The sequence below is a fragment of the Salvelinus fontinalis genome, chromosome 10, assembly GCF_029448725.1.
Source record: "Salvelinus fontinalis isolate EN_2023a chromosome 10, ASM2944872v1, whole genome shotgun sequence".
NCBI lineage: Eukaryota > Metazoa > Chordata > Actinopteri > Salmoniformes > Salmonidae > Salvelinus > Salvelinus fontinalis.
The window spans coordinates 28737952-28882130 of record NC_074674.1 but is presented as its reverse complement, the minus strand read 5'-3'; the positions used below and the strand labels follow the sequence as shown (position 1 = coordinate 28882130).

General features: G+C 44.4%; 5 protein-coding genes across 14 annotated transcripts; 3 read left to right on the top strand and 2 right to left on the bottom strand.

The window, feature by feature from the left end:
* The first annotated feature begins 33468 nt into the window (after positions 1-33468).
* Positions 33469-102215, top strand: LOC129863932 (stress-induced-phosphoprotein 1-like). 3 transcript variants are annotated; one of them, XM_055936385.1, is made up of 15 exons: positions 33469-34059; positions 62962-64647; positions 95549-95758; positions 95863-96004; positions 96120-96261; positions 96493-96658; positions 96818-96944; positions 98925-99027; positions 99304-99424; positions 99546-99642; positions 99810-99934; positions 100069-100105; positions 100361-100464; positions 100666-100841; positions 100986-102215. In XM_055936385.1, the coding sequence occupies exons 2-15, from the start codon at positions 63778-63780 to the stop codon at positions 101056-101058; spliced, it is 2493 nt and encodes an 830-aa protein (XP_055792360.1). In that variant the 5' UTR covers positions 33469-34059; positions 62962-63777; the 3' UTR covers positions 101059-102215. The 3 variants fall into 3 exon arrangements, with proteins under 3 accessions (XP_055792360.1, XP_055792361.1, XP_055792362.1); XM_055936387.1 differs by lacking the exons at positions 33469-34059; positions 62962-64647 and adding an exon at positions 94406-94510; XM_055936386.1 differs by lacking the exons at positions 33469-34059; positions 95549-95758; positions 95863-96004; ... (9 more) ...; positions 100666-100841; positions 100986-102215 and adding an exon at positions 78457-84599 and having other exon boundaries at positions 64557-64647.
* A 923-nt stretch (positions 102216-103138) lies between these two features.
* On the top strand, positions 103139-111242 carry LOC129863933 (fermitin family homolog 3-like). 2 transcript variants are annotated; one of them, XM_055936388.1, is made up of 15 exons: positions 103155-103627; positions 104297-104421; positions 106836-107069; positions 107182-107301; positions 107435-107603; positions 107709-107811; positions 107927-108034; positions 108157-108291; positions 108796-108845; positions 109175-109299; positions 109584-109690; positions 109882-110097; positions 110217-110341; positions 110457-110598; positions 110747-111242. In XM_055936388.1, exons 2-15 carry the CDS (start codon positions 104298-104300, stop codon positions 110924-110926), a joined length of 1938 nt encoding a protein of 645 aa, XP_055792363.1. In that variant the 5' UTR covers positions 103155-103627; position 104297; the 3' UTR covers positions 110927-111242. The 2 variants fall into 2 exon arrangements, with proteins under 2 accessions (XP_055792364.1, XP_055792363.1); XM_055936389.1 differs by lacking the exon at positions 110747-111242 and having other exon boundaries at positions 103139-103627; positions 110217-110336; positions 110457-110543.
* Positions 111243-114935: 3693 nt separating this feature from the next.
* LOC129863930 (histone acetyltransferase KAT5-like) lies at positions 114936-122919 on the top strand. The gene is made up of 15 exons (XM_055936376.1): positions 114936-115017; positions 115125-115191; positions 115623-115691; positions 115854-116116; positions 116842-116910; positions 118318-118500; positions 118613-118693; positions 119416-119481; positions 119699-119947; positions 120683-120772; positions 120875-121015; positions 121164-121257; positions 121413-121572; positions 121655-121736; positions 121848-122919. Exons 1-15 carry the CDS (start codon positions 114994-114996, stop codon positions 121980-121982), a joined length of 1773 nt encoding a protein of 590 aa, XP_055792351.1. The 5' UTR covers positions 114936-114993; the 3' UTR covers positions 121983-122919.
* Positions 122915-129194, bottom strand: LOC129863931 (cation channel sperm-associated protein 1-like). Of its 7 annotated transcripts, none has more exons than XM_055936380.1 (12): positions 128844-129194; positions 127749-128082; positions 127229-127549; positions 126985-127098; positions 126737-126836; positions 126317-126552; positions 126130-126193; positions 125931-126003; positions 125795-125840; positions 125573-125660; positions 125302-125416; positions 122915-123068 (listed from the first exon to the last, which is right to left on the bottom strand). In XM_055936380.1, exons 2-12 carry the CDS (start codon positions 127771-127773, stop codon positions 123030-123032), a joined length of 1221 nt encoding a protein of 406 aa, XP_055792355.1. In that variant the 5' UTR covers positions 127774-128082; positions 128844-129194; the 3' UTR covers positions 122915-123029. The 7 variants fall into 7 exon arrangements, with proteins under 7 accessions (XP_055792355.1, XP_055792352.1, XP_055792353.1 ...); XM_055936377.1 differs by having other exon boundaries at positions 126737-126896; positions 128844-129187; XM_055936378.1 differs by having other exon boundaries at positions 126737-126896; positions 128968-129187.
* Positions 129195-129581: 387 nt separating this feature from the next.
* LOC129863231 (insulinoma-associated protein 1a-like) lies at positions 129582-131352 on the bottom strand. Its single transcript, XM_055935140.1, has one exon. The coding sequence runs from the start codon at positions 131232-131234 to the stop codon at positions 129984-129986; it is 1251 nt and encodes a 416-aa protein (XP_055791115.1). The 5' UTR covers positions 131235-131352; the 3' UTR covers positions 129582-129983.
* Positions 131353-144179: the final 12827 nt, after the last annotated feature.

Sequence of the window (144179 nt, the reverse complement as noted above, 5' to 3'; positions counted from 1 at the left end):
TTCCCAGCGGCACCGGAGTCCACTAGAGCTATAGTGACAACACTTGAGGGACAGACAAGGTTTGGCGGAAAACAATGATAATGGAACACTCACACCTACCCTGGGAGACGATAGGTCACGGTGCCGCCCCTCTGCTCTAGTGGACCCCGGGTTGGGATGCTGGTGCCCCTCCTGGCCACAACAGGGACAGAGCCCAGAGGCAGTATTCTGTAACGTAAATGCAGGGAGTCAGTAAGAAACATGAAGATAAACAAAACAGGAGTAGAGTACTGAACATAAACAAAACCAATACTGCCTGAAGACTGAGGCTACTGAGGGCTAAATAAGGGGAATAAAAAGTGACGGGCTACACCGGGCCAGTTGTGCGCCGCCCTGTGGGACTCCCAATCACGGCCGGTTGTGATACAGCCTGGAATCAAACCAGGGTGTCTGTAGTGACACCTCAAGCACTGAGATTCAGTGCCTTAGACCGCTGCGCCACTTGGGTAATGATGATGTCCAGGTGTGCATAACTATGTGGAGCAGTTGTGTGTAATGATGGTTGCCAGATGTGCATAATGTGGGTTGCCTGGACAGGTGGTTAGTAGACCGGCGACGTCGAGTCCCTGTGAGAGGGAACTGGGAGTAGGCTTGACAAGAGCATCCAATTGTTGTTTCTTTGTTGTTTCTTGAAGAAAAATCGCATATTTTGGGAAAACATAAACATAATTTGGGAGAAAAAAGTCACTGATTTTATAGGGCACTCCTTAGAGTTGTTTATTAACCATTATTTTACCAGGTATATTGACAGAAAACAGTGCACTACTTTCATTTGTACACTAAGGACCCCGGGAAGAGTTGCAGGGGAGAGGAGAAGAGAAGAATGGGCCTATTTGAAAGCTAGAAACACTTTTTGTAGCTTGTGAAATGTTTCATTAGCTCTCATGCTAGAAATGTTTGGAGACCCATAATGACATAGACTGACCAGGTGAATCCAGGTGAAAGCTAGGGTATGATCCGTTATTGATGTCCCCTGATAAATCCACTTCAACTTTTTAAGCCTTGAGACAATTGAGACATGGATTGTGTGCCATTCAGAGGGTGAACGGGCAAGACAAAAGATTTTATATGTAATTGTATATGTATTTAATTGTACAGTGTATGTAATTGTAAATGTATTTATGTAAAAAACATAGGGACCACAATGGTAATAAGTTCCCGACTTTATTGTGCAATCCTTGAAAAAATATTTGTACTGTGTGTCTATATGTATTTTTTTAACTGACAAATAAAATCAATCAATCCAAACTGTGCAGTGGCCGTTTGATGAATGGAAAGAGACATCTGTTACAAAACATCAAAAAGTTTAATGACATTCTGAGATCGTCAAGCCTTCAATACTGGGTAGGCCTACAAGGTAGGGAGGGATGTATTTTCTGTTTGTCGAGATTGACATAGTATTTTTATTGTGGTGTTGAAAACGCAAACCATGATACTGAAGTGCCCGAAGTCGGTATGATTTTTTTATTGGTTGTGTGGTTCATTGGGACCAGTGGAAATTTTAGCATGTAAATCTTGGTGGGGCAATTTTTTTAAATGTGGGATGCATGCAAGAAAGCCAATACACAACACAACACTAAACAATACATTAATTGCACTATAACGGTGACAAACAGTGCCCGCAAACTGTTAGGGCCTACATAATGCTGTCCCAATGTCACGACTCCCGCCGAATTCGGCTTCTCTCCTTGTTCGGGCGGCGCTCGGCGGTCAACGTCACCGGTCTTCTAGCCATCGCCGCTCCACCTTTCATTTTCCATTTGTTTTGTCTTGTTTTTCCGCAAACCTGTTTTACATCCCCTCATCACTCTCCGTGTATATTATCCTCTGTTCCCCCCATGTCTGTGTGTGTGATTGTTCGTTACTGTCACGCCCTGACCATAGTTTGCTTTGTATGTTTGTATGTTTTGATTGGTCAGGGTGTGATCTGAGTGGGCATTCTATGTTGTATGTCTAGTTTGTCTATTTCTATGTGTTTGGCCTGATATGGTTCTCAATCAGAGGCAGGTGTTAGTCGTTGTCTCTGATTGGGAACCATATTGAGGTAGCCTGTTTTGTATTGTGGGTTGTGGGTGATTGTTCCTGTTTCTGTGTTTGTTCACCATACGGGACTGTTTCGTGTTCGTTCGTTTATTCGTTATTTTGTTTGTTTGTTTCAAGTATTCTAATTAAAATGGATACTTACCACGCTGCATTTTGGTCCTCCGATCCTTCTTACTACTCCTCCTCAGATGAGGAGGACGACGATCGTGACAGTTACGTGTCATGTGTGACGGTTCATGCTGGTTTTTCGCCGGGTCTTTTTTGGAACCCGTGGTATTGTATGCTGTACATTATTTGTGTGACGAGTACGCTATTCGCTTTTGCCTTTGGCGGGAGTGTCGTTACGCAGTTGCGTCCGACTGTTTTCCTTCTGCCAAATAAAGTGTGCCTGTTCACTCATCACTGCTCTCCTGCACCTGACTTCAGTTGACCAGTTGCACACACTGTTGGCACCCAACACCTTACCACTACTACACCTGGCTATCATTGGAGCCTTGTCTGGACACGAAACAGTTCATTCAGCCTCATTTACTGCCTTTTTAAAAAACATAGCTGATATGGCTGACTTGCTTAAACAAATGTGGTTTCTACTGACAATTGAGAAGTAGAAACTATGGCATAAGGGGATGATAAGCAAATAAGAGGCAATCCGTAATTTAAATTAAGACGTTAATGAGCGAGCTAGGACGAACGTAGTCAATATATCTATTTGTTCAGCACTTTTGAAATGTACAGCGACAGAATTCCGAACATGGGCCGTTCTTAAAGTGTTCTCCTAGTACACCAAATCAGAACCATAGGATAAATAAAGGGGGCACATAAGCAGACAATGAAAGCTCTTACAATATTTGATGATTAAGGGTTGCCTTCCAGAAAGACATTAAAGATTCATTGTCTGCTTGAAGGTCTGCTTGAAGGACATTAAAGATAACATTCTCTGTTTCACGGAAACATGGCTCACTCGGGATACGTTATCAGAGTCGGTACAGCCACCTGGTTTCTTCACGCATCGCGCAGAAAGAAACAAACATCTCTCTGGTAAGAAGAAGGGCGTGGTGTATGCCTTATGATTAACGAGTCATGGTGTGATCATAACAACATACAGGAACTTAAGTCCTTTTGTTCACCTGACCTTGAATTCCTTACAATCAAATGCCGACCGCATTATCTACCAAGAGAATTTTCTTAGATTATAATCAGGGTCGTGTATATCCCCCCAAGCAGACACCTCGATGGCCCTGAAAGAACTTCATTGGACTCTATGTAAACTGGAAACCACATATCCTGATGCTGCATTTATTGTAGCTGGGGATTTTAACAAGGCTAATCTGAAAACAAGGCTCCCTAAATTTTATCAGAATATTGAATGCACGACCCGGGCTGGCAAAATTCTGAATTACTCTAACTTCCGCTACGCATACAAAGCCCTCCCTCGCCTTCCTTTCGGCAAATCTGACCACGACTCCATTTTGTTGCTCCCAGCCTATAGACAGAAACTAAAACAGGAAACGCCTGTGCTCAGGTCTGTTCAACGCTGGTCCAACCAATCTGATTCCACTCTTCAAGATTGCTTCGATCACGTGGACTGGGATATGTTCCAGATAGCGCCAAACAACATTGATGTATACGCTGATTCGGTGAGCGAGTTTATTAGCAAGTGCTTCTGTGATGTTGTACCCACGGCGACTATTAAAACCTTTCCCAACCAGAAACCGTGGATTGATGGCAGCATTCGCGCAAAACTGAAAGCGTGAACCACTGCTTTTAATGAGGGCAAGGCAACCGGAAACATGACTGAATACAAACAGTGTAGCTATTCCCTCCGCAAGGCAATCAAACAAGCTAAGTGTCAGTATAGAGACAAAGTAGAGTCACAATTCAACGGCTCAGACACAAGAGGTATGTGGCAGGGTCTACAGTCAATCACGGACTACAAAAAGAAAACCAGCCCCGTTACGGACCCCAATGTCTTGCTCCCAGACAAACTAAACAACTTCTTTGCTCGCTTTGAGGACAATACAATGCCACCGACACGGCCCGCTACCTAAACCTGCGGGCTCTCCTTCACCGCAGCCAAAGTGAGTAAAACATTTAAACGTGTTAACCCTCACAAGGCTGCCGGCCCAGACGGCATCCCTAGCCGCGTCCTCAGAGCATGCGCAGACCAGTGTTTACGAACATATTTACGGACATATTCAATCAATCCCTATCCCAGTCTGCTGTTCCCACATGCTTCAAAAGGGTCACCATTGTTCCTGTTCCAAAGAACGCTAAGGTAACTGAGCCAAACGACTATCGCCCCGTAGCACTCACTTCCGTCATCATGAAGTGCTTTGAGAGACTAGTCAAGGATCATATCACCTCCACCCTACCTAACAACCTAGACCCACTCCAATTTGCTTACCGCCCCAATAGGTCCACAGACGACATAATCGCAATCACACAGCACACTGCCCTAACCCATCTGGACAAGAGGAATACCTATGTAAGAATGCTGTTCATCAACTACAGCTCAGCATTTAACACCATAGTACCCTCCAAACTCGTCATTAAGCTCGAGACCCTGGGTCTCGACCCCGCCCTGTGCAACTGGGTCCTGGACTTTCTGACGGTCCGCCCCCAGGTGGTGAGGGTAGGAAACAACATCTCCATCCCACTGATCCTCAACACTGGGGCCCCACAAGGGTGCGTTCTCAGCCCTCTCCTGTACTCCCTGTTCACCCATGACTGCGTGGCCATGCACGCCTCCAACTCAATCATCAAGTTTGCAGACGACACTACAGTGGTAGGCTTGATTACCAAAAATGACGAGACGGCCTACAGGGAGGAAGTGAGAACCCTCAGAGAGTGGTGTCAAGAAAATAACCTCACACTCAACGTCAACAAAACAAAGGAGATGATCGTGAACTTCAGGAAACAGCAGAGGGAGGTTGTTGTGAAATTGTTAGATTACTTGTTAGATATTATTGCATGGTCGGAACTAGAAGCACAAGGATTTCGCTACACTCGCATTAACATATGCCAACCATGTGTATGTGACCAATAAAAATGTATATGATTTCATTACATTTCCCTAAAACAGGTTATAGGCTACATGTGTACCACCAAGTCAGAGCAGTAAGCGAAATTAAGAGGGGAAAATAGACCAAATTATTAGGGTGAGGCACATGGGCTACTAACAGCTTACTACACAACATACACTTAGTATTACTTTCTTAGCTATAGTATTATAGTAAGGTTGTAGTAAGGTTGAATCATGATGACGTCAGTGATCCAATCAAAGCTACTGTAGATATGACGTGATTTGATGTAATTTCATCTGTGGCCAATGGTCTTGAGCCTTCTTGGATGGGCACTTCTAGTGTAACTCTATGGCAGCACCCAAGGGGCTTGAATTTTCAAGCTCTACCCTTAGACTTGGCGGTGACGTAGTGTCCCATGAGTGAACACTGAGCCAATCACGGCGCAACTAGAGAACATTACCAACACCTATGCTCTGTATCTTCCGCTGGCTAACCCACCATCAAAGAAAGCACTGAGCTAGGCTGAAACCCCTGCATTTTGGAGCTGCCTTACTCAATAAATCAAAAAAGGGACCATGTTTGTATGTGGCTTTATTAACTCAATGAACTGATTTATGACACGTATATTGATGCCAAAATAACATGCAAAACAGGCAAGCCACATTTTTGTTTTATTTTTTGTTTTTCATTTTATTTTGATGTAAAAATGTGGGGCTCTGCCCCACCTGCCCTGAAAGACGGGTCACCACTGATTGAACACAGAAACCTGTTGGTGGGAAATTTGTAGCATATATTTTATATAATTATAAATATAGCATCAAAATGTAAAAAATCTGATATCCCCTAGCTGATCATTGTCTGCAGCCGGTTCTGATCGTAGTGTAATGAAACAGGCAAGGAGAGTGAGCTCGTCCGTGGTGATCGGTGAACCCTCCACCTTCTGACCCGTAGCCCTGCAAGGCATCGATTGTGCCACAAAAGCATACTGACGTAGCAAAGTCAATATCTACCTTTATAAACACAGGGTTGCTACAGTTATTGTTATTTGTGGTTGTAAACATTATTTTGAGTTAATATTTTTTTTTATGACACCTTGAGTTGGACCAGAACTGTCCCTTATATCATAATTATACCTGCCTTAGGCTATGCTAGGGATCCACTCTGTTCTTTCTATGGTAATTAGAATGTCGATTTGGTTTGTGACTCGTGATTGATGGAGGTTATTGCTTGAAACACTCAGATGGTGGTCTTTTGTGCTAATGAAAAGCTGTTGTGTTTCCTTTTAAACAAATTAAAACCATTTCCATAATAATAAATAAGAGGACATATTCATCTTCAATTTGGCTGCCCCACGTCCTCTGCATAATGCTTTCATTGCATGCTTATGAAAGTGATTCAAGGTATGTCTAGTCTTTGCATAACCTTTCACAGATATATAGGAAATGATTAATCGGTTGTTTGTTTATTGGTAAAAAAAAAAAACTAATTTCGTAAAACCAATTAATTTATAGCTCAGTATTAATTTGTCTGAGATGTGCAACGGTAACCTAAGCAACTACAGCATTGGTCTCAGGGCTGAAAGAAATGAGATTGTTGATGTTTCGTTTCTAATTCCTTGAACGTAAACAGCAGTTTACCCCAGTTTCTCCTCACTCAGTCTACACCCATTCACCCCTATACCACGAGTCATCACTAACCCCATCCCCAACTGTGACAGGCTCTCAGACAGCGAAGCAGTACATCGATTCAACGGCTAAAATGGCATTTTCAATTCAAATGCCATTTCACCCCCCGTAACTCAATTTACTCCTGCAATTCCATTAACCTCGCCCTCCATACTGGCCAACCCCCCTCTTCCATCGCCCTCTCTTTTCACCCCACCCCCTTTATTCTCATCCCTTTATTTCTGGTTCATTTGAGAGAGAAAGGGTAAGAGTGAGGGATGACCCCTGTCTTCTTTACTCTCTGTCCCTTGTCTGTGATGTTACATTGACCCCCACCCCTAACACCAATTATCATTATCCTGCCCCGCTCTGCCCTGACCGACCACCCACCAGCCCCACCCCCCTCTCTCTCTCTCTCTCTCTCTCTCTCTCTCTCTCTCTCTCTCTCTCTCTCTCTCTCTCTCTCTCTCTCTCCTTCTCCCTCTCTCTCTCTCTCAGCGCTGAGCAGAGGATGATACGGCTGCTGAAGGTGTCAAACATGTCAAATTAGAGGAGGAGAGGTGAAGAGGGAGCACACAGAAGAGAGGGTTTCAGGCGGATGCCCTTTGGTTGGTATAATTTCCTATGAAATAACGACTCATCTTTCTCTCTGTCATTGTTAAGTGCACCTCCCTCAGTATCTGATCTACAGGGCCGTGAGCAGTTTATTAAAAAGTGAAAGTCATTCTAAATGAGCTTATAATGCTCAACCCTATCTGGAAACAGCAGACAGACCCTAATGGGACGCTACAGCGTTTCTCTGACGAGGTTAAACACAATGGGATGGACAGTGGAGGAGATGGGGGATGTAAGACCGCAGGCAGTGGGATTAACTAGCCAACACAAGCATATTTCTGTCCTCAAATAAACAAGCTGCCCCACCCATTAGTACTTTCTTAGTAGTTTACTGTCTCTTGTAAGTGAGGGGACCGTTCAGAGTAATTTATAATGCAGGCCTGAGGGCATCAGACACTGAGGCTGTGAAATGGACAGCCTTGTCTATTGGGATGTTGAACTGTCATGAATTGTCGTGTCCATCTGTGATCTAGGTCAAGGCCTTCTCTCTCTTGTGTGTGTGCAATTACGTGTCCGGTCAGGCACGCGCAGAGACAACGCATGCAGCGCCATCATTTCAAAGGCAGCACAATCAACTGCATTGTGGATACGCCACTGCTCTTATTAGCCTCTCTCCATCTCTCTCTATTGAACTGAAGCTGAATCGCAGTGTGGTCTTCACAGTGCATACAGTCACGGAGTCCTCACAGGCCTGATGCCTTTTATAGGTTCCCTGTGTGTTGGAGCTAGCTCTAACCACTGAGGGATGCACTGTTGACTACATTCTCGCCCTTGTGCACAAACAGAGTGTCAGTGTAGCATAATGATTACATTTGAGGTGATTCATACCAGGATTGCGAGGCAGGGAGTAGTGGAAGATGGGGGGGAGAAAGGTGACAAGTAGAGTAGAGAGGAACCACACGAAGCAAACAGGAGGAGTGGAGTGCAACCACATTGTTCACAACCAGTCAGTCCCCCCTCATCCCTCCCCTCATTATCATCATCATTAAGATTGATCTAATACAATCTAGTGTATGTGTCAGGATAAAACAGTTTGGGGCAGTGATCATTACAGTTGTGCCCAGCAAGAAGAGCTCAGAGGGATTTTAAAGTATGCACTCTCCACTCTGCCAGCTGGACTGAAACCTTTAGAGCTGTTGTGTCATCTTCTCAATGGAAGCCTGTCAAGTGCTGTCTCTGTCAATCAGCCAGCCTGACAAGCCCACCAGTTTAGTGGGTGTTTGTCCAACATGTGATCTGAAGGGAGAGGATACTGAAATAGAAACTCTACAATTTGTTATTTTTGTATGATTGTGTTAATTGTATTATATGGTAGTAATATACTGGTAATATTCTGTAAAATATACTATTAATGGATTACAGTACTGGATTGTTCATTAAGGATTATATTCTGGGGTTCCAAAAGTGTTCTCCGGCTGTCCCCATAGGAGGACTCTTTTTGGTTCCAGGTAGAACTATTTTGGGTTCTATGTAGAACCCTCTGTGGGAATGGTTTTACATGGAACCCAAAAGGGTTCTACCTGGAACCAAAAAGGGTTCTCCTATGGGGATAGCCGAAGAACCATTTTAGATTCTAGATAGCATACTTTTTCTATGAGTGTAGCATAAGCACATTGAACCTTTTTGTATACACATGTTGATAGCCAAAATGTGGCCTTAGATGCTGGTCTTTGATATGTAACCCTGTCATGCTACAGTAGTATTAGAGTTTAGTGACAGGACTTAATCCAGAGATGTCTAAAGGAGTTAAGCAGATCCAGTTAAGACACATTCTGGACTACATATCAGAAAGCATTCTACCAGAGTCTCAACAGACACACACCACTTCTAACCATATGCATCTATGGCAACTCCTCCAACCTTCTCCACCTCCAATATTTCAGTCCCTTACTGACCCAGTGGTGTGGAAAATTAGATCTCTAATTGGGAATCTTCAAGAAGGAATCCTTAACTAGTAATTTCACACGTCTTTGGAGTCTGTGGGGGGTGAGCCCTGTTTGGAGAATAGCTCACCCCCCCAGACAGACGAGGGGTACCACAAACAGAGAGGGTGTGGTGTTGCTGAGATGCTCCTCTTTCTGCACCCCCACTGTTCCCTCTTTCTCTCTCTCTCTCCACCCTGCTGTGTGTGCTTGTACCAACCCCAGGCCCTTCTCTCTCTCTTTGTGTCTGCACTGAATGGCTATGTGGATGCTGCATACATACTTTTGATATGTCTGTGATTTATGTTAGCCTCTGTGTGATGATTGGCCTCTTCATAGAAAAGGCCAGGCAAGACGTGTGCGCTGACTCAACACAACTCTCCGTTCCCCACACCTCCCTGTCCTCAACCTTACTATAGCAGTCCCAGTGTGACGCCTTTTACTCTCCCCCCAGCAACAACAACAGTAGGAACAAGGAACCCAGGTGGCGCTACAGAGATGAGAGAGAGAAAACAGCCACAATAGACCTGCTGGGATGAATGATATCAACATATTAATCATAGGTTGGTTGGTTACCTCATATAATATTTCATAACAATGATAACACAGATGACATCATCAAGGCCGCATAATAAACAGCCAATCAGCATTCGGGGCTCGAACCACCCACTTTATAATAAACAGTATAAATACTTTGAACGGGTTACTAGTTATCTGTTCATCTCAGTTCTGTGTAGCTCATTGGAGTATTTTCTGTCAAGTCAAATGTTCATTGGATTTGATGAGAGTGGTTGAGGGAGATTGCGCAGTCTACCCCGGTCCTCTGAAAGGTTTGCGGCGTAACAGAATTCTTGTGAAAGGGGGAGGCGTTTATCATATGCCATGTGATTTTATTGATTGCATTGACAGGCAAATGAGATATTAAAGCAGGAAATTAAAAATTAACCTCTCCTCTCCTCCTCCGCCCCTTTCTAGCTGTCCTGTTCCTCTGCTATGATGGCTTATTTACAACCTCGTTCCATTCCTGTTTACAGCATCGATTGGCCCTGTGTTTGTTTTACCTGTCACCTAGGCCATACATCAACAGAAAGAGGGAGTAACGGAGAGAGAAAGAGGAGAAAGAGGAGAGGGAGAGAGAGAGAGCATTACCCAAAGAGGCAATATAATCTTGTTTGCTCATTCATTTGATCAAAAGATTGCAATGTGTACAGCACATTCAGTCAACGGAACCCATCAGTAGTGCTGTTAAGTCAGTTATGTCTCAGCACAAGTTCAAATTTAAACATCTCAAGAGCATGTGTGTGGGCCGCGGATTTTCTTGCAGAAAGTCGGTTTATTTATAAGTGGTTTTACTTTTGTTGTCAGTGGTGGTATGGGACAGCGAGATGGCTCACCAGTATTGGTCATCCCCATTGGTGCTCAGTGGAGCCGACCCTCTGACCATACAGTGCCACAAAAGCATCCCTGGCCTCATTCCCTGGGGATATCTGCTCATTTTACCCGTCGTTCTCTCTCACTGTCCTGCCTCCCCCTCAGCCCTGACTCCTCTCAGCCATGGCCCTTTCCCAACCTGCTCTCTCAGGTGACCAGCCAATGAAAATAGGAATCTATAAACAGGAGAAAAGGCACTTGAGTTGAGATCAGATAATACAATTGATTAATAATGACATTAATAAAATGAGGGATTTGGTGGTCTTTCTGTCTGTGAAATTATATACCTCCAGAATGCTTTTCTGAGGGTGTTTTCCCTCAAAGCCATACCAATTTTTTTTACACCTTTTTCATGGTATCCAATTGGTAGTTACAGTCTTGTCTCATTGCTGCAACTCCCGTACAGACTCGGGAGAGGTGAAGGTCAAGAGCCGTATGTACTCCGAAACACAACCCAACCAAGCCACATTGCTTCTTGACACAATGCCCACTTATCCCAGAAGCCAGCCACACCAATGTGTCAGAGGAAACGCCATACACCTGACGACTGTGTGCACTGCACCTGGCCCGCCACAGGAGTTGCTAGTGCGCGATGGGACAAGGACATCCCTGCCAGCCAAACCCTCCCTAACCCGGACGACACTGGGCCAATTGTGCACCGACCCATGGGTCTACTGGTCACAGCCGGCTGCGACAGAGCCTGGACTCAAACCCAGAATCTCTAGCGGCACAACTAGCACTGCGATGCAGTGATTTTGACCACTGCACCACTTGGGAGGACCTCAAAGCCTTACATAACAATTAAGAAATCTAATATCAAGTGCAGTCAACAATAGAGAGGGCGTATTTGAATGTAAAACATGCTGCCTACAGGTGTAGGATCTTAATTTGAGGCAGTTTGCTACAGCAGGAAAATAATCCTGCAGCAACAGGAAATGTGAATCATTTTGTGGATTATAATTAATGGCCATTTTTGTAGGAGTTAATACATTTAAAATTAAGTCTGAAATTTCTAACTCTACAATCACATAATTTAGCAGACACTCTTATCCAGAGTAAGTTCATACTAGTCCCCTGTGGGAATCAAACCCACGCAAATGGCGTTGCATGTGCCATGCTCTACCAACTGAGCTACACGGGAAGCCTTTTTAAACCTCAAATACACTGTATATGAAATGTTGCTGCAAGGTAAGCTAGCTGTTCATAGCTTTTAGCTACTGTACATACATATCCACTACATATACAAAAGTATGTGGACACCCCTTCAAATTAGTGGTTTCGGCTATTTCAGCCAAATTCGTTGCTGACAGGTGTATAAAATCGAGCATACAGCCATACAGTTTTCATAGCTGCTGCTACTCTCTGTTTATCATATATGCATAGTCACTTTAACTATACACTCATGTACATACTAGCTCAATTATGCCGACCAACCAGTGCTCCCGCACATTGGCTAACCGGGCTATCTGGATTGTGTCCCGCCACCCACCACCCACCACCCGCCAACTCCTCTTTTATGCTACTGCTACTCTCTGTTCATCATATATGCATAGTCACTTCAACCATACCTACATGTACATACTACCTCAATCAGCCTGACTAACATCTGTATGTAGCCTCGCTACTGTATATAGCCTGTCTTTTTACTGTTGTTTTATTTCTTTACTTAACTATTGTTCACCTAATACCTTTTCTGCGCTATTGGTTAGAGCCTGTAAGTAAACATTTCACTGTAAGGTGAATACCTGTTGTATTCGGTGCACGTGACAAATAAACTTTGATTTGATTTGATTTGATTCGTAGACAAACATTGGCAGTAGAATTGCCTTAATGAAGAGCGCAGTGACTTTCAATGTGGCACTGTCATAAGATACAACCTTTCCAACAAGTCAGTTTGTCAAATATCTGCCCTGCTAGAGCTGCCCCGGTCAACTGTAGGTGTTGTTATTGTGAAGTGGAAACGTTTAGAAGCAACAACGGCTCAGCCACGAAGTGGTAGGCCACACAAGCTCACAGAAGTCCTGAAGCACGTTGCACGTAAGAAATTTACTGTCCTCAGTTGCAACACTCACTACCGAGTTCGAAACTGCCTCTGGAAGCAATGTCAGCACAAGAACTGTTCGTCAAAGCTCCATGAAATGGGTTTCCAAGCCTAAGATCACCATGCGAAATGCCAAGCGTCGGCTGGAGTGGTGTAACCTTGCCACCATTGGACTCTCAAGCAGTGGAAACGCGTTCTCTGGAGTGATGAATCACGCTTCACCATCTGGCAGTCCGACGGCGGACGCCAGGACAAACACTACCTGCCGAATGCATAGTGCCAACTGTAGAGTTTCGTGGAGGAAGAATAATGGTCTGGGGCTATTTTTCATGGTTCGGGCTAGGCCCCTTAGTTCCAGTGAACGGAAATCTTAACGCCAGAGCATACAATGGTATACTAGACAATTCTGTGCTTCCAACTTTGTGGCAACAGCTTGGGGAAGGCCCTTTCCTGTTTCAGCATGACAATGCCCCCGTGCACAAAGTGAGGTCTATACAGAAATGGTTGTCGAGATCGGTGTGGAAGAACTTGACTCGCCTGCACAGAGCCCTGACCTCAACCCCATCGAACACCTTTGTGATGAATTGGAACACGGACTGCGAGCCAGGCCTAATCGCCCAACATCAGTGCCCAACCTCACTAATGCACTTGTGTTCCAACATTTAGTGGAAAGTCTTTCCAGAAGAGTAGAGGCCGTTATATATACAGTAATGTGCAAAAGTTTTAGGTAGGTGTGAAAAAATGCTGTATAGTAAGAATTCTTTCAAAAATAGACATGTTAATAGATTACATTTATCAATTACCTAAATGCATAGTGAGTGAACAGAAGAAAAATCTAAATCAAATCCATATTTGGTGTGACCACCCTTTGCCTTCAAAACAGCATAAATTTTTGTAGGTACACTTGCACAAGGTAAGGGATTTTGTAGGCATGTAGTCAGGTGTATGATTAAACAATTATACCAAACTAATGCTAATGATCATCAATTCAATATGTAGGTTGAAAAACAATTATTAACTGAAACAGAAACAGCTGTGTAGGAGGAATGAAACTGGGTGAGGAACAGCCAAACTCTGCTAACAAGGTGAGGTTGCTGAAGACAGTTTACTGTCAAAAGTCATACACCATGGCAAGACTGAGCACAGCAACAAGACACAAGGTAGTTATACTGCATCAGCAAGGTCTCTCCCAGGCAGACATTTCAAGGCAGACAGGGGTTTCCATATGTGCTGTCCAAGCACTTTTGAAGAAGCACAAAAAAACGGGCAACGTTGAGGACCGTAGACGCAGTGGTCGGCCAAGGAAACTTACTGCAGCAGATGAAAGACACATCAAGCTTACTTCCCTTCACAAACGGAAGATGTCCAGCAGTGCCATCAGCTCAGAATTGTCAGAAAACAGAGGGACCCTGGTACACCCATCTACTCTTCGGAGAAGTCTGGTCAGAAGTGGCTTTCATGGAAGACTTGCGGCCAAAAAGCCATACCTCCAATGTGGAAATAAGGCCAAGCGACTCAACTATGCATGAAAACACAGGAACTGGGGTGCTGAAAAATGGCAGCAGGTACTCTGGACTGATGAGTCAAAATTAGAAATATTTGGCTGTAGTAGAAGGCAGTTTGCCGAAGGGCTGGAGCGCGATACACAAATGAGTGTCTGCAGGCAACAGTGAAGTATGGTGGAGGTTCCTTGCAAGTTTGGGGCTGCAAATACTTAGCAATTTTTCAATACCATCAGGAGGCATCTGATTGGCCCCAAATGTATTATGCATCATGCCAACGATCCCAAACATACAGCGAAAGTCATTAAGAACTATCTTCAGCATCAACAAGAACAAGGAGTCCTGGAAGTGATGGTATGGCCCCGACAGAGCCCTGATCTCAACATTGAGTCTGTCTGGGATTACATGAAGAGAGAGAAGCACCTGAGACTGCCTAAATCCACAGAAGAACTGTGGTTAGTTCTCCAAGATGTTTGGGCCAGCCTACCTGCCGAGTTAATTCAAAAACTGTGTACAAGTGTACAGAGAAGAATTTATGCTGTTTTGAAGGCAAAGGGTGGTCACACCAAATATTGATTTGATGTAGATTTTTCTTCTGTTCACTCACATTTTGATTTGATTTGATTTAGAATGGGCCCATATGCGCCGGACCCAGTATCTCAGAAACGTCCGCCCTCCTGGGTTTTTCAAGCACGGCACGACAAACAAAAGATATCCAGTCATTGACAGTCTTATGGGAAAAAACAGCTCATTGATGAGAGAGGTCAAAAGAGAATGGCAAGAATTGTGCAATATAACAGGTGGGCCACAAACAGACAAATAACGGCGCAGTACAATAGTGGTGTGCAGAGTGGCAACTTGGAAAGCACAATTCATTGGTCCTTGTCACGGATGGGCTATTACAGCAGACAACCACACCAGGTTCCACTCCTATCAGCTAAAAACAAGAAGAAGCGGTTCTACTGGGCACGCGATCACCAACACTGGACAATTGAGGAGTGGAAAAACATTGCCTGGAAGATGACAGCGAGTTCAGTTTACTTTAGTGGCCTGCACAGTCCCCAGACCATAACCTATTAGAGCATCTTTGGGATGAGATTGAACAGGCTGTTCGCAACATGAAGGTACCATCGTCCAATCTGCAGCAACTGCATGATGCCATCTCGCCAGAATGGACCAACATCCCTGTGGAACATTTGCGACACCTTGTAGAATTCCCCAAATAATTCAGGCTGTTCTGGAGGCAAAAGGGGGTCCGACTTGGTACTAGATGGGTGTACCTAATAATCTTGCCAGTGAATGTATACACTACCGTTCAAAAGTTTGGGGTCGCTTAGAAATGTCCTTGATTTTGAAAGAAAAGCAATTGTTTTATCCATTAAAATAACATCAAATTGATCAGAAATACAGAAGGCCAGCATCCTGGAGTCGCCTCGTCACTGTTGACGTTGAGACTGGTGTTTTGCGGGTACTATGTAATGAAGCTGCCAGTTGAGGACTTGTGAGGCGTCTGTTTCTCAAATTAGACACAAATGTACTTGTCCTCTTGCTCAGTTGTGCACTGGAGCCTCCCAATCCTTTTCCTATTCTGGTTAGAGCCAGTTTGCGCTGTTCTGTGAAGGGAGTGGTACACAGCGTTATACGAGATCTTCAGTTTCTTGGCAATTTTGCACATGGAATAGCCTTCATTTCTCAGAACAAGAATAGACTGACGAGTTTCAGAAGAAAGTTACTTGTTTTTGGCTATTTTGAGCCTGTAATCGAACCCACAAAAATGCTTATGCTCCAGATACTCAACTAGTCTAAATGTAACAGTATAACTTTAAACCGTCCCCTCGCCCCGACACGGGCGCGAACCAGGGACCTTCGCACACATCAACAATGGTCGCCCGGCCTCCCGGGTGGCGCAGTGGTCTAGGGCACTGCATCGCAGTGCTAACTGCGCCACCAGAGTCTCTGGGTTCGCGCCCAGGCTCTTTCGCAGCCGGCCGCGACCGGGAGGTCCGTGGGGCGACGCACAATTGGCATAGCGTCGTCCGGGGTAGGGAGGGTTTGGCCGGTAGGGATATCCTTGTCTCATCGCGCTCCAGCGACTCCTGTGGCGGGCCGGGCGCAGTGCGCGCCAACCAAGGGGGCCAGGTACACGGTGTTTCCTCCGACACATTGGTGCGGCTGGCTTCCGGGTTGGAGGCGCGCTGTGTTAAAGAAGCAGTACGGCTGGTTGGGTTGTGCTTCGGAGGACGCATGGCTTTCGACCTTCGTCTCTCCCGAGCCCGTACGGGAGTTGTAGCGATGAGACAAGGTAGTAATTACTAGCGATTGGATACCACGAAAATTGGGGAGAAAATGGGGTAAAAAAAACAACAAAAAAAACAATGGTCGCCCACGAAGCATCGTTACCCATCGCTCCACAAAGGCCACGGCCCTTGCAGAGCAAGGGGCAACGCTACTAATAGGTTTCAGAGCAAGTGACGTAACTGATTGAAACGCTACTAGCGCGTACCCGCTAACTAGCTAGCCATTTCACATCCGTTACATAAAGAAGGCCAATGTTATTGCTTCTTTAATCAGAACAACCGTTTTCAGCTGTACTAACATAATTGCAAAAGGGTTTTCTAATGATCAATTAGCCTTTTAAAAACATAAACTTGGTTGCTGATAATGCGCCTCTGTACGCCTATGTAGATATTACATAAAAAATCAGCCGTTTCCAGCTACAATAGTCATTTACAACATTAACAATGCCTACACTGTATTTCTGATCAATTTGATGTTATTTTCATGGACAAAAAATTTGCTTTTCTTTCAAAAAACAAGGACATTTCTAAGTGAGCCCAAACTTTTGAACAGTAGTGTACATACTGGGAGTACTCCCTGACGAAGGCCATGCAGCCGAAACGCGGCGGTTTTTAAACAACTTTGTTTATATTGAACATGCCATACTAATAAAGGCATTTTTATTAATTATATGAAGAGTGCCTTGGTCCTCCTTTCTTTTTGATGACCAATTTACACCTTTTACCAAAGAGCACCTTCTGTCTACCAAAATATACTATAGTGTACCTTAGTAGCACTTCCCTTCCTCCTCTTTCTAGTAGTGTACATACTGTTCAATATACAACGGGCTCGGGAGAGGCGACGTTCGAGCCATGCGTCCTCCGAAACATGACCCACCAAACCACGTTTCTTAACACCCGCCCGTGTAACCTGGAAGCCAGCTGCACCATTGTGTCGAAGGAAACACTGTTCAACTAACAACTGAAGTCAGCCTGCAGGCACCTGGCCCACCACAAGGAGTCACTAGAGCACGATGAGCCAAGTAAAGCCCCCCCGGCTAAACCCGCCCCTAACCCGGACAACGCTTGGCCAATTGAGCACCTTGTCTGTAGTGACACCTCAAGCACTGTGATGCAGTGCCTTAGACCGTTGCGCCACTCGAGAGGCTGCGTGAGTGTACATTTTATACAAACACAGTATTTATGTTGGCATTATAAAAAACTATTTTAATACAGATTACAATAAATAAAGGGAAGGAGAAAGGACTGTTAAAAAAAACACTCTAGATTAGACTGACAAGAGGAGCACAGTTGACATGACTCATTGTAACCTAAAATTGTGTGACAATGACAGACAACAAAACACCAAAGATGGGATCTGCACTTCATAAATGCCATGCTTTGAACCTTGTTCTCTTTTCAACATTTAAATGTGTAACATCATTGATGTTGCCTGCCTAAGAAAGGGTTTAATTTGTGTTAAGTGTTGCATTCATCAATTGTCTTCATGCTTTGATACATGCTGAATATCTTGCATGCCATTAACAGTGAACATAATTCAGAGAGAAAGAGAGAAAGAGAGAAAGAGAGCGAGCGAGAGAGAGAGAGAGAGAGAGAGAGAGAGCATGTGTGATGCATCTGTACATCAGCAACTTTCTTTGTGAGAAACATAGAGGAACGTTGGGGATGAGGATGTGTAAGGTCACGTGGGCGTTCACTGATATTAATTAGCCACAGAGGGCTGTGAGACCAGACGCTGGGTCCCCATGATGATGTCTTCTGTTTGTTTCTCTCTCTCTCTGCTCCACTGGGGTGAGCCTTCCGGTGGTACACAGGTTGGCTCAGGGACCTCTATCACCAACAACAAATCCCCCAAAACACCCAAACAGTCTCAAACACAAGACCAGACCCCTCCTGTATTTGACTACCTTTCAACTCTAAACTAAACTACAAAGTCTCCCTGCTGCACATACAGTATCCCTCCTGCCGCCCCACCGCCCCTCTCCCTCTAGAAGCAGCCCCATGCAGTGGTACAACACCCTCAATGGGCCTCCGGGCCTGCTAACCAACCAGCGACTCCCTCTACCCATGCTCAGCTAGCTGCCCCTCCCTCTCCCCATGCTCAGCCCAGGATCTTCCGATGCTTACACCAGAATAGCGAACTACTACTCTTCTGCCACATCCATGTCTGACACATGATATCTTGGGACCGGTTCCAAGGACCCAGATTAATAAGCTCTCAGGCTAAACAGTATGATGACCTTCTCTCTTCTTCCTTAAAGTAACAGGACGGTTAGAATGTTATCCCCCATCTGGCGATACATCATTCATCTACCACTCAATCGTGTACTCCAATTCTAATAAACACAAACACTTTGGAAGCCCATGGAAAACACACACATGAGCACATAATACACTCTGGCTTTCCCCCCTAGAGACAGAGACTCTCTGTAAATAGGAAGACCAAGCACTAAAAAGCTTGACGGACGACACCACTTAATGCCCAGACAGAGTACCTCATGCTGTTTGATCTGGCCTCCATGGTGAATGGGGGGGTCCTCTGACTGTAAATATTCAATGTATGAAGTGCTAATGGCCACAGCAAGACTGACATTAGCCACACTGACTAATGGCCACAAAGTCATTGACCGTTTTGGAACCACATTGATAAACGTGGCGTTTGACGTCATCGAACACAGTATCTGAAATGTCACTGCAGGCCATCCAGCTTGTCACACTGGATATTAATATTAATGGATGATATTAATAAAGCTTCAACAGTCCGCACGCAAACACAACATACCTTCCAGGGACATGAATGAATGGCCAGATTTAAGAGCCATTTTAATGTAGATCATTGGAAATATTTTCCTTTCCTATGGTTTGTTCTTCATGGAATTGAAAAGATTTTACACCATTGTCTCTCCAGAGGAATCCACTCTTGAACAGATTATATTTCCAATTGGTTTCAACAGAAAAGGGTCAAATCCCTTCCAATTTCTTGTCGGTCAAAGTCTTTCAATAGAACTGAAACATTCAATGAAAAGGCCTAGTAAATTGGAAAAATATTCTTTAATCTCTTAAAGAGGCAATCTGCAGTTGCTACATCAATTTTTGGACTTAGAAATTAATGATATTCACTTATTGATTCTTGAAGAATATAACTTATAAATGCTTGATGAGCTTAGTTCAACTGTCATACCCCATCAGAACCCATGATATAACCTTATTTTACTCCAATGTGTGTAAACTATGTAAATGTTAACAAACACAATATAGCATTAAAACATGGTTAAAACTATAATTTTGGAATCATGGATGGTCAGTCCTTGCATCCATAGCTCTGTCTATGCAACAGCGCCTCTTCAACCTCAGGAGGCTGAAGAAATTTGGCTTGTCACCCAAAACCCTGACCAACTTTTACAGATGCACAATCGAGAGCATCCTGTTGGGCTGTATCACAGCCTGGTACGGCAACTGCACCACCCTCAACCACAAGCCTCTCCAGAGGGTGGTCTGCACAACGCATCAATGGGGGCAAACTACCTGCCCTCCATGACACCTACAGCACCCGCTGTCACAGGAAGGCCAAAAAGTTAATCAAGGACAATAACCACCCGAGCCACTGCCTATTCACACCGTTATCAGCCAGAAGGCGAGGTCAGTACAGGTGCATCAAAGCTGGGACCGAGAGACTGAAAAACAGCTTCTATCTCAAAGCCATCAGACTGTTAAACAGAGAGGCTGCTGCCTACATTGAGACCCAATCACTGGACTCTTTAATAAATGGATCACTAGTCACTTTAAACAATGCCACTTTAAATAATGCCAGTTTAATAATGTTTACATATCTTAGATTACTCATATCACATGTATGTACTGTATTTTATACCATCTACAGCACCATGTCTATGCCGCTCGGCCATCGCTCATCCATATACTTATATGTACATATACTCATTCATCCCTTTAGATTTGTGTGTATTAGGTACTTTTTGGGGAATTGTTAGATTACTTGTTATATTTGTGTGTATTAGGTAGGTGTTGGGGAATTGTTAGATTACTTGTTAGATATTACTGCAGTGTCGGAACTAGAAGCACAAGCATTTCACTACACTCACATTAACATCTGCTAACCATGTGTATGTGACCAATAACATTTGATTTTATTTGATTTCTCCAACCCCTTCCCTTAGCTTTTTACCGAAACAGGGGCGGGGAATCGGCTTTGTTATTGTTTCAACTACTGATTGCCACTTTAAAGCATGGTATGGTAAGCAGGGTAGTGTACAGTGTGTGGGGTCAATACTATAATACTGTATATGCTCTCTCTCTCCCTCTCACTCTCTCTCTATTTCTTTTTTTCCGTCTCTCTCTCTCTCTCTCCCTATGAGGTGTGGGAGCTATAAATTAAAGTGGGGAATTACTGCTAACTGTTGGAATAAATTTAAGCGCTTTTGCATCTGTAAACACAGTCTGACTGCGTAATTACTGCACACTCCCACTGAGAGCATTGGAGGAGAGCGAGAGGGATTGGGGAAGAAATGGGAAAGGAGAGAGAGAGGGCGGCAGGGGTGGGGGCGGTGGGGGGGGGGGGGTATATGGAGGGTGATCTGACTTGGGCCTCGTGAGTCGAGGTTGGATAGTAGATTTATTTACAAATTTTGTTTATCTTGTTGTTAAGTGTAAACAAGAGCAATCTGAATCATTTTGTTGATTTATTTGAGCATGTTTCCAAGGCTTCTGTGCACATGTGTACTCTGCTAAAAGGGAATTAATTCCGTCTTAATTTATATAATAAAGGCACAGATTGATAATATCAATATTACACACATTAACAATAGCTGCATCATCATGCTTTTGAAAAACAGGGCTGCTACCTTGTGTGTAGGCTTAGCCAGGCATTCATGGATCCCAACAGAGGTAACTGAGACAATAACATTTTAAAGTATTTATTTTCACTGTGATTGTCCATGTGAAAAAAACCTTTAGATTTTGGTTCAGTTGATCTTTGCTGCCCTGCAGGTAGAATAAGAGTTGGAGATAATCAAGCAGGAACCAAAGAGCTTGAGAATGCTCAATCAGTAATCAAAGGGAGAAGGATTCTTCACATGTCACTCACACTCCAAGGAAAATGATGACAGCCACTTAAAAAAGATATAGGAACATCAGGCTGACTGGAGGGGGAGATACCACGAAGGCTCGAGGGAGAGATGAGTTGATGTAGTATGTGAACAAAAACACAGTGGTAAAACATGGTGAGGATGAGGAAAAATGTACACTGCAGTAAGAGCAAGAAGAAAAATCATAGAACTGGACGAGAACAACATAAACACAACTGGTGATGTTAACACAGTATATCACATGGAGGAGATTAGGGGAAACAGCGAGAGGTTGAGCTGGGGGGTGTAGAGGACGGAAGGGGAAGGAGGGAGAGAGAGGGCAAACATGTTGGAGCTCTTATCAGTGCTGAGTTGATTGAGAGGCTGTGCAGAGTGCGTCAGATAGTGAGAGAGCAGCGGTTGCCTTGGGGATCATTGGCTTCTCTGTGTCACATACACCCCACACCTCCTCTTCACACACACACGCGCACACACGGCGCACGCACACACACGCATACTCACAAACTCACACACACAAGCTTCTTAGCAGGTGCAAACAGGCCCAGTACTAACCAGGTAACAAGGTCTAAAGCCTGTTCATTCCAAAACACTATATATCCATTTTCATTCCAAAACACTATATATCCATTTTCATTCCAAAACACTATATATCCATTTTCATTCCAAAACACTATATATCCATTTTCCGAAATGTTGGTAAATTGGCTTTTCTTTTTAAAGAACTTACAAAAGAGATTAGTGTGTTTTTCCACTATCTAATCATGGCATGGGGTCGTTCAATGAGGGCTCCCGAGTGTCGCAGCAGTCTAAAGTACTGCGTCTCAGTGCAAGAGGCATCACTACTGTCCCCGGCTGTATCACATCTGGTTGTGATTGGGAGTCCCATATGGCAGTACACAATTGGCCCAGCGTTGTCTGGGTTTGACCAGTGTAGGCCGTCCTTGTAAATAAGAATTCGCCTGGTTATATAATTTTTATTTTATTTTTTATCTATCATTTGATGGTTTCATTTCAGAGAGACAAATATCATGTTTATTTGCATAACGCTATATATCAGTGTCACTCTCAAAGAAATAAGTATTAAAGTGGTAATATGTAACTTTTTGGGCGACATGACCAAATTCACATAGAAATGTGAGTTAAAGATCTATTATTCTACCTGAAACAAGTCTAATAGCGGTAGATATGTTCTATGTGCGCTATTTCTATGCTTCCCGTTCTTAAGAACGGGAACGCCAGATCTATAACTCACATTTCTATTTGAATTTGGTCGGGTCGCATAAAAAGTTACATATTGCAGCTTTAACAACTAACAAACACTTTGTGCTGTTTAAAACACTTTTAACATAGGCCAGGCCCTGTTGTAACATAGGCCAGGCCCTCCTCATATCCCAGGGATAATGCCTTGCATTACGCCTGGGAAGAAAACGCTTCAATTTGCTCAACTTGCCATTGGTTTAACCATGGGCTCAACTTACCCCAAGGCCATTGGCTCAACTTACCCCGAGGCAAACATTTTGACTACATTAGCCCACACAGGCACAAGGATGCACTTTCATGCTAGGTATAGGACCTCATATTGAAGCTTATAGATATCCCAACTGATGTATTAATCAATCTTAAAATGAACTACTTGTTTTAGAAACCTCATATTTTGGTCAAAATCCGTTTTTTAGAGCTAACTTATTTACCAGTTTTCCCATGTGGTTTCTTTCTTACCCCACTCTCCCCTACTGCTAGACTTTACACAATCAAATCTAACAAATAACTACATTTTTAATAAAGAACTTTACAAATGCTTTGTGACATCAATATCTAAAAACACTTTCAAAAAATGAACCAATACAGTAATATGAGATATGTATGTAAAACATTTACATTTGACATTTTAGTAATTTAACAGATGCTCTTATGCAGAGCCACTTACTGTTTGTGCATTGATCTTAAGATAGCTAGGTGAGACGACCATATCACAGTCAAATATACAGTATACCAACTTTCCATTCCAGCTAACCAATGGATATACAGAATAGCGTTTAAAAAAAAATATTTTTTAATACACCTCTAAAATCTATGAATAACAAAATCTGAGAACACACACATGGAGGTACCCATAAGCAATCATTTCTAGTGAAAAAATAAATGTGAAAAATGTGTGGATATAGCATTTTGGAAATAAACTCTTCATATGCAGATATGTTAAGCACCTTTCTACATTTCAATTGGCTGAACAGTTCTAGGTGCTGACATGTCTAACTGACTTTTCCTGATGTTTTATCACAACTTCACTTTGGCTCTCTGACACACTCGCTCTTCTTCCTCCCACTCTACCTTTCACTCCCCATCCCCTGTCTCTCGCTTCATCAGACATACTGTATCCCTTGGAAATGATCTCCTCTCTCTCAGTCCCTCAATAATTAACACCAAGGTTCTATGCTTGTCTGCTCTCAGCAAAACCCAGGGGGACGTGAGAGAGGGAACGAGAGAGAGAGAGAGAACGAGAGAGCGAGAGAGAGAGAGAGAGAGAGAGAGAGAGAGAGAGAGAGAGAGGGAACGAGAGAGCGAGAGAGCGAGAGAGAGAGAGGGAGAGAGAGAGAGAGAGAGGGAACAAGAGAGAGAGGGAACGAGAGAGAGAGAGGGAACGAGATAGAGGGAACAAGAGAGTGAGAGAGAGAGAGAGAGAGGGAACAAGAGAGAGGGAACGAGAGAGAGAGGGAATGAGAGAGAGAGAGGGAACAAGAGAAAGAGGGAACAAGAGAGAGAGTGAGAGAGAGGGAGACAAGGAAAGAGGGATGTAGGGACGATGCACATTTCACTCCTACTCCAGGTACATGTGCAGAAACCATCAAGGCATTACTGAAACTAGTACTGTTGATTAAGTACATGCTCCATCAATAGAAACATCAGTTTAAATTCTGATCACTTTCCCTCTGAACAGAGAAAAGTCATTCTGTCTCCATCGGTGATAGAGATATGGGCAGAATTGAATGTGTATGGGCTGGTAGAACTGCATGTTACTAAAAAGCCTGTGCTGCCTATGAATGTGACATAATTACAACATTTCTGAGACTCTACAAGAGTCTGGGTGACAAATGGAAAAATAAATCTATTCTTACCTCTATTCTATATTCAATTGGCTGCAGTAACGCCAGGAACTGAAACAAAACTCGCTCTGAAAAACATGGTCACAGCTACTGACAAAGACCATCGCAAACATTGAAATAATGTCCCTGTCACAGGTGATAAACTGAGCCTGCAGTACAAAATCACACAGGTACTGCCTCCCAGACATCAGTCCTAAAAAAGAGCAGCATGCTCTTAGATGCCTCTTCAATGAGTTGACCTACTATCTTACTGGCACACTGCAGAGCACCACACAGCTCTCCCCAGAGAGGCCATCATGCCAGTGTACACGATTCCCACCACTGGGCTCCAAAGATAAACTCCCAGCAGCAAAATCAAACAAATGCATCTGCCAATGCAACAGTGTCTCTGCAGTAGCAGAATGTGGCATGATGTAAGGCAAGCACAATAAATCTTAAAGAAGTGGAAAAATATTTTGTCTAGGCAGTTTGTTTGAAATGGTTTGTTGATCTATTGGCAAAATTAACTTGACAGGCTAAGAGAAATATAAGCGAGAAGGTCAAAGCGAAACAGAAGCAAGGGAGGTGGTGGAGGAGGAGGAGAGTGAGACTTTTGATGATTAGGTATTAGCAGTGCAGATATATCACTGGTATTGATCAGTGCACAGCCAGGCACTTAACAGCCCCCCCCCCCCCCCCCCCCCCCCCACACACACACACACACACCAGCGCAACACCCCAAAGTGAACTGAGTCAACACTCAGATATAAATTAATATTTACATAGCGGTACACTTCACACCATAAATTACAATTGCATGACATGCAAAGGAAGTTGCTGATGCACAGATGCATCACACATGCTCTCTCTCTCACTCTCTATTTCTCTTTCTCTTTCTCTTTTATCTCTCTCATACATACAAATATTGTGAAACCACAAAACACATCTACAAATAGAGCTGTTGTTGAAAGGTGGCCTACTCACAGTGTATGTGTTCATTCATTGCTAATGCACATTTATATAGCCAAGCATCTGGGTTTGCCCTATCAGACACACCATCACCCTTGCACCCCCGGCAGAGCCATTTGTAGATACCGCCAGTATGCATGCTAAAGGAACAGGATGACATGAAAGAGTGTAGGGGGAGAGAGCAGAGCAAACCACGCAGTAACTGTGGCATATATGAAGACAGCTCATGCATCATTGATCACACTTGCACTAATTTACAGTATTCATGCAGAGGTTGATATTCACTATCATCAACCCTAGTTGTACAACTGACTAGGTATCCCTCTTTCCCTTTCCTTTCCTTTCCTGCTGTCTTTACAGCGTGTCCTTTAGAAACGTCACCTCAGTGTCCTAACCACGGTCATTAAAGGTCCCTGGACAGGGAGGAACGGTGTTACAGTAATCAAGAAACCCTAGCCAGCCACATAATTGCCGTACCTTTTCCAGCCAATCAGCAACTAGTGTATCTGGTGCTCTGATTGGATGCCCAGCCTCTGTAGTCCACCACCCCCATGGTGAACACTTCCCAAATCACAACCCCAGATGAGGAGATGTAAAGTGGGATACACGAAAGAGATGGAAATAAACGGACTGACGTCATCCTTTATCTACTGTCATCCTTTTGACGTGGTCTTTGCATGGCCACCGTGTCCACTATGGACCCTTTGTATGGAAATTAACAATGGTAACCAAGGCAGCAGAGAGAATATAGAGAGAGTATACACAGATGGTTACTTCCATATAACATCAACTGGCAATATCACTATCATTATTACAGTGTCTGTGGAATAATAATGATCATAATTTGTATTTGGCTTTGAAGTTATGCTCATGTATAGTTCAAAAAGCCCATGCAGAGACCTACAGATGTAAGATCTTAATTTGACCTATACTGTCACAGCAAAATAATCCTGCAGCGACAGGATTTGAACGTTTAGTCCATAATGTTGCTTGATCGGTGGCTAGGCTATCGGCTGGCCAAAAGTAGGCTACATGAAAAGTGCAATACTCTTAATATAGCCATGTGTTAGTGTGGGATTTCAGTGACTTTATGTAAATCAAGAAGATCATCTGCATTTCCTGCTGTGCAGGAACATTGTCAGCAACAAAAGAGTGATCAAATTAAGATCCTACATCTGTGCAATATGAGGTTTGCTGAGATTCAAAACTACATGAGTCCAAAGACTAGGCTGGGGCAGCAGGTAGCCTTATGGTTAAGACCGTTGGCCCAGTAACTGAAAGGTTTCTATTGGCCCAGTAACTGAAAGGTTTCTGGTTTGAATCCCAGAGCCGACTAGGTGAAAAAATGTTGACATGCCCTTGAGCAATGCGCTTAACACTGATTGCTACTCTAAGTCGCTCTGGATAAGAATGTCTGCTAAATGACTAAAATGTAGGCTTCGGTTTGAGTTGTGAATCCTTATTACAATGATAGGCAGGCTACGTGTGTGTGTGTGTGTGTGTGTGTGTGTGTGTGTGTGTGTGTGTGTGTGTGTGTGTGTGTGTGTGTGTGTGTGTGTGTGTGTGTGTGTGTGTGTGTGTGTGTGTGTGTGTGTGTGCAAAAAAGACGGGGGGGGGGGGGGGGGGTGCGATAGAGAGGAGGAGGGACTATCCAAGCACAGACACAGTTGAAAATATTGGGGATGGGGGGTAGCCATGGCAATGGCAAGGCCCAAAGGCTAGTTACTGAAGCCAAGTTAATTATGGAGAGGAGGGAGATGGCTTTATTTGTCTCTGGTGGCACCTCTCTCCCTTTAGTCTGTCACTGCAATATTGACAAGTGGCAAAAAGGTAAAACATGTTTTAAATGATTGAAAGAGAGAGCTAAATAGAAAGAGATGTACAGACTGAGTGAGAGGAAGAGACGGGAAGATGATGTAATGACGGCTGGGAAAGGATGTGTTGAGATGCTGCTATTTTCCTGGATATGGAAGCCTGTCTCACAGCATGGACTAAGGGTCTGAATGTACTCAACAGTGTTCACATTTAGCATTTACACAAGTTAATGTTTGCACTGTTACACTGTTATTTTCAGAAAATAAGAAAATTAGCTAAACCATGAAACTGTCTTTATTTACACTTAACTTTACTTAGATGATGCTCAAAACAATTATATTAGATGGTTGTTGTTTAGGCCCCATGTCCCCTCTCCCTCTCTCTCTCTCTCTCTCTCTCTCTCTCTCTCTCTCTCTCTCTCTCTCTCTCTCTCTTTCTCTCTCGCTCACTCCCTTGTTTACATGCCCATTGAGACTATTACCAAAATGTTCCTGCTATGATGTAAGATGTACAAGTCCTAGCCTCCTGTTCTTCCATCCATCTTTTCCTCCTCCCTCTGCAGTGCTGCTACCGCTCTCAGTTTAATTGCTTGTGATTGTCAATTCCACTCTTTAATTGTTCTGACATAACAGGAGGAAAAACAATGACGTGCCATAGCCAATCTTTATCTCTGTTTCTTCTTCCCTATGCATTCCTGCAGCAAAGAGAAACAAACAAATGCAAAAAGTGAGCGAAAGAAAGAAAGGGAGGATAAGGAGAGACAAATGTATTCATATAATCACTCAGGCTGATGTATCTGAATGTTTCCCTATGGGACTACATACTAGGCAAGCTTATGACATACTGTACCTACATACTAACAGTAAGTGCTTGCAGCACATATACAGTTAATCATTCATATGATAGGGGTACAATTTACGTGGGTTACATTCAGGGTTGAGGAGATACTGATTACATGTAACCTTGTAATCAGCAACTTGTAATCAGTTAAGTTACCACCAAAAATATTGTAATCGGATTAAAGATACTCTTGAAAAACTAGATGATTGCTTCTTGGATTACTTTTAAATTCAGAAAGGATGTTTGCGAAAAAATACATTATGACACCTTTCGGTTTTCTCGAATATATTAAATTCACTATGAGAGCGCTATGATGACACACCAAATGACAACCACCTGTCAGAGACCACTATGATGTCAGACCACTATGATGTCAGACTACTATGATAAAACATCAAATGCTTTTGGTGGATCTTTTTAGTCATCTTCTAATATATCTTAAGGGGAAAGTAATCCAAAAGTAACTGAAAGTAATCCGATTATGTCACTGAGTGGGTCATTTAAAAAGTTACGTTACCGATTACAATTTTGGACAGGTAACTAGTAACTGTAATGGATTACATTTAGAGAGTTACCTACCCAACCCTGGTTACATTTGACTTGTAATATATCTGAGCATCCAGAGAAGCATTATAAGTTAGCTGTATCACTGTGGGTTACAACAGCCAGCAACTCAAACACATTTTCAAAGCTTCATAATGGAGGAACACTTAAATGACATTCACTGATACAGTTTCCAATTGTGACTCTAATTTGTCATAAATGGTTAAAACCAAGTTTCTCATACTTTATTTCAATTTTATGTACCCAGCAGAGCATTCCATCCTACTAACTATAATTCTATGCATATTAAATCCCTGAAACTGTGTGAGTGTAGTATTGTGAATGTCTGTGCGTTGATCTTGTCATATGTGTTTCATCTCTAAATGTTTTTTATTGCATTTCAATGTTACATTGAAGTGTTGTAATTATTCATGGAATATCTGATGACGTTCTATTATAGGAAATGAGTCATATAGTACAGCAGCAACAGTATGCTATGCAATATGCCCTAAGGACATTTTAGGAATGCTATCTTATCTCCAGACAAATTGTATCAAAATTGCCCTCTCTCAAGTTGAAGGCAGTCACACTGTCTGGGCTGGAGGGAAAGATTGCCTCTGCACCTCATCCAATCACACTGTGTGATAAAATAGAAAACCAGCCCATCTACCGCTGGCAATGTATCAGGTCATAAAACATTAACTTAATTGTAAAAAATGTAATAAAATAAAAAACATTGTTCTGAGCATGCTGCTTACCTGTGGGGTTCACAACACACACTTTGCTGTACAGTCTATTACCAGCCTAAAAACGTCATCCTGTGATATTTATGCAAAAAGCATTTCTGTCAATAATGTTTATGTCAATACGTTGCAGTCAATGAGAAAAGATGAGTGTGTCACGATCGTTGGAAGCATACTCGGACCAACGTGCAGCGTGATCTGGGTTCCACATCTTTAATAGAGAAACACACAAAACAAAACAAAACAATTAAGAAATAAACGAAACGACAATGGAGTGCTAACATGCAACTACACATAAACAATATCCCACAAACCACAGGTGGAAAAAAGGTTACCTAAATATGATCCCCAATTAGAGACAACGATTACCAGCTCCCTCTAATTGGGAATCATACAAAATCACCAACATAGAAAAACAAAAAAACTAGAACCCCACATAGAAAGAATAAACTAGACTAACCCCCAGTCACGCCCTGACCTACCCCACCATAGAAAATAAAGGCTCTCTATGGTCAGGACGTGACAGAGTGTCACAGGGTTGAAGCTTACACTGAGTATACCAAACATTAGAATCACCTTCCTATTGTTGAGTTGCCCCCCCCACACATTTTCCCTCAGAACAGCCTTGATTCGTCAGGGGATGGACTCTACAAGGTGTCGAAAGCTTTCCACAGGGATGCTGGCCCATGTTGACTCCAATGCTTCCCACAGTTGTGTCAAGTTGGCTGGATGTTTTTTGGGTGGAGGACTATTCTTGATACACACAGGAAACTGTTGAGTGTGAAAAACACAGCAGCGTTGCAGTCCTTGACACAAACCGGAGTGCCTGGCACCTACTACCATACTTCGTTCAAAGGCACTTCAATATTTTGTCTTGCCCATTCACCCTCTGAATGGCACACATACACAATCCATGTCTCAATTGTCTCAAAGCTTAAAAATCCTTGTAGAAAAAAAGGAAGGGAAGCACTACTAAGGTACACAATAGTAGGTTTTGGTAGACAGAAGGTGTTAAGGTACACAATAGTAGGTTTTGGTAGACAGAAGGTGCTATGGTACACAATAGTAGGTTTTGGTAGACAGAAGGTGTTAAGGTACACAATAGTAGGTTTTGGTAGACAGAAGGTGCTAAGGTACACAATACTAGGTTTTGGTAGACAGAAGGTGTTAAGGTACACAATAGTAGGTTTTGGTAGACAGAATGTGCTAAGGTACACAATAGTAGGTTTTGGTAGACAGAAGGTGTTAAGGTACACAATAGTAGGTTTTGGTAGACAGAAGGTGTTAAGGTACACAATAGTAGGTTTTGGTAGACAGAAGGTGTTAAGGTACACAATACTAGGTTTTGGTAGACAGCAGGCTCTAAGGTACACAATAGTAGGTTTTGGTAGACAGAAGGTGTTAAGGTACACAATAGTAGATTTTGGTAGACAGAAGGTGTTAAGGTACACAATAGTAGGTTTTGGTAGACAGAAGGTTCAAAGGTACACAATAGGAGGTTTTGGTAGACAGAAGGTGTTAAGGTACACAATAGTAGATTTTGGTAGACAGAAGGTTCAAAGGTACACAATAGGAGGTTTTGGTAGACAAAAATATATATATATATTTTTTTAATTTTTTAAATTTTTAATTTTTATCCCCTTTTCTCCCCAATTTTCGTGGTATCCAATCGCTAGTAATTACTATCTTGTCTCATCGCTACAACTCCCGTACGGGCTCGGGAGAGACGAAGGTCGAAAGCCATGCGTCCTCCGAGGCACAACCCAACCAAGCCGCACTGCTTCTTTAACACAGCGCCTCCAACCCGGAAGCCAGCCGCACCAATGTGTCGGAGGAAACACCGTGCACCTGGCCCCCTTGGCTAGCGCGCACTGCGCCCAGCCCGCCACAGGAGTCGCTGGAGCGCGATGAGACAAGGAAATCCCTACCGGCCAAACCCTCCCTAACCCGGACGACGCTAGCCCAATTGTGCGTCGCCCCACGGACCTCCCGGTCGCGGCCGGCTGCGACAGAGCCTGGGGGCGAACCCAGAGACTCTGATGGCGCAGTTAGCACTGCGATGCAGTGCCCTAGACCACTGCGCCACCCGGGAGGCCCCAAAAATAATTTTTTTACCCGTCTCCTCTCCTTCATCCACACTGATTGAAGTGGATTTAACAAGTGACATAAATAAAGGATCATAGCTTTCAGGCAGGCAAACAGGAAGGCAGGCAGGCAGGCAGGTAGGCAGGCAGGCAGGCAGGCAGGCAGGCAGGCAGGCAGGCAGGCAGGCAGGCATATTCACTCACTCACAAACAGACAGACAGATAGATAGACAGGCAGGCAGACAGAGAGGCAGACTGACAAAACACACAAAAGGCAGACAGACAGATAGACAGGCAGGCAGACAGGCACGCAGGGAGGCAGGCAGACAGACAGGACATATAAAAAGCAGACAGACAGACAGGACACACAAAAGGCAGATAGGCCCTAACCCGAACCCAGATTCATTTACACTTCCGGCTCAACCCTAACTCCAACCTCAAACCCTGGGGGTTAGGGTTAAGGTTGAGCTGAGCCAAGATGTGGAGGGTTTGGGTTAGTGTTGAGCCAAGATGTGGAGACAAACCTAAGGTTTGGAGTTATGGTTAGGGTTAGGGTTGAGCCGGGATGTAGACATGAAGCTAGGGTTAGGGTCAGGTTTAGGGTTGAGGTTAGAGTAAGATTTGAGCAGGGATGTGGACATGAAGCTAGGGTTAGAGTTAAGTTCAGGGTTGAATTTAAAGTTGGTCTAATTCTCTCTGTCTGCCTGTGAATGGGTCTATTTAGGCGAGAGATATGGAGGTGGGAGCGAGGAGGGAGAGAGTAGGGTGAAAGAGAGAAATGAGTAAGAGAGAGGGAGAGAGAGAGAGAGAGAGAGAGAGAGAGAGAGAGAGAGAGAGAGAGAGAGAGAGAGAGAGAGAGAGAGAGAGAGAGAGAGAGAGAGAGAGAGAGAGAGAGAGAGAGAAGGAGGGTGTCATGTCCATAGGCATTCATAATGTAGTCAATTGGTTGAAGCTCATATTTTACCATTGACTGCAATGTATTGTCATAAACATCATATGTTGTGATGCTTATCTTTTTGCAAAAACATCACAGGATGACGTTTTCCAAGGGGGAGGCTAAGCCCACCCTGTGAGCCAAACAGAGTCTTAGGTGTTCTGAGGTCCACCCTAATCAGTGGACTGCAACAGATGTCCAACCTCTTGTTAACCTGGAAAACACCCTGTTCCAGCTTTGTCTGACCGCCATGTTGGTGAATCTATCATCCACATTCATCCTCCAAATCGGCTCTGTCCTGTTCCAATACTCTCAAACTGCACTCTTCCCTCCTTCAGCCCTTCCTCTTTCTGTTGTTGTAGGCTAATCACTGATCTGACATGACTAGATGGGTGAACGGTATGCTTACAATGTGAAGTTTGTATTTTATTATTTTCAAAGGAAAGTCGGTCATTGTGGTTAGAATGAATTAGATATTATGGTGTGCATGTTTTCAATTTGTGTCTTTCTTTTTTGTAATTTCCTTCTGAAAACAGCAGACGCAAATTTACTCAAGTACACACACTTAAATAAATAAATAAAGGTCTATGTGGGGGGGGAAATACTATAGATATGGGAATGATTAACCACATTTGACATGTCTTCATGCTTCATGTTAGAGAGAAAGAGAGACATCGAGAGAGAGCGAGCGAGAGAGGTCACATCTCTTTTCAGGCACAGACAAAGTCATCTCTCTCCTTTGACCACCCCATCCTCGCAACAGCAGAGTCAGTCTCACTTGCTTTCCTTCAGCACCCCTTCCACCCTATTCTCCCGCTCTACATCCCCGAAACCCTTACCAGAGCGTCAGCGACAATGGTCAGTGCAGAGAGAGGAAGAGGGTAAATACATCACGTTTCATTTTAATTTCGGCTATGCCATCGAAAAATTACGGGTGCTGAGAACTTCGAGGAAAATAATCTAGGGAGTGAATATGATTAATGAGTAATCACAAATTATTATCACCTAACGCACAAGTTGATCAGAGCGGTCCAGCTGTCTTGGCATAACCTATTTGATTTATTTCAATTATGACTGCACATTTACTGTAGGCTATGTCGCAGCGGGAGGATATTTGAAAAGGGCAGAGGGAGGTAGGTTGCTAAGAGAGAGAGAGATAGAGAGACTTGGCAGCACATTATTATAATGATGGTGAGTGACTGATCCACACTTGACGCTGGCGACTTAATTTGGAACTACAAGCAAGGGCGATTTTGTCGTTTCGTCTGCTTCTGGAGGGCATCGGGACGAACCTGCAAATTGCCTGAACAACGCTCTGTGAGGCGCACAAAAGAAAGCCTGGGAGAAAAAGACGACTGGTGTAAAGGCGGTAAGGTGAATGTTGATCGTTTTGCCAGGGGAGGATTGTCAGTAGCCTAGCTATTGCACTTATTCCATTGTGCATCAGTTTGGGTGAGGCTTGCTTATACTGTCTTGACAAGTCAAAGCTACCAGTTGTGTCTGTCTTGATAAAGTAGGCTAGGCTACTAAATACACAAATGCAGTAAATGTGGTGAGCCTCTTGCACATTTTGCATATTAACAAAAAAATCAAGCGATTTTTTCAAACGTATGCTTTTTCCATATGACTAACTTAAGCACTAAGGCCCGAGGGGGTGTGGTATATAGCCAATATACCACGGCTAAGGTTACAAATTCACGCACACTTGAATAGCCCATAGAACGTTTAAATTACATTTCATTTTGCCTGTACAGGCGGTAATGGCCGCACGAACAAGTTGGGATAGTGGAGAGCGGTTACTTCCCGTGTAGGTTACCTGTGCGTGACAAATTCTCCTTGTGTGTTTATGTTTGCGCGCGTTTTTTAATTTATTAATGCGGCATATTAGCAAGAAGACAGTCAACCAGGGTGCTGTAGCCCATGGTAACGATGAAGTTGGTTGTGGCAGTGGAACACATTTTCTGTGATACTGTTGTATCCTTTTAGGCATACTCCCGTCTATGACAGGCCTATGGGGGTACCAGTAAAGGTTGAAAGGCTCGACGACCTGGCACATAGCGCCTTTAGAATATCCCACTTACAAGTGTCCAGGTCAGCAACAGCCCAAATGTACATATTTAAATTGCTTGACTAAACCAACTAACTGAATATCAATGTGTAATGATGATAAATACCATTGGAATATAAATCATAGGGCTATCCCTTGGATTCTGCAGGCTCACTTGTGGTTTAAAGATTACAGCCCATATATACACAACATGACCAAAAGTATGTGGACACCTGCTCATCGAACATCTCATTCCAAAATCATGGGCATTAATACGGATTAGTTCCCATTTTACAGCCTCCACTCTTCTGGGAAGGCTTTCCACTAGATGTTGGAACATTGCTGCAGGGACTTGCTTCCATTCAGCCACAAGAGCATAAGTGAGGTCGGGCACTGATGTTGGGTGATTAGGACTGGCTCGCAGTCGAGGTTCCAATTCATCCCAAATGGGTTTGATGGGGTTGAGGTCAGGGCTCTGTGCAGGCCAGTGAAGTTCTTCCACACCGATCTTGACAAACCATTTCTATATGGACCTCGCTTTGTGCACAGAGGCATTGTCATGCTGAATCAGGAAAGGGCTTTCCCCAAACTGTTGCCACAAATTTGGAAGCACAGAATTGTCTAGAATGTCATTGTATGCTGTAAGATATATCTTCACTGGAACTAAGGGGCCCGAACCATGAAAAACAGCTCCATTCCTCCTCCGGTCCTTATTCCTCCTCCGCCAAACTTTACAGTTGGCACTATACATTGGTGCAAGAAGCGTTCTCCTGGCATCCGCCAAACCAAGATTCTTCAATCGGATTGCCAGATGGTGAAGCGTGATTCATCACTCCAATGAACGCGTTTCCACTGCTCCAGAACCCAATGGCAGTGAGCTTTACACCACTCCAGCCGATGCTTGGCATTGCACATGGTGATCTTAGGTTTGTGTGCGGCTGCTCAGCCAATGAAACCCATTTCATGAAGCTCCCGACGAACAGTTCTTGTGCTGACGTTGCTTCCAGAGGCAGCTCTCCAGTAAGGCAATTCTACGGCAAATGTTTGTCTACGGAGATTGCATGGCTGTGTGCTTGGTTTTATAGACCTGTTAGCAACTGTGTGGCTGAACTAGCCGAATACTCTAATTTGAAGGGGTGTCCAAATACTTTTGTATATAAAGTGTATTTCAGCCTCGCACCAAATATCCTCTGCTCAGTGTCAGTCCTACCTAGAGTGTAGACCTTACAGGGTTGGCAGGTAACCTAGTGGTTAGCGTGTTGGGCCAGTAACCGAAAGATTGCTAGATTGAATCCCCGAGCTGACAAGGTAAAGATCTGTCTCTATCCCCTGAACAAGGCAGTTAACCCACTGTTGCTAGGTTGTCATTCTAAGAAATTATTTGTTCTTAGCTTACTTGCCTAGTTAAATAAAGGTTAAATATAAATTAGGGTGGTAAATTTCCCAGTTTTCCAGAAATACCGGTTGGACGATCCCTGGATTAGGGATGGATTAAACTGAAAATCCGGGAAACCGCCACCGGGATTTATGGGAATTTTGGGAAAGTTACCAGACTTTTGCAACCCTAGTCCCACCCCTTTACTCAAACCTAGTCCCACCCCTTTACTCAACCCTAGTCCCACCCCTTTACTCAACTCTAGTCCCACCCCTTTACTCAACCCTAGTCCCACCCCTTTACTCAAACCTAATCCCACCCCTTTACTCAACTCTAGTCCCACCCTTTTACTCAACTCTAGTCCCACCCCTTTACTCAACCCTAGTCCCACCCCTTTACTCAAATCTAGTCCTACCCCTTTACTCAACCCTAGGTCACCCCTTTACTCAAATCTAGTCCCACCTCTTTACTCAACAACGTGTGTTATTTCATACAGCAACACATTGGGGAGATTGACTGACACTGGCCCCAACAGGTTTAGCTTTGGAAACATGGATACATACAGGCCATCGAGGAACTCATTCTTTGTGAGATTTCTTTTCCTTGACATTTTTACGTGGTGAGAGTTTAGGTTCTTCTTAAGGTTTTCCATCACAACAAAGCAGCTCTAAATGCCTGTAGGTGTATTAGTTGCAGTGTAATGATTTTTCTAGTCTTTTTGAGGCTCAATTCCCCCCTGAGCCCCTTCTCTCTACTGGACCCCATCAGCCTTCCTTCTCCATTTCTCTCTTTCTCATTTGCTCCATGTCCTTCCCTCTCCCCTCTCTCTCCCTTTACCTCTGTCTGTTCCTCCATAGATGGGCATTTGCATCATTTATGGCTGTTGGAGGATGGTATTAAAATCAGAGAGAAATTCCCCAGGTATTGACAATGGCTTAAGTACAGCACCTTATCCATTGAGTGGCAGAACAGCAGGCACCATTATGAGCCATCAATCACACTCCTTCCTTCCTTCCTTCTTTCCTTCGCTAAATGGACTATACTAGAATGGGGCTGGAGGCACGCAGGAATGAATGAATCGCTTTGGGAATGGGTCTTGATTTTTCATGCAAATGTACCTTTCTTAACTCTCCAACTCAGAATATAAATTCCTCCCATTTTAGCTGTGTTATTATGGCTGAGTTTTCCTGGTGTCATTTGGGTCTGTTAGACAATCCTGGGTTTTTCTATTTATACAGAGAGTGGAACCACATTTATTCTCGGACAGTTTGTCCTTATTACTCAGTGAAGTCATCGGAATATGGGAGAGAGGTGAACACCTAGTTCCCCATGCAAACACAGTGATGCAAATGTGTGCATAATGAATAATAGCATATTATTATTATCTTTAAATGTCACTGAGTCCCTCTGCATACATGAACGTAGCCATCAGTTTAATCAGCATCTGTATTTACCAGGACTATGATATGCTAATTACATTACTACTCAATGTTCAGTATTGTTACTCTGGGACCACTATTGGATGACCTTCATTGTGATACCGGATGCCATTGCCCTGGGTATAAAGATCTGTGATTTCTGGGATATGTCTTCAGTTTAGGGTTTGGTGCCATAACAGGTACCAGCTTTCTGTTCATATGATTTCTCCTTATATTTTATTTGTCCCCTGAAGTTGTGTAGCTTACTCTAATTAAACCTTGAGAAATAGCTGAAGTGGCAGTGTCCATGCATAATCATTCCTTACCCTGGCCTTATATTAGCATTAGCAGTAATAGGCAGTTGCAACTTTCTGTCAAACCATTCTCTCCCCTTTCTCTCTCTTCCCCTCATAATCTCTTCCCTATTTTTGTCTGTCTGTCTGTCTGTCTGTCTGTCTGTCTGTCTGTCTGTCTGTCTGTCTGTCTGTCTGTCTCTCTCTCTCTCTCTCTCTCTCTCTCTCTCGCTCTCTCTCTCTCTCTCTCTCGCTCTCTCTCGCTCTCTCTCTCTCTCTCTCTCTCTCTCTCTCTCTCTCTCTCTCTCTCTCGCTCTCTCGCTCTCTCTCTCTCTCTCTCTCTCTCTCGCTCTCTCTCTCTCTCCTATCTGCCTCTGAGCAGCCTTGTTGCTGATGTCATCAGGAAGGTGAAAAATGAGAGGAAAGAGAGAACGAGAGACTTAGGGTTTGTGTCTTCACATTGACACCCCTCCCTCCCTCTATCCCTCTCTTCTCTTCTCCTCCACCCTCTTCTCTCACTCAGTGACAGCTGGCAGCCAGTAGGGCACAGTGGACATGCCAGCACAAGTACAGACATTTGCCAACTCCCAGAGACATACACATAGAACATAACTAATTCATACACAGCTCTCTATCGCTCACTCACTCTCCCTTTTTCACACACACTCAAACCGTACACACTTAATGGAGCATACAAATCAAATCAAATGGTATTTGTCACATGCGCCGAATACAACAGGTGTAGACCTTACAGTGAAATGCTTATTTACAAGCCTTAACCAACAATGCAGTTTTAAGAATCTTTTTTTTTCAAACCAATAAAATACGAATAAGAAATAAAATACCAAATAATTAAAGAGCAGCAGTAAAATGACAATAGCGAGGCTATATACAGGGGGTACCGGTACAGAGTCAATGTGCGGGGGCACCGGTTAGTCGAGGTAATTGAGGTAATATGTACATGTAGGTAGAGTTATTAAAGTGGCTATGTATAGATAATAACAGAGAGTCGTAGCAGTGTAAAAGAGGGGGTGGGGGGGTGCAATGCAAATAGTCTGGGTAGCCATGTGATTAGATGTTTAGGAGTCGTATGGCTTGGGGGTAGAAGCTGTTTAGAAGCCTCTTGGACCTAGACTTGGCGCTCCGGTACGGCTTGCCATGCGGTAGCAGAGAGAACAGTCTATGACTAGGGTGACTGGAGTCTTTGACAATTTCTAGGGACTTCCTCTGACACCGCCTGGTATAGAGGTCCTGTATGGCAGGAAGCTTGGCCCCAGTGATGTACTGGGCCGTATGCACTACCCTTTGTAGTGCCTTGCGGTCAGAGGCCAAGCAGTTGCCATACCAGGCAGTGATGCAACCAGTCAGGATGCTCTCGATGGTGCAGCTGTAGAACCTTTTGAGGATCTGAGGACCCATGCCAAATCCTTTCAGTCTGCTGAGGGGGAATAGGTTTTGTTGTGCCCTCTTCACGACTGTCTTGGTGTGTTTGGACCATGTTAGTTTGTTGGTGATGTGGACACCAAGGAACTTGAAGCTCTCAACCTGCTCCACTACCGCCCCGTCGATGAGAATGGGGGCATGCTCGGTCCTCCTGTTCCTGTAGTCCAAAATCATCTCCTTTGTCTTGATCACGTTGAGGGAGAGGTTGTTGGCCTGGCACCACACGGCCAGGTCTTTGACCTCCTCCCTATAGGCTGTCTCGTTGTTGTCGGTGATCAGGCCTACCACTGTTGTGTCATCTGCAAACTTAATGATGGTGTTGGAGTCGTGCGTGGTCGTGCAGTCATGCGTGAACCGGGAGTACAGGAGGGGACTGAGCTCGCACCCCTGAGGGGATGTGTTGTTACCTACCCTTACCACCTGGAGGCGGCCCGTCAGGAAGTCCAGGATCCAGTTGCAGAGGGAGGTGATTAGTCCCAGGGTACTTAGCTTAGTGATGAGCTTTGAGGGCACTATGGTGTTGAACGCTGAGCTGTAGTCAATGAATAGCATTCTCACATAGGTGTTCCTTTTGTCCAGGTGGGAAAGGGCAGTGTGGAGTGCAATAGAGATTGCATCATCTGTGGATCTGTTAGGGCGGTATGCAAATTGGAGTGGGTCTAGGGTTTTTGGGATAATGGTGTTGATGTGAGCCATGCCCAGCCTTTCAAAGCACTTCATGGCTACAGACGTGAGAACTACGGGTCGGTCATCATTTAGGAAGGTTACCTTCGTGTTCTTGGGCACAGGGACTATGGTGGTCTGCTTGAAACATGTTGGTATTACAGACTTAGACAGGGAGAGGTTGAAAATGTCAGTGAAGACACTTGTCAGTTGGTCAGTGCATGCTCGGAGTACACGTCCTTGTAATCCGTCTGGCCCTGCGGCCTTGTGAATGTTGACCTGTTTAAAGGTCTTACTCACATCGGCTACGGAGAGCGTAATCACACAGTCATCCGGAACAGGTGATGCTCTCACGCATGTTTCAGTGTTACTTGCCTCGAGGCGAGCATAGAGGTAATTTAGCTCATCTGGTAGGCTTGTGTCACTGGGCAGCTCTCAGCTGTGCTTTCCTTTGTAGTCTGTAATGGTTTGCAAGCCCTGCCACCGACGAGCGTCGGAGCCGGTGTAGTACGATTCGATCTTAGTCTTATTTTGACGCTTTGCCTGTTTGATGGGTCGTCGGGGGGCATAGCGGGATTTCTTATAAGTGACTGTATTATGTACATGCAGTCCTGTATGCAGTCAGAGTTCACAATAAATATGCTGCACCCTATTGAGAAACTGGATTATAGTAACTGGATTCAGAACTCTATTATTGATAAAGTAGACTCAGTATATGAAGACCACACTGGCTGAGCCGAGTGTCTCCTTCCTCAAAAGCCCCGACATTAGTGAGTACAGTCGATTTCAATCCCTGCTCTCCTGGTCTAGCCCTTTAGTGCATTGACCCCATTAATTCAACAATTTACACAAGGAACACATGCTCAGATCACTTTAGCATGCTACAGACCATTCTGTACAGCATGTAGTACCTCAGGTCCTTTAAGTTGAACAGTAAAGCTCATTTTACCTTATTCCTTAGATATATTGGAGCACCGCCATACTAGTTAATTGGTCCAGGAAAGTCACATGAGACTTTTGAAGAATGCATAATTACTGTTGATTAAGTGTAAGATTAAAAACAGAACATGCAGTTGGTTGTTTATTTTTAATTGGTGTGTCACACTTACAGCTGGTTTTAAGAAGACTTTCGGAAGATATATAGTTGTTGCTAATGAAAATGAGTGTTTTTTTGTTTTCTGTGCATTACAATGACCAAACCATCACTACTGCTGCAGAGGTGAGAATATATTTCCATAATTAGCTTAAATGCATATCAGCAGTGCATGTTGGCCTGAAGTGGAAATTCTGCATTTTGACTCTGAAACCCTCAAGTGTTTTGAGACTTGCATACAGATAAGAAGAAATATTGTATAATGGCATACTATTTTAGATGCTCCCGAGTGACCACAAAAAGTAAGAGGAAGACGTTTAAGCAATAAGGCCAGAGGGGGTGTGGTATATTGCCAATATACCACGGCTAAGGGCTGTTCTTATCCAGGACGCAACATGGAGTGCTTGGATACAGCCCTTAGCCGTGGTATATTGGCCATCTATCACAACCCCCAAGGTGCCTTATTGCTTTATTATAAAATGGTTACCAACGTAATTAGAGCAGTAAAAATAAATGTTTTGTAATACGCGGGGTATACCACGGTAGTCAGCCAATCAGCATTCAGGGCTTGAACCACCCAGTTTATATATATTGATATAACACAGCAACATAATAGATATTTACTAACCTGTTGCTCACACAAAACCAAGAAGCAAAGCTCAATAAGATGTTTTTTTAGATTTGTAAAACATCTGTAACAAACAGCTAGTCTACAGAATGATTTAACGATTTAACAGTAAAAGAGGAACTGAACGTTCAGTTATTTGGACCAGCTGGAATAATTTCAGGCAGAATTTCCTCAAACCCCATAATTTATCTGAAGTGATCAACACCTGGAGTAAAGTACTTCAAATCAAACTGAGCTCGCTGCCATAAAGCATACATACAGTTGCAAGTTTCATCGATTAAACTTGCAGACAACTCTGGAAGGTATTGATAAGGAATGTTCTCCACAGACTGTCTGGTTCTGATAATTATATTTCATCAACTCTTCATGGCAAGGTTTTAATATCACAATTCTGACAGACTGTTGATTCAGATTCCCAGAGATATGTTCAGCCCTCTTCCACAAATGGGACATGACATTTGGGTTGGTTTGATGTTAGTGAGGGGGCTGGAGGCTTAACAACAGTATTAAAAAACGTGGATTTGATCTCTCTGGGCTTTCTGGAGGGCTGGGTTACAGACCTTTCCACCAGATTATGAAAGTACAGATGCCAGCCATTGCAAACACATGAGATTATGGCTACACAAATGTAGAGTGGCAGCAGACAAGATTATAGTACAAGATTAGGCCCATGCATGCGCCCACACATAAATGGATATGCATGCACTCACACTCTCTCTCGCTCTCTTGCTCCCCCCCCCCCCCCCTCTCTTTCCCACACACACATTAATACATTGTTACAGTTGTGCCCAGAAACATACCCACGTGAGTTCCCACTCGTAAAACGCACACACACGTAAACACATGAACTCAATAGCTATGTGTAATCCGGGATTATTACAGTACAGAGAGGCAGTGCTTGTCAGACACTTCATATTAAAGCCACCACACAATGCAGCAGCAGATTAGAGGGAGGCAGGAATAGAAATAAAAAGAAGTACAGGACAGGATCAAGATGAATATGGAGGGATGAGAGAGGAGAGACAGTGATGAAGACAAAGAGGGAGGAGGACTTGTTGTGAGATAGATGGATACAGAGACATAGAGAGAGAGAGAGAGATAGAGACAGAGAGAGTGATGTGATAGAGAGAGAGCGAGAACAATAGAGGAGAGAGAGAGAGCGAGAGAAAGAGTGAGAGAGAGAGAGAAAGATGGAGAGTGAGAAAGCAATACAGAGAGAGAGAGAGCGATAGAGAGTGAGAGAGAGAGAGCAATAAAGAGAGAGGGAGAGCAATAAAGATTGAGAGAGCAATACAGAGAGAGCGATAGAGAGTGAGAGAGCGATACAGAGAGAGCGAAAGAGAGAGAGAGAGAGAACGGGATTTACCAGGGCTCTGTGGAGATGTGAGACAGTTTGCATGCCTTCCAGTTGCCCTATCAGATGGATATCATTGTGACCGCAATTTTTATCATCAACACTAATTAATGACAGGCGAGCTGGCATGTTTGAGCTAATTTGGCTTGCTTGGCATTCAGATGTTGTGAGTTGCATTTCAAGGATTTCTCCCCTGAGGCTTCCAGTACCTCTACTCCTCCAGTACCTCTACTCATTCAGTACCTCTACTCCTCCAGTACCTCTACTCATTCAGTACCTCTACTCCTCCAGTACCTCTATTCCTCCAGTACCTCTACTCATTCAGTACCTCTACTCCTCCAGTACCTCTATTCCTCCAATACCTCTACTCCTCCAGTACCTCTACTCCTCCAGTACCTCTATTCCTCCAGTACCTCTACTCCTCCAGTACCTCTACTCCTCCAGTACCTCTATTCCACCAGTACCTCTATTCCTCCAGTACCTCTACTCCTCCAGTACCTCTACTCCTCCAGTACCTCTACTCCTCCAGTACCTCTATTCCACCAGTACCTCTATTCCTCCAGTAACTCTACTCCTCCAGTACCTCTACTCCTCCAGTACCTCTACTCCTCCAGTACCTCTATTCCACCAGTACCTCTATTCCTCCAGTACCTCTACTCCTCCAGTACCTCTACTCCTCCAGTACCTCTACTCCTCCAGTACCTCTATTCCTCCAATACCTCTACTCCTCCAGTACCTCTACTCCTCCAGTACCTCTACTCATTCAGTACCTCTACTCATTCAGTACCTCTACTCCTCCAGTACCTCTATTCCTCCAGTACCTCTACTCCTCCAGCAACTCTATTCCTCCAGTACCTCTATTCCTCCAGTACCTCTATTCCCCCAGTACCTCTACTCATTCAGTACCTCTACTCATTCAGTACCTCTACTCCTCCAGTACCTCTATTCCTCCAGTACCTCTATTCCTCCAGTACCTCTATTCCTCCAGTACCTCTACTCCTCCAGTACCTCTACTCATTCAGTACCTCTACTCCTCCAGTACCTCTACTCATTCAGTACCTCTACTCCTCCAGTACCTCTATTCCTCCAGTACCTCTACTCATTCAGTACCTCTACTCCTCCAGTACCTCTATTCCTCCAATACCTCTACTCCTCCAGTACCTCTACTCCTCCAGTACCTCTACTCCTCCAGTACCTCTATTCCTCCAGTACCTCTACTCCTCCAGTACCTCTACTCCTCCAGTACCTCTATTCCACCAGTACCTCTATTCCTCCAGTACCTCTACTCCTCCAGTACCTCTACTCCTCCAGTACCTCTACTCCTCCAGTACCTCTATTCCACCAGTACCTCTATTCCTCCAGTAACTCTACTCCTCCAGTACCTCTACTCCTCCAGTACCTCTACTCCTCCAGTACCTCTATTCCACCAGTACCTCTATTCCACCAGTACCTCTATTCCTCCAGTACCTCTACTCCTCCAGTACCTCTACTCCTCCAGTACCTCTACTCCTCCAGTACCTCTATTCCTCCAATACCTCTACTCCTCCAGTACCTCTACTCCTCCAGTACCTCTACTCATTCAGTACCTCTACTCATTCAGTACCTCTACTCCTCCAGTACCTCTATTCCTCCAGTACCTCTACTCCTCCAGCAACTCTATTCCTCCAGTACCTCTATTCCTCCAGTACCTCTATTCCCCCAGTACCTCTACTCATTCAGTACCTCTACTCATTCAGTACCTCTACTTCTCCAGTACCTCTATTCCTCCAGTACCTCTATTCCTCCAGTACCTCTATTCCTCCAGTACCTCTATTCATCCAGTACCTCTATTCCTCCAGTACCTCTATTCCTCCAGTACCTCTATTCCTCCAGTACCTCTATTCATCCAGTACCTCTATTCCTCCAGTACCTCTATTCCTCCAGTACCTCTACTCCTCCAGTACCTCTATTCCTCCAGTACCTCTATTCCTCCAGTACCTCTATTCATCCAGTACCTCTATTCCTCCAGTACCTCTATTCATCCAGTACCTCTATTCCTCCAGTACCTCTATTCCTCCAGTACCTCTACTCCTCCAGTACCTCTATTCCTCCAGTACCTCTATTCATCCAGTACCTCTATTCCTCCAGTACCTCTATTCATCCAGTACCTCTATTCCTCCAGTACCTCTATTCCTCCAGTACCTCTACTCCTCCAGTACCTCTATTCATCCAGTACCTCTATTCCTCCAGTACCTCTATTCCTCCAGTACCTCTATTCCTCCAGTACCTCTATTCATCCAGTACCTCTATTCCTCCAGTACCTCTATTCCTCCAGTACCTCTACTCATTCAGTACCTCTACTCATTCAGTACCTCTACTCCTCCAGTACCTCTATTCCTCCAGTACCTCTATTCCTCCAGTACCTCTACTCCTCCAGTACCTCTATTCCTCCAGCAACTCTATTCCTCCAGTACCTCTATTCCTCCAGTACCTCTACTCATTCAGTACCTCTACTCATTCAGTACCTCTACTCCTCCAGTACCTCTATTCCTCCAGTACCTCTATTCCTCCAGTACCTCTACTCCTCCAGTACCTCTATTCCTCCAGTACCTCTATTCATCCAGTACCTCTATTCCTCCAGTACCTCTATTCATCCAGTACCTCTATTCCTCCAGTACCTCTATTCCTCCAGTACCTCTATTCCTCCAGTACCTCTATTCATTCAGTACCTCTACTCCTCCAGTACCTCTATTCCTCCAGTACCTCTATTCATCCAGTACCTCTATTCCTCCAGTACCTCTATTCCACCAGTACCTCTATTCCTCCAGTACCTCTACTCCTCCAGTACCTCTACTCCTCCAGTACCTCTATTCCTCCAATACCTCTACTCCTCCAGTACCTCTATTCCACCAGTACCTCTACTCATTCAGTACCTCTACTCCTCCAGTACCTCTACTCCTCCAGTACCTCTATTCCACCAGTACCTCTACTCCTCCAGTACCTCTATTCCACCAGTACCTCTATTCCTCCAGTACCTCTATTCCTCCAGTACCTCTATTCCTCCAGTACCTCTATTCCTCCAGTACCTCTATTCCTCCAGTACCTCTACTCATTCAGTACCTCTACTCATTCAGTACCTCTACTCCTCCAGTACCTCTATTCCTCTAGTACCTCTATTCCTCCAGTACCTCTACTCCTCCAGTACCTCTATTCCTCCAGCAACTCTATTCCTCCAGTACCTCTATTCCTCCAGTACCTCTACTCATTCAGTACCTCTACTCATTCAGTACCTCTACTCCTCCAGTACCTCTATTCCTCCAGTACCTCTATTCCTCCAGTACCTCTACTCCTCCAGTACCTCTATTCCTCCAGTACCTCTATTCCTCCAGTACCTCTACTCATTCAGTACCTCTACTCATTCAGTACCTCTACTCCTCCAGTACCTCTATTCCTCCAGTACCTCTATTCCTCCAGTACCTCTACTCCTCCAGTACCTCTATTCCTCCAGTACCTCTATTCATCCAGTACCTCTATTCCTCCAGTACCTCTATTCATCCAGTACCTCTATTCCTCCAGTACCTCTATTCCTCCAGTACCTCTATTCCTCCAGTACCTCTATTCATTCAGTACCTCTACTCCTCCAGTACCTCTATTCCTCCAGTACCTCTATTCATCCAGTACCTCTATTCCTCCAGTACCTCTATTCCACCAGTACCTCTATTCCTCCAGTACCTCTACTCCTCCAGTACCTCTACTCCTCCAGTACCTCTATTCCTCCAATACCTCTACTCCTCCAGTACCTCTATTCCACCAGTACCTCTACTCATTCAGTACCTCTACTCCTCCAGTACCTCTACTCCTCCAGTACCTCTATTCCACCAGTACCTCTACTCCTCCAGTACCTCTATTCCACCAGTACCTCTATTCCTCCAGTACCTCTATTCCTCCAGTACCTCTATTCCTCCAGTACCTCTATTCCTCCAGTACCTCTATTCCTCCAGTACCTCTATTCATCCAGTACCTCTATTCCTCCAGTACCTCTATTCCTCCAGTACCTCTACTCCTCCAGTACCTCTATTCATCCAGTACCTCTATTCCTCCAGTACCTCTATTCCTCCAGTACCTCTATTCATCCAGTACCTCTATTCCTCCAGTACCTCTATTCATCCAGTACCTCTATTCCTCCAGTACCTCTATTCATCCAGCAACTCTATTCCTCCAGTACCTCTATTCCACCAGTACCTCTATTCCTCCAGTACCTCTATTCCTCCAGTACCTCTACTCATTCAGTACCTCTACTCCTCCAGTACCTCTATTCCTCCAGTACCTCTATTCCTCCAGTACCTCTACTCCTCCAGTACCTCTATTCCTCCAGCAACTCTATTCCTCCAGTACCTCTATTCCTCCAGTACCTCTACTCATTCAGTACCTCTACTCATTCAGTACCTCTACTCCTCCAGTACCTCTATTCCTCCAGTACCTCTATTCCTCCAGTACCTCTACTCATTCAGTACCTTTACTCCTCCAGTGCCTCTACAGGTTCTTGGGTTAAAAACATAGATCAAATGCTGATGTTTATAACACTTACAGATCAACACTCAAAGGTTGTGTTCATAAAACTATTATTACTAACTATTACTGTCTTTTTGGGGGGGGTTTCTCAGGAAATTGTAGATAATAGTTATGTATTCCCTATGCCTGGCTATAAAGTATCTGGGAAAGAAGAATGCATTCAACCAATCACAAAGTACATTTTCCTGTACTCATAAATAAGGTGAGCAGTGTAGAGTAATGGTTTCTTGGAATCCATCAGTTACCCTATATAGCTGGTTATTTCTCAACCATTTTCCAGAGAGACCCATTCTGAGCCACAGTTTGAGGATATGGCAGTAGACTTACTGTAGACTAGAGAGCTATTTCGAGGTAACTGAGCCCACAGCCTGTCCAGATGTTTTCCCCCTGAGACATCTGTGTGGATTACCTCAAATTACGCCCTTCATCTGAACCCTAAATAAATTATACCCACAATTGTGTTTTACTTGCCATATGGGGATATATTCTCTACCAACCGACCAATCAATCATTCCTTCAATTCAACCCCTCGATCAATCAGGTTTTAGTGGATGATGTGTGTTAAGCGGTAGACGAGCCGTCACAGGAAGCTTAACATAATGAGATAAAGCAGAGGACCGCACCTAATTGGATTACATTAGCAGATCGCATTCACAACAACAAAGACAGGCCTGAATGAAATAAGTCCCATTCAAACACAGTTTGTTGTGAAGATGAGACTGGATCAGGTGCAGGTGGATGGCCTTCCGGAAAGCAGTGTCGAGAGGCCTGAGGTATGTGTGTGTGTCGAGTAGAAACAGGCCCATGTCCACACAGACCTGTCCCTCCTGCACCTTGGACAGGTTCATTCCTCTCTCCTTCCCTCCATCCATCCCAAGTTCCCTCCTGCCATTGAGAAATCATCTCTGTGCTTCAGACTCTCTGGTCATCTTTTATGCTTCAGACTCTCTCGTCTTGTTTGTGAAATGAAGTACAATGATCAGTTGTGCAGAAAATGTTGCAGAGTTCAAATGGAGTTCATTGGCACTGTTGTGTCTCCTGGATGTTTGTTTTTTTGCTCTCTGTCCTGTATAGCCGGAGTGAAATGTGGACGAGGCTTGGGATGAAACGTCCCACCACTAATTATTTATTTCTCAGTCTGGTGTGTTTCCATACTGGAGGTCTTCACGGAACCACCTGTACCCGAGACCCGATCTGGGACCCGAGCGGATCCGGATCCACAATTCTAAATAATGTCACGGGTTTGGGTCGGATCCGATATGGTTTTAACTGACTTGTCTAAAAGGGCCCGTACAGATCCGAATGCGACTACTGCAGCAGAGACAGAGAGACAAATTTCATAATTTATGCTGCTGCTCTTGCTTTTCACGAGAGTGAAGCGTGGCGCGTGTAGCTTGTTGTTGGCCAATCATTAGTCATCAAAGCGGCAATAGGCTACAGTCATAGAGCCTAGCTCCATGTGTGGCAAAAGTTAGGAGATATCTAATCAGGGTTGGGGAGTAACGGATTACATGTAATCCGTTACATGTAAGGGATTACAAAAAACGGTAGCTGTAATCCGTTACGTTACCAGCAAAATATTGTAATCGGATTACAGATACTTTTGAAAAACTAGATGATTACTTCGAGGATTACTTTTAAATTCAGAAAGGATGTTTGCGAAAAATGACATTCAAATCAGCATTGAAAAAGTCAGAGACCACTATGATGACACACCACATTTTTTTGATGTGATCGTGGGAAAAGTGCAGGAATATGCTTTTGTAGGCTACAGTACAAGCTATGTCTTCCAATGGTGAGACTGCTGGCGGCATCCAAAGATTATTCAACTTGAATATATGCTTGGAGGTAAGGATGACAGCAGTGGTGTATTCTACAGCGATACGGATATCACTTATTATTGATATCTACATGGTGCTGCTCTCTCATTTAGTTATTTGCGCCTTACGGATTGTGGTTGTTGTGGATGAATGATCACAAATCTAAATGTGTATTTGAACCCAATAATGGTTGAATTCAAGAAGCTTAAGCTGCCTGTCAATCATTGTTTTTTTATGAGCACAGCATTTATTTTTCAACTTGAATCATCGAGCCCAATCAGTCCTCCATGACAACAAAATCATAAACAACAGAGTAGGACTGGCTAATAAGTCCTTAGTTTTGGGGTCATGCTCATGTAAAACAATTTTGCTAATCTATACTTCCATACTTCCATATTCCAAGTCCAATTCTTGAAGATCAAGAGGTATAACATTTATGGAATGACTGGAATTCTGATAGACTTTTAATGTAAAGATATCATTTAATCGTATTATTATATGTAGTAGAAAGTGATGGGTTTCAAGGAGCCTACATAACCAACCTATAAAGTAAAATTTAACGTCCATACACGGCCAGCTATGTAAACTTTAACATTTATTTATCCTGCAATAGATGTCGTTCAGTTTGTAACATACATTTTTGTCTTCTAATGCCTCTTAATTAAGGGGAATGTAATCTAAAAGTAACGGAATGTAATCAGATTATGTTACTGAATTTGGGTAATCCAAAGGTTACGTTACTGATTACAGTTTTGGACACTGGAACGGATTATATTTAGAAAGTAACCTACCCTGTATCTAATCAATGGAAAATGGAATCAAAATTATGGATTTAAAAGTTAAAGGAGAAGGATAGGCTACAATGACCAGTAGCCAACAGGTAGGGTGCTATTTAATATTCTGAATGGAGTTGTTGTTATTTGTAACTGTAGGATGAGAAAGCGCATGCACTGCAGCCTCAGTTAGCCTAGCTAGCTAGCTAACGTTAGCTAGCTTAACTAGCTTCTCCCGGTTTGATGCAGTCAAGACAGTTACAACGTAATTATATTTGATGATAAATAACCTAGCTATGGCAGCTATTAGTCTACTATAGCGCGTGTCTTGGTCGGTTGCTGTCTCTCGTCTCTTGCTCCCTCCTCCCTGTGTCACTCACTCACAGTATAGTCCCTTCCCGCTTGCTCGAACTGCACTTCTCTCCCTCCTCTCGCGCTTTATCAGCTCTGGTTAATAAAGTAGCTTAAAAATGTACTTTTCTGCTGCTTCCCACACTTGGATTGGATCTGGGCACACACTGGTTGAATGGAATACCCACTGGGCACAGATGTCTATTTCACGTATATGGAATACCCACTGCTCGCTTAACCCGGAAGCCAGCCACACCAATGTGTTGGAGGAAACACTGTCCAGCTGGCGACCTGAAGTCAGTGTGCATGCTCCCGGCCACCACAAGGAGTCACTAGAGCGCAACGGGATAAGATATCCCTGCCGGCCAAACCCTCCCCTAACCCGGACGACGCTGGGCCAATTGTACGCCGTCGCCCTGGTCTGTAGTGACGCCTCTAGCACTGCGATGCAATGCCTTAGACCGCTGTGCCACTCTGGAGGCCCCGGATGCTGCATTTCTGTTAATACTCTAATACAAATGTTCCAGTGTGTAGTCAGGTTCAGGTGAATACTATTGTCACACAGAGAGACACGTTGGTAAAAACCAAAGTGGATCACCAGAATACCTATGAGAACGTATTGTACAGGCCTGTCACTGTGCAGCTCATCTTGCTGGGGTGGGAGGGGGTGGTATCACTATAGCAGATGTCTATTCTCAATTTTACAGAAATAATACAGAGTGCCACCTGAATTCTTGATATACAATTTTCAAAAGTGTCAGACAGCTAACAGGCTTCAGTAGAGGACTCATAGTCAGCCATATGAATTTGTTCCAGCATACATGCTGTCTGGAAATATTAGAGAAATACTAGCTTAGCAAACATATGAAGTTGTCTCAACATTGAAGTGAAGACATTGCCTTTGTGTTATTAAGGGAGTGGGTTTATGACTAGCAGCTTTTCAAGAACTAAAGGAAGAGCTGCACTCACTTTCAATTGTAAAATCTGCAATATAGCTAATGGAATATTGCCTTGTAGTCAGTGTGGGAAAGGACCCACAAGACGAAAGTTGACACAGAGAGAGAGAGACAGGGGAGAGAGAGAGGGGGGGACAGAGAGAGGGGAGAGAGAGAGAGAGAAAGAGAGAGAGCGAGCGAGAGTGTTAGAGTGGAGTGGGGGGTTGTTGGAGTAGACCGCAGAGAGAAAAGGAATTGAAAGAGAAAAATAGGAGAGTAAAGGGAGCGAAACAAGAGACAGATGGAGAGTGACAAAAAGTCAATCAAGTGGGCATGTGGAGACTGAGATGTAGAAACATTAGGGATGTTTTACGTCAGAGGGAGAGAATCAGGACCTCGAGAATTAAACGGGGACTCTGCCCAATGTCCCCCTATTCTCTCTTTATTGCCGTCTCCTTCCATTTGTTTCTCTCTGCTGCCTCTTTCTATCCCTCAGTCTCTTTCTCCGTTAGTGCGTGTATTGTACAGTATGGTGGCTCAAGTAGCCCAAAGCCTATGGGATATGTCAACATGCAAACCCATTAAATCATTAGAGCCCATTTATTATTAACTCAGAGTAACACACAGCTGAGGATGCAACCTTTTAAATGGAAGTCACAGACAGTGCTGCTCACTCAACTCTCCTCTCACTCTACCTTGCTGCACCATCAATCGAAGCCGATATGTCATTTTTCACACCCTCCAAAATGTGGAATTGACCAAAAACAGTGTCTGTATTGATCAAATAACCTGTGAACACAGGCGGCAACTATGGTTTAGTGGATGCCACCCTGTCGCCCTCCTGAGGGGTTAAAAGTTGTAATTTAAAGGTGTCATCCAAATATGAGTCATAGATGAGATTAGCCTGTGTTCTCTGCACGCCCTCCCTCCCTCCCTCCCTCCCTCCCTCCCTCCCTCCCTCCCTCCCTCCCCCAGTGCCAGCCTCCCAGCTTCTCTCCCTCCTCTCTGCTCTCTCTCTCTCTCCCTCCTCTCTGCTCTCTCTCTCCCTCTCTCTCCCTCCTTCTCCCCCTAACTTCCTTCTCCAGTGCCTCCCTCCCAGCTTCGCTCCCTCTTTCTCCATCCCTCCCTTCGTCTCTGTCTCCCTCTCCCAAACCTTTCTCTGTGCATTGACCCTGTCCCCTCCCTCGCTCCACCTGTGTGTGACTGTGTGACTTCAGCATTAGAGGAGTAAGGTAGAGAGGAAACAGAGATGTATAGAGAGGGGAGAGAGCTGAGAGGAGGGAGAGATAGGGAGACAGAGAGGAGGGTGAGAGAGAGCAGTGAGGATGGAGAGAGAGAGCAGTGAGGAGGGAGAGAGAGAGCAGTGAGGAGGGAGAGAGAGAGCAGTGAGGAGGGAGAGAGAGAGCAGTGAGGAGGGAGAGAGAGAGCAGTGAGGAGGGAGAGAGAGAGCAGTGAGGAGGGAGAGAGAGAGCAGTGAGGAGGGAGAGAGAGAGCAGTGAGGTGTCTAGCACTTAAATTGCCTGTTTATTTCCAGTCATCGCATCAATTACACTGTGTGTGTGTGTGTTTGTGCGTGCGTGTGTGTTGAAGGGGGTGCCAGTGTGTGGCAGCCCTGAGATCGGCAGCAGAATCTCTCCTCTCAGGGGAGAAGGGGCGTGTCTGTGCTGTGTGACAGGCTGCAGTGATTAGTAGAGCTCAGCGGACAGCATTTATCCAACTCAGCCGAGGGCATCAACAATTTTTGCCTGCAACTCTGCAATTTGTCTCCCACTACACATCATATAGGGACAAATGGGGTTTGTGCACTTTTCAGTCATGTGTATTCTTACAGGGTTACATGTATGACTGGTAATGTTATTTCTCTCATGTACTTATTAGCTACATGTATATTTTTATGTAAGAACATGTTGATAATTTATTGTTGCTACTATAGTATTATTACAGTGTTACTACACAGGTATAAGAGCAAGTAAAGGCAAAGGGAATGGTGGATTTTCTGACTTACATCCTGTGACAGAAGGAGATGACAGGAGCTGAACCCATCATCTGAGAAGGAAGGTGCATTAGGGATTCTTAATGAATACTACTTAATTACTTTGCTGAGTGCAATCATTCAGCACATTGGCAAGTGATGATGCCTGTTATTAGGGGGTGAAAAAACAGCTGATATGCTAAAGGCCCAGTGCAGTCAAAACATATTTTCCTGTGTTTTCTATACATGCTATGAGGTTGGAATAATGAGGATAATTCACTTTTAGTGTGAGAGCTGTTTCAAAAGACGGCCTGAAATTTCAGCTTGTTTTGGTGGGAGGGATTTTTGGCCGAGCTGGTGACATCATCAGCCGGTAAATTAGTTAATAGACCAATATAGAGAGTTCCAAACCTTTGCCAATAACGTTTTCAGTTTCCCCCTCCCCACTCAGACCCCTCCCAAACAGTCTTAGCAAAATTCTTGTTGGAGAAATGTCTCTTTGTAAAGAAGCTAGGGTTTGACAGCATTGTGTTTGAACCCTGTCTTGAAAACGTCAAGACAAGCAGTGCTTTTAATCAACTAGTGAATAGCCAATCATAGACAGAGATAGTCTTCAGAACCAGCTCAGTCCTGTAAGATAGAGGAAACATGCTCATTAGATTAGAATAACTTGTCCTCGTGCCAACTTGATCGTTTATTGATCACATGCTTGGAGCAAAGCAATCACACGCTGATTCTTTTAGTAGGGGGATGGTCTCTTCAACCACAAATCTTACTGGTTGGCTTACCTCTGTGTCACAGGAGGTTGGTGGCACCTTAATTGGGGAGGATGGTATCGTGATAATGGCTGGAGCGGAATAGGTGGAATGGTATCAAATACATCAAACATGTGGTTTCCATGTGTTTGATGCCATTCCATTCGCTTCGTTTCAGCCATTATTATGAGTCATCCTCCCCTCAGCAGCCTCCACTGGATCGTGTGTGTGTGACAGGTTTATTGACCTGTCTTCGTCCCCCAGGGATGCACACACAGCTCTTTTATGACCAGTGAAATAATGAATCATCTGATAATGAACCTGAGACTGTTAATTAGAGCTCCATCACAAGGAGGAACGTTTAAACAGCTCCCCCTCTATCCCCCCTCCGTTTCTCTCCTCTTCTGTCTATCTCTCCATTCTCAGATCCTTTAGAACATGGCCTGTCTTTCCTTCTTGACCCTCAAAACCCACACCCTCATCATTCCTTGTCCATCTATTTTCACTCCCTTTCTCCTCTCTTCCTCCTCCTCTATTCTCCCTCCTGTCTTTACATGAGTCTCACTGGCTACTCCACTTGGCTCAGTTCGCACCGATATTTGTGTTTCTGACAAAGACTGCTCTCCTGCCGCTATCTCTTCACTTAATATTTCTCCCACCTCTTCCGTTCCTCACATCTCCCCCGCAACCACTCTCTCCTCCCCCCCTCTCTTCTTTCCTCTACCTGAATTAGGCTCGTCAAAGATCATCCAGTTGAACGTTTAGAGAGGCGACTGATCGGAGAGGGGTATAGAGGATGGAACCGTCTGAAGGGCTGAAAATGGTACCGGCACAAAAGGGCTGCAGACAGAGCAGGGGGATGGAAATATCATTTTATGGAGAGAAATCCACAGATGAGGATAAAGGGAGTCAGGGATAATGATTCTGAATGAGTTTAGAGAGAGGTGGAGAGGGCGGGAGACAGAGAGAATGAGAGAGGGTAAAATGAGATGTACTGCATATGGGTCTCTTAATTAACTGTGTTAAAAGCTTTCTTATTAGGACTGATGCTCTACAGTGGAGGGAGGAAGAGAAAACACTCTCCTTCAGCTGCGTATCCAGCCCAGCCTCACAGACACAGAGAAAACACTCTCATTCAGCTGCGTATCCAGCCCAGCCTCACAGACACAGAGACAACACTCTCCTTCAGCTGCGTATCCAGCCCAGCCTCACAGACACAGAGAAAACACTCTCCTTCAGCTGCGTATCCAGCCCAGCCTCACAGACACAGAGACAACACTCTCCTTCAGCTGCGTATCCAGCCCAGCCTCAGACACAGAGAAAACACGCTCCTTCAGCTGCGTATCCAGCCCAGCCTCACAGACACAGAGAAAACACTCTCCTTCAGCTGCGTATCCAGCCCAGCCTCACAGACACAGAGAAAACACTCTCCTTCATCTGCGTATCCAGCCCAGCCTCACAGACACAGAGAAAACACTCTCCTTCAGCTGCGTATCCAGCCCAGCCTCACAGACACAGAGAAAACACTCTCCTTCAGCTGCGTATCCAGCCCAGCCTCACAGACACAGAGAAAAGGGGAGAGACAGGGAATCAGAAGGAAATGTTGTCTTTAGCAGGAAAGAAGAAAAGTCTGAGGCCATCTTTTAATGTCAGTTCATCTAACTTAGTTTATCACTTTGCTTTGTATTTATCCTTTTTTTAAATCCCCCACTCCACCCCCCCTCCGTCTCTCTCTCTTCCTCCCTCCATCCCTCTCTATCTCTCTCTCTCCTTCTCTGTCTCTCTCCCTCTCTCCCTCTCACTCTCCCTCTCTCTCTCTCTCTCTCTTACTCCACTGCCAGTGAATAGATGTAATGTGTAACACAGTGTTAAAAGTCCAGTCACATCGCAGCGTGTCTGTGTGTGAGAGTATTGTCTGTGTGTCCAATAATTTCAGGTTACTGCGCCTCCTCTGTCTCCAGTCACTGATTCATATTAAATCAGAGTGACTAATAAACGGACACACACACACACACACACAAATCGACGCACACTGTATTGTATTCTCAATTTATGTACTCGACACATAAAGGATTTTACTCTTCTGTAATACCCCTTGGGAATAATATAGGCATGAAGGAGAGAGTGGAAGAGAAAGGCAGACAGAAGGGAAGAGAGGGCTGTGATGCTTCAATTAAGCAATAAGGCCCAAGGGGGTGTGGTATATAGCCAACATACCACGGCTAAGGGCTGTTCTTAGGCACAACGCAACGTGGTATATTGGCCATATACCACAAACCCCCGAGGTGCCTTATTGCTATTATAAACGTGATTAGAGCAGTAAAAATAAATGTTTTGTCATACCTGTATACCACGACTGTCAGCCAATCAGCATTCGGGGCTGGAACTACCCAGTTTATAATGGAATTTTAATAATAGAATAAGCTATTAAACACTGAGTAATAAAACCGGCACATCTTCACATTTTACTGATGACTGTTGACGACTAACTGTCTCTGGGTGGCTGTTCTGCATACAGTACCAACACATCATCCACACATCACCCACACATCCTCCACACATCACCCACACATCATCCACACATCACCAACACATCATCCACACATCACCCACACATCACCCGCACATCATCCACACATCATCCACACATCATCCACACATCATCCACACATCATCCACACATCACCCACACATCATCCACACATCCTCCACACATCATCCACACATCACCAACACATCATCCACACATCATCCACACATCATCCACACATCACCCACACATCATCCACACATCACCCATACATCACCCACACATCATCCACACATCAGCCACACATCACCCACACATCATCTCACAATTCATATGCAGATAGACTGACTTCAAGCCATATATAGAGAGTTGGGCCAATGTGGTTTCTGTCTGAACGTTCCGAGAGAGCCCCTTTCTCCTCCATCACCATGGGAAAGTGATAATTGACACTTCCGCGTTGTGCTGTTTGTTTCTGGTAGTTTTCAAAACCTATGAAGATGTCCAGTGAAAGCAGATATGAAATGTGTTGACACCACAACACAGTACCGACTTGGATACACACTCTCCCCAATGCCAATTAAGGAATAATCTGTTAAATTCGCTGCTCTGTTTTGTTTGTTTACAGCGGCTCCTTTACAATGATTTATATATACACTAGACGACTGATAGGGGGCGCTGTGTTGAAGCCTTCCTCAGCATTGTACAAAATATTTTGGAAGCAATAGAAATGCATTTATTATTCAACTTTAATTTTTTGTCACATTTTGTCACGTTCCTGACCTGTTTTCTGTTGTTTTGTATGTGTTTAGTTGGTCAGGACGTGAGCTGGGTGGGAATTCTATGTTGTGTGTCTAGTTTGTCTGTTTCTATGTCAGCCTAGTGTGGGTTCTCAATCAGAGACAGATGGTAGTCGTTGTCTCTGATTGAGACTCATATATAGGAGGCTTGTTTTGTGTTGGGATTTTGTGGGTGTTGGTTACCTGTCTCTGTGTTTGTGTTCTGCACCAGATAGGTCTGTATCGGTTTTGCACATTTGTTATTTTGTAGGTTGTTTGTAGTGTTTCACTTGTGTTTGTATTAAACATGTTTAACACTAGCCGCGCTGCATTTTGGTCCTCTCCTTCACCCCTGGAAGAAAACCTTTACAGAAACACCCACCAAACCCGGACCAAGCAGCGTGGCAACGGGCAACAGCAGCAGCGGTACCAGGAGGAATGGTCATGGGAGGAAATCATAAACGGTAAAGGACCCTGGGCAAAGGTGGGAGAGAATCGCCGCTCTCGGGAGGAGAAGGAGGCAGCCACAGCCCAGGAGCGGTGGATTGAGGAGGCAGCACGTAAGAGAGGCTGGAAGCCCGAGAGGCTCACCCAAAAATTTCTTGGGGGGGGGGCTAAAGGGGAGTGTGGCGAAGCCGGGTTGGATACCTGAGCCAACTCCCCGGGCTTACCGTGGAGTGAGAGGGCGTCGTACTGGTCAGACACCGTGTTATGCGGTAAAGCGCACGGTGTCCCCAGTACGCGTGCTTAGCCCAGTGCGGGCTATTCCACCTTGCCGCACTGGGAGGGCTAGGTTGGGCATCGAGCTGGATGTCATGAAGCCGGCCCAACGTATCTGGCCTCCAGTACGTCTCCTCGGGCCGGCGTACATGGCACCAGCCTTACAGGTGGTGTCCCCGGTTCGCCTGCATAGCCCAGTGCGGGTTGTTCCACCTCGCCGCACTGGCAGGGCTACGGGGACCATTCAACCTGGTAAGGTTGGAGAGGCTCGGTGCTCAAGAGCGCGTGTCCTCCTTCACGGTCCGGTATATCCGGCGCCTACTTACCGCCCCAGCCGAGTACCACCAGTGCCTACACCACGCACCAGGCTTCCAGTGCATCGCCAGAGCCCTGTTCCTCCTCCCCGCACTCGCCCTGAGGTGCGTGCCCTCAGCCCGGTACCTCCAGTTCCGGCACCACGCATCAGGCCTATAGTGCGTCTCAGCCGGCCAGAGTCTGCCGTCTGCCCAGCGGTGCCTGAACTGCCCGTCTGCCCAGCGGCGCCTGAACTGCCCGTCTGCCCAGCGGCGCCTGAACTGCCCGTCTGCCCAGCGCCGTCTGAGCCGTCCGTCTGCCCAGCCCCGTCTGAGCCGTCCGTCTGCCCAGCCCCGTCTGAGCCGTCCGTCTGCCCAGCCCCGTCTGAGCCGTCCGTCTGCCCAGCCCCGTCTGAGCCGTCCGTCTGCCCAGCGCCGTCTGAGCCGTCCGTCTGCCCAGCGCCGTCTGAGCCGTCCGTCTGCCCAGCGCCGTCTGAGCCGTCCGTCTGCCCAGCGCCGTCTGAGCCGTCCGTCTGCCCAGCGCCGTCTGAGCCGTCCGTCTGCCCAGCGCCGTCTGAGCCGTCCGTCTGCCCAGCGCCGTCTGAGCCGTCCGTCTGCCCAGCGCCGTCTGAGCCGTCCGTCTGCCCAGCGCCGTCTGAGCCGTCCGTCTGCCCAGCGCCGTCTGAGCCGTCCGTCTGCCCAGCGCCGTCTGAGCCGTCCGTCTGCCCAGCGCCGTCTGAGCCGTCCGTCTGCCCAGCGCCGTCTGAGCCGTCCGTCTGCCCAGCGCCGTCTGAGCCGTCCGTCTGCCCAGCGCCGTCTGAGCCGTCCGTCTGCCCAGCGCCGTCTGAGCCGTCCGTCTGCCCAGCGCCGTCTGAGCCGTCCGTCTGCCCAGCGCCGTCTGAGCCGTCCGTCTGCCCAGCGCCGTCTGAGTCGTCCGTCTGCCACGAGCCATTAGAGCCGCCCGTCTGTCCCGAGCCGCCAGAGCCGTCCGTCAGTCAGGAGCCGCCAGAGCCGCCAGCCAGTCAGGAGCCGCCAGAGCCGCCAGCCAGTCAGGAGCCGCCAGAGCCGCCAGCCAGCCAGGAGCCGCCAGAGCCGCCAGCCAGCCAGGAGCCGCCAGAGCCGCCAGCCAGTCAGGAGCCGCCAGAGCCGCCAGCCAGTCAGGAGCCGTCAGAGCCGCCAGCCAGTCAGGAGCCGTCAGAGCCGCCAGCCAGTCAGGAGCCGCCAGAGCCGCCCTCCAGTCATGAGCCGCCCTCCAGTCATGAGCCGCCCTCCAGTCATGAGCCGCCCTCCAGTCATGAGCCGCCCTCCAGTCATGAGCCGCCCTCCAGTCATGAGCCGCCCTCCAGTCATGAGTTGTCCCTCTGTCCTGAGCTACCTCTTTGTCTTGAACTACCTCTTTGTCCTGAACTACCTCTTTGTCCTGAACTACCTCTTTGTCCTGAACTACCTCTTTGTCCTGAACTACCTCTCTGTCCTGAACTACCTCTCTGTCCTGAACTACCTCTCTGTCCTGAACTACCTCTCTGTCCTGAACTACCTCTCTGTCCTGAACTACCTCTCTGTCCTGAACTACCTCTCTGTCCTGAGTTGTCTCCTCTATTGTAGAGGGGAGTTGGTGAAGGTTCCTGGATCATGGTCGGGGGCGAGGGTCGCCACTCAAGGGACGCTAAGGAGGTGGACAAAGACAATGGTGGAGTGGTGCCCTCGTCCACCGCCGGAGCCGCCACCGCGGACAGATGCCCACCCAGACCATCCCCTTGAGTTTTAGGGGTGCGCCCGGAGTTCGCACCTTGAGGGGGGGGGGGTTCTGTCACGTTCCTGACCTGTTTTCTGTTGTTTTGTATGTGTTTAGTTGGTCAGGACGTGAGCTGGGTGGGAATTCTATGTTGTGTGTCTAGTTTGTCTGTTTCTATGTCAGCCTAGTGTGGGTTCTCAATCAGAGACAGATGGTAGTCGTTGTCTCTGATTGAGACTCATATATATAGGAGGCTTGTTTTGTGTTGGGATTTTGTGGGTGTTTGTTACCTGTCTCTGTGTTTGTGTTCTGCACCAGATAGGTCTGTATCGGTTTTGCACATTTGTTATTTTGTAGGTTGTTTGTAGTGTTTCACTTGTGTTTGTATTAAACATGTTTAACACTAGCCGCACTGCATTTTGGTCCTCTCCTTCACCCCTGGAAGAAAACCTTTACACATTTATTATACAACAGATATCTTAATGCCTACTTTAAAATTATATTATGTGAGCTAAACATAAAAAAAAACAGATGAAAAAAATATAGAAAAACATTTCCCTCAAAGTCTAATTTTTTGAGATTACTAATGTTACTGTCCCCACTACAACCTGTAACATGTAATTTTGTGCTTGAGACATTTAATTGAAATACTGTAGAATTTCATTCATTCCTATGGAGGACTGCTCCTACTGGGGAGTGCCAATATGGCCGATCGGTGGCTTCAAAGCCTCAATGGCCAATACATAGCATCAGCAATCCAGGGTTTATATACATCATTGGTCCTTTCATAGGGAACTGTCAGAGGTGCTTTCGTATTGTTACATTACAAACATTTTGATAATAGAGGCTTTAACATGGCAGCCATTCTAAAACCTGGCTGAGCTCTCTACACTCTTAGAAAAAGGGGTTCTGAAAGGGTTCTTCGGCTGCCCCATAGGATAACCCTTTTCGGTTCCAGGTAGAACCCTGTGTGGAAAGAGTTCTACCTGGAACCCAAAAGAGTTCTACCTGGAACCAAAAGGGTTCTACATGGAACCAAAAAGGGTTCTTCAAAGGGTTCTCGTGTTGGGACAGCTAATGAATCATTTTAGGTTCTAGATAGCTCCTTTTTTTCTAAGAGTGTATATATACAGTATATGACTCTGGACTGACTAATTCAGACAATCATAACATTATCACAATCACATATTGTACACAAGATGCAGAAGACCCACATATAAAACATATGTAAGAATTTACAGCATCTCCATCACACATTTAGAGCACATATACTCAACAAATACCAAAGCAATCTTCCACAAAATCACATTGATAATACTCCTTCACACACAGCCGTACGTGTTAAGGATTGTGTTTGAGCAGCGTTGGGTTCTCCTCAGAATTGACCAGTGCTCCTTCCCTGTCCCTGGTTGACCTCAGTCTCCAATTAGGTGAACCATTGCTCAGGCTGACAGCAATTCCTGCCTCCAACTTATTCTCCAATGAGTTCATGACCCCCTCCTCTCTTCCCTGTCATCTCCCTTTCCCTTTCCTGCTCCCTCGCTCTCCCTCTCTCTCTCACTCTCTCTCCTTCTCTCACACCCTCTCTCACTCCCTCTCTCTCTCCCTCTCTCTCTCCCTCCATCTGTCACTCCCTCTCTCTCTCTCCCTTTGTCACTCTGTCACTCCCTCTCTCTCTCCCTCTGTCACTCCTTCCCTCTCTCCCTCTCTCACTCCTTCCCTCTCTCCCTTCCATCCCTCACTAAATGATCAATTGAGAGGCAGAGATGAGGTGGTGGTGTGTGCAGAATAGTTAAACTGCTAGAGCAAGGATCACACACACTCTTGAGTCGTGCACCTAAGCACACACACACACACACTCACTCACTCACTCACTCACTCACTCACTCACTCACGCACACGCACACACATTCACATACACCCTCACAGCTATAGCCCTACATAAATGCAGTTTTATTCACACACATATATGTGAATGTTGTTCAAGTCTTCAAGTCTTCATACCTCCCACTACATAGAAAGGGTGTTATCACAGGTGTTTCTCACACATCATTGCAGTCCAATGTGAGACATGGGTCTGCATTCTGAATACATTTAAATGTTAATTCTCCAATGTGCTCATCGTTTCCCGCCCGACATGACCCATTACCCATAGGTGCGTTGGCTAAATCCTGTTCACCGTATTAAAAGGTGCATAAAGGGCATTTACGTGCATTTACTTCTGCTAAATCTCTGAAGTATAAAGGACCAAACCTATGTGAAAAGATTGAAATAGTTCTTGCATCATGTTTCTGCTCTCACACCAATAGCTTCCTCCAGAGCTCTGTGTGGTATTATTACTGAGTGTTATAACCGACACCTGGAAGGGTTCACAATGTCAGTACAACCGTTAGATACAATGATCAATGAATGGAGGGATAGATGGTCAAATTATTCTCTAGCATTTATTCCAATTAATGCAGTATCTTATTGCGCTTTTTGTCATAATACGGTGACCCCTTCTCAAGTTCTAGCAGGATTTTGACCATGATTGGATGACATTGTCTGTCTTCATTCTAAATGTATGATGTATTTATTGTATATTATTTTTTATTTAATTTTTTTATCATCATTTTTTATTTTTGCCTATGTAGAGCTTTGAGATAAGACTGTAATGAAAAGTGCTATATAAATTAAATGTTATATTATTATTGTACTTTATTATTAGTATATCACTTACACATGCCTGTGTCTGTTTTCTTTACAGACTGTCAGAGACTGAAGCTTCCGCGGGTTACCAAACCACAGGTCTGGAGAGAGATTTCAGCCACTCTGATCAACACAGAGAGGGAGCTGTCTCTACTGACGTCAGAACAGGACGACCTAAAAGAAACTTTCACAAAAGTTTCAAGAACGCTACCCTCAAACAAGCAAGGCTGAAGATATCAAGTCTTTGAAGCTGACTGAGTATCATGTCTTGTGATTGGCCTCAGTTTGTTTTTAGAATATCAAGCCTAATGGTGGACACGGCCAGGGTTTAATGCTCCCAATGCTGTTAATTCAAGAACACATTTCTGTCTTCATAGAAGATTAAAGTACTTGGTGGGATTCATTTTTGGTAAAGGAACTGAGGTATAGAATGGGGCTACAGGATCTTACCCAAGGCTAAACCCTGATATAGCAACCCACTTCTTATCTTTTTAGATCAGTCAAAAATATCTCCTAAATATATTCCAGCCCATTCTGCCCAGCTTTGAGAGGGAAATGGACAAGATGTGGACTCAGCTGAGAATGTGGAGTCTCAGTTCCGATCTGGATATGGCTTTGAGATCAGACATTCCGGGAATCAACACGAGGGCTCTACTGGGATAGAGCATACCCTGGTACTCACACAGCCAGCAGCATTTCTCAGTGATTTTTTTCATGGGAAAATTCAAGCCCACACCAAGGCCTAAGGCAAGTGTACAGTAGGGCTGCCTGCAAGCGTGGTAGTCTGAATCCTCGAGGTGGACTGTTCTTTTCATCCACTGCACCAGGATCCACACGCACCAGGACCCACAAGCACTAGAGGAGACAGACCCACATGGTCCAGGACCCAGACGCTCCAGGACCCACACGCTCCAGGACCCACACGCTGCAGGACCCAGACGCTCCAGGACCCACACGCTCCAGGACCCACACGCTGCAGGACATACACTTTCCAGGACCCACACACTGCAGGACCCAGACGCTCCAGGACCCAGACGCTCCAGGACCCACACGCTCCAGGACCCACACGCTGCAGGACCCAGACGCTCCAGGACCCACACGCTCCAGGACCCACACGCTGCAGGACATACACTTTCCAGGACCCACACACTGCAGGACCCACACGCTCCAGGACCCACACGCTCCAGGACCCACACGCTGCAGGACATACACTTTCCAGGACCCACACGCTCCAGGACCCACACGCTCCAGGACCCACACGCTGCAGGACATACACTTTCCAGGACCCAGACGCTCCAGGACCCACACGCTCCAGGACCCACACGCTCCAGGACCCACACGCTGCAGGACATACACTTTCCAGGACCCACACACTGCAGGACCCACACGCTCCAGGACCCACACACTCCAGGACCCACACGCTCCAGGACCCAGACGCTCCAGGACCTACACTTTCCAGGACCAACACGCTGCAGGACCCACTCGCTCCAGAGGAGACAGACTCACAACTCCAGAGGAGACAGACTCACAGCTCCAGAGGAGACAGACTCACAACTCCAGAGGAGACAGACTCACAACTCCAGAGGAGACAGACTCACAACTCCAGAGGAGACAGACTCACAACTCCAGGGGAGACAGACTCACAACTCCAGAGGAGACAGACTCACAACTCCAGGGGAGACAGACTCACAACTCCAGAGGAGACAGGCTCACAACTCCAGATCTGTATCTTTTACAATACAAGGTGTGTTTTTATTCACATTTACACACATTTATATAGAAAATCTTCCTGTAGTCGGCTAACAGAAGGATGAATTGTGTAGTGATTTCCTCATTGGTGCGATAACAATTAGTATACAGGACTGTAAGAGATTCTGAAGGTTATTATCCAGCATTTGTTTACTGGGAGGGTTTGTCATAGGGAAGGTTTCCATGTTCTTTCTCTTTTAGGTTTTCATCAGCTGAAGGAGGAAGAGATCATGTAAGAAGGGATTAAAGAATCAATGCTGTAGACCAGAGAGAGAGAGAGAATGAGAAAAAGTGAGAGAAAAAAAGAGAGCGAGGAAGAGAGGAGCGAGTAGTGCATTGCTCACAGACCAAAAGATGCAGAGAAATATGCAGAGAGAGGAAGAGAGACAGATGACATGGAAGAATCAAAGGAAGAGGGGGAGGAGAGACTTACTCAGAAGACTAAGAGAGAAGGAAAGATTATGAAATGTTTTGAAATAAATACATGTAAGTGTAGGGAGAGAAAGCAGAGTGAGTAGCAAGCCTAAGGTAAAGGGAAGAGTATGGAGGGGGAAGAGGGAGAGGTTGTGAAACAGGGAAGCAACAGAGGGAGTGGAAGGGCTTGTGTATGTGTGTGTGTGAGAGAGAGTGAGAGAGAGAGATAGAGAGAGAGAGAGAGAGTGAGAGAGAGAGAGGGAGAGAGAGAGGAGAGAAATTGTGACTCAATCAGCTGCCTCATTGTTCACGCAGGACAAGTGCATGAGAGGAGAGGAGAGTGTGACAAGGAAGGGAGGCAGAGAGGCAGGGAGGGAAAAAAGAGAGAGGGTGTCTTCAATTTGAAGTGATACACAAAGCTAACTCATTATATTGCACACTAGAATATTGGCCTGAATACAAATTCAGTCCTCCCCACACGTGCATAAACAAAGGCAAATATAAACGTGCATGCAGGTGTAGAGGTCATTTCCTCTGCTATTTGTATTTATTTGTTTGCTTATTAGGATCCGCATTAGCTTTTGCAGAAGCAGCAGCTACTCTTCCTAAGGTCCACAAAAAAACACAAAACATGACAAGTAACAAACCACTGATAGACAAGGACAGTCACACACATGTAAAATACAACAATACACAAACAATAACAGCAACAAAAAGAAAAGCCTATTGTATCTCTAAACTGTGATACCGGCCAGGGTATGTGACGATGCGCACAAAATGCCAACAGAGAGAGGAGGAAGGAGGGAGCGTGTACAGGAGGAGTGGGTGGCTTATGGTCTCAACAGATGATACAGGCTGGCTCCGCCTCGCGTCTGCATGTTCATTTCAACTTCACTCCCAACCACCACCATGCTCTAACTGAGAAGCACTTCCCTCCCAACCACCACCATGCTCTAACTGAGAAGCACTTCCCTCCCAACCACCACCATGCTCTAACTGAGAAGCACTTCCCTCCCAACCACCACCATGCTCTAACTGAGAAGCACTTCACTCCCAACCACCACCATGCTCTAACTGAGAAGCACTTCCCTCCCAACCACCACCATGCTCTAACTGAGAAGCACTTCCCTCCCAACCACCACCATGCTCTAACTGAGAAGCACTTCCCTCCCAACCACCACCATGCTCTAACTGAGAAGCACTTCCCTCCCAACCACCACCATGCTCTAACTGAGAAGCACTTCACTCCCAACCACCACCATGCTCTAACTGAGAAGCACTTCCCTCCCAACCACCACCATGCTCTAACTGAGAAGCACTTCCCTCCCAACCACCACCATGCTCTAACTGAGAAGCACTTCCCTCCCAACCACCACCATGCTCTAACTGAGAAGCACTTCACTCCCAACCACCACCATGCTCTAACTGAGAAGCACTTCACTCCCAACCACCACCATGCTCTAACTGAGAAGCACTTCCCTCCCAACCACCACCATGCTCTAACTGAGAAGCACTTCACTCCCAACCACCACCATGCTCTAACTGAGAAGCAGGAACAGTGACAGTAGCAAAAAACTCTTCCAAGTACACTAATCCATTTAAAATATATATGCTGCCATATCCAACAATCACCCAGTGCTAGCTAAAAAACCCTTGTCCTCAATTCTCAATTGTGGATTTTTATTTATTAATGGGTATTCTCTGCTTTTAATTTATACCTTAGTTCAACTGGATGTGTTGTAGGGGCCAACTCAACTTATAAAAAATGTACTCCCTTATTTCCTTAACCATTTTGATGTAATATCAACATGGCTAGTTACAGGGTAAATATAAGTGATTGAGATGGAAAGAGTGTTATAGAAACGGAGCGAGAAAGAAAGTGAATTTAAAGTGTTTTAAATCTAGAGACTTTCCTGTATTTGCCAAGTAACATAACTGTATAAAAAAGGTTAATGCATGTATATTGAGTTTTCAAAAAATCATGTGTGAGCAGTATTGCCTTGCAAGCTAGTGGATTCTATAGCAGGCTATAGCAGTACCGATAGACTGACTGGGAAATGCAATAACAGGGAGAGTGAAATGCCAACATGGCAAAGCTTCCATGATGATGTAGCACCTCTTCCATGATGATGTAGCACCTCTTCCATGATGATGTAGCACCTCTTCCATGATGATGTAGCACCTCTTTCATGATGATGTAGCACCCCTTCCATGATGATGTAGCACCTCTTCCATGATGATGTAGCACCTCTTTCATGATGATGTAGCACCTCTTTCATGATGATGTAGCACCCCTTCCATGATGATGTAGCACCTCTTCCATGATGATGTAGCACCTCTTCCATGATGATGTAGCACCTCTTCCATGATGATGTAGCACCTCTTCCATGATGATGTAGCACCTCTTTCATGATGATGTAGCACCTCTTTCATGATGATGTAGCACCTCTTCCATGATGATGTAGCACCTCTTTCATGATGATGTAGCACCTCTTTCATGATGATGTAGCACCTCTTCCATGATGATGTAGCACCCCTTCCATGATGATGTAGCACCTCTTCCATGATGATGTAGCACCTCTTCCATGATGATGTAGCACCTCTTCCATGATGATGTAGCACCTCTTCCATGATGATGTAGCACCTCTTCCATGATGATGTAGCACCTCTTCCATGATGATGTAGCACCTCTTTCATGATGATGTAGCACCTCTGTCATGATGATGTAGCACCTCTTCCATGATGATGTAGCACCTATTTCATGGTGATGTAGCACCTCTTCCATGATGATGTATCACCTCTTTCATGTCAGATCTAATCTGACAGCCAACCTGGAGATATTACAGTCAGGAATTCACTGAAATCATCAGACCCAGAAATCACACACCCCATTTTCACATTCATAAATTCCTATTTTATATAATTTGATGTATCTGGTAATCGTCTCTGCTTATGTGGCAGAGTGGCCCTCCATTCCATGCAACAGTATTTTGCTGCAGGGGGCCACGACTCCTCTGTTAATGCTTAGAGGATTTACTTTTAATCTGGGATTCCTGTGGAAGAGACATGGAGACAAATTAATTCATATGGCAGCAGCAGCAGTAGTAACAGCAGCAGCAGCCAGTAGTAACAGCAGCAGCAGCAACAGTAGTAACAGCAGCAGCAGCAACAGTAGTAACAGCAGCAGCAGCAACAGTAGTAACAGCAGCAGCAGCAACAGTAGTAACAACAGCAGCAGCAACAGTAGTAACAGCAGCAGCAGCAACAGTAGTAACAGCAGCAGCAGCAACAGTAGTAACAGCAGCAGCAGCAACAACAGTAGTAACAGCAGCAGCAACAGTAGTAACAGCAGCAGCAGCAACAACAGTAGTAACAGCAGCAGCAGCAGCAGCAACAGTAGTAACAGCAGCAGCAGCGACAGTAGTAACAGCAGCAGCAGCAACAGCAGTAGTAACAGCAGCAGCAGCAGCAACAGTAGTGACAGCAGCAGCAGCAACAGTAGTGACAGCAGCAGCAGCAACAGTAATAACAGCAGCAGCAGCGACAGTAGTGACAGCAGCAGCATCGACAGTAGTAACAGCAGCAGCAGCAGCGACAGTAGTAACAGCAGCAGCAACAACAGTAGTAACAGCAGCAGCAGCAACAAGGGTAGTAACAGCAGCAGCAGCAACAGTAGTGACAGCAGCAGCAACAACAGTAGTAACAGCAGCAGCAGCAGCGACAGTAGTAACAGCATGAGCAACAACAGTAGTAACAGCAGCAGCAGCGACAGTAGTAACAACAGCAGCAGCGACAGTAGTAACAGCAGCAGCAGCAACACCAGTAGTAACAGCAGCAGCAGCAACAGTAGTAACAGCAGCAGCAGCGACAGTAGTAACAACAGCAGCAGCAACAACAGTAGTAACAGCAGCAGCAGTAACAGTAGTAACAGCAGCAGCAACAGTAGTAACAGCAGCAACAGTAGTAACTGCAGCAGCAGCGACAGTAGTAACAACAGCAGCAGCAACAACAGTAGTAACAGCAGCAGCAGCAACAGTAGTAACAGCAGCAGCATCGACAGTAGTAGCAGCAGCAACCGTAGTAACAGCAGCAGCATCGACAGTAGTAACAGCAGCAGCAGTAACAGTAGTAACAGCAGCAGCAGTGACAGTAGTAACAGTAGCAGCAGCAACAGTAGTAATAGCAGCAGCAGCAACAGTAGTAACAGCAGCGACAGTAGCAGCAGCAGCAGCAACAGTAGTAACAGCAGCAGCGACAGGAGTAGTAGCAGCAGCAGCAGCAACAGTAGTGACAGCAGCAGCAGCGACAGTAGTAACAGCAGCAGCGACAGTAGTAACAGCAGCAGCAGCAACAGTAGTATCAGCAGCAGCAGCGACAGTAGTAACAGCAGCAGCAGCAACAGTAGTAACAGCAGCAGCGACAGTAGTAACAGCAGCAGCAGTGACAGTAGTAACAGCAGCAGCAGCAACAGTAGTAACAGCAGCAGCAGCAACAACAGTAGTAACAGCTGCAGCAGCAACAGTAGTAACAGCAGCAGCAACAACAGTAGTAACAGCTGCAGCAGCAACAGTAGTAACAGCAGCAGCAACAATAGTAACAACAGCAGCAGCGACAGTAATAACAGCAGCAGCAGCGACAGTAGTGACAGCAGCAGCAACAGTAGTGGCAGCAGCAGCGGCAGTAGTAACAGCAGCAGCAGCAACAGTAGTAACAGCAGCAGCAGCGACAGTAGTAACAGCAGCAGCGACAGTAGTAACAGCAGCAGCTGCATCGACAGTATTAACAGCAGCAGCAGCAACAGTAGTAACAGCAGCAACAGCAACAGTAGTAACAGCAGCAGCAGCGACAGTAGTAACAGCAGCAGCAACAGTAGTGGCAGCAGCAGCGACAGTAGTAACAGCAGCAGCAGCGACAGTAGTGACAGCAGCAGCAACAGTAGTGGCAGCAGCAGCGACAGTAGTAACAGCAGCAGCAGCGACAGTAGTAACAACAGCAGCAGCAACAACAGTAGTAACAGCAGCAGCAGCAACAGTAGTAACAGCAGCAGCATCGACAGTAGTAGCAGCAGCAACCGTAGTAACAGCAGCAGCATCGACAGTAGTAGCAGCAGCAACCGTAGTAACAGCAGCAGCATCGACAGTAGTAACAGCAGCAGCAGTAACAGTAGTAACAGCAGCAGCAGTGACAGTAGTAACAGTAGCAGCAGCAACAGTAGTAATAGCAGCAGCAGCAACAGTAGTAACAGCAGCGACAGTAGCAGCAGCAGCAGCAACAGTAGTAACAGCAGCAGCGACAGGAGTAGTAGCAGCAGCAGCAGCAACAGTAGTGACAGCAGCAGCAGCGACAGTAGTAACAGCAGCAGCAGCAACAGTAGTATCAGCAGCAGCAGCGACAGTAGTAACAGCAGCAGCAGCAACAGTAGTAACAGCAGCAGCAACAGTAGTAACAGCAGCAGCAGCGACAGTAGTAACAGCAGCAGCAGCAACAGTAGTAACAGCAGCAGCAGCGGCAGTAGTAACAGCAGCAGCAGCAACAACAGTAGTAACAGCTGCAGCAGCAACAGTAGTAACAGCAGCAGCAACAGTAGTAACAACAGCAGCAGCGACAGTAATAACAGCAGCAGCAGCGACAGTAGTGACAGCAGCAGCAACAGTAGTGGCAGCAGCAGCGACAGTAGTAACAGCAGCAGCAGCAACAGTAGTAACAGCAGCAGCAGCGACAGTAGTAACAGCAGCAGCTGCATCGACAGTATTAACAGCAGCAGCAGCAACAGTAGTAACAGCATCAACAGCAACAGTAGTAACAGCAGCAGCAGCGACAGTAGTAACAGCAGCAGCAACAGTAGTGGCAGCAGCAGCGACAGTAGTAACAGCAGCAGCAGCGACAGTAGTGACAGCAGCAGCAACAGTAGTGGCAGCAGCAGCGACAGTAGTAACAGCAGCAGCAGCGACAGTAGTGCAGCAGCAGCAGCGACAGTGGTAACAGCAGCAGCAGCAACAGTAGTAACAGCAGCAGCAGCAACAGTAGTAACAGCAGCAGCAACAGTAGTAACAGCAGCAGCGGCAGTAGTAACAGCAGCAGCAGCGACAGTAGTAACAGCAACAGCAGCAACAGTAGTAACAGCAGCAGCAACAGTAGTAACAGCAGCAGCAGCAGCGACAGTAGTAGGAGCAGCAACAGTAGTAACAGCAGCAGCAGCAACAGTAGTAACAGCAGCAGCAGTGACAGTAGTAACAGCAACAGCAGCAACAGTAGTAACAGCAGCAGCAACAGTAGTAACAGCAGCAGCAGCAGCGACAGTAGTAGCAGCAGCAACAGTAGTAATAGCAGCAGCAGCAACAGTAGTAACAGCAGCAGCAGCGACAGTAGTAACGGCAGCAGCAACAGCAGTAACAGTAGCAGCAACAGTAGTAACAGCAGCAGCGACAGTAGTAACAGCAGCAGCAAGAGAAGTAACAGCAGCAGCGGCAGTAGTAACAGCAGCAGCAGCGACAGTAGTAACAGCAGCAGCAGCGACAGTAGTAACAGCAGCAGCAGCGACAGTAGTAACAGCAGCAGCAGCGACAGTAGTAACGGCAGCAGCAACAGTAGTAACAGCAGCAGCAGCGACAGTAGTAACAGCAACAGCAGTAACAGTAGTAACAGCAGCAGCCACAGTAGTAACAGCAGCAGCAGCAGCAACAGTTGTAACAGCAGCAGCAGGAGCGACAGTAGTAACAGCAGCAGTAGTAACAGCAACAGTAGTAACAGCAGCAGCAGCGACAGTAGTAGCAGCAGCAACAGTAGTTACAGCAGCAGCGGCAGTAGTAACAGCAGCAGCAGCAACAGTAGTAACAGCAGCAGCAGCGACAGTAGTAACAGCAGCAGCAGCGACAGTAGTAACAGCAACAGCAGTAACAGTAGTAACAGCAGCAGCCACAGTAGTAACAGCAGCAGCAGCAGCAACAGTTGTAACAGCAGCAGCAGGAGCGACAGTAGTAACAGCAGCAGTAGTAACAGCAACAGTAGTAACAGCAGCAGCAGCGACAGTAGTAGCAGCAGCAACAGTAGTTACAGCAGCAGCGGCAGTAGTAACAGCAGCAGCAGCGACAGTAGTAACAGCAGCAGCAGCGACAGTAGTAGCAGTAGCAACGGCAGTAGTAACAGCAGCAGCAGCAGAGTGGGTAGGAAAATGGACTAGCGACAAGACGGATGCTGTCTCAAATCCCAGGAGGAACATGTCATAGTGATGTAGTGCTCATATCAAGGCACTTAACCTCAATGGCTCATGGGTAACATTCTAATTTAACATTCACGGCTGTTACTGAAACATTCACAGAAATCATGTATAGATGTCGCTGGGAGATTTGAGTTAAAGTTTAAATTATGATGCGTGCATCTCATTTTAGGATACGGCCCTAATGGAGTATTCAAATGAAATGTACAATATGGTAACAGTACTGTTTGTACGTTACTTTGATTAAAGCATCTGCTCTGAATTTATAGATTGAGTGGATTAGGTAATACGTATGTTAATGTCATTATTTATAAATTGATGTGCATTGATTTTCTTTTAAGCCAATAATAATTTGTTTAATTGTATTTAATACAATCATGTGTTTTGCAGCATTAGGTTGGTTTTGTACCCTACTGGACATTTTGAAGGCAGCTGATTCAGATTTAGTAGCAGTCACATCAGTTCAGAGCTAATGACTCTGAAGAGGCCTAGGGTCTGTTCCAGACAAGCAATGAAGCTCACTGATTGCACTCTGCTGACTCAAGCACAATGGACGGCTTCTAATAGTTCTCTCTCACAGAAACGACTATATACAGTACTGCCAAAGACAAGGTATTTAAACTATTAAAAGTCTTGCAGAATGGTCCAACAGTGCATTCGGAAAGTATTCAGACACCTTTACTTTTTCCACATTTTCCAGCCTTATTCTAAAACGGATTGAATATTTTTTTCCCGTCATCAATCTAGATACAATACAATACAATACAATACAATACAATAATGACAAAGCGAAAACAGGTTTTTAGAAATGTTTGCACATTATAATTTAAAAAAAACAGAAATACCTTATTTACCTAAGTATTCAAACACTTTGCTATGAGACTCAAAATTGAGCTCAGGTTCATCCTGTTTCCATTGATCACCCTTGATGTTTCTACAACTTGATTGGAGTCCACCTGTGGTATATTAAATTTATTGGACATGATTTGGAAAGGCACACACTTGTCTATAGAAAGGTCCCACAGTTGACAGTGCATGTCGGTGCAAAAACAAAGCCATGAGGTTGAATGAATTGTACGTTGAGCTCCGAGACAGGATTGTGTTGAGGCACAGATCTGGGGAAGGGTACCAAAACATCTCTGCAGCATTGAAGGTCCCCAAGAACACAGTGACCTCCATCATTCTTAAATGGAAGAAGTTTGGAACCAATAAGACTTTTCCTAGAGTTGGCCGCCCGGCCAGACTGAGCAATCGGGGGAGGACCTTGGTCAGGGAGGTGACCAAGAACCCGATGGTCACTCTGACAGAGCTCCAAAGTTCCTCTGTGGAGATGGGAGAACTTTCCATAAGGACAACCATCTCTGCAGCACTCCACCAATCAGGCCTTTATGGTAGTGGCCAGACGGAAGCCACTCCTCAGTAAAAGGCACATGACAGCCCGCTTGGAGTTTGCCAAAAGGCACCTAAAGACTCTCAGATCATGAGAAACACGATTCTCTGTTTTGATGAAGCCAAGATTGAACTCTTTGGCCTGAATGCCAAGCGTCACATCTGGAGGAAACCTGGCACCATCCCTACGGTGAAGCATGGTGGTGGCAGCATCATGCTGTGTGGATGTTTTTCAGCGGAAGGACTGGGAGACTAGTCAAGATCGAGGAAAAGATGAATGGAGCAAAGTACAGAGAGATCCTTGATGGAAACCTGCTCCAGAGTGCTCAGGACCTCAGACTGGAGCGAATCTTCACCTTCCAACGGGACAACGACCCTAAGCACACAGCCAAGACAAGGCAGGAGTGGCTTTGGGACAAGTCTCTGAATGTCCTTGAGTGACCCAGCCATAGCCCGGGCTTGAACCCAATCGAACATGTCTGGAGGGACCTGAAAAGAGCAACAACGCTCCCCATCCAACCAGTCAGAGCTTGAGGGGATTTGCAGAGAAGAATGGGAGAAACTCCCCAAATACAGGTGTACCAAGCTTGTAGCGTCATACCCATGAAGACTCTACTGGACACACCTACTCCTTCAAGGATTTTTCTTCATTTAAAAATAATAATAATTATGTTGTAGAATAATAGTGAAGGCATCAAAACTATGAAATGACACATATGGAATCATGTAGTAACCAAAAACGTGTGAAACAAATCAAAATAGATTTTATATTTGAGATTCTTCAAAGTAGCCACTCTTTGCCTTGATGACAGCATTGCACACACTTTTTTAAATTAATTTTAGAATAAGGCTGTAACATAACAAAATGTAAAAAAGTCAAGGGGTCTGAATACTTTCCGAATGCACTGTACACTGAGATACATACAAATAATAATATACGGAAATAACATTTTGGAGAGTTGATCGTACAACAGTGATTGAGCATGGCCGTATTGTAGCACAGTGAAAGTAAATAGGTCATCATTTTTTCTTGTATATATCTTTTTTCCATCCTCAGACTCTTCATCCTCTATTTTTGTGTTTCATATATTCATCCTTTGATCCCTTCATTTATCCCCTTCAGCATCATGGCCATCTCTTGCTTGCATCACTCCTTCCCAAGCACCAATCACTACATTTTAAATGACATTCATGGACATAGGCATGTAAGATAAGCTTCGTGCCAGTGTTATCTCTACCATGCCATCAATAGAGTGGATTTCCCGATACACCAGCACCCTCTTTGGTAATCATTCCCAGATTTTCCTCTTCTATCATAAATATGTGGATATGAGTGCTGCCAGTTACGGTTTCTGTAGTGGATTTCATGGAGAAGATACTGTAGCAACAGTCAATGCTGTCATTTTAGATCTACTCTTTCTCTCGGTGGCTCTCTGTCTTTCTCTCTCCCCATCCCTCTCTCCTCCTCTCTCTCTCCCCACCCTCTCTCCTCCCCGCTCTCTCTCTCCCCCACCCCTCTCTCATTCTCTCTATGTAAATTGATCCTCTCCTTCTTGCTCCAGTTCCAGTATTGGAAAGTGTAGGGCTGTTTTGTGTACTGTACCCTCCCTGCCTTAGGCGACTGTCTGTCTGGCCAGACCATTTCCACACCAACCCCCTCCCCCTCCCCCTCCTCATCCCCATCCCCTCCACACAGCCCCGCATTGTCTGACATCTCCCGAATACAGATGACTGCAACAATTTGTGGGGACACACACGCGTCCTGTACAGTCTTGCTCATGCACACACACGTCTATATACTTCTGTCACTGTACTCTACAATTACAAACACACACACACACGCACACACACACACACACGCACACACACTCTCACACCCTCAATGGATCTGCACCATAGACGTATAGTACCTTCATAAAGTATTCATACCCCTTTACTTTTTACAGCCTGAATTTAAAATTGATTAAATTGAGATGTTGTGTCACTGGCCTACACACAATACCCCATAATGTCAGTGGAATTATGTTATTAAAAATGTTTACAAATTAATTAAAAATGATAAGCTGAAACATCTTGAGCCAATAAGTATTCAACCGCTTTGTTATGGCAAGTCTAAATAAATTCAGGAGTAAAAATGTGTTTAACAAGTCACATAATAAGTTGCATGGTATCACTCTGTGTGCAATAATAGTGTTTAACATGATTTTTAAACGACTACCACATCTCTATACCCCACACATAAAGTACAATTATCTGTAAGGTCCCTCAGTCGAGCAGTGAATTTCAAACACAGTTTCAACCACAAAGACCAGGGAAGTTTTCCAATGCCTCGCAAAGAAGGGCACCTATTGGTAGATGGGTAAAAAAGCAGACATTGAATATCCCTTTGAGCATGGTGAAGTTATTAATTACACTTTGGATGGTGTATCAATACACTCAGTCACTACACCGATACAGTTGTCCTTCCTAACTCAGTTGCCGCTCAGGGATTTCACCATGAGGCCAATGGTGACTTTAAAACAGTTACAGAGTTTAATGGCTGTGATAGGAAACTGAGAATGGATCAACAGCGTTGTAGTTACTCCACAATACTAACCTAAATGACAGAGTGAAAAGAAGGAACTGTCACGTTCTGACCTTAGTTCCTTTTTTATGTCTCTATTTTGGTTTGGTCAGGGCGTGAGTTGGGGTGGGCATTCTATGTTTTGTTCTGTGTTTTGTATTTCTGTGTTTGGCCTGGTATGATTCCCAATCAGAGGCAGCTGTCAATCGTTGTCTCTGATTGAGAACCATACTTAGGTAGCCTGTTCCCACCTGTGTTTGTGAGTAGTTGTTTCCTGTTTTGTGTTTTGTCACCTGATAGGACTGTCTAGTTTTTTCGTTGTTTCTCCTTTGTTATTTTTGTGTTCAGTTTAATAAATTTAACACGGAATACAAATATTCCAAAACATGCATCCTGTTTGCAATAAGGCACTAAAGAAAAACTGTAAAAAAAATTGTGAAATCAACTTCATGTCCTGAATACAAAGCGCTAAGTTTGGGGCAAATCCAACACAACACATCACTGAGTACCACGCTTCATATTTTCAATCATGGTGGTGGCTGCATCATGTTATGAGTATGCTTGTAATCAGCAAGGAATAGAAACATAATAGAGATAAGCACAGGCAAAATCCTAGAGGAAATCCTGGTTCAGTCTGCTTTACACCAGACACTGGGAGACAAATTCACTTTTCAGCAGGACAATAACCTTAAACACAAGGCCAAATCTACACTGGAGTTGCTTACCAAGAAGACAGTGAATGTTTCTGAGTGGCCTAGTTACAGTTTTGATGTAAATTGTCTTGAAAATCTATGACAAGACTTGAAAATGGCTGTCTAGCAATGATCAACAACCAACTTGAGAGAGCTTGAAGAATTTTTTAAAGAATAATGGGCAAATATTGTACAATCTAGGTGTGCAAAGCTCTTAAAGTCTTCCCATTCAGACTCACAGCTATATTCACTGCCAAAGGTGATACTAACATGTAATGACTGAGAGGTGTGAATAGTTATGTAAATGAGATATTTCTGTATTTCATTTTCAATAAATTAGCAAAAATGTCTAAAAACATGCTTTCACTTTCTAATTATGGGGTAGTGTGTGTAAATGGCTGAGAAAAAAAAATATTGAATCAATTTCGAATTCAGGCTGTAACACAAAAAAAAGTGGAATAAATCAAGGGGTATGAATACTTTCTGAAGGCACTGTAATTGATGTCATAATGTCTGTGGATTAGACCAGCCCTGCTAGTGTAAGCCAAATGAGTAACCATGGGAGGGAGAAACTAAAGTAACTGTAGAAAGTGTTTAAGATCTATCTATGTGCCATTCTTTGTTAATCCACCCAATCACAACTCCATATGTTCCTCTAATCCCTCCCACTCTCTCCACCACATCGATCTCACTCTCCTTCTATCTTGCCTTTGAAGGACCTGACCCAAATACTCCCCTCTGTTTGACGGACTTCTTTGCACAGCTGCTCAGACTAAAAAAACACACTCAATCCCTCACTCTACTCTGCCACACACACACATATAGTACACTCACAGCAAATATACACACATACATACAATACGCTCACGCATATACACACATACGCACATATGCACACTCATAGCTTAGCTTATCAATATTCCGTAGTGAATGCAGAAACAGTGGGATGTATTGTATACCTAATCTGCTTGGTCTTTGGGAGAATTCAAATAAATACTCTATTACACTGTTATAGGGCCAGGAGATTTCACCAAACATGTGGTCAGACCAGAAATATTAGGCCCTAGTTTTTGGATTCTTTCAGTGGACAGACCATATGGTCTGGAAAAACTGTATTTTTGGAATAGTAATTTCCCTCTAGGAACACTGTTTGACCAAAAAATTATTTGATATATTTCATTATGTTCAACATTTTCAAACAGGTTTGGCCACGGTTTATTTTACTGAAATTGATTTGAAGAAAAATCCTCTCCTTTCCTCCAACTCCTGCTGGAAGCAGATTACTGCCACTTCACCATGACAAGGGGATTGAAGTCGAGATATAGACCCTTAGAGGGATTAGTATACTGTAGCGGTTCAATTTCCATGTGACCATGTATAATTTGTGGGATATAGTTTAGGCATAATGAAATAAGGGTACATTGTCAAGCTTGTTATATCCTGGCATTTCAGTGATTTGGGAATTTCAATTAAACCTTAGTGATCTGGTCATTTGAGCGAATTGTTAACTAAAACCTGTATCCTTTTCAGTCTATCTAGGGCTGAAGGAGCCGGCCTGGTTTGAGCTTATCCTTAGGATTCAAGGATCCAGGAAGTTGAGATCGAGAGGAAGGGACGTTCATCATCAGCACCATGGCGTCTGAGGGAGTGGTCGAGCTGCGTGATTGGCTGTTCCTGCTCATGCTCTGCCTGACTCTGTTGGCCGAGGTGCTGGAGATTGCTGCAGCCACAGGGTACGACGAGGAGGGAGACCCAGTGTGCCCCTCTGTCTGTCGATGTGACGAGGACTTCATCTACTGCAACGACCGTGGCCTGAGCTCTATCCCCCCTCTGCCCCCCTCTGCCACTGTGCTCTATCTTCAGAACAACCACATAGACAACGCCGGGCTCCCCACCTCCCTGGAGCGTCAACTCACCATCCGAGTGGTCTACTTGTATGATAACGAGCTGGATGACTTCCCCATGCACCTGCCCCCTTCCCTCCGGGAACTGCACCTGCAGGACAACAACATCCGTACGCTTCCCCGCGCCACCCTGGCCCGCATGCCACTGCTGGAGAAGCTGCACCTGGACGACAACTCTGTCTCCACCGTCAGCATCGAGGACCAGGCCTTCGTTGACAACCCACGGCTGCGCCTGCTTTTCCTGTCACGTAACCACCTGTCCAGCATCCCTTCTGGGCTCCCGGCCTCTCTGGAGGAACTGAGGCTGGACGACAACCGCATCTCCACCATCCCCACCCACGCCTTCCGTGGCCTCTCCTCCCTGCGACGCCTCGTTCTGGACGGGAACCTCCTGGCCAACCAGCGCATCGCAGACGACACCTTCTCCCGCCTCTCCAACCTGACAGAGCTTTCATTGGTGCGTAACTCCCTCCTGACCCCGCCACTCAACCTGCCCAGTACCCACCTGCAGCGTCTCTCTCTGCAGGACAACGCTCTGATCCACATTCCCCGTGGCTCCCTGGATGGCATGAGGAGGCTCCAAAGACTGGACCTGTCTGGTAACAACCTGACCACCCTGCCTCGGGGCCTGTTCAAAGACTTGGACAACCTGGGACAACTGCTGGTGCGGGGGAATCCCTGGCACTGTGGCTGTAACCTGCGCTGGTTACATGACTGGCTGCATGCTAGGGGTAACTCCATCACGGTGAGGGGCCTCACCTGCCAGGGGCCTGACAAGGTTCGAGACATGGCCCTTAAGGACCTGACCAGTCAGATGGAGGAGTGTGAAGTCCCAGGCATAGTGGCTGTCGGGGCTGGGGCTGGGGTCGGGGCCACAGGAAGTGAGACCAGAGACAGAGGGGGTGGAGCAGAAGTAGGAGGGGTTGCTGCTAGCTCCACCACCCTCACCCCTCCACAGGGCTCCCTCTTCACCCTGCGCTCCAAGCGGCCCGGCCTGGGGCTACCAGACTCTGGTCTAGACTACACACTGGGCAGCAGTGGAGTAGGTAAGAGCCTGGCCCTGAATGTCAAGCCCTTGACCCCCGACAGCATCCGTGTCACCTGGAGCGTGGCCCAGCCCACCTCCTCCTTCAGACTCAGTTGGCTGCGGCTGGGAACCAGCGCTGCCATGGGCTCCATCACAGAGACCCTGGTGAGAGGAGACCGCAGAGAGTACCTGCTCACCTCCCTGCACCCCCGCTCCAGCTACATCATCTGCATGGTGCCCCTGGCGGCCAGCTCCAGGGGTAAAGGAGCCATGGCAGGTGGAAACACTGACTCAGATGAAGCTCCAGTGTGCGCTAAAGCTGAGACATCAGACCCCAGTCAGCCAGATGTGGGCCAGGAGGACAACCAGGACCCTGAACACATGGCTACTCTGCCTCTGGCTGGGATCATTGGAGGAGCTACGGCCATCGTCTCTCTGGCGCTCATAGTTGCCGTCTTTTGCTGGTACAGGCTTCAGGCCGGACGCCTGTCTTCTCGTGACCACTACAGCCGTGGCAGCTCCAGAAAGAGCAAGCACTGCAATGACTACATTGAGTCAGGCACAAAGAAGGACACCACCATCCTGGAGATCCGAGGCCCAGGGTTCCAGATGACACCCATGGTTACCCATCAGCCGTTGCAACCCATGCCCCTCCGGGAGGATTACATCATCCACACTATATTCCCCTCCAATGGCACCGGCCTCTACAAAGGTGCCCACCAAGTGTCCAATGCAGGGTATGGCACCAACCGTGGCTATAGAGAAGGAGGGATCCCAGATATAGACTACTGTTACACGTGATAGTCCTGGCCAGTTCCACACTGTTCTAGATGTACTGTATAGATGCACAATTTTTTTGTCCGCATGGGTTCTTCTGAAGCACCCCCTTTTGTGCCTTCCTCTTCTAGTCTCCCATTCCAGCTAAGCCTGCTGTTCACTGCACTGACACTATTTGATTAATTGGTTGGGATGCCTGCAGGAAACCGCTACTGGTACACAGCAGCAGGGACTAACGAACGTCCCATTACAGGTGTTGATACGGACTGCTTCTTCACACCATTAGTAATGGTCAGTGTACTTTTTCATCACTGCTCCCTCTCTCAGTGAGACAATCAAATTATGTGCTGTGTTGAAACGGCAAGATATTTTCACATACAGTACAGTTCCATTTCAGGGCATATGTATGGAACGTCACACTAACAAAGCTGTAAGGTTAAAAAGTCCTGAAAGGGTCAGAGAGACAGACTGATATGCATCCCTTGCCCACTGGCCATATTTTGCCCTCTTGGCTCATCCATTTAAATGCCTCAACTATCCTGATGTGCCCATTTTGTCCTATCAGTTACCTGAAGACAGGGCTCTTTAAAGCTGTGAATGGTTATTTTTCAAACGGCCCACATAACCGCTTGTCTTAAAGCAGACTAGTTGTAGTCTGATCCAGTGGTTCCACAGGGTGAGGGTCTTGTCAGGGCCCAGGGGTGGCTGTCCCTGAAGATATCCTTGATGACTCTGGCTAGATTCTTTAACGGAACAATGCATTGAATTCAATGCAGCCCAGGCTTGTAGATACTTTACTTAGATAGACATCCACTGATCAAAGCTAGTCCCTCATTGCTACCCTTATTTATTGGTTTTGTTTTCGGTGCGTTTTTTTGTAGCTGGGCCTTGACATTTTTAATGGGGAAATTACTCTAATTTCACCCTTGATGGGGATGATGGATTTGTTGTAGGTCATTTTTGAGCAAGAAGAAGATTTAAAAAATAAATAAATAAACTCTGAAGATTAGAATTCTCTTGACTGCACCAGCGTGAATGTTTATGTTATGTACACCTCTTCAATGAAAACTATCTGAAGCAAAAGAGACATTATCAGTTTACAAGACAGAACTTGGTTAATAATAGAGTACCCTGCCAAGACTGACAAATCGCTACCTTGAGACTTAAGAGTCAAACCTCCATTTCTCCCTCTGTGTACTTATCAAGTTACCTTAGAAGGTGGTGGTGTTCTGGTGAGAAGGGGGGCCTCCGCTTGGTACTAGATGGCTTTGTAGTTGTTCACTAGTGGGCCGATTCCCAACAGGACAGAGGACTTCTGTGGAGCATCCTGTGGACAGACACAGCAGTCTTGTAAGTGTGAACCAGAAAATTTGTATGTAAACAGCTAGAGGATATCAGGTAGATTATCAAACCGTAACACTGTGGACCTGCACTGTGGGAGGGAGTGAGTAGGTAGAGGATCCGAGGAGGTGGGGTGAGGCGACAATGGGGTGAGTTCTATTTTCCTTTGTGTGGGCACTGATGATAATTCTCTGCTCAGCAGGGTTGGGCATAATTCGAATTGAAGGCAGTCAATTCAGGAAGTGATTTGAATTTAAAACTCTTGAAATAAATAGCTTTTCAGTTTATTGAGAAGTCATTGAAAATAAATGCCCTTATTTAGATTATTTGATTGTAATTTTAGTTTACTTCTTGAATTGACTGCCTTCATTTCGAATTGAGCCCAACCCTGCTACTCAGTCCACTTCCCCTATACCCAGAAGCACTACAAATGTAAATTAATCAGCACTTACAGCTACGTAACAGGGAGTGAATGAGGGGATAATGACAGACAGGGAGACCTAGAGAGACACAGAGGAAAAGAGAGCGACAGATTCAAATGCAGAAGACAACACAGAAATGATGGCTCTGGAACGACGGAGTTAACCCATGCATAAACCTGTTTGTCATAGCCTGCTACTCCACATTGCTTTAATATTCTCCATTGCTTGTTTATCACTTTACTGTTTCCATGGCGGAAACAAATCGTGATTCCTTGGCTGTTTTGTCTGTTAGGATTTCATAGTAGGTTGACTGTCAGACAAAATGTCAAAGGAGCGTTAATTTTATTTTGAATACAACATGTGAAACTGGAACAAATGATGCTGTTGGTGGCAGGTTTTTATTTGAGAAAATATTGATAAACATTTTATTTTAGATTTTTTTAGTTTATTCATTTTATGCTATTACCATGACATCCACTCATTTCCACTTTGAGATACCATCCACACCTGTCTCTACAGGAAAAACAAAATACTGAGCCTTTTAAAAGTGTGCACATTTTTTTGTGGTAGGGTCCCTATTGAGTGTACACCTTCTTTAGAAATCAATTCTCAGAGAGTGGTAATAACACAGTATAATCTATCACATTACAGCAACAATGTCGCCATTTCACCATATGTAAGAGCACAAAAAACTGTTGAAATATATTTATTTCATTTTTTTAAGTAACCACACATAGGGGTAATAGTGAGGGGAAGTATCATATCACAGCTAACCAGCTTACATACAGAAACCAGGCCTGCATGTTTTACTGTAACTCCCTCTCTGCCTATTACTCGCCCTCTCTCTCCTATAAAACATAGTGTATTTATTTGGTATGCAGCTATTACGACAGGTAGCATAGTGGTTAGAGGGTTGCACCAGTTACCGCTAGGTCGCTGGTTCAAATAAGCCGTCAAGGTGAAAAATGAGCAAGGCACATAACCCTAATTTGCTTTACTATGGCTGACCCTGTAAAACACCAAATTTCACTGCACCTACAGTATGTGATAATATATATATTTTTTAAATGATTGTTTCTATTTGAGCTTGCATGGCTAGATGCGTATGTTTGAGAGAGAGAGAGAGAGAGAGAGAGAGAGAGAGAGAGAGAGAGAGAGAGAGAGAGAGAGAGAGAGAGAGAGAGAGAGAGAGAGAGAGAGAGAGAGAGAGAGAGAGAGAGAGAGAGAGAATCACAGTAAGTATGCAGATTGTGTGCATCTCAGTCATCGCAGGGAGCACTTACGGTAATTTTGCTTCATTTTTTTAGACCATCTGCCGATTTTACTTCTCTGTCGACTCGACCAGCAGTTGGTGTTTGTTTGTGTGTCAGATTGTGTGGCTCCTGCTGACTCAGACCAGCAGTTGTTCCACCTGCAGCCCATTAACACAGATGTCTTCCCTTCCCTGCTGCGACTGCCCTGGCTCCACCGAAAGGCCCTGTTTGCATAGTCTGTGTTTCTAAAAAAATAAAACACTCCTCTCTGTGCTCAGATCGATGCTAGCTGCACAATAACAGAGAGCGAAAACAGGGTCAGCTGGGGATCCGTCACCCAGCACACTTTCTAAAGCTTTCTGGGTGAAATAGTGCTCATCATTATCATCATTATCATCAATTATTGCACATTCCCATCCACATTCAGCGCGCCCTCTTCATGCTCCTTCTCTTAGTAGAGTGCCCATCACCCAACCCACACAAGAGTTGGAAGCCTTTGGTATGCTGAGTGGATCCAGGTTTCCGGCGCCAACTTGTGCCACTTTCACATCATGTCGGAAACTCTTGAGATTTCCGACTTGCTTACTCATTGTAGAAAGATGATACCCGATTTTCCCATTTGGGAAGTATCAGAATCAACCAACAGGAAGCTCTACGCAAATAACTTACGTTAATTTTAACTCTGAGGTCCCGAGTTTCCAACATGACATGAACACGGCATAACACAGGAAATTCAAGGCAATGGTCTGTGGTTTTATGCTTTAAAAAATATTTTTTATGTTATTTTTTTGTCTAGCCCTCCATATTTTTCCTGTGTTTTTTGTAAGTTGCTGCTGTTGAACATCGCTCTCTCTTCCTTTGTTGGACTCTGTGTTATACTGAGAAAAAATGAACTATTTTGTATAAAGGTTGTCTCTTTTCAATGTGATTAAAGGGGAAATGTGCAAAGCCTTGTGGCACATTTATTTGTGTGTGTGTGGAGTCCATGCATTAGTGTGAGTGAGTGTGTGTGTGTGTTACTGTGTGTGTTTCAGTTTGTCTGTCTAGCATTAGTGTGTTTGTGTCTGTTTGAGTGTACCTGTTCCTCGTTAAAGTTGTGTCCTAGCACACAGGGGTCTAAACCAAAGCCAAGCAGCTTGTTGGCTGTGGTACAGATGTATCGATTTCCACTGCTTTGGCCCCATCATATCCCACAGGCAAATACACACACACACACACACACACACACACACACACACACACACACACACACACACACACACACACACACACACACACACACACACACACACACACACACACACACACACACACACACACACATCTACACAGCTGATAGACCTACAATGATTACCATTACACTCATTGTCCTCTCTCGCTGTTCTTTATTTCTCCCCTGTTCAAAAACAAGCAGTTCCTAGAACATATGGGCCGGCATTAACCTGCTCTCACATTCATACTGGCCTGTTCATGAGCATCTTTAAACTGTGTCCATGGCTGCTGGATGCACTAATACTGAAGGGACATTGTCACAGCAATGCTGGCTGACTATGAGTAACACTATGAGTAACACCCAGTAGAATTAGTCTACTGGGACAATAAGCAGCTAAGAACAGTAGGAACCTTCCGATGAACTCATTTATGTGGGAAAATAAATGTTGTTTATGTTTTAAGGCAGCTGTTTCTTTCCTCTAGTTGTCTGCCTAGCTGGTCTGAAAGAGGGAGGAACCATTTTGGATTTGATAGTCTGAGGCAGAGGTGTACACATTAGCGGTATGCATTACTGTGGATTTAGTCCATTGAACAATCCTGACTGCAAAAGGAAACAAGTTGGGCAAATATACAGAGACATGCAGGCCCAAGGAAACAGTAATTTGACAGGAGTTACGTTGTGTCCCCCATCCACCTCTCTTCTAGAGGACAGCCTAAGTGCTCCAGGCCTCATGTCTTTTATAGGATTTCCAGGGCACAATATTAAATAGAAGCATGTCAAAAGGTTGAAGAGGTGGGGGGCGAGCCAATGTCACTCTAATTCCTATCTTTATTGGGAGTGACACCAACAGCCCTCCCCTCCACCTCCTCCCCTCTCTGTATGGATTAGCTGAGAGTAGGGGGAGGTCAGTAGACATGTGTCTCACTTCTTTCCCTCTGTCTCACACACTCCATTTGTCTCTGTCTCTTTCTATACCCCACCACCCCATCCACTGCCTCTGCTTCATCCATCCATCCGTGATTCCCTTCCTCTTTCCCTCTCTCGCTCTGTGTGGAATTTCTCTTTGTCTGTCTGTGTGTGTCCTTCATTTGACATACATAAATCAATCAGTCAATCCAATTTTATTCTGAGCAAAGCCCAACGGACTTTCTTTCGAGCCATTGCTCTGGAAAAGTAACGGAACCCAGCGTCTAATTACGTTCCAAATCATATTGCCATTGTGATCGTGGATTGAATTAAGATATACAATTTTGCTTGATTCTTAGATACAGCGCAAACGATTTGTTGTAAAGAAGTCAAATTAGGAGAAATGAAGCGCAGGTACAAGTTCTCGACCGCATCAAATGCAATTGTAATAATAAGTGTGTAATCAGCTGTGTTGGTGTGTAAGGCGGGTTGAGGGTCACCCGACCTAAGCAAGCAGTCTGCATGGGGACTGACTCACTGGGAAGGGACGGCTGTGGCCTGCTCTGACTGCACGCTGGTTTAGACAGCTCAGTGTTACTTCCTAAGCACATCTAATCAAATTATATTTGTCACATGCGCCGAATACAATGGGTGTAGACTTGTGAAATACTTGCTTATGAGCCCTTCCCAAAATAATAATACAATTAAAAATAGTAACACAAGAGGAATAAAATACATGGAGCTATATACAGGGAGTACCAGTACCAGATCAATGTGGAGCTATATACAGGGAGTACCAGTACCAGATCAATGTGGAGCTATATACAGGGAGTACCAGTACCAGATCAATGTGGAGCTATATACAGGGAGTACCAGTACCAGATCAATGTGGAGCTATATACAGGGAGTACCAGTACCAGATCAATGTGGAGCTATATACAAGGAGTACCAGTACCAGATCAATGTGGAGCTATATACAGGCAGTACCAGTACCAGATCAATGTGGAGCTATATACAGGGAGTACCAGTACCAGATCAATGTGGAGCTATATACAGGGAGTACCAGTACCAGATCAATGTGGAGCTATATACAGGAAGTACCAGTACCAGATCAATGTGGAGCTATATACAGGGAGTACCAGTACCAGATCAATGTGGAGCTATATACAGGGAGTACCAGTACCAGATCAATGTGGAGCTATATACAGGGAATAACAGTACCAGATCAATGTGGAGCTATATACAGGGAGTACCAGTACCAGATCAATGTGGAGCTATATACAGGGAGTACCAGTACCAGATCAATGTGGAGCTATATACAGGAAGTACCAGTACCAGATCAATGTGGAGCTATATACAGGGAGTACCAGTACCAGATCAATGTGGAGCTATATACAGGGAGTACCAGTACCAGATCAATGTGGAGCTATATACAGGGAATACCAGTACCAGATCAATGTGGAGCTATATACAGGGAGTACCAGTACCAGATCAATGTGGAGCTATATACAGGGAGTACCAGTACCAGATCAATGTGGAGCTATATACAGGGAGTTCCAGTACCAGATCAATGTGGAGCTGTATACAGGGAGTACCAGATCAATGTGGCGCTATATACAGGGAGTACCAGTACCAGATCAATGTGGAGCTATATACAGGGAGTACCAGTACCAGATCAATGTGGAGCTATATACAGGGAGTTCCAGTACCAGATCAATGTGGAGCTGTATACAGGGAGTACCAGATCAATGTGGCGCTATATACAGGGAGTACCAGTACCAGATCAATGTGGAGCTATATACAGGGAATACCAGTACCAGATCAATGTGGAGCGGTATACAGGAAGTACCAGTACCAGATCAATGTGGAGCTATATACAGGGAGTACCAGTACCAGATCAATGTGGAGCTATATACAGGGAGTACCAGATCAATGTGGAGCTATATACAGGGAGTACCAGTACCAGATCAATGTGCAGGGGTACGAGGTATCAGGATATGCACTGAGTGTACAAAACATTAGGAACACCATCCTACTATTGAGTTGACCCCCTTTTGCCCTCAGAACAGCCTCAATTTGTCGGGATCATGAACTCTATAAGGTGTCTAAAGTTTTGCACAGGGATGCTGGCCCATGTCGACTCCAATGCTTCCCACAGTTGTGTCAAGTTGGCTGGATGTCCTTTGGGTGGTTGACCATTCTTGATACACACGGGAAACGGTTGAACGTGAAAAACCCAGCAGCGTGGCAGTTCTTGACACACTCAAACCGGTGCGCCTGGCACCTACTACCATTCCCTGTTCAAAGACACTTACATCTTTGTCTTGCCCATTCACCCTCTGAGTGGCACACATACACAATCAACTAGCTCTCACAGCTTTGCGTCAGAATTAAACATTCATCCGTGTTTTTCAAACATCAAATTTAGAAGTTGTTGCAAACATAACATTTCAAGTTGTTTAAGGTTAAGTTTAGGCATTAACTCCTCATTTTGAAGGTTAGGGTTAAGTTCTGGCATTAACTCAGAAATCTTAAGGTTAGGCATTAACTCAGAAATCTTATAGTTAGGCATTAACTCAAAATGGTTAAGGTAAGGGTTACGGTTTATGATAGAAAATCTAAAAAAAGTTGTGGATGCTTCTGATTCCAAAGGTTGCTAGTTGAAATCCATCGATAGAAAGTAATTTTGGAGATTTTAGTTTTAAGCCTATCCCAAACCTTAACTCTTACCTTAACCATTCATAACCCTATCCCTATCCCAAACCTTAACTCTTACCTTAATCATTGGAATCAGAGGGTAAATGCTTACGCCCATCCACAATGCCGTAGCAAATCCAGAACCGATTATTAAGGTAACAGCGCTCACTGATGCCCCTAGTGGCTGGTTTCCACATCATCTCCCAACGTCGTCAGACATGGATGGATGTTGAATACTGACTTGTATCATGGGTGATCTGGCTGTACACAATCCTGCATATACACTAATTGAAGTGGATTGAGCAAGTGACATCAATAAGGGATCTTAGCTTTTAACTGGATTCACCTGGTCAGTCTATGTCGTGGAAATGTTTTGTACACTCATTGGATAATAAGAGTAAAATAAAAAACAGAGTAGCAGCAGCATATGATGAGTGAAATGGTGTGTGTGTATTTGTGTGTGCGTGTGTATGTGTATTTGTGTTGTGTCCGTATGTGTGTGTGTTATATGTTTATGTGTGCGTATGTAGTGTATGTGAATGTGTGTGGGTTTGTGTGAGTGTCAGTGTAGTGTGTGTGAGTGAGTGTGTATATAGTGTGCATATATAGTCTTGTGAATGTGTATATAGTCAGTGCAAGATAGGGTCAGTGCAGATAGTCCAGGTAACCATTTAATTCACTATTTAGCAGACTGATGGCTATTTAGTAGAAGCTGTTTCAGAGCCTGTTGGTCCGAGAGCCGATGCTTCGGTACTGTTTGCCGGACGGTATCAGTGGGAACAGTCTATAGCTGGGGTGTCTGGAGCTGGGGTGTCTGACACTGCCTGATATCGTGGTCCTGGACAGCAGGGAGCTAGGCTCCGGTGATCTACTGGGCTTTCCACACCACCATCTGTAACACTTTGCGGTCGAAGGCAGTGCATTTGCCATACCAAGTGGTGATGCAACCAGTCAAGATGCCCTCGATGGTGCAGCTGTATAACATTTTGAGGATCCGAGGGCCCATGCAAAATCTTTTCAGCCTCTTGAGGGGGAAGAGGCGCTGTTGTGCCCTCTTCATGACTGTGCAGGTGTATGTGGACCTTGTTAAGTCCTTAGTGATGATCTCTTTCGATGTGGATGGGGGCGTGCTCTCCCCTCTTTCTCCTGTACTCCACGATCAGCTCCTTGGTCTCGCTGGCGTTGAGGGAAAGGTTGTTGTAGTGGCCTACCACCATTGTGTCATCAGCAAACTTGATGATGGTGTGGGAGTCGTGCAGGGCCTCACAGTCGTGGGTGAACAGGGAGTACAGGTGGGGACTAAGCACACACACCCATGGGGCCCCCGTGTTAAGGGTCAGCATGGCGGAGGTGTTGTTGCCTACCCTCACCACCTGGAGCCTGCCCGTCAGGAAGTCCAGAGTCCAGTTGCAGAGGGAGGTATTCAGTCCCAGGCTCCCCAGCTTGATGAGCTTGGGGGGGACTATGGTGTTGAATGCTGAGTTGTAGTCTATGAACAGCATTCTTACATACACACACACCTTGCTGTACCTATTTCATGCTTTCTTGGGCCCATCTGGATGATCAACACCACACTGATTTAGTGCCAGCCCCTCTCTCCCCACTCCAGGAGCCCCATTCATTACAAAAGCCAATGCATTAATCCTCATGCTTTCCTTCACGGACAGGGCTGTCGGCTGATCGATACAGCAGGAATAAATCAATTGATGCCACTGCCACACAAACTGACTCTCCCCCTGTCCCTACCCACAACCTTCCCTGTTGTTGTTTCGCTCCCCACCTCCTCAGCTCTCAGGCTGACCTCTCGTCTGCCTCTTTGTCATTACAGTCACCCCTTCTGCTCTGACAGCACCACTGCTTTCAGGATCCTGTGTTCACTATTCTCTCAGTCATTCATGTGTTTGCTTCATGTCATTACATAGCATCACATCACATCAAATCCCATGTAATTTCACATATCACATTCTCTCCACCCATCCTTACCACTTCTTTGGGTGATGTTGCTCTCTTCTCTTTTGACACTGCCTCTCTAATTTGTCACCTCTACTGCAGACAATCTAGCTGTGCAGTGAGCTGTGAAAGACTCTCTCTCGCTCCCTCACTCACAAATGCATGCACACCAATATACACACACGCAAACACATACACGGATATGTATATACAGACACTCGTTCTTATGCTGACACTCATACACACACCTGCTCTCCAATTTCATTATCTGTCACATAAAAGTTATGTAGGTTGATTCAGCAGCATTTGGGGCATAGGGTGATGGGACATAATACATTTTTATGAATAGGCAGAGTCATGGACATATATATATATATTTTTTTTTTACAATATTTCTCTCATGTAGAGCCAAACTTTCATTGCCATTTTCATTATTCTTTTCTGCCAAGCTATTCAGTGTGTTTTCTAAAGGGCTTGGAAATGGCACAAAAACACATTTAGGATGGGATCATTTAGACCAGGGGTGTCAAACTCATTTCATGGAGGGCCGAGTGCCTGCTGGTTTTTGTTTTTTCCTTTCAATTTGTGTCCAATTAAGACCTACACAACCAGATGAGGGGAGTTCCTAACTAACCAATGACCTTAATTCATCAATCAAGTACAAGGGAGGAGCTAAAACACTGAGACATTCGGACCTCTGAAAGAGTTTGACAGGTGATTTAGACTATTGGCGTATAGCAGCGGGAGACAACCTTGTTCACGGTTGCTGGTTTATATCTGGCTCGTCCCAGCTTCCCACCCACCCACACACACAGTATCTCTTACTATGGTCATCATAAATTAGCAACATTTTTTCAAAGAAGAATCCAGGGGTTGTGCCGGCAACACCCAGCAGTGTACGCTGAGCGATGCTGAGCTCCTGCTGCCATCAGCCGACATACAGGGGTAACTGCAACTCAGCAAGGCATTGCAAAGGATTAATGACAACATAACCAAAGGATCCTACATCACATGTGCTTTAGAAAATCCACACTGTTGCTGCATTGAACTGTGATGGCAAGCAGATAGATGAATTAAGTAATGATTATATGATCATTTATGATGAATCATAAACTTCCAAAAAAGCCTACAAAACATCCAGTGAAATCGGAAATATCAACATTACTTTAAATGTGCTCATCAACATGTTGTCCTGAAACTCAATGCTTTGTTGGGGATTAGGACTGATGTTTAAGCACTTTGTGACATCTGCTGATGTAAAAAGGGCCTTATGAATAAATGTGATTGATTGATGTTTTTCTTCAGAGGAGTCTGATTCAAGCAGAATATGAATCTCCACTGGGATTCTCTGCCTCTAACCCTATTACGGGGGCTGAGTCACTGGCTTACTGGTGCTCTTCCATGCCGTCCCTAGGAGGGGTGCGTCACTTGAGTGGGTTTTATTTTTATTTTATTTTATTTCACCTTTATTTAACCAGGTAGGCTAGTTGAGAACAAGTTCTCATTTGCAACTGCGACCTGGCCAAGATAAAGCATAGCAGTGTGAACAGACAACAACACAGAGTTACACATGGAGTAAACAATAGACAAGTCAATAACATGGTAGAAAAAAGAGAATCTATATACAATGTGTGCAAAAGGCATGAGGTAGGCAATAAATCTAATAATTACAATTTAGCAGACGTGATCTTCCTGTCTGGGTTGGCGCCCCCCCCCCTTGGGTTGTGCCGTGGCGAAGATCTTTGTGGGCTATACTCGGCCTTGTGGTGGTTGAAGTTGGTGGTTGAAGATATCCCTCTAGTGGTGTGGGGGCTGTGCTTTGGCAAAGTGGGTGGGGTTATATCCTACCTGTTTGGCCCTGTCCTGGGGTATCGTCGGATGGAGCCACAGTGTCTCCCGACCCCTCCTGTCTCAGCCTCCAGTATTTATGCTGCAGTAGTTTATGTGTCGGGGGGCTAGGGTCAGTCTGTTATATCTGGAGTATTTCTCCTGTCTTATCCAATGTCCTGTGTGAATTTAAGTATGCTCTCTCTCTCTCTCTCTCTCTCTCTCTCTCTCTCTCTCTCTCTCTCTCTCTCTCTCTCTCTCTCTCTCTCTCTCTCTCATCAACTGTGTCATCGACTACCAGATTGCCATACCATATGATGTGGTTACCTGAAACTTAAAATACCTATCCAGACGTTGTAAGATCGGGCATGCGTCAGCGACGCCTGAGCAAAGGAACGCTACCATAACAAATCACATTTATTTATAAAGCCCTTCTTACATCAGCTGATATCTCAAAGTGCTGTACAGAAACCCAGCCTAAAACCCCAAACAGCAAGCAATGCAGGTGTAGAAGCACGGTGGCTAGGAAAAACTACCTAGAAAGGCTAGAACCTAGGAAGAAACCTAGAGAAGAACCAGGCTATGAGGGGTGGCCAGTCCTCTTCTGGCTGTGCCAGGTGGAGATTATAACAGAACATGGCCAGGATGTTCAAATGTTCATAGATGACCAGCAGGGTCAAATAATAATCACAGTGGTTGTTGAGGGTGCAACAGGTCAGCACCTCAGGAGTAAATGTCAGTTGGCTTTTTGTAGCCGATCACATTCACAGTATCTCTACCGCTTCTGCTGTCTCTAGAGAGTTGAAAACAGCAGGTCTGGGACAGGTAGCACGTCCGGTGAACAGGTCAGGGTTCCATAGCCGCAGGCAAAACAGTTGAACCTGGAGCAACAGCACGGCCAGGTGAACTGGGTATCAGGACCCGGTGTGAGAAACAGTCACTAATAGTCGGCAGAACCCAGAAGATGAGGCAGACACAGCAGTACTAGAAACGGTGGTTTAATCAAAGTAAAAGATCTTCAGGCAAAAATATAAATCCACGGCCTCCCGGGTGACGCAGTTGTCTAGGGCACTGCATCGCAGTGCTAGCTGCGCCACCAGAGTCTCTGGGTTGGCGGCCAGGCTTCGGGACAAGAAAACTTGGCTTCGGGACAAGTCTCTGAATTTCCTTGACTGGCCCAGCCAGAGCCTGGACTTGAACCCGATCAAACATCTCTGGAGAGACCTGAAAATAACTGTGCAGCGACGCTCCCACATCCAACCTGACAGAGCTTGAGAGGATCTGCAGAGACGAATGGAAGAAACTCCCCAACTACAGGTGTGCCAAGCTTGTAGCACCATACCCAAGAAAACTCAAGGCTGTAATCGCTGCCAAAGGTGCTTCAACAAAGTACTGAGTAAAGGGTCTGAATACTTCTGTAAATGTAATTTTATTTTTTTCATTTGTTGTTTTTTTTGCCAACATTTCTAAACCTGTTTTTGCTTTGTCATTATGGGGTATTCTGTATAGATTGATAAAGACAAATTACAATTTAATCCATTTTAGAATAAGGCTGAAACGTAACAAAACGTGAACGGGGTCTGAATACTTTCCGAATGCACTGTATGCAGCTTCCATTCTTTATTATAACCTAGGGCTTTCTAAGGGGAGATTTCTCTCATAACTAATTTTGTCCTTATGTTCCTTTTGTCATACCAGGTCCACTGACAGCATATCACACTCAACTGATGATTTATATAAACAACAGCAAGCGTTTCCCAATATGTCCAGAATGTTCTAGAAAGGAGATGAACCAGATCGATCCTTCTAGAACTAGAATGAATATGGTAACGTTCCTTGACTCGACGTTTGTTGTTTTACTCATCGTACTCAACACGAACTAGCCTTTGATTTGCTGAGCTTTCCTCGATTAACTAAGCTGAACCAATCATACACCAGTGCGCATAAAGCCAGAAATATTACTGAACTATATGGGTAAGCACTGGGGTTGCCATGTATGCATGCGGAGCTTAGAGTAACACACAGTTTGGTTATAAATCAACTTTATCAACTTATAAACCACTTTTATATTGATCAATTATCTAATACACAGATCTGTATTTAACAAACAATAGAAAACATTCTAAAGGAAACTGCCACAAAACATTTTTGATCTCAGGTCTTAGCTTTCCTCAAACATAATCTGGCAACCTAGCTCCATATTGTGCAGGGGCGGTGCTCTCGTCTCACAGTAGTTTCTGGAACCTCATGGTTATACCATGGATAAAGTGAGTAACAACTGTCATAAATATTCCGGTCAAAAACTGTATTTCTTCTGCAATATTTACAGTATTGTCGCACTGTTTGTGTATGGTGGTCAATTGTAACGCGTTTGTCCTATTTGAAGATTGATAGCTAGCTAGCAAACTAGTTAAATTTTTCTATCTCGTTTTACTCAATGCGGACTTCATTGTTACTAGCTCGCCATGTAACGGTAGCTAGTTGGCTGGCTAGCTAGCTAACCGGTAATGTTCGCGTATTAACTATCTAGCTAACCGGTAATGTTAGCACATTAGTTAACAAAATAGCTTTCAATTGTAGTTGGCTAATTTGCCGGCAAATATGTTTGGTCCAGAACCGTGTGTATTAGTAACCAGCCGCTTAGTTAACTACCGGTAGTTAGCTAGCTAATCAGCTATTATAGCTAGCTAGTTACCTAGCTAATATTACATACGCATGGTCTGTCGATCATCAGAAAAAAACAAAGTTCCGTCACGAATGACTTCATGCTGTGAAATGACTAACATTGCTGCTAGTTAACTTTTTCACGTTTACTAACATGACTATCTAGCTAGCTTTTCCAATTAGCTAGCTAGCGTACTAGTTAGTTATCTAACGAACTACTAAGGACGTGACTGGCAAGTTAAGTTAAGCGTTGGGCAGGACTACAAGTCAGTCAGCAATCAAACTTGCTAGCTATCATATAGCAGTAGCTAGTTCAACTCAGTTAACCACCTTGAAAATCTTAGTGGTTCAGCTAGCAGTCTATATCCGTTTAGCTGAAACATGGCCAGGTTCTGCAATATGTAATGGCCTCATAGCATGTAGGTGTCTAGGCTTGTTTGGTTTAACCTGACTGCTGGCTCCTAACGTTAGACCATGGCTGCTTTAGGAATCAGATTGTTGTTTATAGAGCTCAAATTGGCCAAATCAAGATGGCAGTATTTCTTTACTTGTCAGTTTAGTAAAAAATCAATATCATGAAAAAGCAATATTTAAACAGATTTGATTACAGTGAATTTATTCAGGTCCCTCTTTCCCCTCAGGTGTCACAGTTGAAGGATCAGGGCAACAAGGCACTGAGTGCCGGGAAGATCGACGAGGCCATACGCTGCTACACAGAAGCGTTGGCCCTCGATCCCTCAAACCATGTCCTCTTCAGCAACCGCTCGGCTGCCTATGCCAAGAAGGGCAACTACGAGAGTGCTCTGGAGGACGCCTGTCAGACCATCAAGATTAAACCTGACTGGGGAAAGGTGAGACGATGTCACAGCGCAGTTGTCCAGAAAGGGTGTCTTGTATTTGCACTAGCTATTGTCAAAAGTGACAAGCCTCATCACCATGATTTGTGCTTGCACAGGGCTACTCAAGGAAAGCGGCAGCCCAGGAGTTCCTTGGACGGTTTGAGGATGCAAAATTGACGTACCAAGAGGGATTCAGACAGGAGCCCACTAATCAGCAGCTCAAGGAAGGGCTGCAGAACATAGAAGCCCGGCTAGCAGGTAGAAATATTTGAACCTGTCACACTTTCAATTACATTATAAACACAACAATGGGATTTTGTTTGCTCATGTTTTGTTTCCCCTGTGTTTTGAATTTCACCTCTTGCCTCACCAGAAAAAAAGATGATGAACCCCTTCTCCATGCCCAACATGTTTGAAAAGCTGGAGAGTGACTCTCGAACCCATGCCCTGATGAAAGATCCAGAGTACAGAGCGCTTTTGGAGCAGCTTAGGGACAAACCGTCTATGCTTGGCTCGTGAGTATGTTTCTGTGGACGCCATTTGTCTTGTTGCACCGCACCTGTACATTTAGAAATTTACTGCATTCTTTCAGTTTTCAGTCCCCTTCCAAATGCAAAAGGAATTCAACACCAAGATCATCTTGTCTGACTGTAGTAATAAGTACCAGAACACAACATTCCTTTGTAGCGCTTGTGTATTTCCTGTGATCTATTTCAAGTACACTATGTCTGTCATTCTACCTGTAGGAAGCTCCAGGACCCTAGAGTAATGACCACCCTGTCAGTCCTGCTGGGGTTAGACTTGGCTGGCATGGATGAAGAGGAAGAGCCTACTCCTCCCCCACCTCGCAAACCCAAAGAGACTCAGCCACCCCCTTCCAAGGAGGAAGACTTACCTGAGAACAAGAGACAAGTAAATATATTGCATTATAAGTAATCCTATAGTCCTTCACAATCTGGGACAATGGTAATTTGTGCATGCATCTCCTCTCAGCACCCACACCGATTTGTGGGATTTCTTGCCCTCCCAGCACTGCTTTTAACAGCTTAAATGTCCATTGTGCTTTTATAGGCTCTAAAGGAGAAGGAGCTGGGCAACGATGCGTACAAGAAGAAAGACTTTACCACTGCACTGAAACATTATGAAGAAGCCCTCAAGCATGACCCAACCAACATGACATATCTTTCTAATCAAGCAGGTATACAATCATCATTGTGTATACACACAGAGACAGATAATATTGTGTAAAACAGAGTCTGGTGCTCTCTGTGTGGATAGTCCACTGGGAGTAAATGGATACCAGACTGCAATCTGGTTAGAGTGATGACAGACACAGAAGTTTAATGATGAAACGGAGTATACATGTTTTTTTGCCAGGTAAGTTGACTGAGAACACATTCTCATTTACAGCAATGACCTGGGGATTAGTTACAGGGGAGAGGAAGGGGATGAATTGTAAGCTGGGGATGATTAGGTGACCATGATGGTATGAGGGACAGCTTGGGAATTTAGCCAGGACACCAGGGTTAACACCCCTACTCTTAAATAAGTGCCATGGTATCTTTAATGACCACAGAGAGTCAGGACACCCATTTAACATCCCATCCGAAAGACAGCACCCTACACAGGGCAGTGGCATGTTTTTTTTTTTAGACCTGAGGAAAGAGTGCCTCCTACTGGCCCTCCAACACCACTTCCAGCAGCATCTGGTCTCCCATCTAGTGATTGACCAAGAACAACCCCGCTTAGCTTCAGAAACAAGCCAGCAGTGGGATGCAGGGTGGTATGCTGCTGTAGTCTGTGTACAGAGGGAAACGGGATAAAATAAATAGAAAATTACTATAATGGAAATCCAATAAACAATATTACATTAAACAATCATGTCAGCAATTTCTATACGCAAGTTACAATAAGAGAAAATTAACACACCATAATTCCTCTCGAGAATTAACATTACAGTTACACCAACTGGTAGGCTAATCACATAATTGTAAAAAATGGTAAGAGAATTGGTGACAACATATCCATCTACATACACATTTATTGTATTTACATATAACAATAGCAACAGGAATATTATGTAAGCGAAATAAGTATTTTTTTCTGAATTACATTTGGTCAAAAACAAATATCCCTGCAAATTAAAATGTTTGATCTCCAACAAAGCCAACGAACTGAGAAATGTTTTGTTTTTATGCTAACGAGTGGTTGCTATGGTGAATAATCCAATAATAATGGGTAGGACGCATGAAAGGTGCTTCCGAGTGGCGCAGTGGTCTAAGGCACTGCATTTCAGTGCTAGAGGAGTCACTACAGACCCTGGTTCGATTCCAGGCTGTATCACAACCAGCCGTGATTGGGAGTCCCATAGGGCGGCGCACAAATGGCCCTGCGTCGTTAGGGTTTTGCTGGGTAGGCCGTCATTGTAAATAAGAATTTATTCTTAACTGACTTGCCTAGTTAATTTTTTTTTTAAAGGATCTCTAAATGAAAAATACTGTTAGATCGATAAAATGTCCTTGTAGATCTAATTAAATTTAGAGGATTCTAAATTAATATCTAAAGGGCTATTATACATTGAGTGAATTCTAGAATCTTCCCAACTCAAAGTACCTTGTTGGACTCCCATTTACAGTTGTCTTAAATATGCTAATAGGAGAGGTTAATATTTAATGAGTTAAACTTGTAGTTTTCCTCCATTTAACAAATTATCAAGTTGTATTTATCTCTGAAGTATGTATGTGGAAAAAATTGTCATATTTTCTCCATGATAGAACTAATTGGCTTGATCAGAATCATATGAGATTAACTGAGTGAATAACTCTACCCCCTAATCGTGGGTACAATTTTCTATTTCCATACGATTAAGGGCAGATAAAGCAGCATAGCATTAGACCAATTTGTGTGGGTCCTCAGCAAGTCATTTTACAGAATAGATTTGTCCTGCTTTTAAGAATAATTGTTGTCAAAATGATCCATGGAGGTCTTATCTCCCCAGGAAGAGGAGCAGCTACCATAGCAGTAGTTTATGGGGATCTAATAAAATACTATCTCAGCTTACCATCATGCAGACAATGTCATATGATTTTTATATGCGTAGTTTTTATGATCTGTAAAATTTGATTGGATAATGAGGTGTTTTCTAAGGTGTCTGCATTTGTCCGTTTTCCCATCCCAGCTGTGTTCTTTGAGAAGGCTGAGTATGAGATGTGCAGGGAGCTGTGTGACAAGGCCATCGAGGTGGGCAGAGAGAACCGGGAGGACTACAGACACATTGCCAAGTGAGTTCCTCGTCAATTCACTGAAAATAATTACACGTGAGTCACCCTCTAGGGTATAAACTGCTGGGAGTCTGAAGGGGACTGTTGCATACGGTGTGTCCATCAAGGGAGGAGGAGAGATTAGGTCTCCTGAATAAGCAGCCAATTAAATCCTTTTATTCACCATTGCCAGGACACATTTCGGTAACTGTGGGCTATGCTACAAACCGGGGAAATGGAATGTCAGAGTTTGAGTCATCTGTGCTTAATGTCTCTCTCCCTATCCTCCTTTTTCAGGGCCTTGGCTAGGGTTGGCAACTCGTACTTCAAGCAGGAGAAATACAAAGAAGCAGTCCAGTTTTACAACAAGAGTCTGACAGAGCATCGCACCCCTGATGTCCTTAAGAAGTGCCAGCAGGTACAGAGCGTGTTGACCCTATTGAATGAGGACTCAGGGTAGACTATGCTGGGTGCGATAACGACTCTTTAACCAGTGTTAATCACCGTCCTGTCACTCTCACCATCCCTTCTGTCTGCAGGCGGAGAAGGTATTGAAGGAGCAGGAAAAGCTGGCCTACATCAACCCAGAGCAGGCCTTGGAAGAGAAGAACAAGGGCAACGAGTCCTTCCAGAAAGGTGCGTGTCTGTGAAATGGAGGATCTACAGCGGTTGAAAGTATTAATTGTTATGTGTCATGCCTATTTGTACTCTTAGTGGTAAGGTTTCTCTAGTTTCTGCATACCATTTTAGATTCTGGTAGTGTTAGGATATCTGACATGCTGTGTTTATTCTCTGTTCTACAGGAGACTATCCTTCAGCCATGAGACATTACTCTGAGGCCATCAAGAGGAACCCCAATGACGCCAAGCTCTTCAGCAACAGAGCTGCCTGCTACACGAAGCTGCTGGAGTTCCAGCTTGCCCTAAAGGTACAGCACACCTGACTACTGTGGTGCCATGCATGTACATGAGCTTTATCCTCATTACTAACTAATAAAGTGGATATCATCACGTGTTTTTCAGTCAAAGGACAAGGACTGATATATTTTTTCTCTCTTTTTAGGATTGCGAGGACTGTATCAAACTTGATCCTACCTTCAGTACGTATTGAACTTTAAAACCTTTTTTACTTTAAAAATGAAATGGTCAGTCCACCATTTAATTTATTTAGCACACACAGGCCTCCTAGCTTTTCTAATAGCAGCCATGTTTACTTTTTGCTCCTACTTGATTTTGGTCATCAGAAAACTGCAGATAAATTGCATCTTAAACTTGACTGCTGATGTGCAATTGTTTGAACTGTATCAAACCTGGGCCCTTTAAAAGCATGGTCTTCATCTAACTTCTCTCCACAGTAAAGGGATACACGCGCAAGGCAGCTGCTTTGGAGGCCATGAAAGATTTCTCTAAAGCGATGGTTGCCTACGAGAAGGCTCTGGAGCTTGACTCTACTTCCAAGGTACAGTATGACAGATTTACTTTGGTGAACTAGCAGGATCTCCTTTACTAACCAACTCTAAAAGAAACTGAAAGTGAAGTTTATTTTGTATGCGGTTTCTATTAAAAATTAAGCCATGGTTTATGGTTCTTCTACCTTGTTTTGTTGGTGTCATTGAGCAGACTGAGGCTAACATTTAAACCATCTCTGTTCCGAGTGCAGGAGGCCACGGAGGGCATCCAGCGCTGCATGATGAGCCAGCACGTGAGGAATGACGACAGTCCAGAGGACGTGAAGAGGAGGGCCATGGCTGACCCGGAGGTGCAGCAGATCATGAGTGACCCAGCCATGCGCATGATCCTAGAGCAGATGCAGAAGGACCCACAGGCACTCAGCGAGTAAGCAGGCCAACTCCGCAGCTACACATTTTACTCACTATCTACGTAATATACAACACATGCACCATAATCACACACTGTAATTGGCCAAATGAACTTGACATTTAGTTGATTTGTTCTCTCTTTCTCCCTGGACCCTTTCAGTCACCTTAAGAACCCAGGCATTGCTCAGAAGATCCAGAAACTGATAGATGTGGGACTGATAGCCATCCGGTGAGGAGAACAGGGCCAGAACCCATGAAGAACCAACCGCAAGACCACAGAGGATCAAGATGCCATTCCCTTAAGATATAACCCCCCCCTCTCCCTTATACCCTCAAAATGATACTGTATGCCATCTCGCCCAAACTTCAACCAACAAAGGGTTTCATTTTCTTTGTCCATTTTTACGGCCTTAATGAAATTGTACTTAGTGTCTTCCTCATCACAACTCTCTGAAACGTATAATTTGATTGGGCAAACTTATCCAACACCTATTACTGGAGCAGCAGACCAGGCTAGAGCTTTGGTTGGCACAATGACACTGCATTCATATCAGTGCTGCAGCTTATAACAAAACAAGTAAAGTTCTATTTGTCTGTTGGGTGTTGAACCATGATGTCAAGGTGCAAAATGACTGCTTCATTTTTCACTTCCTTTATTTTAAGACTGCTGAGATCAGATGATCAGTTAATATCTGTGTAGAGTGCCTGACTATGATTTCTCCCTTTCTGGACAGGATATTTTTCATAAATTCAGGTCAATGTAGTTGTGCTACTGGTGTACAGGCTTACGAGCTCATAATACTGTACTTTCCAGATCTTTAGAAATGTATGTTGCGTGGTCATGGAAGTACTGATCTTGGGATCGGCATTGGATTACAGCTGTGGAAGTTAAATGGTGATTTAACTTTTTTGAATATCTCTTGTCATTAAACCCCTTTGACTGGTAATACAGAGTAGAGAGAAGTATCATCTCTAGTTGGCACTTGTATTAAAGCTTTTCTGCTTCACATGGTGCACAAAAAATCTGCCGGCCAACAACTGCGTGATATTGTTTCTTAAGACCTTTAATGTCATACTCAAGGATGTTTTGTTTGTCAGGTTCTTACAGTAATGTGGGAGGTTGTGTTAAAATATATGTACTGTTCCCTTCAAGCTTTTTTTTTTTTTTCTTCCCACATTTCACCATAGCCTTGCTATGCTAGAGTTCTTCAGGACTCTGCGTGCCAGTAGAATAAACATGGCAGATTTGAGTCTGTGATTACACAACTAGTCCATTATCAGAAGTGGCACCCACACATGCTGTATGTCAAAGACAAATCCCCAGAAGTGTAATGTACAAGTGAAATTAATCCTGTTCTGCAAAATATATCTGAATGTATTTTTAAGTTCATTTGAGTCTGTGGTTATGTCCTTACTCTTTTCCAACTGGGAAACCCCTCAAAGCATATTCATATTGTGCTAATCTGCAAGGATTTGCAGACTGCTTAAAAAAAATGTCAAATTTTTTAAACTGAACAAAAATATAAATGCAACATACGCCAATTTAAAAGATTTTACTAAGTTACAGTTCATATAAGGAAATCAATCAATTTAAACAAATTCATTAGGCCCTAATCTATGGATTTCACGACTGGGCGGGGTATAGGCCCAGCCAATCAGAATTTGTTTTTCCCCACAAAAGGCCTTTTATTACAGACAGAATTAGACCTCAGTTTCATCAGCTGTACGGGTGGCTGGTTTCAGATGATCCTGCAGGTGAAGAGGGCGGATGTGGAGGTCCTGGGCTGGCGTGGTTACACGTGGTCTGAGGTCATGAGATCGTTTGGACATACTGACAAATACTCTAAAATGACATTGGAGGCTGCTTACGATAGAGAAATTAACATTCAGTTCTCTGACAACAGCTGTGGTGGACATTCTTGCAGTCAGCATGCCAATTGCACACTCCCTCAACTTGAGACATCTGCACGTTTTTTAGATTGGCCTTTTATTGTCCCCAGCAAAAGGGGCACCTGTGTAATTATCATGCTGTTTAATCAGCTTCTTCATATGCCACACCTGTCAGGTATTATCTTGGCAAAGGAGAAAGGTTCACTAACGGACTGAAACAAATGTGTGGCCAAAATCTGAGAGAAATAAGATTTTTGTCAATATGGAAAATGTCCAGGGTCTTTTATTTCAGCTCATGAAACATTACATGTGTTTATATTTTTGTTCAGTATAAATGTATGAGAAGTATTTATCCAATGCCCTTAAAACAAACCTTGACCTTATGACAAGACTTGACATTTTTATGCATCTTAATCTTGATCTATTTTGATCGTAATCTCATGATTTGCCTCTAATTAACCACTAGAGGGCATTACTCACCAAGCCCTCAGGAGTGTCTCAAATTCACCCTACCTACCCGTTCACAAACTAGCCAAGTTCTCATCAAGATATAAAAAATGGTAGCATACATATTTTAGATGGCAACTAATCAAGTTGTTCTAAATATCCCAATTCCAATATGTGTTTACTAGTTGATTTTATTTGTACAGCCTATGCAAAACGATTGTCTCACATGTTTCTCAGAAACAATATCTGATGATAAACTACCCCTTAAAGAAAAATGGCATGCAAAAGCGGAACAGTTATCGCTCTCTTGACATTTGCTCACACACAGGATGAGACCGCAGCAACTAAGACGTTGTGAGAGAGACGGGAGGAAGTAACAGGCAGATTTCACAAGCTGCAAAGAAAGGCAGAGGCAGAGGGCACCTTTTGTTTGACTGAAGAAAATTAGTTTGGGACTACAACTAGGTAAGGGAACAACAATTTCCTGTCAGGGCAGAGAGTAGAAATATGCTATAGGAAATTAAGACAGGGTGATGTTGAGGAACAGACTCTGAATAGTTAATTACTGATGTAACATTATATTATGCCTATGATAGCCTAAAAGTAAAGAAAGGACAGATAGAAAAGATTGGATAGGAGTATGGGTGTTATTGAACAGATGATTGAGAAAGGGGTCATTCATTTACAGGAAGTAATACGGTTTTGGTTTCCTATCTTATAATTACAACATAATGAGGTTTATGCTAGTACTTCATTTCAATATATTTTAATGTGGGGGTTTGCTAAGAGGGTCACGTGCAGAGCAGACAAGATTTTTCCTGTAGTTTTATTCACTGTATTACCTGATCTCACCTTTTTTTGTCTGATCTAATAACCATACATTGTCTATCAATGTTCAGTATTTCACTTGCAATGAGAAAACAATAATTTTAGCTTAAAGTATTTTAATAATGGGTGTTTCTGTCTTAAATGTGTTAATGCAGATGGATTTATTACCACTATAATACAGCACCTTAAAAATGAGAGTTGATCGTTAGTTCTATGATGTAACATCAGCTATCACAATTAACACCTGATAATTGAGTGATAATTGTTCACTGTGCTGATGAGTGCTATATTTTCCCTCTCTGTAAGTATGGCTGCCTGGGATCTGTCTGTGACAGTGGAGGAGCTTGGCCCAGAGGCCCCACCCCTCAAAGTTAGCGTGACCTCAGACCTGCACATTGGTGGCGTCATTCTCAAAATTGTTGAGAAGACACGTGAGTTCCCTACCAATATACACTTCAACTTCCATCCATCTTGGTAGTATATTAGAGAGAATAGTATATTTAAGCAACAAGGCCCGAGGGGGTGTGTTATATGACCAATATACCACAGCTAAGGGCTGTTCTTAGGCATGACGCAAGTGCCTGGACACAGCTCTTAGCTGTGTTATATTGGCCATATATCCCAAACCCCTGCGGTGCCTTATTGCTATTATAAACTGGTTACCATTTACATTTACATTTAAGTCATTTAGCAGACGCTCTTATCCAGAGCGACTTACAAATTGGTGCATTCACCTAATGACATCCAGTGGAACAGCCACTTTACAATAGTGCATCTACATCTTTTAAGGGGGGGGGGGGGGGCAGAAGGATTGCTTTATCCTATCCTAGGTATTCCTTGAAGAGGTGGGGTTTCAGGTGTCTCCGGAAGGTGGTGATTGACTCCGCTGTCCTGGCGTCGTGAGGGAGTTTGTTCCACCATTGGGGTGCCAGAGCAGCGAACAGTTTTGATTGGGCTGAGCGGGAACTGTACTTCCTCAGTGGTAGGGAGGCGAGCAGGCCAGAGGTGGATGAACGCAGTGCCCTTGTTTGGGTGTAGGGCCTGATCAGAGCCTGAAGGTACTGAGGTGCCGTTCCCCTCACAGCTCCGTAGGCAAGCACCATGGTCTTGTAGCGGATGCGAGCTTCAACTGGAAGCCAGTGGAGAGAGCGGAGGAGCGGGGTGACGTGAGAGAACTTGGGAAGGTTGAACACCAGACGGGCTGCGGCGTTCTGGATGAGTTGTAGGGGTTTGATGGCACAGGCAGGGAGCCCAGCCAACAGCGAGTTGCAGTAATCCAGACGGGAGATGACAAGTGCCTGGATTAGGACCTGCGCCGCTTCCTGTGTGAGGCAGGGTCGTACTCTGCGGATGTTGTAGAGCATGAACCTACAGGAACGGGCCACCGCCTTGATGTTAGTTGAGAACGACAGGGTGTTGTCCAGGATCACGCCAAGGTTCTTAGCGCTCTGGGAGGAGGACACAATGGAGTTGTCAACCGTGATGGCGAGATCATGGAACGGGCAGTCCTTCCCCGGGAGGAAGAGCAGCTCCGTCTTGCCGAGGTTCAGCTTGAGGTGGTGATCCGTCATCCACACTGATATGTCTGCCAGACATGCAGAGATGCGATTCGCCACCTGGTCATCAGAAGGGGGAAAGGAGAAGATTAGTTGTGTGTCGTCTGCATAGCAATGATAGGAGAGACCATGTGAGGTTATGACAGAGCCAAGTGACTTGGTGTATAGCGAGAATAGGAGAGGGCCTAGAACAGAGCCCTGGGGGACACCAGTGGTGAGAGCGCGTGGTGAGGAGACAGATTCTCGCCACGCCACCTGGTAGGAGCGACCTGTCAGGTAGGACGCAATCCAAGCGTGGGCCGCGCCGGAGATGCCCAACTCGGAGAGGGTGGAGAGGAGGATCTGATGGTTCACAGTATCGAAGGCAGCCGATAGGTCTAGAAGGATGAGAGCAGAGGAAAGAGAGTTAGCTTTAGCAGTGCGGAGCGCCTCCGTGATACAGAGAAGAGCAGTCTCAGTTGAGTGACTAGTCTTGAAACCTGACTGATTTGGATCAAGAAGGTCATTCTGAGAGAGATAGCAGGAGAGCTGGCCAAGGACGGCACGTTCAAGAGTTTTGGAGAGAAAAGAAAGAAGGGATACTGGTCTGTAGTTGTTGACATCGGAGGGATCGAGTGTAGGTTTTTTCAGAAGGGGTGCAACTCTCGCTCTCTTGAAGACGGAAGGGACGTAGCCAGCGGTCAGGGATGAGTTGATGAGCGAGGTGAGGTAAGGGAGAAGGTCTCCGGAAATGGTCTGGAGAAGAGAGGAGGGGATAGGGTCAAGCGGGCAGGTTGTTGGGCGGCCGGCCGTCACAAGACGCGAGATTTCATCTGGAGAGAGGGGAGAGAAAGAGGTCAAAGCACAGGGTAGGGCAGTGTGAGCAGAACCAGCGGTGTCGTTTGACTTAGCAAACGAGGATCGGATGTCGTCGACCTTCTTTTCAAAATGGTTGACGTACCAACGTAATTAGAGCAGTAAAAATTTATGTTTTGTCATACCCGTAGTACATGGTCTGATATACCACGGCTGTCAGCCAATCAGCATTCAGAACTTGAACCACCCAGTTTATAACTTCAGATTGCATATGAACATCTATTTCATAACCAACCGTGGGGTGTAGAGTATTAAGTTATTATTCCTTCATACTCCACAACATCTGTAAGTCAGACAAAACAACATTCAAAATATCTATGCAAATGAAAACAACAGACTGTACTGTATTTGGCTGAGAGTCAAATATGATCACCACCAGGCACCATAGATGTGTTTATATAAATCATTGCCAGACACATCTCTGTCCACTCCAGAGATAAAGAAGGATTGGTCAGACCATGCCCTGTGGTGGGAGCAGAAGCAGCAGTGGCTGCTCCGACCATCTTGGACCCTTGAGAAGTATGAGATCCATGCCGACGCTCGCCTGAGCCTCACCCCCCAGCACAAGCCTCTAAGACTGGGCCTACCCAATGGGACAACCCTGAGGCTTCAGGCCTGCTTCTCTCGTCCAGTCTTCCAAACGGTCATTGGGGTCTGTCATCTGCTGAGTAAGTAAATATATGAAGAAGAGTTCCCACCTAAATAAAGTAAGAGATTCTTCTTATTGTTGCAGATGTTAATCCGTATCCCCTTACACTGCTTCCCTCTGGTCATCCTCAGACCTGCGTCACCCAGAGGAGCTGTCGTTGTTACGGCCAATGGAGGTGAAGAAAAAGAAAAAAGACAAGGAGCTAGAAGAGGAAGTAGTATACGATCTAACAGGCCTTCGGATCTCATCAGGTAGGTCCAGTCGAATTGGAGGTACACTTCAAATTTCTAAATGGCTGTGTAACATTCCATACAGTATCTTTCACTGTACAGCACATACCAAATACTGTGTAACATATCTTAACTGCATGTGCAATAATGACAGGTCCAGCTCACACCCTGTCCAATGGCATGCCTATGCACTTTGCTGACTCACTGCAGACTGAGGCTGTGTATAAGATGTTGTCTGTCAGCCTACCTGCACCTGCTCCTGAGACTATCACCAAGATGCCCCGTCCCACCAGCCTTATGGACAAGGCACAAGTTCACAGCAGGTGCGTGTCTTGTTTATGTGGGCACAGCACACATAGATATGTTTATGTAGGTTACTCTGTGCGATAGAGGGTGTAATTAAATCTGTGTTTTCTTATTTTCTTTAGATGGCTGGATTCGTCTCGTTCTCTGCTCCAACAGGGAGTGCAGGAGCATGACAGGCTGCTACTACGCTTCAAATACTACTGCTTCCATGACCTGGATCCCAAGGTAGGCCTGCACCACACTTTCTGAGGGGCTATCGATTATTTCCTTTGTTTACCTCATGGTGGCCATGAATTTGAATTTGAATCTGTCACTTTATCTACCTTGTCTCCGTCTCCAGTATGATGCGGTACGTCTGACCCAGCTGTATGAGCAGGCTCGCTGGGCCATCTTGCTGGAGGATGTTGACTGCACAGAGGAAGAGATGATGCTCTTTGCTGCCCTTCAGGTAAACAACGACTGATTGAAATGTCACCAAAGGTTTTTCCCTGTCTGTGACACATTGCTTCCCTTCTCTTTTACAATGTTATACGTTTGTGTATGTGCTTTGTGTGTGTACACTATCCTCAGTACCACATTGGTAAGGTGTCTCTGTCAGAGCCCCAGCCGATGACATCATGTCCTGCCATGGATGATCTTGACTCTGCCCTTCAGTGTTTGGAGGTGAAGATGGAAGCGGAGGAGAGCATCACTGCGGACATGCTGGTTAGTGCCTCTGAGTCGGAAAAGGCTATACGGACACTCCTGACCTGCAAACCAATTTTTCATCTCAGAATTGGTTAAAATTAGGTTACGGTTAGAGTTAAGGTTAAGGGTTTGGTTAAGGTTAGGGTTAGGGTTAAAGGAAAATTCCACTCAAAACCTATCTTTTGGTATTTGTTTCATTAGTCCATTGTTGATATAGTCCCAAAATGTTTTGCATGTCAACGATCAAGTTTTCAAGATATTAAACTTTCAAAATGCAGAAATACAGCGGTATGATGCATTTAGCATCATATTGCATCATAGGATGCAAAATGCAACCAACCGGCTGTATTTCAGTATTTTTAAAGTGATATATTTTGAAAACTTGATTGCTGACATGCAAAACACTATACTGTAACGGTCTGTAGCTGTGACCATAGCTGATTTGTAAGGCAGCAGGAAAGAAGTTGAATTGCAACTGCACATGAAAACACAAAATAGACACGTGATTTTATCTCTACACAGGAAACAATGACGGTAGCACCAGAGCTGCAGGACTACTTGAAAATCTTCAGGTAAGATGGGTTGACAATGTACATCATTGCTGGCTGGCTGAATGCCCTCTGATTTCAGATCCATCTTTCTGCCGGTGACAACCTTTTCCTGCCTTGGATTTTAGATTGGATATCGATCATGCAAGATATATGAGACTTTCGGATAGTCTTGAGGAGTTTTTATGAGACAAACTCACCCACACACTCCCAAGCAAACACACACTCCGATGCAGCCACAGTTATATTGACATGCACACTCACACACATTCAACTGCATACCCTTTCCAAAGTTGCAGAAAAACGTTAGCGTTTTAGTAATACTTGGCTTTATCTCACTTTCTCCGACCTAGACCAAAAAGACTGACACTAAAGGGCTATAAGCAGTTCTGGTTCGCATTCAACAACACATCCATCTCCTACTACAAGAGTAAAGAGGAGAGCCTCAAGGAACCCATTCAGCAGATGAACCTCAAAGGTAAAATGCACTGACATACGCTGTTGGGAAACTGCACACCTAGCTACATGCACATACACTCAGCCCACATTTTCACATACGACCACAACCACACAAGCTGTTACCACTGCAAAGATGTGTACATACAGCATCCATTCTAGTACATAGAGCTTCAGAAATGACATTTGACACAAGATTTCACTTCTGGGTCAATCAATATTATTCTAGATATAATGAATCGCTGATGACTTCAATAAGCCAAGTGAGTCTAACCTGGCCACTTAAGACACTGTTGTGCTCCCCAGGCTGTGAGGTGGCCCCAGACGTTAGTGTGGCTGGTCAAAAGTTCTGCATCAGACTGCTGATCCCTGGGGCTGAGGGCATGAACGAAGTCTACCTACGCTGTGAGAATGTAAGGAACTCAACTCTCAGCTCACTCGGTTTAGAGAATTCTTCCCATGAATGAGAAGCTATTCATATCATCCTATGCAACCTTTTCCAAGGAATAGACTCAACAGCTACATATCAATGTACTAAGTCCTGCTATGTCATGCTCGGCTATGGTATATTTCCATCTTATGTCCATTAATCTCCTGTCACTAGGAGCTGCAATACAGCAGGTGGATGGCAGCTTGCCGTTTAGCCTCCAAAGGGAAGACACTAGCAGACAGCTCTTTCTCTAGTGAGGTGCAGAATATCCAGTCCTTCTTGGCCATGCAGAGAACCAACCCTGGGGCCAATACTGCTCAGACTGATGACAGCATCAACACATACAGCCTTGTATCCCCACGCTACCACAAAAAGTACAAAGCCAAACAGGTAAGAGTCATGACGATCTGGGGGAAACTCGCATAATATTACAGAATGTATGATAATAGAAGCAACCATAACGTTCAAACTTGACTCCAGTGATTCTAACCATTCCTCTGTTCTGTCAGCTAACTCCGCGCATCCTGGAAGCCTATCAGAATGTGGCCCAGCTCCCTCTAACAGATGCCCTCCTCAGGTTTCTTCAAATCTGGCAGGGTCTACCTGACTTTGGGGTGTCCTATTTTGTGGTGAGGTGAGTACTTGTCCTTTTGTCAAATATTTTCCATCTATCCGCCTTGTCAGCATAGCACTAAATCTTTTCTCACTTAAAATGACCCAAGTTCTACACATTTCCTGTATAATCACAGGTTTAAGGGATGCCGTAAAGATGAAGTCCTTGGGGTCACCAACAACCGTCTCATCCGCATTGACCTCAGCATAGGAGATGTGGTGAAGACATGGAGATACAACACCATGAGGCAGTGGAATGTCAACTGGGATATTCAACAGGTAAGACTGTCTGTCTAATGTGTCTTCATCTATATCTTACTAGGTCTGTCTACTGTGTTGTATCAAATATGTACCAACTAATTATGACTTAAATGTTTATCTGAAGAAGACCTATAAGTGGAATCGAAACCTCTTTTCTTTATTCCAGATGGCCATTGAGTTCAATGGCAATGTGAACATTGCCTTCAGCTGTGTGACTGCAACCTGCAAGATTGTGCACGAGTACATTGGGGGCTACATCTTCATGGCCACACGCACCAAAGAGCAGGCCGAGGTGTTGAACCAGGAGCTCTTCTTCAAGCTGACTGGTGGTCATGAAGCCATCTAAACATCCATGAATATCTGTATCTCAGAATGAATCTCTTCAAGGTTTTATGTTACATGGACATGCAGTATTAGAACAGGTTTTCAGAGTGACCAAGACTTTCAATGGGAAAGTGGTCAGTTGAACACGTTCTGCATAGGCTACCATTTCCACAACTCAGAATTGTATTGTTATTACTCGACCATACAATATGTTTTTCTGACTTTATAAAAGTCAATTTCATTTTTAAATGTTTGTGTTCTTGTATTGAAATGTATTCAATAGGCTACATAGATAATATTAAATGAATGGCAAGCAAAATAAATTGCTTATTATTTTCTCTGTTGCTGTGGTTGTTAAAAATAATAAGATGTAAAAGGTGCACATTTATCACCAAGGCATAAAGCCTAATGGAAGGATGGAGGCAGGCCATAGAAGTCAGATTTTTTTTGCAGCCGACGGGGGAAACTTTTATCCCGCACTGCAGATGGCTATATCGGTTTTGTTGTTGTTATTATTCCGATTTTTCAGGGGGTTGCTGCAGCACCCTCCGCACCCCTACTTTCCATGGCTATGAGGCAGACCTACATTCACAGTCAGTCACAAAGGCTGTTTTAGGCTTATCTCACAGGAAACCACATAGGTCTCCTGCTACAGTGCATACTGCCTAAAGACCTAAGAGAAACTAAAGTATATGGCAGCTATAGTCTTCTGTAGTGCATTTCATATGGACTGTAGTAGAAGAACACTTTGGAAGAAGACCAACAGCTGCAGAATTTGTGTTTAGGACTGAATAATTCAGCTTTATTAGTTTCAATTTTTATTAGTCGTACAATGAGCTCCAAAGTATGTTTTGTTGTGGTTTTGGCTCTGTACTCCCACACTTTGGATTTGAAATGATACAAGGACTTTGAGGTTAAGCTGCAGACTGTCAGCTTTAAATTGAGGGTATTTTCATTCAAATCTGGTGAACCGTTTAGAAATGAAAGCACTTTTTGTACGTAGTTCCCCCCCATTTTAGGGGACTAAAAGTATTGGGACAAATTCCCTTATGTGTAGTAAAAAGTGAAGTATTGTTAACAAACATGCCCCCATAAAGAAAATGAAGATTAAAATAGGTTCAGCCCCTGGTTCGACCGTGATCTTGCAGAGTTACTCCACCTCAAGAATTGCATTTGGCGAAAGGCTTGGCACACGCATACTTAGGCTGACTGGCTCTCGTTCAGGCAAATAAGAAATAAGTGCACTCAGGCTATCTGGAAGGCCAAAGTTAGTTACTTTAAGGAGCAGTTCTCTCTCTGTGGGTCTAACCCCAAGAAGATCTGAAGAACGGTTAAAGACCTGGAGAATAAACCTTCCTCCTCACAGCTTCCCATGTCCCTTAATGTTAATTACATTTTACTCATTTAGCAGACACTCTTATCCAGAGCAACTTACAGTAGAGTGCATACATTTTTATTACATTTTACATACTGAGACAAGGATATCCCTACCGGCCAAACCCTCCCTAACGACGCTATGCCAATTGTGCGTCGCCCCACGGACCTCCCGGTTGCGGCCGGCTGCGACAGAGCCTGGGCGCGAGCCCAGCCTGGGCGCAAACCCAGAGACTCTGGTGGCGCAGCTAGCACTGCGATGCAGTGCCCTAGACCACTGCGCCACCCGGGAGATGAAAATACCCTTAATGATGTTGTTATTACTGATATGAAGCACATGGCTGAGCTCTTTAATCACCACTTCATTAAGTCATTTGACTCAGCCATGCCTCCTTGCCCGTCCAACATTTCCTCATCTCCCACCCCTTCTAATGCGGCTATCCCCACTGCTTCTCCCTCTTTTTCCCCTACCCCGCTACAAAGTTTCTCCCTGCAGACAGTCACTGAGTCCGAGGTGCTAAAGGAGCTCCTTAAACTTGACACCCAAAAAACATCTGGGTCAGATGGTTTAGACCCTTTCTTCCTTAAGGTTGCTGCCCTTATCATCACCAAGCCTATCTCTAACCTTTTTAACCTGTCTCTCCTTTCTGGGGAGGTTCCCATTGCTTGGAAGGCAGCCACGGTTCGTACTTTATTTAAAGGGGGAGATCAAGCTGATCCTATTTCTGTTTTGCCCTGTTTATCAAAAGTGTTGGAAAAACTTGTCAATAATCAACTGACTGGCTTTCTTGATGTCTATGGTGTTCTCTCTGGTATGCAATCTGGTTTCCGCTCAGGTTATGGATGTGTCATTGCAACCTTAAAGGTCCTCAATGATGTCACCATTGCCCTTGATTCTAAGCAATATTGTGCTGCTATTTTTATTGACTTGGCCAAAGCTTTTGATATGGTAGACCATTCCATTCTTGTCGGCCGGCTAAGGAGTATTGGTGTCTCTGAGGGGTCTTTGGCCTGGTTTGCTAACTACCTCTCTCAAAGAGTGCAGTGTATAAAGTCAGAAAATCTGCTGTCTCAGCCACCGCTTTTCACAGATGGAGTACCCCAAGGCTCAATCCTAGGCCCCACCCTCTTCTCAATTTACATCAACAATATAGCTCAGGCAGTAGGAAGCTCTCTCATCCATTTATATGCAGATGATACAGTCTTATACTCATCTGGCCCCTCCCAGGATATTGTGTTAAATGTTCTACAACAAAGCTTTTTTAGTGTCCAAAAAGCTTTTTCTATCCTTAACCTTGTTCTGAACACCTCCAAAACAAAGGTCATGTGGTTTGGTAAGAAGAATGCCTCTCTCCCCACAGGTGTGATTACTACCTCTGAGGGTTTAGAGCTGGAGGTAGTTACCTCATACAAGTACTTGGGAGTATGGCTAGAAAGTACACTGTCCTTCTCTCAGCACATATCTAGACTTGATTTCCTCTATCGTAATCACTCCTCTTTCAGCCCAGGTGCCAAACTAACCCTGATTCAGATTACCACCCTACCCATGCTAGATTACAGAGACATAATTTGTATAGGTAAGGTAAGGGCAGGTAAGGGTTCTCTCGAACGGCTAGATGTTCTTTACCATTCGGCCATCAGATTTGCCACCAATGCTCCTTATAGGACACATCACTGCCCTCTGTACTCCTCTGTAAACTGGTCATCTCTGTATACCTGTTGCAAGACCCACTGGTTGGATGCTTATTTATAAAACCCTCTTAGGCCTCACTCCCCCCTATCTGAGATATCTACTGCAGCCCTCATCCTCCACATACAACACCTGCTCTGCCAGTCACATTCTGTTAAAGGTCCCCAAAGCGCACACACATCCCTGGGTCTCTCCTCTTTTCAGTTCACTGCAGCTAGCGACTGGAACAAGCTGCAACAAACACTCAAACTGGACAGTTTTATCTCAATCTCTTCATTCAAAGACTCAATCATGGACACTCTTACTGACAGTCGTGGCTACTTTGCGTGATGTATTGTTGTCTCTACCTTCTTGCCCTTTGTGCTGTTGTCTGTGCCCAAAAATGTTAGTACCATGTTTTGTATTGCTACCATGTTGTGTTGCTACCATGTTGTTGTTATGTTGTTACCATGCTGTGTTGTTGTCTTAGGTCTCTCTTTATGTAGTGTTGTGTTGTCTCTCTTGCCATAGTATGTGTTTTGTCCTATATTTACATTTAATTTATTTTACATTTTTAATCCCAGCCCCTGTCCCCGCAGGAGGCCTTTTGGTAGGCCTTCGTTGTCAATAAGAATTTGTTCTTAACTGACTTGCCTAGTTAAATAAAGGTTAAATAAATAACATATAAATAAAAGGTTAACATGACCTTTATGAATTATGATGCATGTATGTGGTTCATGTGTTTTTTTTTATTACATACTGTTTCAAAATTCTAAAAAAGTGACGTTAGTTGATGAAGATTATCTCATAGAACAAAACGTCTCCTACGCCTGTGTTCAACACAGACCTTATTGTCGTCATTTATAACATAAAACTACAAAAACGCCATTAATTTCTACATAGGTTTTATCTAAAGAACCATGACTGAAGTAGAGCCTACAAAAAGACGCCATTAACATATATCTCTATAATGGCACAGATACAAAGATGAGTCCTCTATCTATGTCCATTCCCCCATAACTCCTTGCGCGCTTCTATGTTCACAGATGACCAAAATGGCGGATTTGTCGGTGGGTACTCGATAATCTCAAATTGTTATACAATTACAACGTTTATATGTAGACGTGTGCCCTCGACTTTCATTAATATACATTTTCAAAATATTTTCTTTCGACAGGTCGATGTTATTGAGGGCTGTCGGCTCCCTGTTCTCCGAAAAAATCAGGAAAACGAAGACGAGTGGCGTGAGTGTTGTCTCTTGGCTACCGCTAGTAGTGTAGCTAGCGCTACGCTAGCTGCATAATAAAACAACTGTCATGGCTGAATGTTTGAAAACACAAGCGGCTAGCTACGGCTAGTGGCAGATTGGAAACAAATGCGCTGGTTGTTTTACGGGGATTTAAAAATGCTTTCTACTTGTGTGTGAACGCTAGCTAGTTAGTTAACTACGTATTTTGATAGCGTGTGAATGCTGAAGTTACAGTTAGCTAGTTAACGTTATATTCACATGTGTGCGCTGTTCGTATTTACAATTTAACGTTACCAACGTTAGCTAGATGGCGTACTTGGCTATCTAGCTAGTTTCATACCTAATGTATAAATTGGGACAGCGAAGATGCTCATTGCTTGGATAGGTATCGATATCTGTCATGTCGTGTGATGTTTTTCTTTGCAGCCCTGGCTGAAATTCTCAGTGTGAAAGAGATCCCTGGGAGAAAACTCTACTATGTCCACTATATTGACTGTGAGTAGCCTATGCTTCATGTAATTCAGAGTGAATGTGATTGTGATGTTCTGACATTGCCATCGGTGATCTTCACAGTAGAAGCACATGTACCAGTATGTCTAAATGTGGAAAACATTTGACTAGATGTATAAGTGTTTGTGTCTCTGCTTGTGTTTAAAGTCAACAAGCGTCTGGATGAGTGGGTTACTCCGGAAAGGCTTGACATGAAGAAGCTACAGTTCCCTAAGAAAGAGGCTAAAACACCTACTAAGAACGGGCTTCCGGGTTCACGGCCCAGCTCCCCAGAGAGAGAAGTGGTAAGAGCGGCCGGAACTGGCCCCCAACATCACCCCAGCCGGCCCCCCCAGCCGCAAGCCCAGCAGAAGTCTCTACCCACCAAGACTTCTATACCAGACTTTCAAGTGCTGCAACAACAAGTTCAGGTTTGGCAGTAGTGTCTTAAGCCCAGTCCTGGGAATTGTACCCTGATACTGACAACTAACATTGTCATTGTAACCTAGATGTTTTTAGTTTTTTTGCAGTTGTGCTTAATACTGAGATTTTGGACAGCCATCTTGTTTAAACCTGTACACTAAAGTACAACCTATTTTGGGAATACCATCATTTGGTATATAGTCTTGAAGCTATGATAATTTATTGAAATTAGACAGTTTTAAATTATTTCTAGACCTTTGTTAAATGAAAATGCCACAATTGGTGCTTCATAAATTATTTCAAAGATCTTATAAAATAAAACGTCAAGTGGCTTCATTCAAGATTTCTGGTCTTGGCTCTGTGAGGAGACAGAAGTAGAAAAATTAAGCACCAGGGGATGTATTTCTTCTGTTTTATGATATATACATGCATTTTAGCCCCCCCAAAAAGTGTAACTACGTATTTGTACTCCGATAATGGTTGTTGACCTTTATATGGTCATTCATTTTTTTTTTATATATACACTGGCTTATAAAGTAATTCTCAGGCATGTGCAAACCACATGTTTATTTTCAACTGCTTGAATATATGCTGTCTTGACTGATTATGCTTCTATTACAATATTTAATGGAAAACATGATTAGTTCAGGTGAAAAACACAACTCAATGCTTGTGGAGTTTTGTGTGACTGTCAGTTAATCCCCTTCCTCTCTTCCTTTCTGTTCAAAATCAGAGGAAGAGTCTTGATCTCAACCTTCAGACTGCCACAGCACCTTCCAGAGGCAAAACCCTGCCCACACCGGTACAGCTTCAACTTACCCATTCTACACAGATCCATGATTAACTACTGTTTTGTCCACAAAGTCAGAATGGGTTCATAGCTAAATTTGAATAGTAACAACAACCAAATTTAGACTCGCTCCAGCTATTTTTCAACTTACAGATGTATAATTCTAAAATCAAGGAAAAACATATTGCGAGTAGATCAGTGCTCAGACTGGTCGATCTCCAACACATTCCTAGTCGATCACCAAACATTCTGTTAAAAAAACAACGATCAAGCCTTGCGTTCCTATTATTTTTACTTTTTCCCACACTGATTGCACTAGGTGCACTTGATTCAGCAGCCCTAGCGAAGGTAGAACCTACCGGGTAGGTCCAGAGAGAAATTCAAGTGTACCTATAGGCCTACCGCTGGCCAAACAGAACTCAGATCATGTCTGCACAGTTTCCTCGAGCCATAGTCTAAAAAGAAGCCTCGAACGCACAGCAAAGTTGATACTGTGAGATTTCAAAACTTTTAAAACCTTGACAAGAGAGACGAATACAGCAAAGAGCTGCTGTTTTTGAGTAAGTTGTTGTTCAGCACTGTCAACACTTTTATAAGCCATAATGCGTATTCTCACAACTTCCACTCACGCTACAACCAGCACTGCAGCTGCAATGAATGAGTACAGTAAAGTGTTCCGATAAGCTTGCGTTATTATTAGCGGCTTGTCTTTTTTTAAATTTAAATTGTGGAATATTTCACTTTTTCTGGTCATAGGAGTAACAACATTAATTGGTGCATGAGGCAGAAATAATGCAGTGTGACTTGAGTATTGCCATCAGCTGGAAGACCATGTCCCTTTTCTCAGCAGAGGGAGGGAGAGAGGAGGGAAGGTGAGTCAGGTAAGGCAGCCTCACCGCTCCTCCCTCCCTTTAGATGAACATCAGATGCAGGCCATCAGTCCAGTAAAAAAAAAAAAAAAAGCTAATTATTATGCTCACTCAACTCACTCAACTATCTATTACCAGTGTTTAAATGTAATTTCAAAATGGTCTGGGAAGAGCATTGGTAGGGCAAATGAAGCATAGCCAATATGCGGTGGTAAAGGAATTGGGCCTATAGCACTAACATCATTGCTACAGAACTGTTTTTAATTGGTTAATGTTGCATAGGCTTTAAAAAAATCTGAGTGGTGATCTCGGCTTGCATTTTGACACAAAGATTTGTGACCTCTGGATAATATGTTAATTGATATTGTTGACTGGGTTTTTCCCTCCGGCCCTAGAATATGACTGGTAATGTAAAAGATGGCTATAACACCTTGGTTATGCTTGTGGTGTGGTTGGCATTTGAAATTCCATCAACATAATCTTAAGAGGTTAATTCAATGTCTTGGGCAGACATGAAAAAAACTACTTCCATGTTTCGCCTCTCATACAGAAGAGGAAAGCAGAGTCTGTGTCCCTGGCAACACAGGTGTCCCCGGCAACCCCCGTGCCATCCTTGCCAGGTTTGGCTGAAGCCTCCCAGGTGTCAGTTTACCCTGCTGTGAGGGACACCAACACTTTCAACCTCAAATCTAATGCCCACGATGATCACGAGCAGCTTACCTCACTCACCACGGTACACCAACATTTTATAACTTTGCCCTTCTGTAATGATCAATCTCTAGCCCCCCACTATTAGTGTGTGTCTGTGTTTTGACTTCTTATCCCCTCTTTTCAAATCTTCCCAGAATGGTACTGCCCGTCGCCCCATGCCCAATCAACCAGGCAGGAAGAGGAAGCAGCCCCCCAACTGTGGGGTAACCGATGAGGTATGGAACACTTAAGGGATGATGACCATTTGTTTCTCTAATCGACTCAGTAGTTGCTCTTGTTTCAACTGTAGACCATCTCTTCTCCCATCATTCACATTTATAGATTAACACACTTTAGCATTATACTGGCAGCAACAATGAATTCTTATGTTTTTGGAAATTGCATCAGCTTTTTTAGCTGAAACGCATAAAAAATAAATCAGATTTTCACACGGGATAAAGCACAATAATATCCAGTTAGGGCTAGGGCCCTTACTGCATTGACAAGTCTGAGCCGGGATACTGGACTAGTGTTGACTCTTACTGTCCTTGACCTATATGTTTATCTTTCATGGTTATATGGTTTCAGTTAGACAGTCATCTGTTTCAGAAGCCTGTGCTGGCATCAGGACAAGCACATTTTCAACAATTTTACTTGCAGCATTGTAGTGATCGTGTGAGGAAGCAAAATTGGGTTTTACATAATTATTTGTATGAACTCAGGAATGATCAACTATTGTGATTTATTGCCTTCCCCTTTCCGTTTAATGTTAAGATATCCCTCCCCAAATTAACAAGGAACGAAAGAACAGGTCAATATAATTTATGAAGAAATCTCCATGTTGACCTTTAACCATTGAGTTGTCCTGTATTGGTATAATTAGTATAAACGTGAATAATTTTCCGTCCCTCTTAAATCCGTTTCCAAAATCCTTCTAATCTGCTTGTTTTTCTGCTAGATAATTAAGGTTTTCCAGTATAACAACAGCCCTCGATGTGCCAATGTCTATCTGCCGCCAGGAGAGGTCCGTCTCATTTCCTTCTCATTGCCTGTGTGTCTTTGTTTCTGGAATTATTTTAAAGGTTATGGCCTTCGATCAGACCTTTATTTCATATGAGAGCTATTTCTCAGTCTGGTTTTGTTTAGCTGTAAAAACTGCCTATGTTTAATCAAGGTTCTAACACAATGCATCAGATATGGAATACTATTGTTCTCTTCCCTTTCCTACTATTTTGTATCAGGACTCGCAGGATAGCTCCGATGGCATCCCCTCTGCCCCTCGCATGACCGGCAGTCTGGTGTCGGACCGTAGCCATGACGACATTGTCACGCGTATGAAGAACATTGACTGCATTGAACTGGGCCGCCACAGGCTGAAGCCCTGGTACTTCTCCCCCTACCCACAGGAACTGACCACATTGCCTATTCTCTACCTCTGCGAGTTCTGCCTCAAGTACCTCAAGAGCCTTAAGTGTCTGCAGAGGCATCTGGTGAGATGCTACATAAGAATGTCTCAATGTAATGTGTGTAATACCATCACAAGAGACAGGGTTGATGTGCAGTCATGGTATTGTTTGAGCTACAGAAGACCAGGGGTCAACCAACTAGCTAGGCTGAGCTAAGGGATATAGCTACACTGAGTATACAAAACATGAATGTTCTTTCCATGACATAGACTGACCAGGTGAATCCAGGTGAAAGGTATAATCACTTATTGATGTCACTTGTTAAATCTACTTCAATCAGTGTAGATGAAGGGGAGGAGACAGGTTAAAGATGGATATTTAAGCATCGACACTATTAAGACATGGATTGTGTATGTGTGCCATTCAGAGGGTGAATGGGCAAGACAAAAAAAAATGTAAGTGCCATTGAACGAGGTATGGTAGTAGGCCCCAGGCGCACCGGTTTCTGTCAAGAACTGCAACGCTGGTGGGCTTTTCACGCTCAATAGTTTCCTCTGTGTATCAAGAATGGTCCTCCAGCCAACTTGGCACAACTGTGGAAAGCATTGGTGTCAACATGGGCCAGCATCCACTTGACACCTTGTAGAGTCCATCCCCTGACAAATTGAGGCTGTTCTGAGGGCAAAAGGGGGCACAGCTCAACATTAGAAATGTGTTCCTAATGTTTGGTATACTCCGTGTATATGTCCACTAGGGGCTTGGATACAGATCCACCATGTTTCTGCATGTGAACCCATATTATTCTCCTCTCTCATCTAGACCAAGTGTAATCTTCGGCATCCCCCTGGCAATGAGATCTACCGCAAGGGCACCATCTCCTTTTTTGAAATAGACGGCAGAAAAAACAAAGTGAGTAAAGTCCATGATCCTCCCAGCTGCATGGTTATCCCTTGTTATTCTGAGATTCGTTGAGATTCTCGCTTCACAACTCGTTTCTCCCATGTTTACCAGACATACTCTCAGAATCTGTGTTTACTGGCCAAGTGTTTCCTGGACCACAAGACGCTGTACTATGACACAGACCCCTTCCTCTTCTACGTCATGACAGAGTACGACTCCAAGGGCTTCCACATAGTGGGCTACTTCTCCAAGGTACACTGAACTCCCTTATATCTTGGTATCAGCAGGTAAATATCCACTGCTCACGAATATCAGCAATAATCCTATGAAATAATTCCATAGACATGTTGAAAATACATAAACTTTTTGCAGCTGACTTACCCATGCTTTCTGTGCGCAGGAGAAAGAGTCGACAGAAGATTACAACGTGGCTTGTATCCTCACCTTACCTCCCTACCAGAGGAGAGGCTACGGCAAATTGCTCATTGAGTTCAGTAAGTGACATAACTGACTTTTTAAATATTGGATCTTGGTGTAAATGTGTACAACCATTGTACTTCTACTCCAGTGTCAAAATGATCTGTCGGGGTGTTGAAATGTGGCCATTCGGTATGCTGTAACTAAGGGTCTTATTTCTGTTGGTCTTCAGGTTATGAGCTGTCTAAGGTAGAGGGGAAGACGGGCACACCAGAGAAGCCTCTGTCTGACCTGGGGCTGCTCTCCTACCGCTCCTACTGGTCCCAGACGATCCTGGAGATACTCATGGACCTCAAGCCTGACAACGGAGAGAGGCCTCAGATCACAATCAAGTATGACTCTGTCCTGTTTGTTTTCTTTTATAGCCCAAGTTGCTTCTGTAACCTAATATCACATTGTCTTGTATATTTCCAGTGAGATCAGCGAGATCACCAGTGTGAAGAAAGAGGATGTCATATCTACACTTCAGTACCTAAACCTAATAAACTACTATAAGGTGAGTGATACTAGAGTGCAGGGGACAGCACTTCAGCACTGTACTTTTAGCTGTTAAGGGAACAATCTTGATCAGCATATTTGAACCTCTTCTCTCCCTATGGTTTCTCAGGGCCAGTATATTCTGACTCTTTCAGAGGACATAGTGGAGGGGCATGAGAGAGCAATGCAGAAGCGTCATCTGCCCATCGACCCCAAATGCCTTCACTTCACCCCCAAGGACTGGAGCAAGAGGGGCAAGTGGTAGAACCCTGTCTGGTTCTCCTGGCCCCACTCTCCCTCTTACCACAGACTTTCCTGAAGCAATCAGGATGGAGAGCACCACAGATCTCCTCAGAGGGAGCTTCAATAGATTTATTTTTTCTTTCCCCTAATTGTCATCTGACCCTTTTTGTTGACGATTTAAAAATGAACAAGAACTGTTTATTACCCATGTTTCATCTCATTGTTCTGTCTTTGAACGGTCCTAATTTCAGATTGAGGACTGAAACCCTCGGTTTCTTCACCTTCCTGGCACACTGTTGAAGGCACTCTTGGACTAGTCAGAATATGTGCTCATGTTAGTGAAAATCACTCCGTTATTGTTTTGGATGTAATCCTGGATTTTGACTGCACGTCCAGTTTCATTGATCCAACACACAATGAGAACTACAGATCTAACTGTGCTTGTAATTGTATATACACTATCCTGTTTTATAAATGATTTTTAAAGTGGTGAAGTATGTCAAATGTAATGTGCGAGATGCTCAGTACAGAAAATAAGCCATGTCGAACTGTTACAAGAATGTAAATGTGGATACATGTACAGTTCTGTCGTTCTTTTAAACTTGAATGTAAATGAACATGTTTGGCACTGTGTGTGTCATTTAAGTTAATTACTATTTGCTGTACATTAGTGTGTATTAAGAATTTGTAACGATTGATTCATACTTTCTTTTTGTGTTGTCGCTAATATTTAGTTATTTCCCTTCATATTTAAGTGCAAATTCAACATTGATTTGTTTTCTCAATTGTATTATCTGAACAGTGTATGGGTTTGTAAGTGGTTTAGAGTGGGGGAATGGGTGATTAAAAAAATAAAAAATAATTGGGAACACTGAAAGGTTATAAATCTAACAAACATGAGTTTTATATAAAAGCCTCGAGATGGATTTACACATATCTAATAAACTAGGACACTTTTACTGGGTTTCATGACTTTAATGAGTTCTCAAAGGATCAAATCTGAGTTGCCATCACTGATCTGGAGAAAGAAATAAGGGTTTCTTTACTAAGTTTGACCCTTGCTATTTCCCTATTCGTGGTCATTCCCCTGACTGTCCTCCTCTGTTGCCTGAAAAGGATATCAATACAATGGTTTAGGAGCTGAATCAGAAGCCTTATTCCTTGGCTGTTTACACATTTCCAGGTATCTATGGCTGCAGTTACACAGGCAGCCCAATTAGTTGCAAAAGAGCTGACCTGATTGGTCAAGAGACCAATTTCCTGGTAAAAAGATCAGAATTGGGCTGCCTGTGTACACGCAGCCTTAGGCAGCAGACATCAATTTATATGTACAGTTGAAGTCGGAAGTTTACATACACCTTAGCCAAATACATTTAAACTCAGTTTTTCACAATTCCTGTCATTTAATCCAAGTAAAAATTCCCTGTCTTAGGTCAGTTAGGATCACCACTTTATTTTAAGAATGTGAAATGCCAGAATAATAGTAGAGAGAATGATTTCAGCTTTTATTTCTTTCATCACATTCCCAGTGGGTCAGAAGTTTACATACACTCAATTAGTATTTGGTAGCATTGCCTTTAAATTGTTGAACTTGGGTCAAATGTTTAGGGTAGCCTTCCGCAAGCTTCCCACAATAAGTTGGGTGAATTTTGGCCCATTCCTCCTGACAGAATTGGTGTAACTGAGTCAGGTTTGTAGGCCTTTGATCGCACACGCTTTTTCAATTCTGCCCACACAGTTTCTATAGGATTGAGGTCAGAGCTTAGTGGTGGCCACTCCAATACCTTGACTTTGTTGCCATTTTGCCACAACTTTGGAAGTATGCTTGGGGTCATTGTCCATTTGGAAAACCCATTTGCGACCAAGCTTTAACTTCCTGACTGATGTCTTTAGATGTTGCTTCAATATATCCGCATAATTTTCCAACCTCATTATGCCATCTATTTTGTGAAGTGCACCAGTCCCTCCCGCAGCAAAGCACCCCCACAACATGATGCTGCCACCCCCGTGCTTCACGGTTGGGATGGTGTTCTTCGGCTTGCAAGCCTCCCCCTTTTTCCTCCACACATAATGGTCATTATGGCCAAACAGTTCTATATTTGTTTCATCAGACCAGAGAACATTTCTCCAAAAAAGTGTGATCTTTGTCCCCATGTGCAGTTGCAAACCATAGTCTGACTTTTTTTATGGCGGTTTTGGAGCAGTGGCTTCTTCCTTGCTGAGCGGCCTTTCAGGTTATGTCGATATTGGACTCGTTTTACTGTGGATATAGAGACTTTTGTACCTGTTTCCTCCAGCATCTTCACAAGGTCCTTTGCTGTTGTTCTGGGATTGATTTGCACTTTTCGCACCAAAGTACATTAATCTCTAGGAGACAGAACGCGTCTCCTTCCTGAGCGGTATGACGGCTGCGTGGTCCCATGGTGTTTATACTTGTGTACTATTGTTTGTACAGATGAACGTGGTACCTTCAGGCGTTTGGAAATTGCTCCCGAGGATGAACCAGACTTGTGGTCTATAATTTTTTGTCTGAGGTCTTGGCTGATTTCTTTTGATTTTCCCATAATGTCATCAAAGAGGCACTGAGTTGGAAGGTAGGCCTTGAAATACATCCACAGGTACACCTCCAATTGACTCAAATGATGTCAATTAGCCTATCAGAAGCTTGTAAAGCCATGACATACTTTTCTGGAATTTTCCAAGCTGTTTAAAGGCACAGTCAACTTAGTGTATGTAAACTTCTGACCCACTGGAATTGTGATACAGTGAATTATAAGTGAAATAATCTGTCTGTAAACAATTGTTGGAAAGATTACTTGTGTCATGCAACGACTTCCCAAAACTATAGTTTGTTAACAAGAAATTTGTGGAGTGGTTGAAAAATTTGTTTTAATGACTCCAACCTAAGTGTATGTAAACTTCTGACTTCAACTGTAAGTCATTTAGGTCTTCAATGTTTTGGGATCTCCACTTATTAAACCGGCAAAGGACAAACATGTAACAGCTCCTTTACATTGTGGTGGAATATTTCACTTTCCTCAAGTGAGTAGGTTTGTAAATGTTGCAACAAAGACACTCCAATGCATGTCTGATACTCCTACTATGTTCTTCAAGAGCAAACACCCTTTTAATTGTACATCTTTGATACCAATTGTGATACAATTCCAATGGGTCAGGCGTTTACATACACTAGTTGACTGTTGAAAAACGAGTTTTAATGACTCCAACCTAAGTGTATGTAAACTTCCGACTTCAACTGTAAGTAAAATGGAGCTATGTTGTACTCCACTCCAGAAGTTTCTGTCTACAGAGAGAATGTCTACAGAGAGAAATGCTCTCACCTCAAAGAAGCTGTCAATGAGGCGCTCCAGAACACAGCCCTGGGAGCGGAACGTCTGCTGGTTCTGATCTATGGATGCCAGCAGTCTGAGGTAGCTGGTGATCAGCTCTATCTCCCTATGGACCAGTCATGTTGGGGCTCTTGTTAGATTGCGACTACAGCACATAGACTAGTTTGTAAAATGGCTTGGCAAAACAGGCTTTTCTGTTTGCATTGTGAACCAAATTGACAGCTGGCATTTCTCCTGTTTTGTGTTCGACATACTTTCTTACCTCTTTCCATACTTATTTTCACTATAGGTCAATTTCAGGGCCTCTTCATAGAACTCCTCATCGGTCTGTGGTTCAATGGGCTGGGGCTCTACAGACAGGAGGAGAGGAGACTGGTTCAGTCCTGTCTTTCTGCTGCTTATTGTTTGTATTTTGCCTCACCCACAAGTACATGTGGTAGCCTTTTGAAAAATGTAGGACCGACCGACCGACCGACCAACCAACCTAACTTCTTCATTGACTGCATCTCACTCTCATATATATCCTGGAACTAAAGTAGAACAGAATGCAGTGGTATGTTCAGCAAAATCTACTCCAGTATCTGTCTGTTTTGCCTTGTTGTTTGTCATGGTCGGAATACCTTTTGGATCTTTGACGCCATCCGTCTCTTGATTGTCATCTGGAAGTTGTCGACCAGGACAGCAATGAATAGACTATGCAGAGAAAATTACAATGTACAATTAAAAGGGTGTTTGCTCTTGAAGAACATAGAAGAACATAGTAGGAGTATCAGACATGCATTGGAGTGTCTTTGTTGCAACATTTTCAAACCTACTCACTTGAGGAAAGTGAAGTATTCCACCACAATGTACAGGACAAGGAAGATGATAATATGAGGTGCACCTGTCATTTATAGAAAGTTATTTATAGAAAGTCTTGACCACAAATAGTTACATCATGTGATGATTGATGATGCCCAACTTCTAGACCATGCATGACACACACACTGTAGTGTTCCTCCCTCACCGTTGTCTCGGCTGGTAGAGTAGATGAAAGCCCAGTCATCCAGCGTGAGTAGCTGGAACAGAGTGAAAATTGTCCGAAACATGGTGCCAAAGCGATGCGGGTCAGACTCGTTGAACATCTCTCGGAAAACGGCAGCAAACATGAAGAGGAATGTGAACATGAGGATGATGATGGCCCCCATTGACTGGAGAGACTGGAGACAGGTGGACACGATGGACTGGAGATTTTGGAGAAAGCTGTCAAGGAACGGATGACATGTTACTGAACCATGATGAAAGATATTAGATGTTGATGTATTAATATAGGTTATGTACTTGGGGTGTCAGAGTTCATCCATTGAAGTGCTATCAAAGGAAATCAAACAGAGGGGTGGTCGGTCTGAATAATGAGTTAATGCTGAAAAACACTCATGCATCCTACCGGATGGTACGCAAGACCCGGAACGCTCGGATGGCCCGGACCCCTTTGAAGAGCTTGAGGATGCGGAAGATTGTGGATGCCTGACCTCCACTGAAGTTCCCTGTAGACTCAATGAGTGGCAGCAGGAAGTCAATGAGGCTCATCGTAATGATGAAAAAGTCTGAGACAGGCAGAGAACAGAGGGGAAAAATAGAAATGAGATGAAACAGTAGGAAACTGATCCCAAGCCAATGCAAACAGCTACCTACCCAGGTCATTCCAGGGGTTTTTGAAGTAGAGTCGACCCCAGACAAGCAATTTCAGCACACATTCCATTAAATAGATTGCCAGAAAAGCGGAATCCAAAGCTGAGAAGAACCACCCTGGCATTGGGAAACAAAACAGATGTCATTAACACACTTCAACCCATGCATGAGCTCTTTATGCAGGAGATTAGAGAACTTACTAAAAGTAGATTTTAAAAAGTCAATGTATTTTCCCTGTTTCTCACACCTCCTCTCATAGTCACACTTTCAAATGTCTGGGCCACCAGGGTCCCTGTGTTGAGCACCACCACAAACAGGATGAACTTGTCAAACATGGGGTCTTCTGTGAAGGCCACAATGATCCTGAACAGCTGATGCATCCAGTTCTGCAGAGCACCCCATGCCCTCAGCCAACCTTTTCTAGAGTTTCGCTGCTCCTGGATCCTCCGCTGCTCATCTGAGAGAAAGAGAGGGAGAGGAGATGGGGGAGAGATGGAGGGAGGGTGGATGCACACACCACAGGAGATTGGTGGCACCTTAATTGGGGAGGATGGGCACGTGGTAATGACTGGACGGAATGGGTAGAATGGTTTCAAATACATCAAACATGTTCGACTCTTCTATTTATTCCATTGCAGCCATTACAATGAGTATGTTCTCCTATAGCTCCTCCCATCAGCCTCCTCTAGCACACACATAATTAAAGTGGCCGTTGAGAGCAGTTTGCCACTATGACGATAGTAGTCAGTATACCATACTTCACATACCTTTTTGGATGAGCCTCTTCAACATTTCACCATCTAAGGCCGCACATGTTGAGAACACTCGCTTCTTGTGTGGCTGCTTGGCGGCTACAGATGACTTGTGGTGGCTGGTTGAGCCTGCATAATAGATAACGAATGATGATGCTCATAGACATACAAATACACAGAAGTACAGAGAGATTTGATGACAGTGTGGATCATAAATATTGGATTCTGAAGTCCTTCTTCTATGTAAAAGTAAATCGTTGTGATTGGGCGGGGGGGTCTTGCCCTTTCCAGCCACTGTCTGCCTGTATGATGGTCGATTTTCCATCTTGCACTCCAGGCTAAACACACACTGCAGAGAAGAGTACCAGAGAAGTATAATGAAAACATGTAACATCAAACCTGTAATCTCTTATTGTAACAACCTGTAAAGCTACTGACCACCAAAATGGTCATAGTGGAGAACCTTGAGCACGTTCTGATGGCAGCACAATGATTTATTGTATTGTTAGACTTAGAGGAACTTTAGTTTTCCAAAGGAACATTACTTCATGCCATCACTACTTTATCTTCACAACAATTCCCAGTGTCATTAGCTACAAACACTTCTAATTAAGGCATCTGTCAAATATTCATCAATACAAACAAGTCGCTTAGCATTTACCGGATTGTCTCTGGAAAAATAAAACCTTCGGCATGGAGGAATGGTACAGAATGCCACCGGAATACATCTGTGCGTCATAAGGACTTATTCTCAACGCTTCCTTGACCATTCTATTCCATCCATTCTATTCTATTCTAATCTACTGTGCTATTATTTTTGTTTTTTCTCTCTCTCCACACGGGATGATAACAGTGTAGCTTACAACAATTGTTTCCATTTGATGTGAGAGGATATCTTGCATCAAAAATAAATGAAGGACTCTTCCTTGGCTTGTTATAATAAGTCCTTTCAATTTTAACAATTTCAATTTATTTTGGAATAGTGGTGAAAAAACAGACCGTAGCCTACTTATATTTTGTCCGATTTCTAATACATTTTGAAATAGTAATATGGTTACATTTTGAAATGTAGTTCGTCATTGTAAATAAGAACGTTCTTAACTGTCTTACCTGTATGAATAAAGGTGACACGAATAATTTTTTTAATAGGCTATTCACTACGTTTTATGAAAACAACGATACGTGCATAATTTCGTAAATATAGGCAAAATTGTTATTCCGTATTTTTTTTTACCGTAAGAAATCGAAAACAACATCCTGTCTGTGGAATTTAAGACTGATAACCGTTATCCTACTTCCGGCAGTCACGGAGTACCCCCAACAGTACACATTTTTGATGTGACCCTGGATACCTAATTCAACTTGTCAATTTATCATCAAGCCCTCAATGAGTTGAATCAGGTGAGTTTGTCAGGGGCAACAACCAAAATGTGTGCTGTTGGGGGTACTCGAGGACGTTGGAAAACAGTCCTACTGCACCCTTCCCCTGAAGTTGTACCTAATGACCACTGTCAAGGTCGATGCGTAAAGTTGGAAAAATTCTACATCAAATGGGGACATGGAATAGTCCATGTTTTTTAATAGTCTATTTGCTCTACATAATGAGCATACTTTTAGAATTGGTGTTGGAGATTATATGGTATTGTAACGACCCTGGGTTTATAAGCGCGGAAATCGACCCTGCCGCACGAGCATGCTTTTGCAGTCGATAGCGCGCGGTCGAGACCTGCTCCCTGCCTGTTTCATTGCAGTATGTATGGTAAGTAGATGTTGCAGAAAATGGATCTAACCTAACAAAAAGTAAAAACACCATGACATATTTTCTATAATAGATACACAATTGCATAGTAGATTTATACTCCCTTTATTATTTTAGGAAGAAGTTGGCATGGTAATATTGTTTCAACGAAAAATATGACATTAATTTGGTCAGAGGTAATTAGAGGCAATGCGAAATTGCTTTTTTGTCATTACGCAAATCATCACAGTCAAAAGCAACATGATTAATACAAATGTGGGCAGATAAATAAACAAACACATACATTATTAAATAAACAAATAAATAAATATCAAACAAATAATTGATTAGATAGATAGATAAATATAACTTTGTAGAAAACAAAACTAATTTACACAAAACTATAGCCTACTATTCAGGAGAAACATTTCTGATTTCACAACAATTGTTTACAAGAACTCTGTCCAAACATGGAATTCAGTCATAATGCCGAAGCAAACAGTCTGAGTTTATTAAATCGTTTGAGACAAAACGATGACCTGTCTGCTCTCCGTTGGGTGATATTTGTTTATGTGTCTGGTGAGGCCAGAGGAGGAGAATACACTTTCACTACAAAATCGACACGGAAACACCTCTCCTGTAACCTTTGTGATGCACTCAGTCCCTGCGTATTTGGAGGAGGGCTCGGGTGTTTCTGGGCCGGACTCGAGCAGTTTGCTGGGTTGTTGGTCGGAGACTTTGGCCAAATGAGACTGATTCTGAGGATGACTAGCTGCTTTCCTATTGTGCAAGGCCAAGTGTTTCCTTAGGTACGCTTGTTTTCTGAATTTCTTTGAGCACTGTGGGCAGCTGAACATAATTTCTTCATCAGAGCCCGAGTCTGAGGGTGGCGGGGAGGGTGGTAGCGCCTCTCTGGCTGTTGGTGTGTCAGGTCGGCTCTCCTCTCTCTGTGATGAGACTCTCTCCACTTGAAAACCCTTTGGCTTGTGCCAACGTCGGTGGGAGGCCAGGTTAGCGGGACAACTAAAAACTTTGTCACATTCGTCGCAGCGATATTCGACTCGGACGATGCGAGAGCACTTGTGGAAGGCCAAAGTGAGAGGGTCTGCATACCGCTCATTGCAAAGCTGACAGATGAATTCTCCAAGCAGACTGCCGGTGTTGGAGCGCTGCTTCACCTCATCCTTTGCCTCCTCTGTAATGCGCAGTCCGAAGACGGGAGATGTGGTTACCTCATCCCGGAGGCTGGACTTCTTCTCTTGGTTTTGGGAGCTTGAGGACTTGCGCTTTTTAGAATTAGTATGGGGATATTTAGCGTTGGAGGAGGCAGGCCGCTTCACTGCTGCATATTTAGCATTCCCGCACATGGTGTCCAGTCTGGTGGTCATCTCCTGAAGAGACGACGACACTGGGGAACCATCAATGGTGAAGCTTCCCAAATTTGCCTCGGGGAAGGTATCTGCTGGAGCAGGAGAAAGCGAGCTTAGCATTTGATGAGCGATGTCCACGGGTGTGTATTGATATCCCTCGCTGTCAGGCCGGTCCGGGCTCAGTGAAGGCGCACAGTGAGACTCTGGAATTCCACCGAAAATACCCCGGCTGGGAACTCTGATAAAGTTGTGGCACACGGAAGGCAGTGGATGAGCCGGGGCATTCTCGACCAATGAAGAATAGTTGGCGTCCAGCGCCAAGTCCTCCTCGCGTATCCTGTATGAAACAGGACCAGCCTTTTTAGAACGTTTTATAAGGAAACCCTTTGGCATGGTGACTGTCAGGAAGCACACACAACGCGTTATAAACAACCTCAATAAGATTTTGCTGTCGAGGCCAGGAATTGGAAAGAGGCGTGCGTAATCGTAGTGCGCCCTATTCGCTCTGCGGTACTTGTCGACACTGGCCCTCTGTCGTTTGTCTCGGTCTTTATAAAGGCCCCGAGCGGTCATTGTGCGTCAGTTAGGACGCAGATGGCAGCAGTCCAGCCGTCAATAGAAAGGCCCGGCAACATGATCCACCGGGAGTCTCTGAGGAGCACAGCGGCAGATGTCAGCCTCCCCCATTGCGGAGTCCCCCCCAGACCACTTGTCCCGTCCTTGACGGTCCCTAGCCATTATGCAGATTACACAGAGCCACACCACACTTATCCAGCCTTTATCCTCCCATGTCCTCTGAGACTATTCAACACACACGTACCGCAGCCATCCATCCATTCATCAAAACGCATGATTCAAAAGGAAGGGGGGGGGGGGGGGTCAGTCTTGTGCCAGTTTGGGGGTAAAGAAACAGAGAGAAGAGGCAGAGAGAAGATGCACAGCACCAGTTCATCTATGCAGATCAGTGCTCAATGCACTGCTCAAATGCACCTTAAACATTGGTGTCCAGGGGCATTCAACCCGTTGAACAATTTTATTTAATTGAATGTGATTTCAACATCAAGAGAATAAAAATCACATAAAAAGTAACTCCATATGTGGAGTTATTTTACGTTTTGGAAATGCAGGCCCTGATGTGAAGGGGATCCCAATTATTTTATCATCAACGTTTAAATAAATTCTGCTCCCTAGTTGTGGAAAACATTGAATACCGCCAACGTCAAACGTCTCAACTCAACAATAGAAACAGTCTGTCATGTCATTGTCAGTGAAATTAACCATTTTCATCACACGTCTACAATCTGGCGAATAAAAAACACATTACATATACAGACCCAACCCCCAACTTAACAAAATACATATTATTAGCAGCAAAGCTATCTGAATCAGGGCTGTCTTGTAAAGGGCAACAAAAACGTTTGAAATCAATAAATGGTAAAGGTCACAGATCAGACATCTTCCATATGTAACAGGTTTGGTTATGTTTCCACTTGCCTCTAAAGAAATGTGTATTTAATGTTCAATCATTCTTAATGGTTAGTTTAACTCTGATGACACTAAGGTGTGTTGTGATTGGCCCCGCTTGCAGATAGGGGGAGATCGCGAACGTCAGGTCTTCCCAGTAGGAAAATGTGATGCAAGGGGTAGGTCACGTTCTGAATACTGTTTTCTATTTTACAATGTGTACAAGTTTGCTGTACGTTACTGATTTACACATGTGTGGGTATATGGTACCTGTTAGGGATTGAGGGGCTTTCTGGGATGTGCTTTGGCATATGATTTCTGTAAATAAGTGTGTTAGCTAGCATACACCGATGTCATGGTCACATAAGCCACTGCTAACACAGTTGTCTTCATGCTACAGATTTTGCCATTGACAGCCATCAATACTGTTAAGCCCTGCACAACTAAAGTGCTGTTTCGCATTTAACAACAGAAATAAATGATGCTCAACTGGGACCACTGGCCGAAGTGATTTATTATGAGAAAACACGACGCATGGAGAGTACATTATACATCTGTTACACATAGCCTAACTGTAAAGCCATGAAACGTGCCAGGTTTACCTATCAACTAAATGTCAGTGTTTAAAACTTAAACATAAGGCATTTAGATTTGCCAATTAATGTTCTCATCTTAAACACAGGTTGTTTAGTATGCAAGATTAAACATGATAGTCAGCTTTTTTCCAGTCACTTCTTTCCAACCAGGAGAACACCTATATCTCCTGTGTTCAGATTTTAAACACTAGTGTTTACTTTCCCATCATCCTGTTTAGAGTGCATTGTCACTAGAAATTGATGTGACTTTCCATGCCTTTTATTCAGATCAGTATTAGGAATCTGTCATGTTACTTACACTGAACAAAAATATAAATGCGGCATTTAAAGTGTTGGTCCCATGTTTCATGAGATTAAATAAAAGATCCCAGACATTTTCCATATTTCCAAAAGGCTTATTTCTCTAAAATGTTGTGCAGGAATGTGTTTACTTCCATGATAGTGCGCATTTCTACTTTACCAAGATAATCCATCCACCTGACAGGTGTGGCATATCAAGAAGATGATTAAACAACACGATCATTACACAGGTGCACCTTGTGCTGGGGACAAAAAAGGCCAATCTAAAATGTGCAGTTTTGTCACACAACACAATGCCACAGATGGCAAATTTTGGCAAATTTTGAGGGAGTGTACAATTGGCATGCAGACTGGAGGAATGTCCACCAGAGCTGTTGCCAGAAAATTGAATGTTAATTTCTCTACCATAAGCCTCCTCCAATGTCATTTAAGAGAATTTGGCAGTACGTCCAACCGGCCTCACAACCATAGACCACGTGTATGGCGTTGTGTGGGCGAGCGGTTTGCTGATGTCAACGTTATGAACAGAGTGTCCCATGGTGGCGGTGGGGTTATAGTATGGGCAGGCATAATTTACGGACAATGAACACAATTGCATTTTATTTATGGAAATTTGCATGCACAGAGATACAATGAAAAGATCCTGAGGCCCATTGACGTGCCATTCCTCTGCTGTTATCACTTCATGTTTAACCATGATGATGCCTGGCCCCATGTTGCAAGGATCTGTACACAATTCCTGTAAACTGAAAATGTTCCAGTTCTTCCATGGCCTGCGTACATCAGACATGTCACCCATTGAACATGTTTGGGATGCTCTTGGTAGACGTGTACGACAGCGTGTTCCAGTTCCCGTCAATATCCAGCAACTTCGCACAGCCATTGAAGAGGAGTGGGTAAACATTCTACAGGCCACAATCAACAGCCTGATCCAGTCTGCGAAGGAAGGATGTGTTGCGCTGCATGAGGCAAAATGGTGGTCAAACGCCGAAGTCGTCTCAAAACAAAAGTGACATTATTAAGCATGTGCAGTAAAAAGTAGGATTCTGTTTTTACATGCAAAAGTGATTGCTTTTGATAAAAACGCTTTATCTGCCTCCCCAATAAAAACTAGTTTGAAAATTCTGACATATTTTATGGAAAATATATGTTGTATGTTTCTGGACGGTGCACCATGCTTCCTTGTTGACAACATAACCAAGCGGCGCAGATTACTGTCCCATTTGAGAAGGGCACTCATCCCTCACCGTTTTTGCCTGTTCACATCACGGGCCAAGGTTGTGTAGGTTACTTTCTAAATATAATTACAGTTACTAGTTACCTGTCCAAAATTGTAATCAGTAAAGTAACTTTTGGATTACCCAAACTCGGTGATGTAATTTGATTACATTCAGTTACTTTTTGATTACTTTCCCCTTAAGAGGCATGAGAAGAAGACAAAAAGATATGTTACCAACTGAACAACATCTATTGCAGGATAAATAAATGTTAGTTTACATAGCTGGCCATGTATGGATGTTAAATTTGACTTTATGGGTTGGTTATGTAGGCTCCTTGAAACCCATCGCTTTCTACTACATATAATAATATGATTCAATTATATCTTTACATTAAAACCAACGTCAATCAGAATTCCAGTCATTCCAATAAATGTTATACCCCTTGATCTTCAAGTATAGGACTTGGAAATATGAAAGTATAGATTAGCCAAATTGTTTTACCTGAGTATAACCCCAAAACTAAGGATTTATTAGCCAGCTGTACTCTGTTTATGATTATTTTGATGTCATGGCGGACTGACTGGGCTCATTGATTCGAGTTGAAAAATAAATGTTGCACTCATGGAATGGCATGCTTTGAGCGGTACTGAAATGTGCATTTTACATGTGAAAAATGAATGCCATATGCTGCATTTGCTATAGGTCAATTGTTTACCTTTTTGTTGGTGACACTTTGATATCTTGATAATATGCAGCAGTTTAAAGGAAAAATCCAGAGATGAAACAATAACAAAACGGTCATCCCACCTCTGTTTTGGTAAAAAGCTGAGGGATAGGAATGGAGAAATGCAACCACTCTCAGATTAATAGACAGAGCTATGGATGCAAGTGCTGACCATCCATGATATCAAAATGATTGTTTTAACCATGTTATGAGGCTATACAGTGTTTGTTTACATTTACAAAGATACACTTACATTTTGGGTTCTCATGGAGTGTGACAGTTGAACTATGACCATGAGGCATTTATAAGTTATATTCTTTAAGAATCAATGGATATACAGTACCAGTCAAAAGTTTGGACACATCTTCTCATTCAAGGGTTTTTCTTTATTATTACTATTTTCTATATTGTAGAATAATAGTGAAGACATTAAAACTATAAAATAACACATATGGAATCATGTAGTAACCAAAAAAGTGTGAAACAAATCAAAATATATTTTATATTTTAAATTCTTCAAAGTAACCAACCTTTGCCTTGATTACAGCTTTGCACAAGCTTGGAATTCTCTCAACCAGCTTCATGAGGCAGTCACCTGGAATGCTTTTCAATTAACAGGTGTGCATTGTTAAAAGTTAATTTTGGGAATTTCTTTCCTTCTTAATGCATTTGAGCCAATCAGTTATGTTGCGACAAGGTAGGGGTGGTATACAGAAAATAGCCCTATTTGGTAAAAGACCAAGTCCATATTATGGCAAGAACAGCTCAAATAAGCAAAGAGAAACGACAGTCCATCATTACTTTAAGACACGAAGGTCAGTCAATCCGGGAAATTTCAGTCGCAAAAACTATCAAGAGCTATGATGAAAGTAACTCTTATGAGGACCGGCACAGGTAAGAAAGACCCAGAGTTACCTCTGCTGCAGAGGATAAGTTCTTTAGAGTTACCAGCCTCAGAAATTGCAGCCCAAATAAAAGCTTCACAGAGTTCAAGTAACATCTCAACATCAACTGTTCAGAGGAGACTGCATGAATCAGGCCTTCATGGTCGAATTTCTGCAAAGAAACCACTACTAAAGGACACCAATAAAAAGAAGAGACTTGCTTGGGCCAAGAAACACGAGCAATGGACATTAGACCTGTGGAAATCTGTCCTTTGGTCTGATGAGTCCAAATTTGAGATTTTTGGTTCCAACCGCCATGTTATTGTGAGAAGAGTAGGTGAATGGATGATCTCCGCATGTGGTTCCCACTGTAAAGCATGGAGGAGGAGGTGTGATTGGTGCTTTGCTGGTGACACTGTCAGTGATTTATTTAGAATTTAAGGCGCACTTAAACAGCATGGCTACCACAGCATTCAGCAGCGATACGCCATCCCATCTGGTTTGCGCTTAGTGGGTCTATCATTTGTTTTTCAACAGAAAAATGACCCAACACAACTGTGTGTGTAAGGCTGTGTAAGGGCTATTTGACCAAGAAGGAGAGTGATGGAGTGCTGCATCAGATGACCTGGCATCCACAATCACCCAACCTCAACCCAATTGACATTGTTTGGGATGAGATGGACCGCAGAGCAAAGGGAAAGCAGCCAACAAGTGCTCAGCATATGTGGGAACTCCTTCAAGACATTTGGAAAAGCATTCCTCATGAAGCTGGTTGAGAGAATGCCAAGAGTGTGCAAAGCTGTCATCAAGGCAAAGGTTGGCTACTTTGAATAATCTCAAATATAAAATAAACTCAGTGTCATGATCGTGTTGACGTGAATGAGAGGACCAAGGCGCAACAGGACTTGAATACATCTTCTTTTTATTTCCATGACGAAGATGAACACGTAACACGTATACAAACTAACAAAAACAACAAACGATCGTGAAACTTAAAACGCAAGTGCACACACAAACTACTTACGTTCGACATAAACATATACAATGACCCACAAACAGCTAAAGCCTATGGCAGCCTTAAATATGGTTCCCAATTAGAGACAACAGAAACCAGCTGTCTCTAATTGAGAACCCATTCAGGCAACCATAGACTTTCCTAGAAAACTACACACACCCATAGATACAGCTAGATACATACACTCAACACAAACCCATACACTACAACCAACACCACCTCTACCATATAATACCCCCAAACACACACATACCCCATGTCACACCCTGACCTAACTAAAATAATAAAGAAAACAAATAATACTAAGGCCAGGGCGTGACATAACCCCCCCCTTAAGGTGCGAACTCCGGGCGCACCAGCACATAGTCTAGGGGAGGGTCTGGGTGGGCGTCCTTCCACGGCGGCGGCTCCGGCACTGGTCGTGGTCCCCACCCCACCTTAGTCACTACCCGCTTCCGTAGCCTCCCCCAAATGACCACCCTCCCCATTAACCCCACTGGATTAAGGGGCAGCACCGGACCAAGGGGCAGCACCGGACCAAGGGGCAGCACCGGACCAAGGGGCAGCACCGGACCAAGGGGCAGCACCGGACCAAGGGGCAGCACCGGACCAAGGGGCAGCACCGGACCAAGGGGCAGCACCAGGATAAGGGGCAGCACCAGGATAAGGGGCAGCACCAGGATAAGGGGCAGCACCAGGATAAGGGGCAGCACCAGGATAAGGGGCAGCACCAGGATAATGGGCAGATCCTGGCTGGATGACGGCTCATGGCTGGCTGACGGATCTGGCTGCTCATGGCTAGCTGACGGATCCGGCTTCTCATGGCTGGCTGACGGATCTGGACGCTCATGTCTGGCTGACGGCTCTGGCAGATCCTGTCTGGTTGGCGGCTCTGGCAGATCCTGTCTGGTTGGCGGCTCTGGCAGATCCTGTCTGGTTGGCGGCTCTGGCAGATCCTGTCTGGTTGGCGGCTCTGGCAGATCCTGTCTGGTTGGCGGCTCTGGCAGATCCTGTCTGGTTGGCGGCTCTGGCAGATCCTGACTGACGAATGGCTCTAGCGGCTCCTGACTGACTAACGGCTCTGACGGCTCGGGACAGACGGGCGGCTCTAATGGCTCTGGACAGACGGATGGCTCTAATGGCTCTGGACAGACGGATGGCTCAGACGGCGCTGGGGAGACGGATGGCTCAGACGGCGCTGGGGAGACGGATGGCTCAGACGGCGCTGGGGAGACGGATGGCTCAGACGGCGCTGGGGAGACGGATGGCTCAGACGACGCTGGGGAGACGGATGGCTCAGACGGCGCTGGGGAGACGGATGGCTCTGGCCGGATGAGGCGCACTGTAGGCCTGGTGCGTGGTGCCGGAACTGGAGGCACCGGGCTAAAGGCACGCACTTTCAGGCTAGTGCGGGGAGAAGGAACAGGGCATACTGGACCCTGGGGACGCACATTAGGCCTAGTGCGTGGGGCCGGAACTGGTGGTACCGGACTGGGGACACGCATCTCAGGGCTAGTGCGGGGAGCAGCAACAGGATGCACAGGACTCTGGAGACGCACAGGAGGCTTAGTGCGTGTTGCCGGAATTGGTGGTACCGGGCTGGAGACACGCACCATAGGACGAGTGCGTGGAGGAGGAACAGGGCTCTGGAGACACACTGGAAGCCTGTTACGTGGTGTAGGCACTGGTGGAACTGAACTGGGGCGGGGAGGTGGCGCCGGAAATACCGGACCGTGCAGGCGTACTGGTTCCCTTGAACACCGAGCCTGCCCAACCTTACCTGGTTGAATGCTCCCCGTCGCCCGACCAGTGCGGGAAGGTGGAATAACCCGCACCGGTCTATGTAGGCGAACCGGGGACACCATGCGTAAGGCTGGTGCCATGTATACCGGCCCGAGGAGACGCACTGGAGACCAGACGCGTTGAGCCGGCATCATGGCACCTGGCTCAATGCCCAATCTAGCCCTACCAGTGCGGGGAGGTGGAATAACCCGCACCGGGCTATGAACACGTACAGTAGACACCGTGCGCTCTACTGCGTAACACGGTGTCCGCCCGTACTCCCGCTCTCCACGGTTAGCCTGGGAAGTGGGCGCAGGTCTCCTACCTGCCCTCGGCCCACTACCTCTATGCCACCCCCCAAGAAATTTTTGGGTAGTACTCGCGGGTCTCCAGCCTTGCCTCCGTGCTGCCTCCTCATATCGCCTCCTCTCGGCTTTCGCTGCCTCCAGCTCTTCACGAGGGAGGCGATATTCTCCCGGTTGTGCCCAAGGTCCCTTACCATCTAAAATCTCCTCCCATGTCCATGAATCCTTAATGCCTTGATCCTGTTGCCGCTGGTCATGTTGCTTGATCCGGGTTTGGTGGGTCATTCTGTCACGATCGTGTTGACGTGAATGAGAGGACCAAGGCGCAACAGGACTTGAATACATCTTCTTTTTATTACAACGACGAAGATGACCACGTAACACTTATACAAACTAACAAAAACAACAAACGATCGTGAAACCTAAACCGCAAGTGCACACACAAACTACTTACGTTCGACATAAACATATACAATGACCCACAAACAGCTAAAGCCTATGGCAGCCTTAAATATGGTTCCCAATTAGAGACAACAGAAACCAGCTGTCTCTAATTGAGAACCCATTCAGGCAACCATAGACTTTCCTAGAAAACTACACACACCCATAGACACAGCTAGATACATACACTCAACACAAACCCATACACTACAACCAACACCACCTCTACCATATAATACCCCCAAACACACACATACCCCATGTCACACCCTGACCTAACTAAAATAATAAAGAAAACAAATAATACTAAGGCCAGGGCGTGACACTCAGATAATTCGTAAAAATCCAAATAACTTCACAGATCTTCATTGTAAAGGGTTTAACACAGTTTCCCATGCTTGTTCAATGAACCATAAACAATTAATGAACATGCACCTGTGGAACGATTGTTAAGACACTAACAGCTTACAGACGGTAGGCAATTAAGGTCACAGTTATGAAAACTTAGGACACTAAAAAGAGGCCTTTCTACTGACTCTGAAAAACACCAAAAGAAAGATGCCCAGGGTCCCTGCTCATCTGCGTGAACATGCCTTAGGCATGCTGCAAGGAGGCATGAGGACTGCAATGTGGCCAGGGCAATAAATTGCATTGTCCGTATTGTGAGACGCCTAAGACAGCGCTACAGGGAGACAGGGCGGACAGCTGATCGTCCTCGCAGTGGCAGACCACGTGTAACAACACCTGTACAGGATCAGTACATCCGAACATCATACCTGCGGGATAGGTACAAGATGGCAACAACAACTGCCCGAGTTACAACAGGAACGCACAATCCCTCCATCAGTGCTCAGACTGTCCGCAATAGGCTGAGAGAGGCTGGACTGAGGGCTTGTAGGCCTGTTGTAAGGCAAGTCCTCACCAGACATCACCGGCAACAACGTCGCCTATGGGCACAAACCCACCGTCGCTGGACCAGACAGGACTGACAAAAAGTGCTCTTCACTGAGAAGTCGAAGTTTTGTCTCACCAGGGGTGATGGTCAGATTCGCGTTTATCGTTGAAGGAATGAGCATTACACCGAGGCCTGTACTCTGGAGCGGGATTGATTTGGAGGTGGAGGGTCCATCATGGTCTCGGGCGGTGTGCCACAGCGTCAACGGACTGAGCTTGTTGTCATTGCAGGCAATCTCAACGGTGTGCGTTACAGGGAAGACATCCTCCTCCCTCATGTGGTACCCTTCCTGCAAGCTCATCCTGACATGACCCTCCAGCATGACAATGCCACCAGCCATACTGCTCGTTCTGTGCGTGATTTCCTGCAAGACAGGAATGTCAGTGTTCTTCCATGGCCAGTGAAGAGGCCAGTTCTCAATCCCATTGAGCACATCTGGGACCTGTTGGATCAGAGGGTGAGGGCTAGGGCCATTCCCCCCAGAAATGTCCTGGAAATTGCAGATGCCTTGGTGGAAGAGTGGGGTAACATCGTACAGCAAGAACGGGCAAATCTGGTGAAGTCCATGAGGAGGTGATGCACTGCAGTACCTAATGCAGCTGGTGGCCACACCAGATACTGACTGTTACTTTTGATTTTGAACCCCCTTTTTTTCAGGGACACATTATTCAATTTCTGTTAGTCACATGTCTGTGGAACTTGTTCAGGTTATGTCTCAGTTGTTGAATCTTGTTATGTTCATACAAATATTTACACATGGTAAGTTTGCTGAAAATAAACGCAGTTGACAGTGAGAGGACGTTTCTTTTTTTGCTGAGTTGATATATATATATGCAGTTGAAGTCGGAAGTTTACATACACTTATGTTGGAGTCATTAAAACTCGTTTTTTAACCACTCCACAAATTTCTTGTTAACAAACTATAGTTTTGGCTAGTCGGTTAGGACATCTACTTTGTGCATGACACAAGTAATTTTTCCAACAATTGTTTACAGACAGATTATTTCACTTATAATTCACTGTATCACAATTCCAGTGGGTCAGAAGTTTACATACACTAGTTGAATGTGCCTTTAAACAGCTTGGAACATTCCAGAAAATTATGTTATGGCTTTAGAAGCTTCTGATAGGCTAATTGACATAATTTGAGTCAATTGGAGGTGTACCTGTGGATGTTTTTCAAGGCCTACCTTCATAGTGGTCTCTGACTTGTGGTCAGACTCGCTCAGGTGGAACAAACTTAAATTTGCACCTTTTTTCAATGCTGATTTGAATGTCACTGAGAAAACAGAGAAGTGTCGGATTTATTTTTGCAAACATCCTTTCTGAATTTAAAAGTAATCCTTGAAGTAATCATCTAGTTTTTCAAAAGTATCTGTAATCTGATTACAATATTTTTGCTAGTAATTTAACGGATTATAGTTACAGTTTTTTGTAATCCCTTGCATGTAACAGATTACATGCAATCCATTACTCCCCAACCCTGCGGGCCATAGACCAGTGCCTATTAGTTAGTCCTATCAGAATACAGCCAGAGGGAGGATATCCAAGAATTTGAATATTATATCACTCACAACCTGCACACAGAATGACTGCTATGGTGAAGGACTTAATAAACAAGACTACCTATCAATTAATCAATGTGCAAGAGGAAACATAGATATTACAACAAACTATTCTGAAAATCAACCTGCAACAAAGAATGCTGGGAAATATTATAATGAGGCCCCTCCCAATTATTTTTCAGTGGGCGGGTTGAATTATATATACTAATCACTTTAGAAACTTGTAGGTCTGATAACTTGCAGGTCTATGAACCAGGATTTTCAGACCACAAGGTTGAGAATAACTAGACAATAACTAACAGCCTTAAGTTTTATTTAACCTTTATTTAACCAGGCAAGTCAGTTAAGAACAAATTCTTATTTTCAATGACGGCCTAGGAACAGTGGGTTAACTGCCTTGTTCAGGGGCAGATCGACAGATTTGTACCTTGTCAGCTCGGGGATTTGATCTTGCAACCTTTCAGTTACTAGTCCAACATTCTAACCACTAGGCTACGCTGCCACCTGTAATATTTACATTCACTTAAGCAATCACTTTGGTGAAAGTGACAGCAATAAAGCAACAACCGTGTCTCAGTTAATAACAAACACAGTACTGGGTGGGTATCTCTCACATTCACTCGAAAGGCATGCTGGGAAATAAGCAAATACCTCTTTACACCCTACAGTGTTAAAACAACACCCCCATTGTTTAGTGTTTAAAATCTAAACCCCTTGTTCTGAAAAAAAATGTGTTACAGCGAATAAGCATGTTCCGATGTTTACCATTTTTCTTTGAAATTCTAATTCCTTGACACATTTAAAAAGTGTTACAGAAAAGTGTTTAGTTATGTGTTCAGATCCTAAGCACTTTGTTTTACAGTGTAAGGACCCAAAGGGCGGTGCACAGTTGGCCCAGTGTCGTCCGGATTAGGGTTTGGCCGGGGTAGGCCGTCATTGTAAATAAGAATTTGTTCTTAACTGACTTGACTAGTTAATATATATATATATATATATAATATTGATAATGTTAATTAATCTAAGCAGTCAGTTGCATCGATTAATGTTTTTAGCCTCTTTTGTGCTTAACATCAAAATGACGTGTAGGCCTATGGCATATTGTTGCAATTCTATAAGTTCCTGTATGAAATAGGCCTGTGGATAATGCGTTATTGTGTATTGAAATAAAATACAAATAAAAGACAACATCCCCAATTCCTGTTTTGATAGAGAAATTATATATTAGGGCTATTAACCTAGACAAAATCATTACCTTTAGCCTGTTTCCTTATGCCTTTCCTTTTAACTTGTCAACATTGATTTAAAATAGGCATCAGATAATGTTGTTATGAAGAATAAGCATGTCCCACAATAGGAGAAACCGACGCTGTCCTCAGCAGCAATCTAGTTTTGAATATGCTCAGGGCGCACACGCACAAACGCACGACCAAACACACCCCAGCCTTTGTATGGTGTCTCCCAACCGGTCTGTTGTCTCGGGAGCTTTGATTGTTATTGGATTTTTTTTTCATCCTTTGGGGATAGTAGACAAAAAAAGTTGGCGCGCGAGGAGGATTGCACTACGGAGAGGCGAAGGGCATGTATTTAAATAGGCCTATGTGTTCGGGGTTGAAGGGGGGACTTCCCCCATTATTTTACTTTCCGCCTTTGTTGGAATTGGAAGTTTGAAGCGTGTGCCTTTGGAGGCACAAGCCACGCGCCTGCCCTGACCTCTGTGACACCCTATTTGCATAAAGCTGGAGAATTGAATTCGGTCCTATTCTTTGACGTGACCTGCCTGACTTAGTCAATTACTGGCGGCTCAGACACACAATTCAGCCGTGGCATAATTAAACGGAATCACAAATGTGGCGCTTTTAAACTAACGGAATACCTATCTCCACTGAGGCCTATAAGGGAAAACTAGTTTAAAAAAATGCGCCACCCGCAATATATACTGGTCAACACGTTCAAACTAATGTCATTAACCTCAAAATCTAATTTTAGATGTTATCGCAGGTGCAGAGAAATGCTTATGTTTCTACCTCCAACGGTGCAGTAATATCTAGCAATATGTTAAATCCACCGAATCCAACTACAATGTTAGC

Coding starts and splice junctions, on each gene's coding strand:
- LOC129863933 (XM_055936388.1), top strand. CDS start 104,298: ATGGCTGCCTGGGATCTGTCTGTGACAGTGGAGGAGCTTGGCCCAGAG. Junction 107,302..107,434: donor AGGCCTTCGGATCTCATCAG/GTAGGTCCAGTC, acceptor CAATAATGACAG/GTCCAGCTCACACCCTGTCC. Junction 107,604..107,708: donor AAGGCACAAGTTCACAGCAG/GTGCGTGTCTTG, acceptor TATTTTCTTTAG/ATGGCTGGATTCGTCTCGTT.
- LOC129863930 (XM_055936376.1), top strand. CDS start 114,994: ATGACCAAAATGGCGGATTTGTCG. Junction 116,911..118,317: donor GCAAAACCCTGCCCACACCG/GTACAGCTTCAA, acceptor CCTCTCATACAG/AAGAGGAAAGCAGAGTCTGT. Junction 118,501..118,612: donor AGCTTACCTCACTCACCACG/GTACACCAACAT, acceptor AAATCTTCCCAG/AATGGTACTGCCCGTCGCCC.
- LOC129863931 (XM_055936377.1), bottom strand. CDS start 127,773: ATGTTGAAGAGGCTCATCCAAAAAG. Junction 126,897..126,984: donor AAACCCCTGGAATGACCTGG/GTAGGTAGCTGT, acceptor TGCCTGTCTCAG/ACTTTTTCATCATTACGATG. Junction 125,661..125,794: donor GCAGTCAATGAAGAAGTTAG/GTTGGTTGGTCG, acceptor TCCTGTCTGTAG/AGCCCCAGCCCATTGAACCA.
- LOC129863932 (XM_055936385.1), top strand. CDS start 63,778: ATGGTCCAGGACCCAGACGCTCCAGGACCCACACGCTCCAGGACCCAC. Junction 99,028..99,303: donor GACTACAGACACATTGCCAA/GTGAGTTCCTCG, acceptor CTCCTTTTTCAG/GGCCTTGGCTAGGGTTGGCA. Junction 100,465..100,665: donor AGCTTGACTCTACTTCCAAG/GTACAGTATGAC, acceptor TTCCGAGTGCAG/GAGGCCACGGAGGGCATCCA.
- LOC129863231 (XM_055935140.1), bottom strand. CDS start 131,234: ATGCCAAAGGGTTTCCTTATAAAACGTTCTAAAAAGGCTGGTCCTGTT.